At 38.3% G+C, this 144179-nt stretch overlaps 2 protein-coding genes across 5 annotated transcripts; one reads left to right on the forward strand and one right to left on the reverse strand.

Annotated features, from left to right (window-relative positions):
• The first annotated feature begins 17465 nt into the window (after nucleotides 1–17465).
• NSG1 (neuronal vesicle trafficking associated 1) lies at nucleotides 17466–40545 on the forward strand. 3 transcript variants are annotated; one of them, XM_053940266.1, is made up of 5 exons: nucleotides 17466–17686; nucleotides 18093–18247; nucleotides 21924–22040; nucleotides 32558–32668; nucleotides 37866–40545. In XM_053940266.1, exons 2-5 carry the CDS (start codon nucleotides 18119–18121, stop codon nucleotides 38064–38066), a joined length of 558 nt encoding a protein of 185 aa, XP_053796241.1. In that variant the 5' UTR covers nucleotides 17466–17686; nucleotides 18093–18118; the 3' UTR covers nucleotides 38067–40545. The 3 variants fall into 3 exon arrangements, with proteins under 3 accessions (XP_053796241.1, XP_053796240.1, XP_053796242.1); XM_053940265.1 differs by having other exon boundaries at nucleotides 18096–18247; XM_053940267.1 differs by lacking the exon at nucleotides 32558–32668 and having other exon boundaries at nucleotides 18096–18247.
• Nucleotides 40546–40771: 226 nt separating this feature from the next.
• STX18 (syntaxin 18) lies at nucleotides 40772–99509 on the reverse strand. 2 transcript variants are annotated; one of them, XM_053940263.1, is made up of 11 exons: nucleotides 99257–99509; nucleotides 65724–65791; nucleotides 56192–56307; nucleotides 55012–55089; nucleotides 54842–54908; nucleotides 51452–51567; nucleotides 46915–47003; nucleotides 43760–43818; nucleotides 42928–42997; nucleotides 42273–42353; nucleotides 40772–40999 (listed from the first exon to the last, which is right to left on the reverse strand). In XM_053940263.1, the coding sequence occupies exons 1-11, from the start codon at nucleotides 99419–99421 to the stop codon at nucleotides 40904–40906; spliced, it is 1005 nt and encodes a 334-aa protein (XP_053796238.1). In that variant the 5' UTR covers nucleotides 99422–99509; the 3' UTR covers nucleotides 40772–40903. The 2 variants fall into 2 exon arrangements, with proteins under 2 accessions (XP_053796238.1, XP_053796239.1); XM_053940264.1 differs by lacking the exon at nucleotides 99257–99509 and adding an exon at nucleotides 59816–59958.
• Nucleotides 99510–144179: the final 44670 nt, after the last annotated feature.

Genomic DNA, 144179 nt, shown 5'->3' on the forward strand with positions numbered 1-144179 from the left:
CAATTTAAACCTCCTAACTTTTCAGTTGTCTCTGATTCCACAGTGATTTTGCTCTCTGTTATATTTTTGAGGAGTCACTATAGGATAAGTTTAAATCAAACCATGTTGCAGTCTTTGTGTTCATTAAACAGTGTGTTGGAGGTCTGGAGGAATGTGTAAGACTGTCATAAAGGGAAAGTGGCAACTTGAGGTATTTTTAAACACATAGATAGGTCAAATCATGGATTAGTATCAGGTGCTTTGTGCCAAGAGGACAGCTCTGTTGCATTAAGGATTATTCCCCTTGCTTGGCAGTATTTCTGTGAGAGTTGTTTCACACCAGAAACATGGCAGTTCTCAAAACTGTGACCAGGCTGTGAATGCTGTTTGCAGTTTTCAGGGTTTGTTAAAACACCACGTTGCAATGTGGCATCTTTGAGAAGGAAGTAGAGCAAACAGTGGTAGGAGGAAACTGTTCCATCTGAGTTTGTGCAGCTGGAACCAGAAAAAAAGGAGGAGTTACAGCACTGGGAAGGAGCACTAAGAACTGTTGTATCTAGCTGGCTTGAAGGAAAAGCTGAGCAAGAGAGAAAATTCAAAATATTAGTAGGCGGATGGAGTCAGATGGAAGAGAATTAATTTTTATGTATGGAGTAAAAAGTTTTGGATTAAGAAGCCCCATCCCTGCAGCCACTCTGCAGTGAGAATATCACTCCATGACTGCAAGAAACTGGATTTTGCTATTGTGTTTCCAAAATCAAATACGAGTCTGTCATGCCAATTTAGTATTGCCTGAGCTTTTGTCAGGGAGACATCAGCAGAAAATGACCTGGAAAGAGGATCTTTCCTGTACCATAGTTACCTATTAATGTTACATACATTACCTATGCCAACCTGTAGGTCTCTAATGAAGAGGATGTTTGAGTGGGAATAGGAAATACAGTTTGATAGTCCTAATGCTGCATAAATAGTCCATAATATATCCAAATAGATAGTCCATAATTCTGCTGGCACAGCTGGAGTGGAGCAGCGGCCCCTGTGGCTTTGAAGAACAGGTGGAAACGGTGACACCAGTGTTGAGCCAGTGGTATTCTACAAGCAGCAGACACCCACCCATGGCTATTGCTCACAAATACCCACAGCCAGGGTACTGTGGCCAGTACCACACAGTGCAGTAGTGCCATGATAGTTGATGTAAATGACATGCTATTAAAAGAAAACAATTTTGGGAAGAGAATGTTAACCAAGCTGGCCTAGTAAAATTGGAAGACTGCTAGTCGTTATTTCTTGCAATAATTATCCTGCAGCTCAGAGCTGCTCTTCATCTGGCAAACCTGAATAACTTTTTTTTACAGAAGGTGCAGGTGACCTTCTCAGGGCTTCATTTGGGTTTGTTCAGGGCAGACATATTTGTCATTTCACTCCTGAACAATATTTTAAAAAAACAATGTTTTGACTTTGGAAGGCATTACTGTGGTTATTTTGATTTATTTTATTGATTTATTTTGATTGGCATTTTTATTTATATTGATTAAAGAGCATTAAATCTGTACAAAACATAACCTGCCATTTTTATTGAGGGTATTTACTATGTGTACATAAGAAAAGGATGTCATATAATGACATTGAAGTTCAAATAACGCCCCTTCAAAAAAAAAAAAAATCCTCTGCTTGAGACTTATTTTCTAGTCTAATTAAAACTGAAAAAGTTGTGTAAGGAAAAAAGAACTTTACTAGGCAGGACTTATTGCTTGTTTATTACCTGTTACCATTGAGCACAGAGTGTTTTTGTGGTCTAACACTTCATCTGCATCCTCTCACACTCTTTTCAAACCTGGCCTGCTAGATGTTTCTTGAATTCAGAGGTCGGGCTTTAGAACAGAGCACTTGTGCTTTGTTTCCATGGCTTCTTCAGCAAATTCTAATACACTTAAACTCCTGTTGATAATTTTACAGGGAAGTAATTGCTACACATGAAGTATTCCCAAAACATCTAAGTGGCATATACAAGAGCAAGCCAAATTTAAAACAAAATCAGTGTGAAGCAAGTGGAACTGGCCCCATAGGCCATTTGCTTCTGGAATCCACTTTTTTCTTTCCTTGCATTGTCTTCCCCACTGTGGGTAGCTCCTTTCATACATGGACAGCTGCATTCAATTCTTGCTGCTCACTTCATGCCACTTACCCACCCCTCATAATCCAGACCAGAGGTTAACGTATTCAAGCTCAGTAAGGAAAAGTGTTGAGGCATATAGGTGAACAGAGCTGTAAAACTTTATAAATTCTCCAGGCTCCATGTTTTGGAGTGTGTGCTGGGATTTTGGATATTTAGCTTTCTTTAGCTAAAGAACTTATTTGAGAAGCAGTGTCTTAGATAAACATGGCAAGACGTGTAGATGGTCCTGCTTGAGAAGAAGACTTAGTAGAAAGCAAATAAACATGAGCTTTATAGACAGATTCAAAGGGAAAAATGTGATAGCTTGGGAAATGTGTTCTAAGGACAACTGAAGTGCCTCAGATGCAGCTATTTGGTAATTCAGTATGCTAATGACTTCAAAGTGACCTGTGCTCCACTGTGCTGCAAATAGATTTCTTTGTATCGGTACACACAGGGTTGTGCTTTCTGGTCCATAGCCTTATTCATTAATCCTTACTGACATCTATTATTGAATTTGCCTTCTCTAAATAGTTGGTTTCCACCTCTGCTATTAAATCTCCATCCTAGAAAATAGATAGAAACTACCTTTAAAACACAGCCTAGTGAAGACAGAAGCTAGTGACTCAGACATCCTTTTTTTCTGAAGACAGTACCCCTACTGTTTAATATAATTTTTTTTCTTTTTTGTAGTTGATATTCACATGTGTGTTCAGATCTGACAAGAGTTTTGTTCACTTGGTGAGGGAATTTTTCCTGGAAGGTTACAAAAGCCCATTAATAGAAGCACACAATGCAGTGCTGAGGAGCGTGCATGCATGAACTACAAGTCTGCCAGCTTTTTGTGAAGCTCTGCATGGGGCAGTATACTGAAATAAAGCCTTTCAGACCCTTTTAATGTAGTTCTGACCTTCCACTCTATATTAAACAGATGACTGGAACCAGAAAGATAGGTCATTGTGATTGCAGTTAATATTTGTAAGGACCAAAGCAGCTCTCAGCCTTTGAGGTAGAAGGGAATCATCTTAAGTGTGAAAATGTATCATCACAAGAATGGAGAGGATCAAAGGAAGGCCAGCTGGTGCTCGGACATCTTTTCATAACCTTTATTACAATGCTAGAATACACTAACCTCAATGGGAAGTCCATTCAGTTCATGTATTTCAAATAGATAATCTGTATTCTGGTGAAACAAAGAACGTGAAAAAAGCCCTTTCTAAAAAGGAGGTGGTCAGCACAAATTGCCTATGATTTAATCATTTTGGTTTTCTAAAATCAGCTTAGCTTTTTCAATGCAAATATATGAATGTTTAACATGCTTATTTTAGAAGTGATTGAAAATTTGTAAAATTTAGGTGCAGAGAGTTCTAGCTGATTTTACTGTGGTTTACTTCCACTTCAGAATAAATGCCCTCCACATACTCACTTGCCATGTATAAAAAGTAAGACACAATATTTCATGAAAAAAAAAAAGCCAACAGAACAATCATAAACATTAAATCATCCAGAAGGCATGCATATGTGGAAAGGCCAAGATTAAGGCTGACTAGTTTTGACAAATAGCCAAAATTTAAGTTTGGGCCTTCAGGGAACATCATATCACTGTGAACATATATGAAATTAGCAATATCAAAGCAGAAAATCAATGAAGATTGCTCTTTGTTGGTCGGCTGCTACAGTAAAGTCCTGTGCCCACGGGCTGAGGGCTGTGCTACCAGATCTGTGTTAAATGGATAGGGAAAAGCAGTGGCACTGCAGGTACAACCCAGAGGTGGGAACTTCTGCCATGATATTTTTTAGATGGGGAATGCTGTATATCACTAGAATATCAAAGTTCAAACTCAATTGTTACATTATTTAGTCATTGATTTTGGATTTGGATTTCAATTAATCACTTTCTGGATTTGTTCTGTGGATGCAGATAGTGGAAAGTATCCCTTCTACTTGTTGAGCAGGGACTTGCTTCCAGCCAATTCTATTTAATTTTTTGACTAAAGATTGACACCACTGTCCAAACTGCATTATTTATGAAGTTAGGACTTGCCAGGAAATGCAGCAGTCAGTCTCTTAATATTGCAAAATGCCAAATGGACAAAAGGATATTACCCTTTCCTACCCAGAAAGTGATGGCAGACAGTCATAGCATCAGCTGGATAACAACTGTAGCCTGTGGAGCAGATCTGAGGAGCACTGAAATTCTGACAGCTCCAGGAAATGCAACTTCATTTCAATTCAAAAGTCATTAAAATAATTTCTAATTTCTAAAGCTCAGAAGAAATGGTATTTAATTTCTTTTTCTCTGAGTAATTTGCATGTCAAATCTCTCTCCCTCTCTCTCACACATGCTCTCCCCCTCTCTCTCCTGTCAGTGATGTCTCTCTCAGCAGCTGTCTAGTCTTGAATCACTCCCATCATCTGAAGCATATTTTTAACACTTCTGGACGTGCTCTAAAAGCAAATGCTTTAAGCAAACAATTTGCACTGTTTTTCCATACACTTCCTTCACTTGTCCAAACATTTCATAATCATGACTTTAAAAGCTGGGTCACAGGGGAATCAGGTACTGGAAAATACAACCTTTTGTCCTTTTGTACTTGAGAGAGTATCATAATGTTACATCAAGTTCTCATGTAATGCAGATATTGTCTGACTTGCAGAAGACTTGAAGTCGTCTGAAGCTTGAGAATTCAACTTCATTAAGATTCATATAAATGTTGCCTTTGGTTTCACCCATTGTATTCTGCACCCTCTCAAACTCAAACTTCATTCTGAGTTTAGGAATTGAGCAGACAAAAAGAAAATCACTGTCAAAGCTTAGTTCAGCTGCTGTTTCAGTAAAGTAATTAGATTATGCCATGTTTGCTTCAGAGCAGCTACTTTACAGCCTGAAATGGAGAACATAATCATGGAGCTGATAAATTATTTTCCTTGCAATCATGAGTTTCAGAGCTCCCAGAAAAATGACATTGACCAAAAAAGGTTTTGATCTTAAAAGCTTCTCTGTTTTTCTCATCTATTCTCTGTCAAAAGGATGCCTACTGGGACCTTAGGGCACCAAGGATATTTGCTAAGTGCCTGAAAGGCCTTTGGAACCATCTAGTAATAAGTCAAAGAGGAAGAAAATCTTGTTACTCTGCCACTGGCTAGTAAGTGACTCTTCTGGTAACTTTAATATTTGTCAGGAATACAAGTTTTTGAGCTCCAGTTCCAAATTATTACATTGGCACATGGGCAAAACAGGAATCCTGATTGTGCCCAGCTGGAAAGAACTTTCTTTTTCCAAATAAAATGTGGCTTTTAAACACCCAGGACCAAGTTATGATTTGCATTTACTTTTGCAAAGACTAGAAGCAATAACCCTAAAGGATGCTGTTCTCTGAAGTCCTAATGAAAGTGTTATACAAACTATGAGCCACATACTTCCACTTCATGTTTGCATCTGGAGCTTTTCTTTCTTGCTGCTTTGATGTCACATCCCTTTGTATTTTTAAGTGCTTAGAAGAACCCTTCTGTGACAAAACTCTAAATAATACCCCAAGTCTTGAAACTATCTAATGTACTTCTGATAAGGAGTGCTGTCATATGTGGACTGTGATATGGATGAGTACTGAGCACTCTGACTGTCCTGGGAATATCATTTCATCTTTCTGACAAGCCTGGCTGTAGTGGAATCATCAAAGCTTTATCACGTTGGAAAGCTTTGTTTTAAACAAGCAAGCTTTGTCAGCCACCTTTGTCAGCCATCATATCACCCCTATTCAGAAGCTCAATTATATGATTTGTGCTACTTGCTGTTCACAAAAACCCTTCCCTTTGAAAAGAGGATTAAATAAAACCTACCTTTGAAAGGGGGTAGCCCTTGTCATTGCAACAAAAGCCTAACACACTTTAAGTGCCTAGAAATCAGAAGACAAAAAGCATTTCAAAATATCTCCATGAGCGTAAGCCCGCGATTTTATCCCGCGAATGCCCAGAGCCAGCGCACCTGATGCACCGCTCCCGGGCAGCGGCTCAACAGCCCGTTTGCCCGCCGGGTGGCAGTGAAAGCCCGAGCTACAAAGGGGCTGGGCTGAGCTGAGCTGGGCTGGGCTGGGCTGGGCTGGGCTGGGCTGGGCTGAGCTGAGCTGGGCTGGTCTAGAGCTGGGCTGGGCTGTGCTGTGCTGGGCTGAGCTGAGCTGGGCTGGGCTGGGCTGAGCTGAGCTGAGCTGAGCTGAGCTGGGCTGGGCTGGGCTGGGCTGGGCTGAGCTGAGCTGAGCTGAGCTGAGCTGAGCTGAGCTGAGCTGAGCTGGGCTGGGCTGGGCTGGGCTGGGCTGGTCTGAGCTGGGCTGGGCTGAGCTGAGCTGGTCTGGGCTCTGCTCCTCTGCGGCCCCGACCCCGCACCTCCGCGGCAATCGGGCTGCGGCGTTATCAGCAGTGATAAACCTCCTTCCGTTTTGTTAGGAAGCCATAATGTGTTAACTGCTTTGTTATCCGCATCTTTAATAAACTGCAAGGACATCATTTCTTGCCCTTGGGCGTTCCTGCCGAGCAGAGCTGGAGATTGCAGGGCCGGTGACGGGCAGAGCGCGGCTGTGCCTCAGTCTCGTGGATATTGAGATGTGTGACATAAACACCGTCAGTTCTGCGATGGGTTTATCTAAACACCGTCAGTTCTGTGATGGGTTTATCTCTGTGCTTTGTGACCGTGTGCTCCTGCCTGAGCCCTTCCCAGCTGTTTCTCTTGAGGCAGGTTGCCACACAAGGTAAGCCAGTTCCCTGGCACTCCTGCAGAGGTCCCTTGGGAAACACACTGTCCCTCTGGCAGAGCTCTGTGGGCTCTCGGGATCTCTTATATTTCCCGATATTATGTTTTACACAAACCCTTAACTATTTCTTTCACATGAAGTGAAAGTGCTCAGCACAACAACACTGCTCTATTTTGATCTGACTGGTAGCCACCTTCTGCCATTCTTCCACTTGCCAACTTAGGAAGTCACTCCCCACTAAATCCCCCTATAGAAAAGTGTTTTAGCTTCTACTTCTGGCAAGGATATAAAAATATTGCACAGCTGCATGTGCTCAGGCTGAAAGGGCAGGGATCACAGAAGCCAGACAAAGCATAAACAGTGAGAAGTCTGTGTTCAGAGTAATTAGAGTATGAGTGGGAAATGCAAAACTGAAATTGTTCAGCAATGTCTTCTCCAAAACAAGAGGAGAATAGGATAATAATAATAATAATAATAATAATAATAAAAATTATTTCCTGTAAGAGTAAGCAGAAATTCTCTTTAAAAATTTACAAAAACTCTAATAGTAAAGTGAAAAGTATGGATTTTGTTCCCTACATGTAATTTCCAAGGATGTCCTGATACGGAGTTTCAATATTTGGCTTTGTGATTTTGGCTGTGACTTTGGCTTTGTGATTTTTGCTTGGTAATAGATACAGATCAAACACTATCATTAGTTTTAAATCTACTTACACATCTGGAAGAAAAAAGGTACCTGGAAGGTGTTGTGAGTCAAACAGAATGACTTTGTCAATGCCATAGCTTTGCAGCCCAGCTATATTTCATTGCTGCAGCACTTGTGGTGAGTGCTGGCTGTAACTGGAATTGCCCTGTTGTCAGTACCTGTGCCATGGCAGAACAGCAGACTGCCAAAAGTGATACAGGATGTGCCCCTGCCTCTTGCTCCAACAGGGATTTGACTGCTGTAACATTTTCAGCTCTGTTCAGCTGTATTTTTCCAAACGAATCTTGAGTAAATGTCACTGTGTTTGTTTGCACTTTATTACTCTTTGAAAGCACTGTGCTTTCAGAGTAACAACTTTCAAAAGTTTTCAGAGTGCACAGCAGCTGATAACCACACCTACTACACTTTTTTATCATACTGTAAGTATTCAGCTCTACCAGAACTGTCAATTGCTCTGTTAGTTGGCAGTTTTGTAATATAGATCTGTTCAAATACTGTTCCCTAAAACCGTTCTAAAACAACTCAAACCAATTATTTTCAAGAAAATAATTACTTTCCAAATATTTTAAATATTTTGGTAAGAGTATTTTCTCGTTAACTGTGTTTCCTTTAAATAATCTGAATGAGTTATGTACATTGGATGTAAAGGATATTCAGGCTCTTTGTTAGACTTGTGAAGGCACTGAGGTCTCTCAAAAATACACCCTCCTGACCTACCTATAACCATGAAAATATGTAAAAATGTCTCTAAAAGCTGGCTTTGAATTTCCAGCAGAGCTGGTCACTGGTTTTCTTTAGAGTTTGTGTATACAATGCATGTTGGGTTAGTTACACTACTGAATGAATGTAGGGTCCATGTTTGCTGTCTATTTGCAGTCACTGTTATTTGGAGTAATTATTTATGCTTGACATATATAAATGTAATTTTTCCCAAAAGAGGAAGAATGAGCTTGATGAGGATGAAATGCCTCTACAGAAATGGAACTGCCATTGTGTGTTTTGTTCTGTATGACACTCTCTGGGTTTTTTTGGTTTTTTTTTTAACTAAAAAACTTTTTTAAAACGAAACCATGTCCCAAACTCATATAGCTATAGCCTTTTCAAAAATCATATTTTGAACAGGCTTAAATTTCACTGAAATTCCATGAGTTAATATGCTGATCCTACAGAAAAATGTCTCAAGAAAGTAATTAAAAGCCAATAGTGGAGACTTAGACTTACTGAAGCTCAATGTGATCTAGTTTAAGAAAAAAATGTCTATATGGATTAAAAGCTCTTCCCTTACAGTGGGAAGAAGGCAACCAGTCCTTGCTGCTGCTCCTTCTAGAACGTTGTCTAATATCCCAAGCTGCCCAGTAGGACCAGAACAGACAGGATAGCTCTTGAATGGCTGATGTCCTCCTTTAGGAGAAGTGATAGATTCTTCCTTGTCACTGCCAAACATTTCCTTACACTCCTTTCTGATTTTCTAGGAGTCAGCATTTACATGTGATAATTGAAGACACAGGAAAACAAGAACAGACTCCTGGGAAACAACAAAAATATCCACCTGCTCCTCTCTATGTCCATGAGCTGTTGCTTTATGATCCTTTGACTATCTGCAAATTCTTTTGCTGGTATGAGCCAGTTGGATTGAGGTCAGCCAAGCAAAATGCAGTTAGGCAAGCTGGGAGTGTATGAAAATATACCACTCTGTGTCGTGGTCGGGTTGGCAAGACCCCAGCAGTGTGAAAGTCCTTTTTCCTTAGCCCAGCAGCCAAAGAAAAGGTCTGTAAGGTGTGAAGCTGAGTTTTCAAGGCTGTTTATTTCTTCTTATCTAAAATATTTTCTCTCTGACCTGCCAAGGTCCACCTAGTACAGAAGCCATGGCAGTCTACTCCAAGTCCCAGATGTCTCCCACATTATATATTCAAAATTATGTGTACCATGTTTACAGTTCCTGTACCAATACCTAAAATCTATGTTGGACAGTGTGTCCCTATCCTAGACAAATAGAAAAGTGTCACTATCACACCGAGACATGGAGGACAAGAAGAAGGAAGAAAAGGCTAGGACACGCCCAGATTCCTCCATATTGTATTTCTGAATTACATTCTAAAAGACCCCAAAATTCTACTTTTCCACCCTGTGTCAATTCAGCTATTACACTACTTGAACACTTTTGGCTTGTAGTTCCTCATATAAGGTCGGCAGCCTCTCCCATGGGCTAAAATCAAAGCCACAGGTGTTTTCGACTTCTTGCCAGGGTACCTGAGCCCCTGCCAGGGTCTTGAGGCATCCAGAGCAGCCAGAGGGATGTTCTGGACTCCGACAACTTTGGACTTTTCTATAGGAATTATGACCTCGAGATTCTCACTGAACTACCACTATTAACTAGCTTGGCCATCTCAACACTCTTGAAGAATTGTCCTTTTCCATCTCTCAAGCCTGAGGCCTGATTTGCTTTTCTTTTGGAATTCATCTGTGTCTGTAATAGGAAATGGAACAGGGAATTGTTAATTCATCTTTGTCCAGTGCTTTGAAGATGTAAAATATTTTTGGAAGCTGCTTGGTACAATTGCCCATATTCTCCTCAGGGAAACTAATACAACATTTACTCTCCACAGCCCTTAGTGGAACATTCAAGATGATTTCTCTTCCCTTGTGTCCACAGAAGGCAATTGGATGCCTTTACTGCCAGGTGTAATTGAAGACGCTGATTCAAGAACCCAATTTATGGGGAGTATTGAATGTGTTTGGTAGATTTCTTCAGCTGATGTACTTTAACACTTAGTGGGAATCCCATCTTTCTAGAATTATTCCTCATTTGTCATTCTTATTTTCTATTTTTTACAGTGTTCTCATTTTGACTAGTTATTTTTCAAATATGCACCATGTTTAGAGATTTGATTCATTTAAAATTCCTAAGTACTGGATTTAGATTCCTTAGCATGTAGGGTGCTTAATGCCCTCAGCTGCAGTTTCTTAAAGTAACATAAGTAATTCAAAAACAGCAGTGACAATATTGTGCATTTTACAGAATACAAATTGGGGGGTTTAAGTTCTTAGATCTCTTGCTGTGAAGTACCAGTAATCCTGTGGTAGTCAATATCTGTGCTGTCCATATGTAGTGGTCTTGGGTTTAATTTTTTCAGCTAGCAGGGAAAGAATTATTCCTGTGGCAACCAGATCCTGCAGGGTTAATACTATTTCTTTGAAGTTACTACTGAAATTGCTTGCTACATCCTTTTGTTGTTGTTTTTTAAAGTAACTCCTGTTGCATGGATTGTCAGTTTAAAGGAATGCAAAATGGGTTACCAGGATAGGAAAAACTCTGCTGTTTTAAAGCTCTAATCTTACAGATGAGTGTGATATGCAGTGCAAATAAGCTGCACTGCACATCATAGCTTTTCGCTTTTACAGTTCTTCATAGCAGGCAAGTTATTGCCTATTGTTATTAAGTAAAACCTTTTCCATCCAGAATATAAAACTAATTATATGTAAATAGCAGTACATTTTTAATCCAAGAGCACCCTTCTGATATTAGTTAATTAGCTACACAGTTTAGTTAATTAGCTACACAGTTCTACTTCATTCACTGAGTTACTTTATTTTACATGGGAGTAGTTCAAAGGTGCACCAGGAGAGGTTCCAGCTGGACTTTAGGAGGCATTTCTCTGCCAAGACTGCGGTCAAACACCAGAAGAGGCTTCCCAGGGAGATGGTTGATGCCCCAAACCAGTCAGTGTTTAAGAGGCATTTGGACACTTCCCTTGATAACTTGCTTTAACTTTTGGTCAGCCCTGAATAGGTCAGTCAGTTAAATTAGAAGATCAATTTAGGTCCCTTCCAGCTGAAATACTCTATTCTATACTGTCCTCTTCCATTATTCCATTCCCATAATTATCTTGCTCCACCCACCCTGAAAAATATAAATATAATAGTAAGCACAGTACCTTGTTTTTTTTGTAACATCTCTGCAGTTTTGTTTTTTAATGTACCATATTGAAAGCTTTCTAAAAAAATATACTTCAGTGGACAGCTGCTGCATTCTAGGCACCTAATTCTAATAATTCATTACATTCTAAAAGGAGTAATTCATCCTTTCAGTAAAGGTGGCTGGCTCATTCATGAGTTGCTTTGCAGGCTCCTTCTTATTTTTCACTTGTTAGTCATCTGGACTGAGCAGATGCTTTGTACATCCCCCTCTTTTGTCTTTTGATATTTAGATATCTGTGTAGTATTTAGGAATCCCCAAAACCTGCCATAGTCAGTAACATAATTGCCTACAGATTTAGGCTCCTCTGTCATTTGACCGTTTTGAACAACTTTTCCCATAATGCTACACCTCTTTCTGTTCTTTTCAGCATTTCTTCTTATCATGTCTTTAAATATCAAACATCTTTTTAAAATGCTGAGCTTAATTATCAAAAGTGATCTTTAATTTCCTATGCCTCAGATTTTAAGTACCCAAATAAAGAGTGAATCTTGAGAAGCTGGCTTTTTTTCCCTTGAAGCCTTGGAGATTCCCTGCTAAAGACTGAGATACCACAAAATCCCTCGGTGCTTTGAGCAATTTCAGTCAGTGAACACTGAAGTGAAAGTGAGATACTAGAACTTCATCACAAGTATAAACTGAATGAAAGAGCACAGGCACAAAAGATACAGAGCTTTGAACTTACATGTACATTAGAAAATGCCTGATCTTCCCCCCCCCCCCCCCACCCCCCTCTGGCCAAGTTCTATTTGCAAGCTGAAATAAAGCAAGAACAGTGCCATGTGCAAAAACTTAAATGACAGCTTTTGAAAAATTGTCCCATTAACCTGATGAGTTTCTAATTACAGTAAGATATAAGAGCTTTTTTTCCTCATGCTATGTAGGATTTTGTCCTAACAGGTTTTATTTTAAAAGCTACCCTGCTGTTAAAATAATTTAACTGCAGTGTTTGAGTATAATTTGTCCTATATTTCTTTTGCTTTCTCTGAGGAGTTATATAACTTTTTCATTTCTAATGAGATTTCCTAAATATAAATTGTGATGTAATATTCTGCACCTCCTTTGGCTGCAAACCAATTAATTTGAAGTGGTTCAAGGCCAAAGAGAAGTTCAGGATCACATTGTAGCATTCCTGGTGAAAGGTTTGTTTATGCACTTTTTAAAAAAAATAAATGGTTTAGTGGTTAAGTCCAGCTTCTGTTGGAATTGATCTTATCCTTTAAATTCATATAATACTCTAAATTTATAGAGGATTGTTTTGGACTACGTGACCTTGTGTTACTTAGATGCTGTTTGAAATGCATTTGTATAACAGCCAAAACATTATTTTGCTTCTCTAAATCAGGTAACTTTAGCCATTTAAATGACTGTTTAAATCATAAGCAGGATTAACCTGAGAAGAGATCAGGAAAAGATCAACCTCACTTTACCCCTAAAGCTCTGCTTCCTTGTGTTTAAGTATATCCCATCACTGTTGTCTCCCCAGATCCCTCTGCCAGACAGAGCTTTGCCTCCTCATCACAGGACTGTCACTTCTCTGCCCCAGCTTAGCCAAGTGGTGGGTCTGATATTTGGGAGTAACAGGAAGCCTGGAGAACAATGCATCTGCCTGTACTGATTTCCCCCTCCCTTTCTCCCCAGACCCAGAGCTGTCATCTCCCTGCTGTATTTTGGCACCTTCTCCTCACCAAGAGATGAACCTGCAGGCCTACAGATGGTGTGAGGAGGCACAGGACATAATCTGCCTTGCAGCACAATTTATCCCTTCTGCTGCACCTGCAAGCTCAGAGCACTGATTCTCAGAGCAATCCTTCTGGCTTTTACTGCCCTGTATTTTATGTGGGTGTATCACTGATGGTTTTGTCACCATTTGAGAAATACTGCTCTTGAGAATCTGAGTGCTTAGAACTTGTTGTGTCTCAGCATTATTCCAATGTGCAGATTACCTTCTTTCTGAAAAATCTTATTTAGATAGCTGTGTATTAATTCGGTATGATTGACCTAAGGATGCCAGACTTGGAAAATTGTTTAATGTTTTAAAGAATTTCACAGCTTTCCAGTGAGCATTTCTCAATTTTCCCCAAAGAAGGATTCAAACTCATCCTTTTCAGTAATTTTGGAAATAACAGATGTGCATTCTTTAGTATCAATACTTTAATTTTCATTTGACAGTTCTACAAATCTGACAGTAAGTGAAAACCACTATTTTTCATATCACTATTTTCTGTCACAAAGGTATCACTTTTGTTCATGCACAGGTTCACTATTCATTTACCCATTACCCATTTCAGTATGAATGCCACAATTCTAGAGCAGTTCACACACAAGCCTCTCACATATAGAAATCCAAGCATAAAGTCCTGAAGAAAAAGTTAAGTTTTAGCTTCCCTGCTCTCCCAGTGTGGATTTGCTGGGCAGAGGGAGGGACCAAAGGGGCTGTATAAACTGAGCACTGCCTGCTGAGGTGAACTCCTGGTGAACTCCATGTGTTAGTAGCCATGCAGCTGGCTCTGCCTGGCTGGCTTCACCATGCACTTCCTGCACCTCCTTTGGTACATCACTTAATCCAGGTTTCCCTATTGCTGCCCAAGAGTTCAATATAATTTCTGAAGTTTCTTCAATATTTCTGAAGTTTATTGTCTTCCTAAAACAGATTGGTGAGAATATTCTTCTTCTTTGGTATTTGTAAGTAGCCTCAGATACCAAAGGGAATGGATGCTTTAGGGGAAAAAAACTGCTGGGACATCTGACAAACAGCAATAGGTAGTGCTGCTCTCCTTCAGCAGAGTTTTTTCCCTTTCATGAATGCTTATGTTGCACAAGCAATTGCAGCATTTCACTGCATCAGCACTGTTCCTAATCCTGATTTGGAAACATCAACTGTTAACTTGACAAAGCGTGACACATGGCACGTTGAAGTGTTTTCAGCTGCACTCACACAACAAATCGTAATCGCTCCAGAAGAGCCATTTCAATTGATTGTGTCAGTAAACTACAACCCACAAAGAAAAAGACACGTGGCCAACCTGAATAAAGCATCATCAAATCACAAATAATAGATTAACTGTCACAATTTCAGCCTCATTTTTGGAAAAACTACTCTGTAGGAAAAAATCCTGTAATTTCTAGATGTTTTGCCTATGATGAATCAGAAATCCAGCCCTATGGAACGTAGCAGTTTACAACATTTCCTTAATTTCCACATATATAGAGACTGTGTGACTTTATTCTTCATGTTTCTGCTTCAAAATGAGGGCTTGGCAAGTAGTGAACATGTAGGCTGTCCCATGCAATTGGTCTTTCTCCAGCTTTTGTGAGACATGGGTCTATTCTTATTTGTAAAAGACTTCTGTATCTTTTCCTAGACCAAGTGCCAGCAAACACAAGCTTCACATTACTTCCTTTTTTTTTTTTTTTTTTTTTTTTTTTTTTTTTCCTCCAGTAGTTACTTCATTGGGAAGTACTACACCTGCTTGCTGGTGAAGTGCAAATTTTGTGCTTTCATAGTCAGGCTGATGGTACGCATGGTGAATTCTAACCTCACTGAGACCATTAAGGTTTCAGAAATCAGGGTACAATCTGACCTAACGAGAGTAGCCACCAGGTGATCAATTCTGTGTGTCGGCTGCTTTTCCTGCTGCCCATATACCCATGAAGAGCTGCCATGTTTCCTCAGAGATAACTAACATGAGATAAAGATTGCTGGCCATGACACTTCAGTGGCTCAGCAAGGATGTGAGTTATTTGTTAAGCACCTGGAACCTGAGTTACTTTGTAGATGATAGAGGACAGTTTCTTCCCCAGATTTAAAACCCCCTGAATAACCATAGCAAAATGACCTACAGCAGGAGCCCTGGAGAAAAAAGATGTGCTGCTTTCGAAAAATGAATTTATTTTCAAAGAATGTCTACGCGAATATACACCTTTTTGCCTTGTTAAGGCAGCAACTTCTGACTAGGAAGCTTTTGTAACTAAGTTACTTCATTTTTTCTTCTAAAGCTATCAGTAGCAAGCTAGAGTTGGCTATTTGATATCAGAAATTAAAGCCTTTTCATGGCTCATTTTACATAGCTGGCAAATAAGGACAGTTATTAGTCACAGATATTTGTGTGTGCATGTACATACACACAAAAACACAGAGCTTTTTTTCTTTATGTCACAGTACAGGGGGTGACGTGCACTTAAAATGAAAATTATGTAAGCCACTGACTGTAAGTACTGAGTGACAACAAGTGTAGTGTCCAGCTGCTTAACAAAAATATTTTTTCTGAAAGACTAGAGAACCAGGTAACACTAGTTAGTGTAAGTTCCTAAAAAGCAGATACCATTAAAGAAAAGCATAGTGGCAAAGAGAATAACTCCCTCTGTAAAAAGGCTATCCAAATTTCTCCTTTTCTCTACAACAGACACTAAAACAGAGTAACCTGTGCACATGCTACATAACTAAAAAAATACCTCACCAGCCAGCTGGGGAACTTAAATCCATTCATCTTAATCCAATACTGACACTTCCTCAGGCACACACTTAATACACAATTGCCCTAAGCTTTTGACAATCTTCAGCCAATAGGGCTCAAATATAAATTCACAAAAGCTAGAGATGAAAGAATCTAGTCAGTCAATTTGTTAAACCATTTGCTGTGTTATTTGGGCTCCCTGTAGTATGCTGTCAAATACATTTCTGATCATCACTTGGACTTTTGATGTCATTTGGATTCTGAATGACTTTGGCTTCACATACAAATGAATGGATTACACTCATCCTTCTGTGGGTTATTAATCTGTTCTGTTCAAGAACACTTGTAAGATAAGGGCTTTGAAAAAATTAAATAATTCAAGTGTTTCTTGCTTTCTGAAAAAGTCCTTCATTTCCACTCACAGGTGCAATTTTCTATATAAAATGAAACCCTTTTCCTTCTACTTAACACACGCACGTATGATTTATGAAATGTTACTCAGGTAAGACAAGCTTATTTTACACTTTATTTACTCAGGACAGAACACTGATGGGAGAAATAAATGAGATAGACAGGATAATCCATAGCTGGAGACACGACTTGCTTTGTGCCACAGACAGAAAGGGCCTTTGGCATTACAGACCATTGATCTCAGGAAAACGGGATGCGTGTTGGATTGAGCAACTGGAACAAACCACACAAAGAGGCTGCTCATGCTGGCACCTGTGAGAAGAGGTTGGCTGGTTTTGAAGCATGAAACTGGCTCTAGGCTGAGCACCTGTCTGCCTCTGCTGTCTCAGAGCTGCCTACCATCCCAGGCACTTGTTGCATCGCCCACAGCGCTTTCCTCCACTGGCTGAGAAGCAATGCACCTGCAAGACTACAAGAGGAGCATGCTGGTTGCCTTGGGTTATAGGAGACAGCGCAGTGAATACGAATCACTCTGGGATTTTTCCGCCCGGAGCCAGCCGAGCTGTAAGATGTCCTCTCTCTGTCGGCTGCAGGCTCCGCAATACGCCTTTGCCCTGGAGTGACGCGGCTGCCGGCCCGAGTGCTCGCGTCCCCCGCGTTGCAGAGCGGGCGCGGGCCGGGCTCCCGCCGTGCTGACCGCACGCCCCTCCCTGCCCGCAGGAGCGAGCGGAGCGAGCGGAGCCGGCGGGGCAGAGCTCGCCCCGGCTCAGGCGGCCGCCGGCGGGGAACACGAGGCCGGGGCCCCTCGCCGCCGCCTCGCTCAGCGCAGCTTCCCCGCCCGAACCGCCGCCGCTGCCCTCGCCGGGGCCGCCGGGGCTCGCCGTGCCCGGCACGAGCAGCGCCGAGCCCGGCAGGGCGGCGGCTCCCGGCCCCGCTAGCGCAGGGCTCGGCGCGGCGCGGCCCCGCCTGCGGAGGGGCGCGGCGGGCGGCGGCCGGGCGGGACGCGCCGCCCCCTCCACCTGCTGCCGCTGCGCCATCGCCGGCTGGGGGGAGCCGCGCCCGCTCGTCCCCGCGGGGCCCCTTTGTGCTGCTGCTCCAGAGCTGCCTCAGCCAGGCGGCGGCTGCGTCACGGCCCCGGCGCTGCGGCCGCCCCGAGCCACCCGCGGAGGGAGAGCCGCCGCCTCGCCCCCCGCTCCGCCATCGCTGCGCGGCCGCGGCGGAACGACGCGCCCCGAGCCAGGGCCGGCAGCCGCGGCGGTGAGTGGCGAGCGCGGCCCCTGCCCTGCGAGGGGAGCCCGGGGCGGGGAGGGGGCGAGGGCAGCGGCGGCGCCGGGGATGGGGCTCCCGAGCCCTCCGCATCCCCGGGCTGCGGGCGATGCCGCACCGGGCTGCGCCGGCGGGCATCGCTCGCACCAGGCTGACGTGTCGGGGATTTGGGGTGCTGCTTTGTGTGGGTTAGGGTTTTGTGAATTTTGATAGTAGAAGCTCTGGTCGTCGTTCGTACTTCCCAGAACGCCAGTAGCTAACCGAGTCATAGCGACCACCACGGTTGTTTTTTTTTTTGTTTTTTTTTCCAGAAGGTATTTCGGGTACCCCGAGGGCTGGGAAAAGGTCTGGTTTCTGATATTTTGCATTTCTTTGCGTGTGTCCCTGTGTGTGCCAGCAGAAAAATCCCTCTACCCTGGAAGAATGGTGAAACTGGGGAATAATTTCAGCGAGAAGAGCACAAAGCAGCCCCTTTTGGAGGATGGATTTGACACCATCCCCCTGATCACACCCCTGGATGTCAATCAGCTCCAGTTCCCACCTCCTGATAAGGTACAGTAGGCTTCAGTTTCCACCCTGGAGAATCACACCCAAATCTCTGGCAAACAACAAAAGAATAGGTTATGGGTGGAGAGCAGCTTAGGAACAACAAGAAATATGGGGTATTTCAAGGCATGCTAGTTCCCTCTAAGGAAAAATCCAAACAGCTAAGCTCATGAAAATCCATTAAGGGCGATTTGCATTAAAAATCAGTGTGAAATGTTAGCAATGAGCATGTAGAGATTTCAGTGCTGCTATAGGAAACATATACGATACAAATGCAAGCTTCTCTGTGCTGTATTGTCATAACCCTTCCTATTCTGTATCTTTCTTTCTTCCACCTAGAAGGTCCTGTGTATTGTGTGTGAATAATACGAATTTTCTCTGTCCAGAAAATGCCCCCCTGATGGGGGAATAGAGCCCTGCCTTATTTCTCTGTAAGGTGGGCATGGGCATACTAGCAACAGAGAAGCACTTCCATTTTCCTTTTGTGCTTCAGTCAGAAACTAATGCTAACCCCAGACAAGCTGAAATAATGGGATGAGAACAGGTCATTGAGTTTTCTCCTTGGCAATTTTTTTTGTTCAAAACCCTCCGAATAGGTGATTCAGATATCCTCTGTAGCTAAAAGGGGGCAGTCCAGTGAGCTGCTTACAGGTTGGAAGGGAAACATGCTTCCTGCATTCCTCATTAAATGCCTTGATTATTAGGGAATTAATCTTAAAGATTTAGAAAGGTGATATGACAGCCTGTAAATATGTTTATTGTCCTCAAAATAAAGATTTCAGCAAGTGCTACTACATGTGAGGCACACAGGAGTAGGATTTTTTCAGGGTTTTAAGTATCCTGTTTTAATAGGATTCCTACTTGTAATTTCCCACATGCATCGGCTAATAAAAAGCTTTGTGGTCTTCCTACAGTTTTTATTTTTGGCCTTGTGTCTTCCACAAGCTGAATTCTACTTCTAGTTAAACTGATAGCTACACATTCCTCAAACCTCAAAAAAATTTACATCTTTACTTAGGGTAAAGAGTTTTAGCTTGTAAAATTTTCCTCGGTAGAGTGTTGCTTGTAGGCAATACAAATAAATGTGTGACCTCCATTTTAATTGCTATCAACACCATTCTGTGTTTGTGGTGACCAGTTGGCAGGCATAAATACAATAAGCCATAACAGCTGTTCAGGAGCCTGAGGGTCCATTTTATGCCCTCAGTTACATGGGTGTAAATCTTGTAACTGAGGACAAAATCACACCCTAAGGCTTCAGAACAAGCTAAGTCTTACAGTGTCTGATACATCTTCCAACTGGTGACTGGATAGAACCGATTACCAAGGACCAATGACCAAAGGAATTTGTTCTGTTCCTGCACTGCTAAGCAGAAGTCTGAATGAGGGATCTGCATGGTAATAGCTTTAACCTGAGCAGAGCCTCTGTGGTGAACCCAGGGGGTTCTGTGCCAGCCCGTTCGCTCCTACTAGAATGGGGCAGAACTCCTCCCACCTGGATGGCATTTGCCTTGAATGAAAGCAAATGTCCAGCTGAGCTAGAAACTTAAATAAAAATTTGATTGATTCTTCTTCTTTCCACTGTCCAATTGTATATTAGCTTTCTTCTCCTTTTGCAGACATAGAGGGGGAAAATTAAATTTATTGGTCCTGCTGGTGTTCTTCTGTAACTGGTTAGTCATGTCAGTGTCTCTTTACTGGTTGTTAGAGACTCAAAGGCAGGAGCAGAGCAACTGATATGAAAAAAAGAAACAGTATTAAGAAAAGATTGACACAGATCAAATTCTGAAGTATGCAGACACTCATGTATAATGAATAGGAATACATACTTCATGTATCTATGCTTATTATCCACTTGCAAGGCTCCAGCATGGCAGCGAAGCATAACTTCTTTAACAGTAGTGACTACAGTGCTAAGGATTTGATGATTTTGACAGTTTCTAAATTAAAGGGATGAAGTGATTTAAATTCATATTTAGATATGTTAAACAAAAGAAGACATTACATAACCAAGCAGTTAGAACTGTACATTCAGTGTCAGCTGAATGTGATTTGAGTTGCCTGAGATTATGTAACATAAAGGGGGGAGGAAGGGAACTAAGATGTTAAAAAGCATTCCAGAAATCATCAGGTGGTTAACTTCCATGATGCTGTTGGGCAGCTATAAAGTTAAATAGTATATTACTATCTTACTAATTGTAGCTGAAAATAGGCAAGTAGGTTTTAAACCTATGTCCTGAACAAGTATGTGTAATACTGTGGAAGTGTCTAGTAAACTTCATGGTACCGAATCTAGGTACAGTTACACATTCTGGGTACCACTCAGGGAAGTGAGAATAAGGGAACCCAAAGCTTGTAATTTCAGTGTCTGGCTACCTGAAGTGGCACCATCTTAATTTCAGAAAGATGGAGAGAGACTGCTTACAAGGGGATGTAGTAACAGGACAAGGGGGAATGGCTTTAAATGGAGAGTAGGTTTAGTGTGAGGGTGCTGAGGCCCTGGCACAGGGCCCAGAGAAGCTGAGGATGCCCCATCCCCGGAGGTGTTCAAGGCCAGGTTGGATGGAGCTCTGAGCAGCCTGGTCTAGTGGAAGGGGTCCCTACCTTGGGGCATGGGGTAGGAACAAGATAATCTTCAAGGTCCCTTCCAACCCAGGCCTTTCTGTGATTAATGTATTTGCTATTAATACCGTGGGCTGTGCTAAAGACAGAATTTGATTTTCAGAAATCTAAAAGAGTAGATATTTATTCCTTGGAAAACAGAGGAAATTGAGCAAATTGTAATAGCACCATCACTACAATAAACTGTACCCTAGCTAGAGAATAATACTTGGAAAAAGTTCCTGAAAAATGCAGAAGGCAAAAATGAGGCAAATAGGTTAGGTATGTGAAAATTTTGTATGATTAGAATGCCTAGGAGAACACTAGAGATACGACTGACATAATGAGTATTTTGGGAATATGGGTAAGGTGCTAAATTGTGTAGCTTGGGGCAGTAGTTCATAGCAAGGAATAAACTGAAGAGCCTTGGGTGTTTGAAGAAATCTCATTAACACAAGGGTTTGTGTGCATCTTGCTGCTTGCAGCTGATAATTCAGAAATTAGATGTTAAAAATAAGAGTGCCAAAGGCCATAGTCTATCACATGGTGAATAGCAACCAGACTACATGGGTTATTTCACTTTTTTTTTTTTTTAACTCAAAATCCTGCCATCAAAGAACATGGTATCATCATCTGCAAGATTTTTATGGGTACTCTTCAATAATCTTCTGCTGGTGTCCAGTTTGAAATCCCATTAATGGAATTTCCTGAAGCAAATGGAGGTGGCTATTTTCAAACTATACAAAGTAGGAAGGTCCATGATTTGCATTTGACCTATCCTTGCCTAGTATAAGAGCACAGTATCACTACAGATGAAAAAATGGAACCTTTATGAAACTGTTGCATAACAAGTCTTGCTGTAGGTCCATCAACACCACTTTAAGAGGTAAGTTAGTTGATGATTCATATACTGGAAAAAATAATAATTTAGCACCTTCAACCAAGAATTACACAAAGTGGGGAGGGGAAAGATATGGTGCTAGATGTGCTTGTAAGCAGGTAAAAGAAGAGTTAAAGAATAATTAAGGTTTTTGTGGCCAGCTTTAGTTGACAGTTTTGTGATTCATTCTTTTTCTTAAAGGTTGTGGTCAAAACAAAAACAGAATATGAACCTGATCGCAAGAAGGGAAAGTTCCGTACTCCTAAAATAGCTGAATTCACAATCAGCATCACTGAAGGGGTTTCAGAAAGATTTAAGGTAAGCAGTGCTATGTGAAGATGTTAATGTCAGCTGTGTTAGCAGAAGTGCTTAAAATCAATTGCTGATTGTAGTCAGAACTGGCTATAACAGAGTGCCTGTTTTGGATCTAGCTGGACATGAGAAAAATTAATTCAATGTTACAATAGTTCAATATTTAACAATTAGAAACAAAATCAAATCTTGCAGCCTTATTGGTTGTAATCCCTCACTGGCAGATGAATTCCAAAGGTGTTTCTGTCAGTGTGTGGGCTCCAGAATGTGGCTTGCCAGGGTGTGTGTGGGCTGCACACGGGGAGTGCTCATGGCATGGATAAAGATCCTGTTTGTGTTGAAGGACAAGAACCACCAGAACATTTATTTTCTTTTTGGCTTCTTATTTATCACTGTGGCCAAACCATTCTCTTGAAAGCACTGTCATAGTCCATTATGTATTTTTTATAGTTATATATATGACTTGGCAACCCAGGGATATATACCAGAGCACCTTCCTATCAGTTTTCCTGGTCCATATAATCTTACAGTGTGGTGATGCCTATTACTGTCACATGACAGTTCAGAAAGAATCTGACTCAGATTGTGTCCACACCCTTACTACTCCCTTCAGCAGTCCCATAGGAAACCTGAGGGCTTAACTGATGCAAGGCTTGAATATCCTTTCTCCCTTCCCCCTAGAGGAAAGTTTTTCTTGCTCTGTGTAATTAAAGCAAAGCAGGAAAGTTGGCACTTCAGCTCATGCTCCCCTATCCTTCTAACAGTAAGACTGCAGGTTTTCAGTGCTTCTAATTTGGCATCTTACCCAAGGATACCAAAGCATTTTTAAGCAGTAGGCATCCACACTCTGCAGTGCACAAGTACAAATACCTTTGGAAAGCCTAACATTCAGTATGAGGGGAAAATACAGAGTTTCAGTAAAGGTGTGGATTCTCTTTCTACTGCACAGTTCTAAACTCTGTCTGCATGATAGGAGTTTTAGGGCACACGCAGAGATTTTGGTACTGTTCTGCCTGAGCAGTGCTCTAAAAGCTGCCCAGGCCCAAGCTGACTTTCAGAAGTGTATATGCAGCTCTCAGTGGAATCAGAGCATGCTAAACAAACAAAGTGAAGGCTCAAGGAGGGATTAGACTGTATTTGGAAAGGAACTTTGCAGAGTGTTGCTGCGACAAATGTTTTAAGTGTCATTCACCTGGTCTTCAGCCATACAGTGAAGCATGTAGGTTCCAGTCAGCTGAGTTGGGAACCGCCCCAGACAGCCAAGAAGAGATGTTATGGGGTGTGGTAGGGTTTTACTAAGGAGGTAAGAAACCTAGTTCCAGCTTTTCCTGTTCCTTGGTTTGGGACAAGGACATCCCATTCCTCAGGGAAAATGCTACATCCTGACTCACAATCTCTCTTTATCCTCCTGGCACCATGGTACCAGTCCTTGAGAGTAATCCCCTTCCTCTCAGGTGAGGGTAGGGTAAATACAAATGGACAGCTCAGAACAAGGAGAGCTTATGTCTGACTGTCTCTGTGCGTGTCCTGGTCACACTAAGGTGATTGGAAAATGCTTACTGTGTTGTAGAGGAGAAAGGAGAGGCAATTTTTAGTTTGAATGCCGTGACAGAACTTTGGTTCCAAGCAGTTGAGCAGAGCCTATACCTGAAGAACTTTGAACTTATGGTTTAGCAGTAGGGCCTAAGGGATTTATTTGTTGGAACATTAAATTGTAGCTAAGGAAAGGTTTTGAATATCTTAGTCACGTTTAAAAGGCTTGTGCATCCTTTTGTAAACCTGGGGGGGTTTGTCTGTCTTTGTTGGGAGAGCTGAGCAAATGAGACCTTGCTGAAAACAAATAGCTTGTTGTGCTGTTAGGTAGTCTTTTCTAATTTGTGTAGCTGAACAGCTAAAAGCCTGAAGATTTTTGCATTGCATTTTTATATACTTTTGGATGGCATACTTAAATAAAACATCCTTTGATATTACTTTATGATGATCGCTCTGGGATTAATCTCATACTACAGGGTTGCTAGGTTTTGCTGCTAGGTAACTACTGCATCACAGAGAGGTTTCTGTAGGATTTGCTATCTCTTGAGAATTGCAGGGTGATTCACATTGTGACTGTAAGTCTAGATTTCCAAAGAAGAGTATGGGGATTGATCAGTTAGGAAAATTTTGGTTCAGTTAATTGAAAACAATGTTCATGCAGAACATTAAGGTCCTAAAAATGTCCCTTAATCTCTTTATAACAATTCTAGTATTGAATTATGCTGCTTGCAACGTTTTAAAGAAAACTGACTAGCTCTCCAGTGGGATGACTATTGTATTCACCACTCCCAGTAGTAAATATTACATGAATAGTTGAAAACAATTCATAAATATGTAGATGAAAAGTACTGATTGTGTGAGGTTTTCTCCTGGGTCCTTATTAATTGTGAACCATCACGTTAACTTCTGCTGTTGATTCTGAGAGAGCAAAAAGATATTTGTTTGAAAATTAAATATTTGTTGTAATTATGAAATGCATTATTTAACTGGTGAGATATTGACTTTGGCTTGTGTTCATGAAAAAACTTTCAGATGCCATTTTAATGACTTCAGTATGGTACATCACCAATGCACAAGCTTGCCACAAGACACAGCCCAAGTGTTGTGCTAAAAATAAAGTCAGTCAGTCATATTTACAAATAATTCACATGTCTATTCTAGGATGTACTTCTTAAATAATGACAAAGCAGATTGCATTTTTGGGATTCAGCAGTGCAGACCATCTAAAGTTGTTCTTGAGAAGTTACACATTATAACAAATTACACATTATAACAAATGAAGTCATTCCACCATGTGCGTATGTCATGTAGATAATTTGATGTTTTAGCACCTGGTAAATAATCTATTATAAAATGTATTTTTCTGCATTCAATTCACATTACCAGAGTTATTATAACAGAGCTGAGAATGTTTTCAAAGAAAACTGCAAGTATAATTTTCCTCTATGAAGCCACAGTCTGAATTCAAATCAGAATCTCTCAAAAGAATGCGAAGATTTCCTGATTCTGAGAACCCTGTTGTCTTAATTTATTTTTATGGCACTAGCCACACCAAGGAAGATGTGATTTTTTTCACTTAAGATCATTTCCCATTGAGAAACAGAAGTCTTGCTTTTGTTATTTGAACAGTGTAGGCTGATGTGGGGAGTTGGTTCTTCACATCTGGAAAGCAACTTTGAACAAGGCAGATTTTTTTTCTCTTGTAAATTGTCCATTCTACAGAGAACAAAGGATTCTTATGAACCAGGACATAGGAGAAAGTTAGGGCAGAAGAAAATTGATGGTGTGAGTTACCCAAGGCCAAACCTTTGCCTCCCCCAATGACAGAGCAGTGTTTTTACAACCTCCAGTTGGATTTTGTGGTGGGATGTCTACTCTGGCTCCCACTCATTGGGCTACAGCTGGCAGTTGTGTACAAACACAACAATTAAAAAAATCTGTTGTAGCAAAGCATGCCTTTTTTTTTTTTTCTGTCTTTGAGTAAACCTCAATAAAGAACATTTAGAGGTACTTTAAAAGCAATCACTGATTTTTCATAATAAATTTCAAGCCCTTAAATGAACCCAAGCTGTGATATGCCTTCAGCCTTTGGTGTCTGTTCAAAGGCAGTTCAGTTCTTCTGACTTTATCCTTGACATTTCTGCATACATCTAACTGCAGAGCCAAAGCCTCAAGCTTATCTCTGTGCTAAGACCATGCAAACTGTGTCCTATCAAGTAGCAAGCAGCTGATGCAATGTCTGCATGAAGTTATGGAAGAGGAATTGAAACTTCAAGATCAGTTCTCGCAGTTTTACCTGGTCACTTCCAAGACTGCCAAAATATATGCACCATAACTGTTCAGGGCGTTTTTCTATCTTAAAAGGGGCATCCTTCAAACATGTTTCTGCCTCAGCAATTTTGTACCTCTTCTTAGTAATGCCAGTGATTATTATTGCTGCAAAAATAATCAGAAGCAAGGAAAACAGTTCTCTCTTTGCTGCTGTGTGATTACTTTGTGTGTTGAGTAGCTCTTTGCTCCCACTTTAAAAGTCTTTTAAGAGCAGTTCTCAACTGATTCCTGTACAGGTATCACTTCCTTAAGTAGATTCTGTGTCTGTCACTTAGTGCTGGAAGAGTGACAGGTACTTACTGTCATTAGTAGTTCTGTTTCTCCAGTGGAACTACTCACAGGATTGAAGTTTCTCACAAGTATAAGTGTTTGGCAGGCTTTACATTTTTTCATTACTACTTCAAATAAGAAAAATAAAGGAGGTGGTTCTTTCAATGTAACAATTATTTTAAAATAATTGATGCAAGTAATGGCATTGCATGGCAACTGTCACTTTTCCTTTTTTTAATGTTTGATATTCTCTGATATGACATTGACAATCCTCCTGCTAAATTTTTGGTTGAAAGGATTTGTATAGTCAGAGCTGGAAGATTTAAGTAGAGTGGATGATTAACACAGCTCCCCTGCTATAAGTCAGGTGTCCTCTGCCACTGTCTCCATTAGAAATCCATTTACTGGAACAGAACCAGTCACACAGGTGACACAGATGATGTTTTGGATCTCTCCAGATGCATCACTTAAATAACCTTTCCTCTTCTGTAATAACATTATGCAGCCTTTTTCCTGGCCTCAGTAGTATCTTCTGGGTTTGTATGAGAAGGTAGTAAGGTTCTTATCTTGGTGCCACAGGGTTTCTTGAACTGCTTCCTCAGATCCCTGTTGTTAAGAAATACAATATATGGTGCTGTGTGATAGAAGATGACAGGAACATTGCTGTGAACAGCTGAGTTAAGCTGAGTTCTAGGATCTCAAGGCCAGTGCCTTGTTAACCTGTTTTTGTGTAGCAGTGTGTCCCTCAGGTTTCATTAATCAATTCCCTTGCAGAGTGGTCCTGTTGTCTTGCACTGTTGCTGTTAATAAGCTCTGGTTCTGTAGCTTCTTTTCTCTTACTGTCCTCATGAATCTGCCTGCTTTTTTTACATTTTTTGCTGCTACTCCCAGTCATCTCCAGATAAGCATCCAAGACAGTTCTCTCCTCTTTGTCATTTCTATTTGAGAGGGACAGTGTTTTGATTTCTACCGCTTTTTCTGTACAATCTGCCCCCAAACTATCATCCTCTTAGAGCACAGAGTTGTGATGGGAATGTTGTGGTGAAGAAGTTGAGTTCAGTAGATGGATACCACTCATACAGCTAAACATGACATGTAATGTTAGAAATACTCTTCTGAAACAAGGCACCTGGTTGTCTTTTGGAGTCGTAGGTCATCCTGTATATTCCCACAGCAAGTACAGGGCACAGCACCAGGGTCTTCTGTGTAATCTGCATTGCTGTGTAAATGAATACGAATCAAATGTTCCTTTTTTCTTTCACATTGCCATTTCCCATTTCTTAACATTTCTTAATCTTTGAGTGTATTGTTTCAGACATGTTTTTCATTTAAATATCCACAGACAAGGTGAGGTAATAGCAAACAAGGACATCATTTTGCAGAAGCAGTGATAAGTGGAAAGCTGATTTTTGTGCTCTCTAACGTGCTGGTAGAGGGCATTGTGTAGCTGGAGATGCAGGATTTTAGTGGAGAGAGGTGAAATGGAGGTCATGGCCATTAGCAAGAAAGTCAATGCAATGTTTTATGAAATTTTGTCTGTGGGATGTAGCCAGACACAATCTGTTATAATTACAGGCCATCTGCCTAAAATTCTCTTGTAGTTTAAATTGGATAGCAATAATCTTAATTTCCTGTCCTGAGTAGTTGTACAGAGTTGCTGTATTTTACCCCAAAGGTCTCTGCATTTTACTGGTGAGCAAAACATTAATTGGCTCTAAATAATTTCCTATGAAAGGTGCCCTGTAAGTGTATGTTTTCACTCTTCTTGTTCAGTGCTGGCAACAAGTCTGTGCCTTGCACTTCACAAACCTATCAGAAATGAAAGTTGTGTTCCCAAGAGGCTGCAGTTGAAATAGGTAATGCATAGATGTGGAGCAGAGAGGAGATGTGACCAAGAGCCAGTGACTGAGCAGTGAAAATCATTGCATATGTTGTTAGTTTTTCTAATAAAAGGAATGCTTCTACATGGGTTTGTGTGCTGACAGAAGAAAAAGCATGAAGGAAGGTGTGGTGCAGAACAGCACAATATGAGTGGCTTAATGAAAGAATCTCAGGCAAGAGAAAGGATTAGACAAGTAGAAGTGAAGGCAGAGGAGAAATGACTCATACCCAGGCTTTAGTGGGACAGTGGAATAAAATAAACAGCACAATGGATGGAGCTGAGAGGAGCAAAATGGGTAGACTTGTGCATGCCTTGAAATATAACCAGGAAAGGGTGTGAAGAGAAGCAGACATTGTTAGTACAGTTGATGAATTTTGCTGTAGTATTCCAGCTTGATTAAAAAGGGAGTCTAAATAAACATTAGTGGAGTGAGGAAAGAGGAGACTGCAGTAGCCAGGCAAAGAAAATATGGCTTGCAGTCTTTCACAGTTGAGGCAAAGTAGCATGGACTGATGGGGAAGATCTACTAGATCTTATCGTAAAGACCTTATCACAAGCTGTTTACATGATAGTGTAGTTGTCAGATAAGGTGAGTTTCATTTGTTCAGCTAACTGCTTACAGAGTCTGAAGACAGGTTTTTTGCTCTGGGTATGCTTAGTTCATTCATTAGTCATCTCTCATTTCGATTACTCTAATGGCTTCTGGCTAGACGTTGTCCTTCTTCTGCTTGTCACTTACAATCTATTAAAAAATCTGCCACATACATAATATCTTGTCATCTTCTCTGTTTGCTTCATTTTGCTGCCAAATCCCCTTAAAACTAACTTTAAATGTCACACTCAAGATGAAAGCAAAATCACACTTTGAATTCCTAGTTAAAAGAAATGGTTGTTTGTCCTATCTTTTAGTTACTTCAAGAAAAGTATTTTAAAAGCCCATCACTCTTGAGGTGTGACAGTCACCTTGGAGTTCTGCAGGATGTACATGGCAGTGAATGATCACAAGAGTTCTGCTTGTGAAGGTACTGTGTGGGGTCCTGCATTGCCAGCTGGCTACCACAAAAAAGGAGATTCAAGATTTCCTTCCAGAAGAAGGGAAATAGTTGTCCGTGCATGGCAGCTGCTCCTGCCTGAGGAAAAGGGCAAGTTGTGAGTAGTATGTTGGTAAGAAGAAGAAAATAACTTTTAGTTTATAGCGAGTGTGCAAAGTTGCTGTGGAAGAAAGCAATACAATGACAGCTTTGGGGTTGCTTATGGTCTGAAGAGCTGCTTGATGCCTTCTCTTTTTTCATGCTTCTATTTCTGAAAAGCATCTGGGAAGAGAAGGCACAGAGGTAGGGTTGCGCTGTGTTAGTGCAGGGAGAGAAGCTGACTGCCTCAGGTTCAGAAGTGGTCCATGTGGGCCATCAGTGGTGGGTTATTTATGAGAATGAATAAAAATGGCTATTAGAAGAAAGAAAAGGGTTTTCAGTTTAAAAGGGAGAAGTGGATTGGATTAACAGGTGATGGCAATCACCTTGGAAAGAACTCCATTGCTAGATTCTGTCTGTGCTGTTTTCATCTGCAGCTGTCTTTAAATAGAAGTTACTTTATCCTGAAGGGTGGTAAGAGAAGGGAGCTTCTCTCCTAACAGGAAGGAGACAAGAGCTTACTTGATTAGGGATTTGCAAATGGAGTGTGATTGCAAATCACTGGAGATAATGAGAGTAAAAATTTACATGTTAATACCAAAATTAGTAACATTAGGAAATACAGTAAGTGAGAGAGAAAAATTCTGTGATATTTTTGAAGCAGGACCCCTGAGGACTCTTCTCGTGGCTTACTGTGTGGCAATGGAAGAACTTGTACAAGCAGTGAGAACTCCCAGCTCCACACTGCCACTGAAAACAGTGGCATCACCCGAGGCCATGGCTCTGCAACTTGCCAGGCTCCAGCAATCAACACAACACTGGCCTTTTACATTCTTTTAGAATAGTGACTTCTCAGAGCAGTTTTGAAGATTTGTAGAGTGATCCTGCAGTGATTGTGGAAATACAGTTTTTTCTTGCTGTCTTAACATTTAGTCTCAATTATAAAACAGCTTGTTAGTGTGTTCCTGAGACCTCATCTATAGGTCAGAATGGTTACAGCTGGGAAATAACATTACAATTCTACTACTGGCTTCTACTAGAAGGGCCAGGAAACATGGTTAAAATACTTTTATAGAATATTTTTCAAATATATTTTTCAAAACATTTTAAACTCTTAGCTCCTATCTGTGGTGGAGACAAATATGAGCTGAGTTGATGTGTGCCACAGCAGTTCTGCCTGATGCCCATGTCCCATGTCCCAGGCCAGTGTTCCTAAAGGGAGCAGCTTTTGCTGAAGGCTGTGTGGAATCAGAAGCCTGATAAAAAAACAATTGGAAGGGCTGAGCTAGGGCACAGCTGGGCCAGGAATGGGAACCTGTGTGTGTTACATTGGTTGTTACTAAACTGGGCCACAGAGAGTGACCAGAAAGGAAGGTGAAAATGTACTTTGTCTCTTGGATTCATGCAGGACATACTGAGGCATGGGAGATGTAAGAATGTTGTTGACAAGACACAGTGAGCTATCCATGTTAATTTTTGTGTGTGCAAACAAGTAATAAACTTGGAGAAAGGCTAATTAGATATGGAAATTGTTGTCAGTGTGATGTTTTCAGAGGTTAATTAAGAATACTGCTTTTTTCTTTTTGTACTCCAGTGACTGTTGACAAGCTGGACATGTTGATCCATGTCTCATTTCAGCTGTTATTGTTACATTAATATCTATATTTCTGCTGCTAAATTACTTTTCGATCTGCAGTTCTCCTTGCCTCTACTTCAGCCTTCCCTTTTTTTGCTTATTTTCTTTCTATCAAAAATCCTTTTTAAATCCTTGGCTTCAGCAACACACAGCACCCAGCCTTGTTTCAGCCAGGAAATACAGCACTTGCTGTTGTCTGCCTATGATGAGATTTGCTTTCACAGGATGAGAAGTCCCTTAAGTTTATTGTTGTCCTGAAATGTCCTAACACCAATGCCACACACAGCTTGCACTGTTGCAAACTCTCTTAGTTCAGAGGTTTATCAAAAGGGGAGTGTATGGTGGTTGTTTTTACCAAGAGGCTAAGCTACAATTTTTTGTTGTTTTGGCTTTTTCAAATACCAGATTATTCTTGTTTCAATTAATTGACCTTGATATGCCTAAATTCATTTTTCAGGAGGTGTATATAGCTGGTTTACTCATCTCACTTTAAATTTAGATCATATTATGCTTTGTTTTAAAAAATTAATCATATAATCATGTTTGTTTCTCTTTATTACTGTTTCTCATACTGTAGCACATGCCTGCTTCTTTCTAACTTGCCAAAAGAAAATTCATCTCAATCACTTACCATGTAGTCTCTATGACCTACTAATTTGTCTATCAGTAGAAGTTTTAGAATAATAAAAACACATATCTGGGATACTTTCCCAGGTAATGAAAGCTATTTGCTCAGCTCACAACTTCCACAAAAATGTGTCTGAATTAAGAGAGCTTTGTACTGTAACTGCTGGACAAAATTTTGTGCTTTCTCTTGTCAACGGGTGATGTAATTCTGTCTTGTGATACACCAGAAGGCTGCTGCTCTCCAGCTGCTCAGAGTTTTTACCTGGGAAACGTTAGCTTGGTCCTGACACTGATTTCAGGTTTGTCTTAAGGTGTGTCTTGGACTTCTCTGCAGCCCAAGCTCAGGGGCAGAGAGGTACTGAAGGACATGGTGAAAAGCCATGTAAGGCTGCGTGTAATGGCTTCTCTGTGAGCACTGTGGAAAGAGGTGCCACACAACTCCTGGAGGCCAGCCCAGTGCTGAACATGGGGTATTTCCTTATGGATCTGGCAGTCAACTACTCCTGTACAGACTCTGTGTGATGAAGTAGTACTGTTTCAACCTATAAAGTAAGGAGTATTGAACAACCAAGAATGCAGACTACTGGTGTAACTATCCCTAAGTTCAGAGCAGGTGCAATGACCTCTAATCCTAACAAGAGAGGGTAGACATTACTTTGTCCATGCCATGCAAGTCACCTCTGGATGACACCTGTGCTAACTTATCACCTGACTCTATTCTTGGACAGGCATAGGGAAAACAAACATGCTTAGGAGCTGACATAAACTAGACTTGGACTTACATCATCCACATACTGAAAAAACAGCAGACACAGGCTACCTTGGTGTGTCCTGGCCTCACGTGCCTTGAACAGAAATGCTACAAAAAAAAGCCTTGCAGTACACAGGCAACAGGCCACTGCCCAGGTGATCCTCTTTCTTCTGGAAGGGCAGGGTAGGAGCACTTACGTGCTGCTTCTCTGTTCTCCCTCAATAATTAAGCAGCTGATTTTATCCTTTTCTTGATTTTACTGTAAAGTGCATTCACAGCTGAATTCTGCTGCCTGCAGTAACAAGCAGCAATAGAATAAGCAGTGCATTACTAACCATAAGCATGTTTTATTTTTCTTTACAGGTAACTGTGCTGGTCCTTTTTGCCCTTGCATTCTTAACGTGTGTTGTATTTCTGGTAGTCTACAAGGTTTACAAGTATGATCATACCTGTCCAGAAGGATTTGTTTTCAAGGTAAACTGTATACCCATTCTAGAAAAACAGTAGAGTATGTAATATTCTGTGTTGTTTTAGGCATAACCTTGATTAAGGCATGCTGTATTGCATAGATTTGATGTTTCTTTACATAGGTTAGTGTGCTTCCTGCTATGCTTTTGCTTTGTGATTTATAATGTAAGTTATACTATTCTACAATATTAATAGTGCTATTTTGCTAATGCTTTAAACATTGAAAATATAGCAAAAGTCTAAACACTGGTGTCTCTCTAACTTCACCTGCTGTTGTCTGGACAAAGCCCTCATTTATGGGTCATATGGTTTAATGTTGCATGTTCCTCCAAATTACTGTGTCTTAGGAAATGAGAAAATGATAAAAAGTGGAGAAAAAAAAATCTGGAATATGCGTCAAAGAAAAAGTAGAGTGATGTTCTCATTAAGAGTAGTAGAGTTACTTCACGGTTATTTTTGTACTAAGAACTTCTTGTTCTAGAACAGTGACCTCCGAGCCCTACTGCCAAAAGTGATGCCAAAAAAAGAGAAAACACATTTATTGTAAAAAATACTGGTTCTAACCAAAAGGAGGCTGGGCTCACTTTATTTGTGTGAGATGGTGGTGCTGGCTCCTTCGCTATGACCTGGGCTGAAAGTCAGGAAAGTAACATTGACTTCCCAGTTGTAAATTTAGCAGTTGAACTTGGCTGTAATAAGGTAAGAAAAGTAGCAGTGATAATGGCATTCTTCCCTTTAATTTTTTAAATAATATTTAGTCATGTAATAAATCAAATGGGTACCCAGTGCAAACTTCAAAAGGATTCAAGATGGGATGGCTGCCTCAGCACTCCTCAACAATCCTGTTCAGGATTTTATCTGTCACTTCAAGCACATAAATATCTTACAAGAATCTAGTTCAAAATTATAATCAGTGATGCCCTTTTGGATTAATTTAGGTTCAGGCGTTCAGTTGGTTACTGCTTCCCCTTTGTTCAAGGGCAAAAGATACTGTGGTTAGAATACTTGGCTGTAACTCAGGAGATCGAGCTTTTGGTTCTGCTGTTGGCTTTTTGTGTTGCCTCAGGCACTGAAACCCCTGTGTTTGTGTCTCAGGGGACACTAGGCCTTTTTTCCCCCTAAGCTTTCTCTTGGCATTGAGCAGTTTGGAATATGGACTGTTAAGTTCCTTTCAAGCTGTCTTGATGTGATCCTGACTTGACAGGAACAGCCAGTGACATGTACCTGTGTGAGTCTAGCAACAGCCTCCTGCTTCTGCCTCCTCTCACACCAAGTTGTTCTCTCCTTTGAGCTGAGCTTTCTGGCTTCTTGTGGCTTTTCTTACCAGTATCACAAATATTTAAGGAAAGAACATTTTCTGAGCTATATTTCAGTTGCCCTGGGAGCAGAGTCTGGTTGTGTTTCTCTTTTCAGGTCCTGTGTTTGGAACAGAAGTTAGGCACAATGTCCCATAGCTCATGTTCTGTTCATAAAGTGCAACACATGCACAGGGCTACATAATGGTTACTTTCCTGGTGGTTTCCTTGGAGCTGGTTTTTTGTTTCCAGCTGCTTGATGGCATAATGCCAGGAGACAGAGCATCTTTGGTAATGTACCTCTTTTAAGGAAGAGTTCTCCAGGATAAGGATGTTGGCAAATGACACTGTTAAAATTACTTTTTTTTGGGAGAGTCCATGATATGTGATGGCATAGCTTGACACAGATATCTTAGGACACATGAAGGCTGTCACCTTGTGACCAGTGTCTCTGAGGACTGGCTTCATGTTTCAGGTGGACTCAACAACATTATCTGGCCTGGATGTTCCCAGGCTTTAGATGCTGATGTGATTTCCTGGTTAAGGGCAAAGGTGTGCCTGCCTCAGGAAGCCTGGTGCTGCAGGAATCTCTACATAAAGGCTCAGCTAACTACAGCTCTGAGTCAGACTCACTCTTCTCTGCTTTGATGCTCTCATACATGGAGCAGTTCCAAAGGTTTCTGCTGTACTACGCCTCCAGGGCATGAAGGTGTGCTTAAAAAGGTGCTCATTTTCCTTTGTACAGCAGTCTTATTTCTGTGCTTGCTTAAGCTGAGACAGCCTTAGTACTGCTGCTGTGCAGATTGCTTCTTTGGAGCACTCATCAGAACCTACTGGTGAGACTCACCACAAAAACCTGAGTGCACTTGCATCCTGAAGAATTTCCCCAGGGTTTCAGTATGTGCTGTACCATATCTGTTACCCCTTGCCTTTTGTTGCCAAAGCACCTGCATTCTGACAGACTTGTGGACAGTACAACAAAGTCATTTCAGTGCATTGAAGACCACACCATCATCTGTTAAATTTGGAATTACTGACCCAGCAAAGTTAATGTGGCAGAAGATCTTATTTATAAGTGAATTCCACCAGGGTCTTCATGTCAAAGGAACAAAAGGAACCATCTTAACTCAACCAGATACAGACTGGCAACCAGGGTTTTCTCTGCCATCAAAGGCCATAACCTGTAATTAATTTCCAAAATAGAAGAGTTGTGGGAAAAAAAAGACTGGCAAGTCACGGTGGAGCATCCCAGTTTCTCCTCATGGCCTTCTTTCTTCTCTCACCTGGGAACCACAGAAACAAATAAAAAGGATGGAAATAAATGTTCTACATAGCTGAAAGTGGCAGGGTAAGAATCAGCAGCAGCTCCCATCACTCAGTCACTGAGAGCTGCATGGCTTGCTTGACTGGGAACTAATCCAAGGGGCTCTCCTTAGGCAGTACACAAGGGGCAATGAGTAAAAAGGGAGGTTGTTTTCCCATTTCTTCTAGAAGCATGAAATCCCAGGAGCAAAAATGCAGTCAAGAGGGAAACTGATGTCTGTTTCTTTAGGCTCTTCCGGTCAGATGTCTTGCATGTTTGTGACTACAAGCCCCCCCCAAAAAAAAAGAAACCAAAAAACATTACTGAGTCATTTTTGCCTGCTACAAAGCAAATTGCTTCTGAAGGCAACATAGGATTCTGCAGCTTTTTTTTCAGACTGTCAGTAATCTTGGCTTGCCTTCAGCTCTAATAATTATATTTGCTTGAATTTCCTTGGCAGATTTCATTAATTCAATGGATTGTGTTCCCTTCCCCACTTTAAATATTTAGAATTGTGATTACATCCCATGACTGAGTGAAATAATCACTACACATATGTCTGTGTCTATGTGCTTCTTAGTCATTTTATCACATCAGTAGTGTCAGTTATCCCAGATAAAACATGGATAATACTTCCAGAAGATGACATGGTTTATGTATATGAATATGCATATCAAATAGCTCTGTTCCATATTCCTGGATTATGTTTTTACAAATCTAGGTCCCAGTCTTGCAGGTGGCAAACACATTGACTATGAGCATGGGAAAGTCTCTGTTGACTTACAGTGCTGAACTGACACGGGTGCTGTTTAGCCAGGGTTAACTCCCATCTGCTTTGTGGTGCTACTTCAACAAAACTGGGAGGGAGAATTGCCCCAGCTGCTGCCTTGACAGAAGATTACAGAAAAGGGAACCAGGGTGGCCATGGAAACTCTGGGCACTCCTGTGAGTCTGACATGCTTTGAGGCTTCTGCCACACACGTGGGTCTGAGCCAGTGAGGTGCTGACTGTGGGGGGACTGTCAGTCTTGTGACAGCGAGGCATCTTTGAGCCATCACATGTGCCAGTGATTGAATTGTCAGGGGCAGACAGGTTCTAAGGCTATCTGTGGGCCTCTTGTTTAGGCAAGTATTCCTTTCTTCTTTCATAGCTTTTGATGATTTTTTTCCTTTTTAGGAGGCAAATTTTGTAATAAGCCGAGACTGCTGGATCTTCACCCATCTTTTGCTTTACAATTTGAAACAGTTGTTACTCGTGGTTATTTATGCCTTTTTTTTTTTTTTTTTTTTGACATGGACAAAAGTCAACTCAGAAGTAAATGTGGACACTTTGAAGGTAGAATCTGGTCCTAAAACCCATGGAATTTTTGCATGTGTTTTTCTGCTTAGAAATTCCCAATATAAAATTTTGTTTGCTGAGTAGAACAGTAGCAGTTCAAAGCTGCTGTGCTGTAGCATTATAAATTTTAGTCCTCTGGTGCTGGAAGCAAGAAGTCTGAATACCCTATTTCTTTTCAAAACAGCCAGAGTAGAAATGACTAAATGAATTTTTCCACAAGCTGCAGCTACATCCAGCTTAAAAGAGTCAATTCAGTTGCTCAGGTGACTGCCCTAACATGTTCAAGTATCAGGCAAGACTGCCTGGACTAGCCAGTGTGGCAAGAGGACCTGCAGAGAGACCCCAAGACCTTCTGGGGCAAAGCCTGGAGGTCACAGTATATGCCTAAATAACTTCTTTATTTGGTGCGACGAGCTGCTCTGTAGGCTCTTCCTGCACTGTGACTGGAAGAGTTCCTGGATGATACCTGCGAAAAACACACTGCACAGGCACATTCACTTTGGCTTTTAAGATGACAGCAAAATGGATTTGACTTATTTTACTCTCTAAATTATCTATTTCACTTTCCAAAGCTCTGAGCATCTAGCAGGTTGTATTTACTTCTCCTACAGTCTTGGGAAATGAAATAATGTAGTCTCACAGCTCCAGAGAGCTTTTTAAAAGCCTCCTGTTGGCTATGTCTTTCTGACAATGAGTGAAGTATTTTGTATGTGTGTAAACACTTGCACATATGCTTGGCCACCCACAGAGTTTTCCCTATAATGTGTGAGCTACTGGGCTGTAAAACTGTTCGTACATTGGCACCAATATATCTATATTAATTTCTGTCCCTCAGACTGCAAACACCAGGGCAAATTGCCTGAAGTTAATCTAAGAGTATGATACAGACAGCTGTAATTGTAAATCAAACATTTGGAATTTGGTGGGCAGGAATAAACAGCAAAATGTGGCTGGAACTGGAGACTAAATACTTTTTCAAAATAATTCTAGGCAAGCACATTTCTTGTATGTTAATTATTCTGGCATATAAACCCAGATTGGTCTTCCTGGCAAATGCATGAGTAGTTTAAGGATTGCAGGGAAGAACCTTTTGAACACAGTAGGACTATACTGTAGTTAATTGATGTATGTTGCATCTTGACTTACTGAGAGTGACTCTTGGCTTAGACTAAAAGGAAAAGGAGAAAAGAAAAAACCCTAATCTACTTCATGTGTATGTATTGGGGGGGGCTGTATCTGAAATCTAAGCAATGGATTTTCTTTTCAGAATAATCAATGCATTCCAGCTGGGTTGGAAAACTACTACTCTGAACAAGACTCCAGCGCTCGAGGGAAATTTTACACAGTCATAAACCACTACAACCTGGCCAAACAAACCATCACGCGCTCCGTGTCCCCGTGGATGACAGTACTGTCAGAAGAGAAACTGTCTGAACAGGAGACTGAAGCTGCTGAGAAATCAGCTTAGGATGATAAGCTAATTATTAAAACTATGTCATTTGAAGGTAACTAAGGGACTTCAAGGAACTTTTCATTAAATATAATTATGGATAATTTAGAGGTTACTCATGTTTATGGTATAACTGCTTCTGTTTGCTGATACTGCTTTGCAAAAAGAAAAAAAAAAAAGAAAAAAACTGAAAACAAAAATTTGCTGCAGAACATTCATGGGCATAACCCCAGGTGCATATCAGCATTGCTGTAGAGCTTTGACACCATTTTCAATGTTAAAAAAAAAATTCCAATGTTAGATATGTTCTTGCAGTTTATTGGATACTGATAGATTTGTCACTGGATTTTCAGGGCTTGGATTATAGATAAATCATGCATTCTGTTATCTGAACAGATACTTAATTAATTAAGTTTTTGAATTCTTTGTCATTTTGCAAACTGAAACACCCCAGCCATAACTAGAGTGATCTCTTGTTTAGCTGAAAGCTGTAAGTAATGTTTAGTTTGGGCTCAAGCAAGAATGATAGCACTGACACCGGGGCATAATGTAATGACTTGTATGGAGAAAGAAACTGTCAGGTCGCATTTTTCCTTACGTTTCCTTTACTGTTTTTGTAAGTGATAATGAAGTTCTCTGCAACAAGGCATGCTCAATGTTTTCTTATTGCTGTCAGCAGGATTTAACTGCATTTCCACTGTGGCTTTAGCATCTTGGTAAGGATGTGCACTGAAACACGAACTAGATAGACTTATGGAAAAACACAGGCAGTTTTAGTGGTGGGTGTTGAGGATAGTGTAAAAAATATACAGTTCAGAATGTTCTAATGAAAAATGACATCTTTTGATCATACTAAGGAGGCAGAAAGCCTATTCACAGTACATGTAGTCCACTATGTCATTTGTTGGATACAGCTGAAAGAGTAATATGTCTAAATTTTCTCCTGTATTACATTCACATTTTCCCTTTCTATTAGTTAGAAAGAGCTTTCTGTTTATGTATGGTTTGCAGTTTGATACTTTTTAAAACATGGAGCATCACAACTGAAACAGTAGCTTGTTAGATACCACAACTGGCTGTTAAAGCTCCATGTGAAACAGAGTGAAGAGTAGAACTGTTTGTGTATGGCTTGGGAGGGGAAAAGACGTAGAAGAACATAGTATTGTGGATGCACGTTAAAGTTCCATTGCAATTACAAACTTACCTATTCTTTGTGTGAAACCATGTTTTCATTTTTATTATAAATCTTAAATATACATTATAAAAAGACATCTTATTAATTTAACATACAAAAGTGTGTGAAGCATCTGGGCCAGCAAGTTGCCTTTTTATTCATGTAACTTGAATGGGACAAGGTAGAGTGGACATGTCAAAAGTTCCTTTTTTTGTTAGAGTCTGTACAAAAATTAAGGGAAAACATCAGTATAGGCTGTTTCTCAACATCTGTAGTAGAACAAATGTGGTCAGCTCTACTTCTGTTTTTCTCCAGCAGAAGCCTGTCATCCCAATACAGTAAAAATAACCATTATGACTCAGTGCTCTAAATTTGATAGGAAATGTGCATTACAGAGTGCAGCTGTAAAAGGCTTTTTATTAAGTCATTATGGCATGTGGAATGCCTAAGAAGCAATAAACTATGTGCCAAATTTTTCATTGCAATTAAAAATACCAAGCTTATGTTAAGATCTTTAAAACATACCATGTTTGCATTTTCTAACAGGCATCTGCTTTATTGAATGTAATTGATCCACATGTAACTTTTGACATTTTCACTCTGTGCATAGTAAAGAATAAGAATGATGCTACCTGTTGCATAAAATGTATAGAAATATACATTTCAGAAGAGAGATAGGAAAACACACACATTTCATATCAACATACTTATAGAGGACATTCAGATTTTACAGGATGGAAAGGTCTGTTTCCCAAGACTGTTCTAAATAGAAATGATTCATGATACATCTCCTCCTCTTAAATTTAGGACAATAAAAACTTTAATGCAAAAGTAAACACTGATGAGAAACAACTTCTTTTTCTCCTCGTAACAATAAACAATAAAAATTAAAAAATAAAAAAAGCCTTATGATTTTGGAGAAACAGACTGTTTATGCTTCTTGAAGTCAAAACCATTTTCTGTCTGATTTATCAGGAGGGAGTTTATTGAGTCTTATCTACACTTGGTTTTGAGACTTTTTTTAGTTAACAAATTGCTCCCAGGCTTAGTACTTTGAGGAGTTTGACTTTAATTGTCTATCCTTTGGCTTTATTTCAGCATCCCAGAACATCTGTTTCATTGCACAACCTGTTTGTGTTGTATTCTCTCTTTTCACTTACAAGTAAAAGCTCTTTTGTTGACTCCTTATCATTATTAGTACCATTAGATCAAGCTGATTTCTGAGACAATAGTTTCAAAGGATTACAAGTAAAGGTCATTTATGTGCAAAGTGATCACTGTGTACTGAAGTGGTGTGATGAAATAAACGCCTGAGACAGCGTAGATGCTTTTGCACAGTAACAGATTTCTCTTGCTCTGGGATGGGAGCTGGACTTTGCACAGCACAGGTGGGTGGCTGTGACAAAACCAGTACTGTTGCTTTTTCTTCTGTAAGGTCTGCTCCAGCTTGTAGCTTTCTTCACAGCTCTTTCAATGACTTTTATGTTCTCCAGAGGATAAGCGTGGTTTTATGTTTGATAGAGGGATTTAAAATGAATGTACTAATGGATATGTGCACAACTTATTTATTGGAAAATATTTCCATCATAGAGGTATGAGAAAATGCATAAAATACATAGGTATGCTGTTATACCCCACTCCTTTAAAAAAATGTCAGAGCATGGTGCCAATATATGTTTAATTAATTATCATACCAGTCCAGGAAAAGCAAGGAGAATGAACACATCACAAGGAAGAAGAGGATCCATACTCTAAATCCAGCATTGTTTTTGATGGCCTGTGAGGGAAAGGTTATCCCTGTTACCATTACCAGTAAATACAATTTCAACAGTGGCAACTCGGAATGCCTGTTTGTGGCATCACCCTTCCCTCCCACAAGAGAAACAACAAAATTTGACCTTAATCTCAGGTGAATGAATACAAGTCAGGTTGGCTGGTACCTCTTTTGATTTGTCACACTCAAAATCTTAAAATTGCACAAATCAAACAGCAGGAACTATATCACAAAGTACATGCTTCAAAGTTAGTTTTAAGTTTCAAAAGTGAAATTCCTTGATTAAAAGTAATCAGGCCTTCATCTTTCTAACAAAGATCTGACTTGAATCAAATGAAAAAACAACAAAACCAAACAACAAACAAACAAGAACAAAATCCTGACACCTCTGGAGATACCTCAGTCACTTATTTCAGTCTCAGAGCCAGTATTTTTCTTGGCTACTCCTTTCCAAAACTGAGACCAGCAGGGGACTTGGTTTTTGCTCTCATTTTTTAGATTTACATAAGGATTTTTTTTTTATATGATACAAACACTAGTGTGAGTAAAAAGTTTTTTTTTATTTTACCACCTTTCACTACTGTTTCTCAGGATGGTTTACGAAACTTAGTTCTACCTAAAAATGTGAAAAGTGAAGTAAAATACAGCATCAGTTCTTGCCATGTTTGGTGCACTTTTCAGAAGAGCAGAGCAGTAGATAACTCACCCTTGAGATACCTTTTCTGTGTGCTCTCAGGAAGGAGAAAGTGAGCCATTTACTCAGTAGCCTAATTTAGGAATTCCTTTTTTTATTGAAATCTCAGTTTCCAAAATAAAATATCCTTTCCTTCTACTTAGTAAAAGAGTGGAAGAGGGTTGTTTACTAGGAGCATGCAAGAGGTGTTCAGAGTCTCTTCTGCTAACACTCAGCATTCTGTTTCAACCATTACAGCATTGTCTTATAGTGGTAGTCTGCAATTTCTGCCCCCCTCCCCTTCTTTTTTTTAAAAAAAAACTTCACAGGTGCTTAAATACAAGCCAGGTGACCTTCATGTTTAAGAAACTGCTGAGGTGAGGCCAAGTAGGTTTCTGCAGTCCTGTGTAGCTATTCAGATCATGCTTAGCAAGCGTGAACTATTGAGAAGCTCAGCTACATTTCCCAAACCACTGCCCTGACACCCAGCACCCGCTGCACCAGTCCCATGGGCAAGCTTGCACATGCTGTTTTAAAGCAACATCTGGAAAAAAATGAAAGTTAATTGAGAAATGAGTCTAAAACACAGCTTCAAGATATTACCTCTCTTATGTCTTCATTGCCTTCTTTTATATTCTCTGTTGCACCCACAACTAATTGATGGATATTGTCAATATCAGTTTCCTGTTTAAAAAGAAATAAAATTGAGAAATAGTAATGAATGTTACAAAAAAAACCCCAAAAACACTTCCAAGGACTTGGGGAACAAGCAGAACTCAAAAGTAAAATAAAATCTGGTATTACTAACATCTTTGTTTCATTGATGCAAAGGCAGATAGTAATACATTAAAGTTGTAATTTCTTTACTGGTGATTTTACAAACCTGAATGGAAACCACCAAGACCAGTAGGAAGTCTCCCATTTATCTAGAGTCAAATCTAACCTGTCTGATTTTTCCCAGCTCTTTTGCAAGAGGTGCCAACATTTCCAGAAAGGATGCTGTTACATAACATGCTTAACAGGACACCAGTTCTGAGGCAGAGGGATCATTCTAACACATCTCTCTCATTTTCCTTTCCTGGTACATACTAGTGAGTAACAACAGTAAATATCTTGGATTTTGAATTTGAAAAACAAAAGTATTTTCCTTCATATTTGTATTGAAGATTCATTAATTTTATGTTCACAAATTGGCCATCAGGACCAAAATGCCCCCAAGAAAATCTTCAAGTTGTATTTGCTGCTGTAGTATACTAACCTGTTGCAAGACCTTCTCAGTGAATATCTCTTGTAATCTGGAGATTTCCACCACTTTTCCTTCAATTTGTCTTGGCAAAGAACAGAAATACTCTGTTAGAAACTAGTGCAAACATGTCTTGCTGCTGCAGATTCAGACTCTCCAGTAAGTGGCTGCTCAGGAGGCCACTGTTTTGTCAGTTGTCTGTGAGGCAGCAGTAGCCTGGGACTAGGGTTTGGACAGTGCCTGGCTGGAAGACAGCCAGCCCACAGTGTAACCCTGGGAAAGCCACCCCGGAAATGCTCAGTAAGCAGCTGTCACTGCCACGGTTTTTCACTTGTCTCCCTTCTTTCATTTCATATAATAACATCCATGCTGGGCTTTAAGCAGTTGATTTTGACACACACTTTTCATATGCTACTCTGGTGTGTGCAGTTCACCTTGCCTAGGACTGATACCCAGAAGTCAATTTCTAGCTCAAGTAGCCCTTTGGGTGTTCTGCACAGCTGGGGAGAGTGAATGGCACCAGTGCCTGTCTCTGCATGGGGTCAGCAGTGGCACCTCCTCTACTGCCATCTGGATATCCAACAGACAACAGGAAATGGAAAATCTAGTACTTCAAAATGTGGATAAGGGAGAATGTGAGCCTTCCAAGTGTAACCAGTGCTACATTCTTTACACTGTGGGACAGCACATGGTTCCTTTCCTGGGCACTGGTGATTTGTCCCAGCTCCTCCCACACCACTGGAGCATTAGCAGGCAGGTGTCCTGCAGCCAGTGCCCTGCACATGGGGGCTGACTGGGGCACGGGACCAGCACAGGCCACTGTCTGTTAAGTGACAGAAAACTGTACCTGACTTCATCGAAGAGATTGTTCATTTCACCAACAAGTCTCTGGTTCTCCTGTTCAAACTGGAAAAAGGGGAGAAGGAAATGACACACAAAATGTATAGGTTTAATTTCCCAGAAGTGAGTCTGAAATGACAGGTATGTGTTTGAAAAAGGGGAACAGTATATCTCACAGAGAAAGGTCAGTCTTTTGACATGGACAATTTCTATCATAAAGAATGAAGAAAAAAATTTTATTTCTTTTAACATCCTGATTTCTTTTTGTATTAAGAGGCTCACTGCCTACCTCATTGGTAAGAACAGCCTTCTCTCCTGGGTTAAAGGATTCCACAGTCTAAGAGGAAGGTTACTGGGCACTGTTGCCTTCACTGTGGGGTAGAGGTCTCAGGGAAGGTGCACAGCTCCATGAATTGAAGGGGAACAGAGAGCAACATACTGCACAGTTCCATTGATTTCCACTCTAAAGATCCAATAGTTTTGTCAAATAAAATAATACCAGTGTTGCAATACATTCAAGTGTCACTGTCACTGACACCACCTACAGAACAGAGCATTTTTGAAAATATAATTGCCTAAAATATATTTATTTCCTATTACTTCACAGCAGCAGATGGCTAAAGGTGCTTCATCACTGCACTGCTTTACATCCATGACTGTTGTATGTCTGGTTCTGGTGGAGTCACCTCACAACAAAGCCAAGGCACAGAGCAATGAAATAGAGCCACAAGATTTAACGCTGTGATTGCCAGTTGGTCCTTGTGTGACTAAGTGGGGCACCATGCTGCAGTTGTATTTTCTGACTTCTGTAAGGACATCTGAACAAATATTCAACATTAGAAATCCCGTTTTACTGACTTAAAAAAACAGGTGGTAGCTAATTGAGAAGACAAATTTTCAGTTAAGAAACAGTGAATGACTTTAATCCTTTACAAATAGCACAAATCCACTTGAGAAAGTATTCTTTCAAAACTCCCTTTGATATTTAAAACCTTCCACTGGCACAGATTGCCTTTTAAACTGCTAAATGATCTTTGCAACTTGAAATCATGGCTGATGGAGTGCTTGCATAGACAGCAGTTAAGATATGCTAGAACAGGCAATTGAACAAAGGGTTTGAGCACTGAACACATCCTATACCAGCATGTCACAAAGGGATTTACACGATGGGAACATAAACCAAGCTCCAGCAATCAGCATAGCTCAGTGATTTATGGCTTATTGAAGTAGCCTCTTTTATGACAGTGAAATAGTCTGTTACCAAAGTATGGCATAAAGTAACAAATTGCTTAATATATGGCTAAAAATCCAAGGCATAAAAGAAATAATCACCACTCCTTTTAGTTATTCCATGAGACAAGTCATTAGATGTGCTGTCCCTGAATTTAAGACAAAACCAACCAACCAGAAAAAAGCTGAAGTCAAAGAAAAGTAGATATTTTCACAACTCCAAACAGGAGAGAGATTTTTCCCACCCAATGCAATCACAAGACATCTGCTCTCAATAACTGTAAAAAACGTTAATATACCTGTATTGAGAGTTATAAACTAAAATCTATTGTGTAAATCATGCAGTAGGCCTACAAACATTTTGAATAATGTGAAGCTCTCTCCTGAGGGTAAAATGCTGATAGGAACTGCTGCTTTAGCAATGACAGAGCTTTAATTCATTATTTTATCTATCTTTACATGAAGGATCATGAAACCATGACTGAGGATTTGCTAAGTATGATATGACACAAACCATCCCAATTTAAAGTTTACCGATTGCAAGCTACCCTCTTCATAGAATTGTTTAGGATAGAAAAGATCTTACAGATCAAGATAACAACGCACAGCCACCCCTAAACCATGTCCCTAAGTGCCATGTCTACGTGTCTTTTAAACACTGCCAGGGATGGTGGTGACTCCACCACTTCCCTGGGCAGTCTATTCCAAAGCTTGAAAACCCTTTCAGAGAGGAGACTTTTCGTATGATCACAGGCCTACAAAACACAACCTGCATTTAGTTTTCAGTCAGAAGGCCCTGTCAGAGCCATCATCCCCAACTCTTATTTCCCCTGTTTCACTGGAAGCTGACAGAAAGGGGCCTAACAGTATTGTGCCTAAAGAAAGGGGAATGAAAATATGTAAAGAATTATCTTTTAAAAGAAAACAGAAAACAGGAGTAAGCCTCTAGATTTTAGAGTGGCACTTAAGAACAGTATGAGAGCATACAGAGCAGCCTCTGAAGAACATTTTCTCTTTAACAAGCCATACCATAATTATGTGCAACTTACTCATCTCTGACTGGAAGAATGATGTGCGCTGTGTCTGGGAACACCTCGAATCACTGCCAAAGAAGCTTCACAAAGTCATACTGCTGCAGCCCTCTGCCCTATAAAGCTCACTGCTCTGATATCTGCACAGCTACTGATTGAAATCAGTTTTTCTTTATATAAACCCAAGGCAGTGTGTGCTAATGTAGAGAGGTTTTCTAAGAATTTTGAGCTATGTTCAAAATGATAAATTTTAGGAATATCAAAAAATCTGACAGGCTGTCAGCAATCATGCCTATATCAGAAATTGCCTATTCAAATGTAAGCTGAATTGGATCAATCTAGAAACATGCTGATAGCAGAGAAATGCAAAAATGTTAAAATTAATGAAATTCTTTTGTGACAGACATCTTGTAGCTATTCCTTCTAGGAAACCAATCTGATTTGAGAATAAAAAAATAAAAAGAAATAAAATGAAATATACCTTCACAGTAATAGTTAAACAGTACAACTATTTGTATTCTAGAAACTATTCAAGAAAAAAGAGCAAACCATTTATTCTTTCAGAAGTTTCATAATGATTCTTCTGATCTTGCCTTCTATTGTTTACTGACTAAACAAAGCAATTAGTAATTGTAATGGTAGAAAACTATTTTAATTTCAATTGTTGAAAGATGTTTTTTATTAATTTCATGTCTCCATGTAAATATTTTGTAGCATTTTAAAATATTAGCTGCTACCAGAAGAACCAGGAAGTCACAAGCAAAAGGTGTATCTTTTTACAGCATTATTCAGCATAAAATGTTAGAAGTTAATTTAGGTCAATCTGTACTTCTTTTTTTATCACACGTAAATACAACAGAAAATACAATAAAATGGACAATTAGACACAGGATAAACATACCATTTGTATTTCTTCAGGTGACAGCTCATCTTCACCTCTGCTGTCCCCCCATAATCCAAAGTTACTTTGGGCGTCGGGCAGATTCCTGTCTGTAAAAGAACCACCAAACACTTGAGACACTGAATAATACAGGGCACTGAATAGAAAGTCAAAATAATTTTTCATCCATGTTAAACTGATCATGAAATTGCTGTATCTCCTTTGTCAGTTACTGAGATTCAGCCTGTATTTACAGCACAAAATTACATCAATGACCTTTAATTTCTGAACAGGGCCAAAAGTCTTCATGTAGGCTTAATTTTGGGAACTAAAGGGATCTGCATTAACACACTGACTGAGAAGGATGTAAAACAACTCATAATGCACTAAGATTTTTTAGGGCACAAAATACTGTAGCAGTTGTTTTGTAACAGATAAAACCACACAATTTTCAAAATGACAGCCTATATGCAAAGTACTATCTTCCAGTAAGACTTGACAGAACCACCAGCTCCTCTTTCAGAAATTTAAGACAGAATCTCAAAGATGTTTTGAGCAAATCTCACAAATGAACTTGATTTTGTCATGCTGCTTAAACTTCCTACTACAGTGCAAATCCTACACCACACTCTGCAAGGGGTCTTCCAGCATATAACAGGAATCAGCTCCAACCCCACAAATTAACCATAACACATCAAAGCAGCTTCATTCATTTCAGAAGTATTTTCCCTTTGATTAAAGCTATTCATCTGCATAAATCTTTGTATGAGTTGGGCATAAAAGATCTTGAAGGGCTATTTCTGGAATATTCCCTTCTGGAAGATTTAATTTTAGGCTTAATTATATACTTGTGGTTATAAAGGAAGAAGTTAGAAGAAAGAAAAGAAACTGTGCTGCAGGAATCTACTGTTTCTGAAGCTGTTCTAGCACCAGTGTTTAAAAACTTGGTAAGACTGCAGCCTTGAGAGGGCCTCTCTTCTCCCCGCTGGCTGTAACAATCTTAAAAAACCCAGGAGAGATCTGTACCACCCCACAACGGATCAACCCTCAACCTGCTTTGAGGCATCAGATGCAGGCTGCAAATTAAAACACAGAAAGATTTAGTTTCTTGGTTTTCATACATTTCAGACTTCCTATTTATTCCAGTCAATCATTTAAGCATTTTATGTGTATTTTAATTTTTTTTTACTTCCTAGACATAATTTTTTTCAATTTGTTAAGCAGCACTAATGCATCATCTTTCAGAGACTGACTTGTCTTGGGAAGCCTCTGAAAGGAGCAGTCTTATTTATAAACACATATATGAAAAGAGATACAAAGAGAAATTTTCCCTTTTCTCCATGATAGTATTTGTACAAATTCTTGAAAACATCAATATTGTAAAAGAGTATCGTGTACAACTCCTTTATAAACTTCTTTTTTGGCCTCCCAACAACCTAACCAGGATGCATAAACAATGACAATGTTACAAATGGGGGATGCATATAAAGAATATAATAAATTTATTAAAAAAACAACCCCAAACCAAAAAATAGATCAGTTCTTTCTTATAGTAGTAACATATAAATCCAAGAATCTCTTTAAAGGTTGTTTAGAAAGCATCCAGCTATTTTTTTCCATGGAGTATTATCAATATTTCAAATCTATTTCACAGAATCACAAAACTTACTTGTTTAGGTAATCAATGTATTTACATTTTATCAAATTTACAATAATTTGATTTTATTTCAAACAAAATAAGATAATTAGTTTATGAAGAAAAAAAAAAAAAAGATAAAACCCAGAGGAACCAATTAGTTTCAGGCCCTGCCAGCACTGTTAAAAAACAGCACCTGTATCTCCAATGTGATGGCTAATAAGCAAATATATTTATGGTAAGAGGTAAGCAAGAAACATGTATCTCCCCAGGGTCCTTCTGTCACTGTGGTATGTTTTGGGTTTTCTGCAGTTTTCATGGAGCTGACATTAATGCTTTCCTGCAATTCAGCCAGCAAAAGCCAAACTACATTTTTATTTCAGAAAGAGAAGTAGTTAACTCATGACAGATATAAAATAATGATCAAATCCTCTGAACCTTTTTCCATGCTGAAAGGAGACAGCTGCTAAGCTTGTGGACCAGTTCAAAAGCTACTCATTATTTACATTTATTTCCATAAACTAAATGTCAAATGTGTAATATGCAAATAAATACAGCCAGTATATAAAAGCACTCTCCAGAGAGACTATTTTGCAACCATGAGGCATGTCCACTATAATTCTAATGTAAACAGGTGCTTTGCTTCAAAACAAAGGTAATCATATTTTGCTTTGGTTTGTGCCAAAAAAACAGACAAAACCCAAGTTGTGCTTCAGCACATTAAATAGCACATTCATCTGTCCATCATAGTGTTCAAATTACGGTCAGAATCACAAGCTGCTCTCAAAAGTATCTTTACAGATGAGATTTAACCCAAGGGACCCAGGCATGCTGCTGATGGCTAATTCATAAAAACAAATTATCACCATTCTCTAAATCACCAATATCCTGAAGATGAAAGAACTGATTTCAAAATGCAAGCATTTCTCTGACTTCCTAAAAATTTGAAAAGTTACTTGAAAAAAAAAGAAGTATAAATCAAAGGCAGTAAGATTTAAACTGAGCTTCTTGTTTCCTAGTCATCTTGTTCATGTTATTTTCACAATTAGACTACCACCTACCAGCAAAGTCACAAGGCTGATTCCTATAAGCAGCAGCAACCAGCACTTACCCTTATGTGAGGAATCACAGGCTGTGTGCATTTGCATACTGTTCCAGACAGATTTATTTTGATATACAAGTTCCATAGTTTTCTCAAAGTCTGGTCAGCAACCCCTTGTAAGTACTGCAGCAGTACCGCTTTTGTGGCAGGACCCCTACTTTCTCATAAAAATTAAAGCAAAAACTAATGAAAGTGAGAACTGGAGTAATCAAAATTATTGCATAATAAAATAGCTGCATTTCTATTTACTGCAGTGGTTTGCTGTGTCCAAGGCAACCAAGGAGCAGTATTTTCCATGGTGTAGCACAGATTTTTGGAGCTAAAAATTTTGGTAACACAATGTAGTGGGAGTGCACACTTCCAGAAATTGCAGGGGCATTTGGTAACAAGGAAAGAGCACAAGGCAATGAAGATGCTACTATGCTGCTGCTTCTCCAGTGGCACCAGCTCACAGCTGCAAAACACTGATAACAGGTTAAGGTGAAACTCATCTGTGTGCCTGTGTACTGCATCACTTATGACACACTATAAAAAGGTAAGCACTAGAAATGGCACATAATCAAAACCTGTACTTCTTACAATAAATTCAGTGTTAGGGGGGGGAAAGGGCACACTGATAGGGCTGCAGAAGTACAAACTGGTTAGGAAGATAAGCAAAGCCATTATCAGAAAATGAAGTTGTTCACACATTGTGAGGTAATTCAGTGTTAGAGACTTCATCCAAAAGTGGAGCACCCACTTAACATGAATCCACCCTCTGTATGGCTCTGGAGTCACCTAACAGAGGAACTTCACTCTTTTAATAAAAATCACTAAAGAAACAACAACTGTTTATCAGAATAATATGGCCAACCATTGCATTTGTTCTATCCTGATGAAGTATTATCACAATGTAATGTAATTAGAAGGAAAAAAAATTCCTGCTGAAAATCACAAGGTACCTTGGTTTTCTTTAGACAACACAAGTGGGAGACCTCAAGCCAGGCAAAGCAATTTCAGAATCACAGAAACAGTATTTCTCTTTAGGCATGAAACCTGAAATTATCTGCATAGTGGTAGTATTCCAAAAGGCACTTAGCTCCAAAGCTCTGCCAGCATCCACATCCCAGGACAGGCAGAAATGGCTAAGAGAATTGAAATGGCTTCTATCCCTCTGCCTGAGAAGCAGGCAACCAGGAATGAGAACCAATACTCACAAACCCCATCAAGATCTGTACCATCTGAAATGACCCCAAGGTCAGAGATAGCCAGAAGTCCAAAGCAGTATCTCTGCCCCATGAAAGATGAGACTAAATTCTCCCAGCAGGGCAACTCAATGCTGTCAAGAAGAAAGCCCCAAAACTACTGGATCTGACCAGCCAATAACCTCCTCTGTGTGAGCATGTTCCACCTTTGAATTCCTACTGTAGGAGTGTCCAACTCAAGGTCTCTGTGCTTAAAAACTACACCATGTTCCAAGAAAGTCATTGACCTACTTTCTGATTCCTTGCATTCAGTGAAAGGAATATGGAAAAATCAGTCAAATTTCAGAAGATATGATATTGATAAAAATTAATGAAAAAGAAAGCATTCACGAAGAGGTTATTAAGAGGATGAAGAATTCAGCAAAGCATGTGACTTGTTTATCTGGCAAGTCAAAAAGTTTAAGATTTTGCTTCCTCAGTCTCACAGTATGCTTCACAGAAGCCTGATCAGCTCAAGCAAGATGAAAATGGAAAACATGCCAGTCATAGCAATTGGCCCTTCTAGAGTGAAGGAAGTACTACCAACCAGACAGGTCTTGCTACAAAAAGTAGAATGTAACTGCATTTTATTCCTACCTTTGCTTTCTTCAGCAGAAAGTTTTTCTTCAGAATCCTCTAAAGGACTCTGTGAAGATTTTTCAGCGGAAAGAGGTGATTTGGACACATTGCTCTGCTCAGGTTCAAGTTTGGACCTAGAAGTACAAAAGCCTATGATTTAACTGATACCAACAGTTAAAGATACTGCTGATACTACTGATTTAACACAGATGTATTTCTCTAAAATGAGAAAAAACACAGATTACTAAATTCAATACTTTAAGTCTTGTGAACTTCACATTTAAGATTTTCCAGCTGAGATACAAAATGTACTTAGCAACTTGTCACTGAAATAGTGCTACAAAGGCAAAGATAGCATGAATAGTATTCCTGGACAAAATGCACCACATGCTCAGAGTTGAGAATATTGAAGCTACAGCATAAAAATAATGACACTTTATTAAACTACTTTTCAAAAACACAGTGAATTAATTTTTTTTTAAAAGCCAACATTTAGGTCATGTGAAAAATTTTTAGTAGCAATAGCCAAATACTACTTCTTTATTTTTTTCAAATAATAATGATAATTTTACTTTATATTTTCAATTATCATAAAGGCTATACAATAGAATTAGCTTTCTTATACTACTTCTAAGTCCCTATTAGGTAATTTTAATACAAAGGTAATGCAAGACATGAGAAGCTTATTCAATGATTATATATTAAGTACTTGTCAAGTATGTTGCAGTGTGGCATCAAAAAACATTGAAAATTAGTGGTAAAGTATTTTTTCCAGTAAATTTCCATGGTTTATTGTTGTCTACAATGAATTCTGTAACTGCTACATAGCAAGCACTTAAATGTTTAGTAACGCTGTTGGAGAAGGTAAAGAATGAAAAACCAATGGGTGCTGCTGTGCCAGGTGATTCCACCCTACCCTTTGTCACTTCCTACCCTCTCAAATATAATCAACAGTTAATCTCATTATGATTTGCAATTCTCCCCTGTGCCTAACAGAAGGTGTTACTTTTTGTGTTCCTTTGGATTGTGTCTAAATTCTAACTCATAATTAGAAATTTCTGTGAAAACCAGAATATAATGTAATTGTCATCACCAAATTATTTCTATTTAACAGTAGCAGGGAACATTTTCTAGTGATAAAACCTCTGCAGGTACTGGGCTTTTGGTAATTTTACAGAGAAGAATCCTTCTCTCATCTCCTCCCTCTCAAATTTCCCTAATAATAAGAAAAAAAAAAACTTATCTACATATCTGTGCAGTTCAAGCAATAGTTTTAATACTAATAAAACACCAATTCCCTAGGTAACAAAAATATCAGCTTGATTTGAATAACTGCATACATAAAATCTTCTAATGGAAAAAGAAGTTTAAAATTGAAATTAAATATAATCTTGAATACCAATAAACTTTAAAATTGAAAATCATAACCAAGTACCGTTACAGAAAGAAATGCTTGTGTTTCTATTTCTCATCTTTTCTTTCTGCAAAACTAGTCCCAGCCAGCAGAACTTTTAAATCAAAAAATGTGAATGAATACATAAAGGCAACCTCTGTAAGAAAATGATAACACTCAGGCAATTTGTTGAAGTGCTTAGGATAGTTATCAATATAGAAGGAAACATGATGAAATGTATTTCTATGACAAACTTTTCAGTGTTGTCTGATATGCACATATTTTAAATTAACTAAACTGCAGGAAAGAAGAGCTGCACTAGGATTAATTTATTTGTAAAGAAACACATTCCTTATTGTTTGTTGTTCTTATTGTGCACAGTATAGGAATACAGGAAACTTCCAATTTAAAATGAACGAAGTGTCTGGGATGCACTCTTTAAAGGATGCCTAGTTCTTTTAAGAGAGGATACACGTTCTTATCACATAAAGCTCCTGCTGAAATCCTCAGGGAAGTTACAAATCAATGACACTATTTTTCTTTAAGTCATAATAAAGATTGGGTTATGCCCTGTGATTTACTTGAATTGAATTTTAATTTAAATGACAATTTAGCCATTATACCACATCTGCAGTGCATACAGACTCCACCTGGTCAACATCTGTTTTCTAGTTCTTGCATCCATAAAGAGAGGCACAGAGGGACCCTCCAATAAAAAGAATGTATCTTTTGGGTTGATTCTTAATGCCTTATTGCTCTTTAGTTAAGTGGTACTCTAACTTCTGAAATAATGCATCAAATTGAGGTTTTTTCTCTGTTTATTCATCTGAGAAATCCTGAACCTGAGATTACACATGGAAAGAGTAATGTAAGAGTACTAACTAACATAAGAGCTGGTATTCATGAGCTACTGCTTCAACTGCAGGAACAATTCTCTCTTTCTTAGAAGCTCTTTCACATGAAGAATACTGATAAGATTCTGTATTTTTACACATTAAAAATATCACATGGTTTGTTTCTGTATGTTTTTTTCTGAAAATGTATGGGAGCTACAAAACCACCAATGCTTTACTTCTTACCAAATTTCAAAAGTGGTTTGGGGTATTTTGTTTTCTTGGTTTTGGTCTGATCCTCCACATGTACTACCATTTATGTCTCATGAGAATATATGTGAGTGAATCTAATTGTGCTTTATCAGGCTGAATAATTCTTAATAAAATACACTTAGGAACTTTTGAAAACATCTCTCTGGGTTCAATGTAACTGTAGCTAATCAACCCAAACACCAAACTGATAAACCAGCATCAAGTCTTGGGAAAACGCTCAAGAATTTATTTATTTATGTGCACATTCTAAGGTATTAAATAAATTGCAAACCTGCTCCCTTTCCCCATCATTCTCACAACTGGGAGTATGCAGAAAAAGAAAGTGAAGAAGTATGGGGTTTGAAACTTGACTGAAAAAAAAATCCCACCAGACCAAAAAGGCAGCAAGCAATCAATCACCTTTAATGTCTCCAGACATTTTCAGCTCTACACTAGGAGCCTTAACAAGTGCCACTATAGAAAGTGGAAGCTCTTTTTTCAGTTCAAAAGTTACATTCTAGCATTTTATTTTCATCATGTTTCTGCTTGCCATGAACACCTGCCATCTCAAGTAGTATTTATTAACAACACAGTCATTTGTTTAGCAGAAAGATAGGACCTTTGAAAAAAAGCAAAAAAAAAAATTGGTGAATTTGTTGAAGTCAAATAGGTTTATTAATCCACATTTTACTGATTTGGCGCCTTTATCCTTTACCTAAATGAGAACTACAACACTGTAATGGCACTCTGCCACTTTACTTCACGTGCCTGAAGTGTAAAGAGCCCTGGAATGCACCTGTTGCAGAAGTTGTTCATCCAACCACAAACTTACATTTAAACAATCTCCTTAGAATCTAAACATGAACAATGGTTTTGTTGAATGTCCTACAAGTAAAAGGCACAGTTAAACTCTTTTTTGACACTACTCACAGTCTCTTCTTATCTATCACTCGCTTAACTCGGATGGCTCTTTGTTCAGAATACAGCTTGCACACCCCTGTTCAAGACAGCAGTAAACAAAATTTCAGGTTAAAAGAGCAAGATTCCTTTCTTGGAAAATGCAATCATCCATTTGTAACTATTCAGTAAATACTAAGTACTTTTTAAGTAATCTTCAATGAAGTCCAAGACAGCTGTTCTGTGCTCCTTCACCTGAGCAGACTGGACACCCTTGTGTGCTGAAATACAAAAGAAAAATATAAACCAATCTTTTAACTTTTTACTGAATTCCACAACAGTTTGTACTTTCAGTTGATATGCAAGTTATATAAAAGCCTAGTCACATTTTATATGTGTTATATATTAGTATTTCTTTTAAACACAGCTATATTTAAATATAGATTCTCTAAAACAGCAAGTCATTACAACAAATCAAGAACTGAAAATAACTAGTGTCCTATAGTATTTTTATATATGCCACAGAGTTTTATTATGTGAAATAAATTCTAAACAGGAATAGGTGGCATCTAGATAAAAACAGCAAAATAGATCTAGAGGTTTAACTTGCTTAAATTATTCAACTTGTTCAAATTTTCTGGTGTACAGACTATGTGGAGATTTTGGGGATTTATTGTGTCAAACATCCTTTTAATTCACATATATAGATATTTTTCATCTTTATACTATGAGTTCTCATGCATGACTGACATTCAATAATTCTGAATAATAATACAACTATGTTTAGATGGCATTTTAAAGCTGATGAAAATCTTTTGTGTATCAATAAAATACAGAGATGCAGCAAGTCAGCTTGAAAATGGTAACACAGAAACCGTCTCTCTACGACTTTCACAAGATAGTGTAATAAAGGTATGACCCCATATTCAAGTTGTCAAAAACACTTTTAATCTACCAGGACTCTGTTAAAGTTATTTGATTATCTCTAACTTGGAAGTATTATACATATAATACCTTACAGGTAGACAAGCTAGTAAAAGACAAACATCCAATCTAGAGAGCTTTGCTTTAGGCCTCTATGCCACAGTGCTGAATTACTACTCAAGTACCAAATATTTAAGACTCTTTTTTACACTTGTTAACTGGTGTATTTGAACACATAAACAAAATTCTATGCTTCTCTTTCCACTATCATTAAAGAAAATGGAATTACAGTACTAATCAGCCAATGGGATTACACCAATGCAAACAAAAAGGCAACCAGACTTCCTCCATCTTTTTCCTAAAGCAGTTAAGATTCACCAATATTCACCAACATTCAGCATTACTTTAGCCTTCATCAAGAGCTAGAAAAAAACATGTTTAAGAGCTGCTTTAGTTTACCTTCTGTTCTGAGCTGATGAATGGCATCAGCACACGTTCTCATGAACACCTGGGCATCTTGATCTATCTGGTCACGCTCTGTATCCGTCATACTCACATACTCAGACATAATATGGCTGAGAAACAAGACAAACTTGTCACTTAAAAAATCCAAAACATAAAATCCACAAGCGCACACCTTAGACCTTCTTGCAACTCACCATCTGTGTGAGAACTTTTCTGCAACAATGATTTTCACAGAAAAAGTAATAAAAAGTACAGTAACTACCACTGATAAAAACACCACTCCTATAAAGTTGGGAGGCTTTTTTTTAGAACACTTTTACTAGGAAAGTACATAGAAAAAGCAGTATCTCCTATCATCTTGTAAATAACCAAACACAGCAGATAAGAAGAAAATACAGCTAGAAAATATATCATTGTCCTTGGTATTTATTCCAGTGAAGTGTCCTAAAAACACAAAACCAATTAAGATAAATGAATAGCTCAAATACTGAAATAAGTACAAAATAAAGGCATTTTCATTATCCTAAATACAGCGCTTCATTTTTAAAGTAGCTGTACTATGAAACTGTAAATTCAAACTAGAGGAAGAATACTGGAAAATAATGCACAATTATAATATCAAATTGACTGCAGTATTTATTAAAACCTGTTCCAATTGTTTATTTCCATTTTAGATTATATATTATGCATTTAGTATTTTCTAATGCTACTAATATATCTTTTTGTTGCTAAATTAATAAAAATGGAGGCCTATCCTTAAAATATTAACTCACTGTAGGTAACCAGCAGAAAAGCATACTGTATAAAGGTATTTAACAGTGTTTCCACAGCCATAGGTGATAGGTTAAAAATCTGCTGCAACAAAAAAAATTCATCTTGGGTTTCCTGGTGATGTAGTGATCACAGCCTATTATATCTGCTCTTTAAAAAAGTAAAGAAAATCTTAACTTATACCTGCATGTGAAAATTTCCTCATGTGTAATGCAAGTACATTATTGCAGTAATTCAAGTAAAAAGAGAAGATCTTCAATATTTAGCCGATATCCTTAGAGATCTCTTACACACTTCAATGCAATAATGGCAAAGCTCCCCTGTGTCTGCTGCAATCCTGGCCACAGGAAAGCCCACAACCAGTTCACACAACCCTGTCTCATCAGCTCATCCCACACAAACCCAGCAGCTCCCTCCTGCATCATCAATGTACTGCAAGCACAGGCCCAGATCTCCTCCACAAAGCTTTAAGTATATTCTGCAATCTTGGAGTATTATACCAAAATCTCCTCATACCCATCCCACATTTTACATAAAAAACCAGCATATTGTTCATCTGACTTGAAAATTAGTTTCTGCTTATTGGGCAGCTAGTACACAAGCACAGATCAGCAAGCAAATAGTAAGACAAACTAATTAGAAGTAATATTCTATATTTTACATGTTTGTTTCTAAAACTGCCATGTATTTGACATCTAAATATCAGGGCTTTTTCCCCCCTCTGTTTAAAACTACTCTAAATGTCATAAAATTATTCTTTATTCCTTAGTAGTGTTTCCATTTATAATTCTAAGCATGTGCAAAGCCAGGAAATCCATTCCTACGTCCATCTCCATACAGGCCAAGACAGAAGGGGACCATTAAGACCATCTGGTATGGCATAATTCATAATATCATTCAGTGAGCTCAGTCTAGAGAGTTACTTGAGCATTTTAGGGCACACAGATTTAGGTGGGAAATAAGGATGGAGTAACAGCTGTATGACAGCTCCTTGACGAAAAAACCCCACTATTCTATTTCAGATTACAATAAAAAATTCTGGCTGGTCTGCTATTGAACAGGATATAAGATTCCTGTGTTTATATGTCCAGCTTCTTGTACCCCTCCAAGCTTTGTAGTATTTGCAGAGCTCTACGCTTTCCATGCACTTTTTAACATAAGAGGGTAAAATAAAGATTACAAAACGCAAACCAGAATTTTCTTTTAAATCAGACTTAGAAGTAAATATGAAAAAACTTGCCTCAAGCACACTTCATTTTTTACTTACAGTTTAACTAGTGGTAGTGTAGTGATACACTGAGGATAATTGCAACAGCTTTTTAACTTTGGGAAGTTGTTAAGTTACTTTTCCTAGTTGCTGATAGAAAAACAGGGTAGATTAAATTCTTAAATAGTAGTTTCACAGCTTCAAAGCTAATAAAATGCAGCTTAATCCAGTAAACAAGAAACAGAATACTTTTCCTTTTGTAACTGCTTACAGCTTACATAGCGTCTGGTACCAGTGCTTTTGAACATGAGCTGGTCAAGCCACTCAGAGAGAAGGATACCTGAAACACAACCTCCTTGGGAAGGCAAGAATGGAGTCATACAATCACATCCCATTATGTCAGAACACATATGGCATCCACTAGTACTAACAGGGTACTGAAGTCCCCACCGCACTCCCCAGTAAATCTGCACACGGAGATTATACTGAAAATCTATTTAATCACCATCCTCTACCGGAAGAGGAACTATTCATTAAAATAAAATAGGCCAAAGAAAACCAAAACCACATAAAAACATCAAACAAAAAACAACAGAACAGAAAAAAATCCAGCTGTGTCTTGTAGGTCAGAGACACAAATGCATGCTCAGAAGTGCACTGGCAGTATCACAGCAGTAGACTGTTCCATCACTAAATCAAGAAGGGCCAAGCGAATCAGGTTTTTTAGAAGCAATCAGAATAATTAGCAAGATATGCACAGAAAATGAATGGAGAAAGGAGGAAAAGAAGTTCCTCTGGATTTTCTTCCTTGCCAATACGAGAAAACTTCATAAGAAACTTAGGCTAGAAGGCAACTCGGTTTATTTGTGATTTTTAACAGTGGGTGAAGAGTACAATGAACACAGTGACCATCAAGTAGGCAGATTTCATCAGTGTAGAAAAATGAGTAGGTCAAATTGCAGAGAAAATGCAAACTTAAAAAGGAAAAGAAAATAATTCAGATGAACTAGTAGTTTTCATACAGAAATTACATTATAATTTGCAATTCTGTCCTTGATGAAAAGGAAGAGTAGGCAATACAGTGAGAGATCAACTGAGCTTTGTTGAGCTCAAACAGAAAGATCAGAATACAAAGTGCAAATTAGTTCTGATTTCTGGTGACAAGTCTAAGGGAACACAGAATGCAGTGACACACTCAGAAAAGGATCAAGTGTAGGATGAGGCACAATTGGGAAGGGATGCTAGTCATAACATGAGATTGCTCTGCAAACATTACTGTAAGAAACACTTAAGAATGTGGCCTTGACTTGTTACTCAACAGAGAAATAAAATTATATGCAGGGTATGAATTAATTCTAGATGTTTCTTGCTTTGTCTTGGTTTTTTTTTTTTTTTTTTTTTTTTGCACTAACTTTCATCATGAATGTCACTTGAATGCTGCAGTTACTATTCCTTTTAGCTTACTGCTTCTAAATAATCTGGGCCAAATTTAATACCTCTGTCATTTTAGAAAGATCATAATTCTTTGCTGATATTATCATTAGCAATTGCAAGTGTCAGATAATGTATTAGTGAACAGGCTGCTGAGTGAACTGTATGAGAGAGAGAGCTACACGAACCAGGTCATAGCACAAGTGTACCTGAAGGTGCAGTGGCTCCTGGTGAAGTGCATATCCATCCTATCTGTGTGACAAAGCTGTGCTCTTGAACGGAACTAACCAACTTCCAAAAAGCCCAGGGCGTATGCACATTCATATAGTGTGCAGAGACAGGAGACCCAGCCCTGGAATAAAATGGGAAATACATCAAAAGACAAGATGTATCCTCACTAGGATAAAATAAGCAAATGACAGATTGACGAAGACAAAGGTCAGCAACTATCTTTGAAAAAAGGGTTAAAGGGACAAAAAAAGCGCAAAAGACTTTTAGACCTCTCAGTCTAGAAAAGTACAGGAATAAATAAGTAATATTTAAGCACTTAGGAAAGAACAAAAAGATTACCAGTACCCAGGATGTATCAATAGTACATCATAAGCAGTGTAATTTACTGCTGGGATGCAATAACAGGTCCTATGGATGGATGAAAAGCAGTCACTGCTATATTTTTGTGTGGCTCTTGTTATCATCTCACGTAACATTCTCACCAGTGAATAAATGAATTAGAAGAATAGATGACTTAGAAGAAATAAGCACCACATGAATGTGAAACTGCAAAGTTGAACTTGGGGGTAGTTATACACCAAAACGGAAAGAAACACTGAGTTGTGTTTCACAGGACTTTGTCCTAAATCTGATGCTATTTAATACTTTCATTAATAACCCAGCAGAATGGAATATATACTTACTAAACTTTCATAGTCATAAAGTTAAGCAAATTAAAACTGTATCAAGAGAACAAGACTTCAATTCCAAACAATACTGCCTGGAGAAATGACACGAAAAATTTGAATAAGGAATAGTCAGAATCTGAACCCACAGAGAATGGGGAACAACTGATTAGGGAACAGTTCCTCAGAAAGTCATCTGGGATCATATTGGATCATAAACCAAACACAACAACAACATACTGTTGCATAAAAAGTCATCATTACAATGGGACACATTATTCTAGTAACATGGATATGGAAACAAGAAAAAGCAGAATAAGAATACGAAATCTTCACTAAAATAAATATTTAAAAGCAAGCAAAACACTAGTCATTCACTTTTTGGATGTTTCAGCCATGGTCCTTTCAGCCTAACATTTCTGTGGTTCTATTTTTCTGGCAAAGCGCAAGGAAGCAAAGCCGATGTTAGGTTAGCTTCTGGAATTAGTAATTCTGCTGGTACATAAAATCTTCTGCTTACTAATCCAATAAAGGTAACAAATCAAGAAGAAAAATTTGATTTTCCTCCAACAGTGTATTACAAAAGAGAAAGAAGCAATAAGCAGAAACAAATCAGTTGTAAAACAGTAGAGATATGCCCAACTTACCACCTGCAGATATTGTCTAGCAAATCCATACAGAAATGCTAGCCATGTGTTAAGCGCCCATATGAGTCTTAACTGCAAATACAGCAGTCATATTCTTCCCTTTGCGCATCTAGTATATTTTAAATTGTTTGATTTCTTACTCAACTAAGTTTTATGCATTTTCATTTACTGCCTTTTTCTATCCAAATGCTGTCTGACATAAATCCAAGCTAAAAGGTCCTCGATTCAAATGACAAAACATTCCACATTTTTTACATAGGTCTTTTAATTCTGTGTGGAAGCCTCAGCTACTAGAATAGGCAATACAGGCATACCTGAATTAGCATTTTCTGTTTTGTAAAATATTGCTGGGATATTCCAGAATGCTACTACGAAAAATTACTATTTCTGAAATGTGATATATGAATTTAGTGTAACTAAAAAAAGAAAAAAAGAAGATAAATAATTTGAAAATAAATCCCTGGAGAACAGAAAAATATACTCCTCCAGGAAGAAAATCTTTACAGATCATCTACATGTTTTACTACCTCAATACAACAGAGCAAGCCTTACTTCTTGTAAAAATGTGACTAAGTGAAGAAGAAAATGCAGCCTGGCATTGTACAGGAGTCAGTAAAACACTATTTTTAGAGTCCTTTAATGACTACTTCTTTTATTGTTAAATACAAGGAAATGCTCTCCACACAACGCTGTGTAAACATTCAATAATTTTCTATTAAGCAGCAAATGATGTAACTGATTTATTGCCTTGAAACAGAGAAATGCTTAAGACAGATAAATGCTAGGGCAGGAGGCATAATTACTGGGCACTAACATTATTTTTAAAACAGAAAGATAATTTGTTAATAATTTTTCCAGGCATATTATTTGCAATTAACAACAAATGCTCAAACACTTAACTGCACAGAAGGACTACAGAAGCATGTAATGAAGATACATCAAAAGCCACCCATGCAGCCTTTCTGGTGGAAAAAGTGACATTTCTATTCAGAAGTCATCTACACTACACTGATCAACTACGTAAGTATCTCTGCAGTTGCAAAACACAATTAATTAGATGTCCAATAATCCCAGATGGAAAGCTCTTCTCTCAATTATTTTTCTTTTAAGTATGAGGTAGGTGTTCTGTGAAAAAAATCTAGAATTCTCTCAATTCCTTTCCAGTGTCTCATTAAAACAGTAGGAATAATGACTGGTCTTTAAGCTGCCCAAACCTTGAAAGATCCTTCAGAGAAACTGAAGGCTGTGAAGGAATCCAAGAGGATTATTTCAAATTTCCAGGTGTTAGGGTACTACAGCTGGTTTCTTGAAGTATATCTAACACAAACATAGGAATTGTCTTGGTGGTTCAGTGATCAAAAACATGAAGGAGCTCGTGATGAAAAGCAAAGGCACAAGTTGTCACAGATGAGACATCAGACAAGTTACCAAAGACTGAAGATGAGATCTCTCCTAGCACAGTGTAAAAAGCACTGTAGGAAAGCATTATAGCAAAGGGACTGAGAGGAACAATACAGAATGTATAGCAGTCAATATACTAAAAATGGGACCTCATCTGAAAGCCTCATCTGAAAGGACTTATTGCTCAATAAGAAAAAATGGAAAAGTGCCCACATCTTGTTAACAACTTCAGGACTCAAGAGTCCCTTCTTCTCCTTTCCAGAAAGAGTGATCAACTTGTGTGCACTAGTTTTGCTCACAACAGAATGAATTTTCTTCCCAGCAGCAAGTACAGGGTTTGCTTTTTGGATTTGTGATGGAAATAGTGCTGATAACTCTGGGATGTTTTTGTTATTGCTGGGCAGTGCTTACACAGAGCCAAGGTCTTTCCTGCTCTGCATCCCACTCCACCAGTGAGGAGGCTGTGGGTGCACAAGGAACTGGGAGGGGACACATCCAGGACAGCTGACCCCAACTGACCACAGGGATGTTCCAGATCATATGGCTTCATGCTCTGCTGAAGCTGGGGAAAGAAAAGAGGGAGGGAGAGGACATTTGGAGTGATGGCATTTGTCTTCCCAAGTCACTGTTACATGTGATGGAGCCCTGCTTTCCTGGGGATGGCTGAACACCTGCCTGCCCATGGTAAACAAATTCCTTGCTTTGCTTGGGTATGTGGCTTTTTCTTTCACTATTAAACTCACTTTATCTCAACCCATAAGTTTTCTCACTTTTACTCATCTGATTCTCTCCCCATCCCATTAAGGGGGCAGAGAGTGAGTGGCTCTGTAGGGCCGAGCTGCCAGCTGGGGTTAAAACAATGACAAAAAAGTCCTTATCACAGAAGGCAAAAACCCTATATGTAAGAGAAAAGAAATAAATCCTAATAAACAGGAGAGGATAAAGGTGCAGTGGCCTGTAAACCAGCAAACTTAGATCACTACATCAAGAATTTAATGTGTTTTGCCACTTAGATATTTTGTAGGTAATGGCCAAATCAAGAAGAAAGTAAATGAATAAGCAATTACTAAGTCATTTTAGGTATTTCAGTTAAGTAATTAAAGTTTGATAAAATAGGTCAGGGCCTTGGTTTCAAATAACCACTCTTCCAACTGACTTTCTCATTGCTAAAAATTTTCCTCTAAAAATGAATTAAAGACATACCCTCTGTAGCAGGATATTTCACGTATGCAAAAAATAAAGACTCCATTATTAAAGAATTCATAGCCTTCAAAGGTAAGGTCAAAGAAGCAATCAAGAACCTGGTTGTAACACATAATAAAGTTTTAAAAGGCACACAATAATACAACTTGGTAACTCAAAAGCTCAATTTCACCAACATATTGTGCTATAGTTGGGAAAACAAACAGCAGGACTGACAAAATACAGAGTAATAATTTTCTTAATGAAATTTGACATCTCCTACATAAATTTCAGCACAGCCTTTCAGTATTAAATTTTTCAAAAATTGTCCCCATTACTTAAGTATTGAAGAGTTGTTAACTGCTGCCTTGAGTGAGTGAGGCATTTGCTAAGATTGCAAGACTGACAGCATGGATGCTGTGATGCTCTTTGCATCCATGAAGTAGAACAGCACAAGTAATCTAATATGGAATTTGTCAAATTAAACATAAGCAATTTAAGTTTGACCATTAAGAACAAAATCAACTGCAATCATAGATGAGATCTGCAGGATTATTTCAAGGTTTAATAAAGCAAATGACACTTCTTTCCTCTCCTTAATAAACACTTGGGTGGGGGGAAAGGAAGGTGAAAAGCACTGAGAAATACCATGATAACTTGTTGCAACTTGTTTACAAAAAGAACATTAAAGACTTCTGGCAAACAAAATAACCTGGGCACATCTTTACTCAAACCACTTCCATTTTATGCACACTACTGTTAATAAAATACAAATACTACCCAAAATTTAACTGCTACTGACTGCTCTTACTGGTATTATTTGTAGTTTCTCAACCTCTGCCTCTGCATGTACATAAAGTTTTCACACAGTACATGTAGTTTTGTCAGCATTAAATTGCTGGCTCCACCTAGCGTTGTTCATGCCCTATTTCTACAGGCATTGAAAAGCAGAGAGCCAGTCATAACACGGAGCTGAGCACTACTTCTGCTTGCTCCTTGGAAACAGCATCCCGGATCCACCTCACACACAGAACTGTGTACACCTCGAGCAGCATTTTCACCAGCACGGACTGAACAGCTCCCACGGCCTCTCACTTATAAAAGAAGCCATCTTCATTTTTTGTTTTGTTTTCAAAGTAACAAAATACAGCTTTTAAACTCTTGTGGAGACAAAAAAGGGTGCCAGAAGTCTCCTGATAACTTACTCAGAACACACTTTGATTCCACTGATGAGGTAGTATTGCTGTTACTGTGACAGACCCTTTCAGGATTAGAGTTGTTTCTCAGAAAAACTGCTCCTCCAACATGGACTGAGCCTAAGGAATAGCAGCTGGCTCATCTATTTTTATTGTCTTTCCCTGGGGAAAGGGTATCTGTCTGGATAGCTCTTCTATTTGGTACCTAGGAAGCTTTTAACCCAAAATGATTTTAGGCAGCATTTTATCTACCTTGACTGAAGAAACAGCTCAGCTTTAGTCAGGGCTGTGTCAGAACTGGACCGCAGACAAGGCTGATTCACCCAGTTTTCATGTAACAAAGTTTCACTACAAAGCAAATTTTACATTCCTCAAATGCTACAAGGATTTGTACTCAGTTACCTAAAACACAGGCTTCACTACCATTTAAATCTTTTGATAACTTGACTTAGTATCTGCAGACCAGAAGATACTATGTTTTTCTTACAAACACCAACTTGTAAATTTGTATTTTAATCTTCTAAAAATTCTACTACTAAAGTTACCAACAAGTAAACAGATACAGCAGTTTTGAATCATCTTCATATTCTGATCCTCATTTTATTCACGTGCCTTGTTTTCTTGTGACAGCACTATTCCTCCATCTTATTCCTCCATCTGGTTCACAGTAAGCCAATTAATAACAATCTCTGTTTTAGTTTTAGTCTATAGGTTTTAAAGGTCTTCACTTTATAAGCATTAAAATAAAAAATAAGAGATAATAGATAAACACATTTAAACACAGTGCACACTTACCTGTAAGCATTAATGTAATCCTTTCTGTGTTGCAGAAGAAAATCTTTCAGCTTTCCAATATGAGAAATCTAAATGAATAGAAATCATAATTAAATTTCAGATTATTTTATATTTGAAGTTCAGTATTCCACACTTCAAACATTAATTCATAACTTTCTTATTCTATAACTAAACAGAATAATAAAATTTACTCTTTTCTACTAAAATTTTCACATTTTCCAAGCAGTCAATACATAAAAATAATCTAAAACAGATCTGTTGTATGAAGGTCCAGCTTGGAGAAGAGTAGTAAAAATTCATGTCTTCTTCCCAAAAAACATAAACTAAACAGTAAATATAACTATAAAGTTAAACATTAAAAATATTAAACATGGTAACATAAAACATTATCTAAACTGTCAATCAGAATTTAATGACTCCAGAATTTAATATACACTCTGGAAATGAATTAATTTTGGAAGACCACATAAGAAATTTTTTAACTCTTTACTGATCAGATATACATATTCAAGTCCAGCTATCAAAACTTGTATGGCAAGGAACTGACTCTCCCCTTCTACTTTTGCCCTAATACAGTGACCAGTTTGTGCCCAAACTAACGTTATATCTCTACTATCTGATAATCATGAGCAAGCTTTACCAGATCATACATCCCAATCTAATTTCCATTTCTGAATTTCCACCTCACTCTGGATAACTTTTACTATAAATCACTTTATTTTCTTTTTTTTAAGAAATCTTTACAATGATCTTTTGGAAAGCCAAAAAAAAAATCGGAAACAACTTTTTAAAACTTCAGTCTAATTTAAAAGATTTGGTATAGCAGAAGATGCTGCTTATTTTAGAGAATGGAGGAACTACAGAAGCGTAGTTCACCAGAGAAATGAGAAGACATGATGGGGAGGGGGAAAAGGGATGAGAATTCTATACATTAGCAGTATATATTTTCCAAGGCAACTTTTAAAACAATATTCTCAAATATTGATTAATAATTCAGTGTAAACAAAGCATGCAAGGCATTTTACAAAACAGAAGTTGTTTTCATTTACAATAAATACAGTTTACTCCATGTATCTGGGAAAAAGTATCAGAAACTGTTCTAGTGTTAAAATCCCATTTTCATGCAAATGATCTTTGCAATTAAACAAACAAAAAACCCACAGAGAAAGAACACAGAATAGTTTGGATAAATAGAAGATTAATTCCCACAATTTTTTTTTTTCAAAAGTAGTGCTTTGAAAAAAAGTGCAAGGAAAAAATGCACTTAGTAAGACCACAGTAATTTGTACAACTCAGGAAAAGTGTTTCCTTATGCAAATAAGTAAGTCTCCATTTCCATATTATTATTATTTGCTCTGTTTCAGTTTTACTATAATGCATCATATTGGATAAGGATTTTCCCAGTTTTCATGTCTCAAGTTTTTTGCGTGATTATCACAAGAAATTTCATCCCATTCATAGCAAAATGAATGTACCAGGAGTACCTTCAGGAGTTTCCCAAAGTGTGTTAGCACCATTATACACAGCAAGAAGGGAAATACTAAAATTTCTACAAGACCCATGAGGCACAAAGAGTAAGCAAAACCATTCTACAGATGTTTCTTCTCATCACCACTTGAACTTATTATTTGTACAGTAATCTCTTTCTCAGCTCAGACTTGGTATGTCATCAAATTTGCTGAATAGATAAATCAAGCTTGACTATGAAAGCAAAACATCTAAAACAGTTATACAGTGTTCCAGTGGAACAATAATTCTTAATAGGCAGAAAGAAAGTACTACAGAGGACGAAACAAATGTAAAATAAGAAACATTCCAAAACATTTACATTAATGCACGAGAAAATACTAAACTAGAATATAGGTAAGCAAAATTTTGTAAGCAATAAATCTTAATATTACTGCAATAGTTACAATTTAGGAGTGATTAACAAGCAGAAAGAATCAGAATGACAAGCAAGAGCACTGTCTTACAGTAATTAATTCATCTAGTCACAAAGAGCATTCTATTTAGGCTAAAATTGTCATCATGTGTTTGAATTGCACTGACCCCACTTTGCCTCTCCTTCATTTGTAAAGCTATTTTCATGAATTTAGAATGACACCATTATGCCCATACTCACATCGAGCTCTTAGTTCCCAAGATTTGCATCAGAAGTGAGACTTCTTGTTTTAGTTTCTCTTGAATTCTAACAGCATCTTCTGCAATCCTGCACTGCAGATATTTCTTTCACCTTTTGTTACCATGTACTACTGGCATCGCTTTGAATTCAATTTGTCATAACCATATGAAAAAATAAACTTTTTTAATTAAAAAGAAGATCTCACTAGTATTAAAGGGAGGGAATGCTAATTTTATTTTACGAAATTGATTGATGCTTGAACTTTTGTAGACACAAAATAACCCTCATTATACAAACACAAATCTTGAAGATATCTCCAGGTTCATCAACTTGCAATTATTTTGGTGCTATCAGAGGCCCACCATATACTCTTCACAAAGTTATCAAGCTTCAGCCTAAAGGGAATAAAGCTTCTCCCTATTACAACTGAGTGGCTTTATTAGAATCCTATTGCTCTTATTACTGTCAAATTATTGCCTAATTTCCAGGTTTACTCATTACCAACTTCTATACATCTCTTCTTGCTTCAGGATGGTCATTTCCCTTAAAAGTTCTATTTCCCTGCATGTGTGTTTGACTTTACTGTCAGTAATTCATTCCTTCTATCTATCTATCTATCTATCTATCTATCTATCTATCTATCTATCTATCGTTTGTAGCCCAGACAAATAATCCCAAGCTTTTATTTCCATCTCATTAAACAGTTCTGAAGTTGCAGAACCCACAGCTTTCCTCTGCATTTGTTCCAGTTTGTATCCATCCATTTCCAATGCAAAGTACTAGAAAGCCATTCCGTGGTGTTGGTTACTTTGTAACTATTTCTGCTGGAAACACCTGGTTTTTTTCTACTATTTTTTCTATATCCCAGTGTGTATCTTGCTTTTACCCCACTGGTCTATAGCTTTTTCCTTATTAATTTAGTCTAGAGTCCATGACTAAACCATTCCTCATTTATATTCCAAATGCATGACAAATCCACATTTTTGCTAATTTTATTTTTATTAAAACAGCTGAAAAATATTTTAACTTTAGGAGGGTATTAATACCATTAGCAACCCACTGTGAACTTGGCCAAACCTAACTTTATCTCTGTAAAAAAAGTCTTCCCTTCTTGCAACGGTTTTCTTGGCTAGTCTGTCTTTCTTACTCTGTTTTTCACTGCCTCTGGGATAAATTTTTGTATCTTCTCTTAATTAATCTTTCAAGTACTAGAATTCTTTTAAATTCTAGTAGAATTTTAAATCCCACTTGCATTTCAGCACACCCATTTTTCCACTCCATTTATCCATCCATCATAACTGCAACTTCCAATTTGCTCTACATGCCTGTTTTCAAAACATTTTTACCACCAGTTGACACAGGCGTCAAAAGGATAGATGAGAGCAATTTGAAGAAGAACAAACACATCTGAGTATGGGCCCCTCATCATAGTTCTCATTCTTTGCATCTGGAAATTTACTTCCTTCTTCTCCCAAAGTCTGCAGCAGAGAAATAAGCCTTTCCTTCAACCCTGAAATAAAGAAATTATTTCCTTCCTTCTCCCCCAGCCCCATAGAGATAGGAGGGCTTAAAGAAAAGCCCTTCATAGTTGCAGCACTTTTGCACTACATAACAACTAAACTTAAAGGGAAGAACACTGCTGAATTTCCCGATAACTGACATTTCTAAGGGAATCAGGGAATAAAATACCTTTCCTCACAATACTGTGAGCACCAGTTACATCATTACAGCAAAACCATCTTCTTGAGCTTCTGTGCACTTCCAGAATACGGAGGGTTATGTTCCTTCTAACAATGAAGAGTACTTGGGAAACTCCAGGCTCTCCCTCTTCTCTTCCCATTCCCACTCATACTCCCTTGAGGGTCAATATCACACACCAAAACACTGAAATGACTTTTTTTTCAAAATTAATCTTCTGGAAAGAATTAGCTTCTTTCATTTCAGCTCCCCAAATACCTGTATCAGCACAAGGCAGGACAGGAGCTGAATAGCACCAATAGGGAACTTCCTACAAGATGCATCTGCTATGACTGGATAAAGTATATTTAATTAAACCTAAAAAATTCAACATGATAACCTCTTACATTCAGGTACTGAATCTGGAAACTCCAGGTGTTATTTAAAAACTCAAGGCTGTACTTCTAATAATGAAAACTCAATTGATTCTCAACAGTGAAGCAGCAGCAGTTTGCCACTATGTGGCAAACAAAAGCATCAACATCATGCAAGTGAAAAACGCTAAAAATTCACATTAAAGCCTGTAACAGGACTTTTAAAAAGTTACTTTAAGTTCCAGTTTGAGCCTCACTGTAAACTGTCTCTTTAACACATATATCTGTGTTTTGTTGCCAATACAGATTTTTTTAAACAACTCTTATTAAAACATAAAAGCAATTATTGCATCTAATGCAGGTCCGACACAAAAGGAAGCTGTGAATGGCTGCCATCTGCTACCACAGGTGGCATGCATAGCTCTATTTATACTTGGGGCCTGCACTAGAAATGGTAGATGTTCCTCTGTTCAGAGATTTTTCTAATGATTTCAGAGCAGGCTAAGTTATTTAAAAAGATAAGAAACAGGAAAGCATTGCCTCCAAAGCAGCATCCTGATGAGACGCAGAGGCTTTAGAACCAAGACGCTGATTAGGCTTCCTTCAGTCTCTTAGCAATACATACAGCATTTCTTTCCACTCCCAACAAAGAATTGATCACTCATGAAACAGTAGGGTTTAATTTGCATGCGTTTAACCCACTGCAAGAAGCAGCAGCATTGTTTACGATTAAAATGATTGGAGTAGGTTCCCGTGACATATTGTACAGAGAATTCAACCATGCTGAATAGTCATTTTCATTGAACAAATATAGCGTTTTATCAAATTTACTCTTCCATCACAACAATACACAACTATTTCCTACCATATAAAACTGTTACACTTCGCGCTGTATTGCCACTCTGAATTTTTTAAAAAGTGTACTTTGTTACAGAAACTTTAAAAATTACTTTAAACCAAAACATAATAGAAAGGCTTTTATAGAAGTTGTGAGAGACATGGTATTTACTGTTGATTCAGCAGCACTAACAAGCACTGCTGACTATAGTGCCACACTATCCCTAAAAACTGGGGAAAAATACCCAAAAGAAAATTTTACATTTAATTTTCCAGTATGTTTGCAAAATATTATCTCCAATATCTCACCTAAATAGATTTCATCTATAGATTCATTAAAAGATGACTATATTCTACAAGCCCCTTGGTGAGAAGTGTAAAATTTAAGATTGTTATAATATTAATATACAAACACCTATCATGTTTTCAATTCCAAACATATAGTCAAGCTGAACAAACCCATTGCCTATTTCAAGAGAAATTCTGAATTTCAGTAAGACATCAGCTTATGAACAGGAACCGCATGTTTCTGACCAAAAAAGTACAGTCTCAGTACTAGGAGGAGATACAGTAATTAGTGTAAGAACATAAACTTGTTTTTCCAATGTCTAAGCATATTAAAAAAATATTACAAAAAAAAAAAAAAAAAAAAAAAAAAAGAAAATTTTCCATGGTTAGTGCATGTAATGAAAGTAAGTGTTTTCAGAAGTCTGGAGTAAAACCCTAAACAGAACAGATACTATAAATGGAAGCAAAATTTATATTAAATACATTTTAAAATAAGAACTTCAGTTCTTACCTAAACTATTACAGTTGAAAACTAGTCAGAAATGTTTTGATGCAGAAATTACTCCTACAAAGAACCTTTTCAGTACAAACTACCTTTGGCTTAGATGAACTTTTTAAAAATACAACACAGGACAGGCCAGGTTCCACACTGGTTATATTTTATCTAGGTTATATTTTAAGCACTGTCAGCCCCTTGAATCAACACAGGCTCTTGCTGGATGTTGCTAAGAACTGACAAGATTTTTGTTTTTAAAGTACTGTTACTTGGATTCTACATTTCAGAACTGGAACCTTCAAAAGAGGAAATTATACAATTCGCTGGTACAGTGAAATGTGACAGAGATAAAACTAATTAAATGAAACCAAAGTTTGGATCAGGAGCCGGAACTCTGAATTGAATGGTGTGAAGATTGTTCTTTTAAGGATCTGGTGGCGAGTTCCCGGCACGCCGTGAGGTGGAGCTGTGCCCCCAGGATTGAGGCAGGAACGCGCTGGCTGCCTCCTCGCGTCGGCCGAGCCGGTTTGCAGCTGATTTGTCTCTTGAGGGGATACATTTGGTTTAGGTTTCCCCAGCAAATGTGAAAGTTTCTAAAATAGGTCACGCAGATCAATTGCTCTCGTAATCTGAGACCCAAAAGAGCAAATAATATCTAAACTGTGGCGTGGGGGTGGCCCGGAGCTGGAAGTGGGGAGACAGCCAGCCTGGCTACCTCTAATCTCAGGAAAATTGTGACTTTGTTGAGTTTCTGCTTTACATCAGCATGTATGTTACAGCAACAGCAACGGGCAGAGGAACATTTTTTATTGCGTTTTATTAGTAGTCTTGCATCTGAAGCAAAGGAATTAACCAAGAATGGGGGGTCATGTTAACAAAATGTGTAGTATATGGGAAAATAATATTCAAAACTGAATTAACTGAATTAAAAGCCATGAAAAGGAGGAGTGAAGCTACTTGAAACTTCAAGGTAAAGATGTTACAATTTTTTAAAAATATTTTTACAAAATTTTTAATATTATTAGTATTTTTCTAATTTAAAACAACACTTTTTTATATAAAAAGAAAGCAAAATTTTAAGGAATCATTGCAGAAGATTTCATTAGTCATTATGGAATATTGGAAGTTAAAGCCTGTCTGCAGAATACCATAGGCAGTAGTTGGTGCACATTAACAAAGTGATTAAGAAACCTTTAAACTGCAGTAAGAAGCAAAGCCAATTTCCTGACACCTGGTCTGGTGTAGAAAACACTTCATTTTGCTTAATATCAAACTGTCAAAAAGGAAAAAGTAAAAAAGCACTATCTTGTACATTAAAACAAACAAAAAACCCCAGTTGGCTCTAAACCATTTTTCAAATTTTGGTTTTTTTTATTTCTTGTCTTACTTAACATATTTTTATATATACTGTCTGTGGTTCAAAAATTGTCTCATTGATTTATGCTACTGTCAGTTTACATTTAAATACTTTGCCTCTAAAGCACACTTTCGATCTGCATTTTGTTATTTTTATTTTTTATTAATTGTTAATTACCCACAATGGAAGATTTGGTAGTCAATAACTGACAATCAGCCTGAAAGTCTCACATTTCATCTCACTACGCTTTCCATAAAAATAATCCAGAGTTAGTATAAGATTTAGTCAAATATATCTAGAAAAAATTATTCTTGCAATTTTGTGACACAACTGCTAACATCTGTCATTCAAGACTCTTCTAATTAGAGTCAAACAAAATTAAGATCCAAGAGCTCAGAAACTCCAGTTCCCCACTGACCACAATAAAGACTAAAAGTACCCAGTATTGTCACTGCATGAAGGTTTCACTGTAGTGTTATTTGTTGATAAGGCTGATAAATGTTTTAAAAATGTGTACACTATTGACAGCAAACTCCACCTATATAGAAAAATTACTTTTCTTTTTTTTAGGAAAATTATCCTCAAATATATTGTATACCCTTAAAACTGTTTTTAATGTTTTGTACTTCAGAAGGGAGTATGCATTTGTAAACAGAAGGGAAAAAAAAGTCTTATTTTTTATGGTAATTACTTACAAAGACTGAATTTCAACTCTGAACCAGAAAAATGCAACACACATAGACTTTTAAGATAGAGGTCTGCACTAGTTTTGTCACTGTTTCCTTAGCTCTTGTGGGAACACGTTGGTTTGACAGCATCATATATAGAAGCACATCTAGATATTCTGAAAATGGTGTGTAGACAGTCAATAAGAACATGAGATGACCTGAAAAAATTAACAGTAGGCTTCCTACAATGTAGCATCATGCTAAATGGTTTTAGTAACTAGTTTTCATTTATTGTCAGCAGCAACAAATACTTTCAATTTAAAAAAAGGAAGAGCACAACATCTGATTTTAATAAAACTATTTCCCTTCTTCTAGTTTATTGTCAAACTCTAATCTTAATTTTCTTTAACATTTGTATTTTTACACAATCATCCAAAACCTCACTGACTAAAACACATACCCCACAACAATTGTGGGGAATGTTTTGGTTGAGAGATACAAGGAAACTGGTCAAAATATGTATTTGCAATAATTGGCCTTTACCACTACTGCTGAAAATGTTCCATTTACAATCTTTCAGTAACTGCATTCAATGTTGCTTGAGTCTTTCTGTAAGAGATATTTTCCTTGTCCCTTGTTCTCACAGTCTGAGCTCATTTTAGTACTACATTTTCTTGAAAGATGTTCTACGATATAAAGAATTGTCCTGTCTCATAGTCAGTAATAAATGGTTACTCTTTCTGACCATTATTACGAAATCTTTTGATTTTCTGAAAGGTTTTTGCAGTGCAATTCAGAGAGTTCCATGTGCATATGATTCACTTTGGGACCAAGCTGAATCTGCTTCACCGTAAGCCACTGCAGAGCATCGCAGGAGCTGAACCCAGGGCAGAGGATGAGCCCGTGGTAGGGGCCGGGACAAGGGCCGGGGCTGAGCCCGGGACAGGGGCCGGGACAAGGGCCGGGGCTGAGCCCGGGACAGGGGCCGGGACAAGGGCCGGGGCTGAGCCCGGGACAAGGGCCGGGGCTGAGCCCGGGACAGGGGCCGGGGCTGAGTCCGGGACAAGGGCCGGGGTTGAGCCCGGGACAGGGGCCGGGGCCGAGCCGCCGCGGCGGCTGCGCTCCCTGAAGCCGCGGCCAGAGCTGAGCCTCGCTCAGGCTCCGCAGCCCCTCTGCCAGGCCCTTCCCACTCCGAGCTCTGCATTTTCGGTGTACTTACATTCATACACTCATTGATACAGAGCACGAACTGACACAACACCTATTCTGTCTCAGAATCGTACAACTCTTGTCAAATACTGTTCAGAGGGGCAAGTATTTTCCTGGATTTTCATCATTTGTACAATAATGTTCTTATTGCAAAAATACTTCTATTTTGTTTCAACATCTTAATTTGTATTATACAGACTGAACATTACTTCTGTGGTTGCTCTAGCATTTATACCAAGTAAGTTTCTCCCCCACTAAAACACCAAGAAAAACATCCAGTCAGAAATGAGATGATTATGAATCCTTATGTAAAGACCATATATAGATCAGGCACAAAAGCAATAAATAAATATACTGGAAATAAGCCAATTCTGTACACATTAAGATTTTAATCCAAGTGCATTATGGTATCAGCATAAAAAATAAGACAAAGGGCTCTTTCTGCCCCATTTCTCGTGTAACAGGAAACCCCAAGAGCTGGATCCTCTGCCCTAAATGGCAGGAACTTCCTGGGCCCTGGTAGCCGTAAGTCCTTCCATGGTTGATACAGAGTGAGTGACACAGTGAGAGAGGCATTCACATCCTCAGGAAACCCAGACAGAGCTTCTCCATCAGGCACACACATCTCCTCCTCTGCCCCACTTCAAATGCTCTGCTTCACTGCCTTTTCTGAGCAAGCCACTACTCCTTGTTAGAGCACCTAGGAAATAGAACCATACAAAAAAACACATCCTCCATCCCTGGGGAAAATAACTCTTCTCCACTAGTCCTTATAACAGCAAACTGAGGTGAGGAAAAATACAGCCTTAAATTAAATAAAATAAAATAATATAAAATTAAAAAAAAAAAAAAAGGATAATCCTTTTAATAATTATTGGACCAGACAGGAACACTAACAGTCAATCTGAACTCCAAGTATTATCAAATTCACTTCATCCTGTCCCTTTCTGAGTGTCTTATAAATTGTTATCAAGGCAAACCATGACAGGTTCTCAACTCTACAGCAAGGGCTCTAAGTTTATCAGAGCTCAAGCAGGACTGCAGGACTAAAAGCATCACAGAACAAAGACACCTTATCTTGCTCCCACTCAAGAATCTTCTGACATGACCAAAGTCCAAGAGAAGAACCTCTTAGTTTAGAGCACATTGCCCTTCCATATTTCCATTAACTACCAAATAACCATTACACTTCCAACACGTGAAGCGTCCAAAAAAAGTACCTCTGAGCTCCAGGATTTGCTCATCACAAAATGCTTTTCATGCTGGTTTTCATCTGCCTAGAGGTATTTGCCAGCTATTTTGCTTATGAAAAAGATGCCCCCACCATGGGCAGAATAATTTCTACCTGAAAAAAATAGTCACATAAAAATTTCTCTATAAAAAGCGCTTGCAGAGTTTGTGAGGAGAAAGTTTTAGCTGTAATTAAAAGGGAAATCAATGCTATTCTCTCACATCTGAGTAATACTGACAATTCAAACATGTATTTTCAATCACTGAAAGCAGAAATCCCTGACAACATTTCAAGTTGTGAAGTAAGGCACTTTTCCTGCCTCACTTTTTCTCAGCCATGAATCTCAGTAAGATTTCTTAAATGTTCACTTCCTGTAATTTTGGTAATTGTAGAGTATAATTATTTTTACATTTTTATGATGCCTTTGGGGTATCATTACAAATATTTTTAAGCATTTAAACTTAGAAAAATAAAATTAAGTAATAGCTTCTCTTGAGGAGAGACTGTCAGTCCTGTTTTGAATAAACAATCCCTTTTAAAGGCAATCTAGAGATTTATATCCGCTGTAACCATAGAAATTAATCTAGAGTTTAAACAAAATAGAGTAAAACATAAGTTATTTAATGAAAATCAGAATGGTGCTGTTGCAAATGAAAGTTGGGTTTCTGTTTTTTTAATTCAACAGACAGCTTTGTATGTAATTGTAAGATTTTAGTTGATGGGCTGCTTCTTACAACTTAATCATACTCATTTAAGCCATTTGAACACAACATTCAGATATCTGAGTTTTAATTTTACTTGATATAAATGCCAATCACTAAAAAAAAAAGAAGCTAAGGATTTTCAGATTTAAAAAGCTAAAATAAATATGTGAAACATCTTTAATGCTGAGAGCAATCATGAGAAACTGCTTTGACATTGCAAGGCCAACAGGAACACAGTACAAAAATTTTTATGAGTTTCTTATATAAAAAGTTTGGGAATAGCAGAGAAGAATAAAAATGCACAAACTGAAAAGCATTTCATGTAACAGCATAGCTAAAAAAATGTTCAGAAATAATGGTTCCTATAGACTGAGTATTTACAAGTTTGCCTGAAATATTCCAGCATGCTGACCCTCAACAACAATTGTGCCACATAAAGAAATTCAAGGCTAAACTAATTCAGAATTTATAGGTCAGTTAAGTAAGAGTTAAAAGAGCAACATCATTTTTTTGTATTTTCAAAAGCAAGGAAAAGAACTTGAAGTTCACATGAGGAAACACTGATGTACTTTACAATGTAAAAAACAAACAAACAAACAAAACAAAAAACAAACAAACAAAAAGAAAAACCAAAAAAAAACCACCCCACAAACACCATAGCCCAAAATTTCATATCACAATAGACTGAAATAGTTTCCTGTGGGAACATCTGTCATAGCCATGTAAAGTGGTGAAAATACTGAAGTAACAGTAGACGGAAACTTTATCAAAAAAATACAGTTTAACAGATAATTTTTCTAATTCCTCTATGTTTTACAGTATACTATTCTCTGGTACTTGTGATGGTTATATAACCTGTATGTAAGTCACCATGTAAGCCTTCCTTGACTCTATCAATAGGAAATAATCAAAGCATATAAGGAAAGTAATGAAAAAACTAATAAAGTTCAACCTTATTTACAACTAAACTGTGAACCCAATTATTCTATTATACAATGACAAACACTTTACCAAACAAGTGAAAGAAAAAAAAATTAAGCTGCTTAAAAGCTGAAAGTTTCTAGTAACTGTTCATAAGCCAGAGTACAAACTCTGAAAACCTCAAGAGGTATGAGCTTCTGGTCTCCTTAACTCAGTCTGTAGGAGAGAATGATCTAGGAGACTCAGCCAAACCAAGCCTCACATGGGCATAACAAAGCTTGACTTGTAATACAAATGCCAAAAGAGACTCATTGAAGAGAACTTTGCAAGACCATGCAAGACACCTCAAAATACAACAGTCTGTTCCTGTCTCTGAGTTAACTGACCTGTATCCTGTAATTTGCTACCATTCCCTGCAACATATTACTAATTTCTGAAAGTGTTTTATCTGTCTCTAGAAAGTCTCAAATTCATAGGAACCCACAACTTCACATAATAGGTGGCTTTTTGATGGTACACATCCACAGAAAAGAAAACACACAATGCACAAATTGGGAGAGGAACAGAAACAAACAAAAACTAAGACAAAACCAAGACACACAAGAAAAGGAAACAAAAGGGTTGGCTGAAATGAAATGGCATCTGTACTGAGACATACCACCACTGTATACTGCTGCATTAAGTCCGAGGTTCCAATCAGCAGTCAACTCCCAAGGGTCTCCAAGAAGAGAGGGCTGTAAACTACAGCATTATCCTCATGGCTGCTCAGGAAAGGAACAGTGTCTCCATTCTGAAATTACTAAGTGCCCATCCAGCTGTGAAACAATCTTAGGAAACAAGATTGTGGCAGAGACACTGACATGTATTTATTGACAGATTCCTGTTCACAAGGACTTTGCAGTGAGAGCTGCACTGGCTATCAAGCACCTAAGTACACATAAGATCACAGAAACCACCAGTGCAATGAAAAAGACTATGCTTACTCTGTAAACTCTGATGAATCAGAAGAGCTTCAGAAGATAAAAATCTATTAAAGTATTTACTCTGCAAAATGAATTTGAGTTCTTATTTTACTTGAAACACTAGGGAGAATAAAACAGGGACTACTTTCCTTTGTCTGACTTTTTATTTCATAGGCAACATCACGGTTTTTCAACAGTTTTGGGGCACACACATTTCAGAGATGCTACCAATTTCATAGAGACCTTCCTTTCACAACCTGCTGCTGATACACATAAGGCCATTGCTGTAGCATGTAGGGCAAGAAGGAACCATCAAGTAACTAAACCACCACCATGTCAAGAAATAAATACACACAAAGTGTCCATGAGTTTACAGACTAAGCCGTAAAACTTTCCAAGGTGCTTTGTGTTAATACACAATGTCTATGAAACAGTTTCACTGTATCTCACCAACCCATACACAGTGAAAAAAAATCAGTGTTACCTCTGTCTTTTACTATAATCAATAGATTGCCCAGGTTGGGTTGCAGTAGCTAAATGCTACTGCATTGTGTGGGCAAATAATAGAACAACTGGATGAAAAATACTTGAATTTCAGCAGACAAGCATATGAAGTGTCTCTTGTAAGATGGATACTGGTTTGTGTACAGTTTTCACTCAAGGTTAGGCTAAAATGCTCCTGCAATTTGCCACAACGTTTCACAGCTCTTACATGAATTAGTCTCTCATATCAAGGACAAAAGTCATACTACATTTTCCAGTTTCTGTTTGGGTTACAAACACCTGATTTAACAAATGTCATGCCACTGCTCCACAGCTCTGCTCTGCATTACACATGAGTCAGTATGACTGAACTACATTTCATCAGTATTTCAGTAGTCTGCTCATGCACTGGCATGAGCTTAGGAAGAAAGGTAAACATGAAGTACCTCCCTGCTGAGGAATTATCTCACTAGCAACTTTAAGATGAAAATGTTACGGCTATGAATCACAAGTAGAACACAAAAACTTAATACTAGCAAGAGAATTTCTCATACAGAGAGTGGTCAAGATTAAGTGGTAAATGTCAAGCAGATATTTGACTGTATGAATAAATGGAACAGGAGCTGGTAAAGCTCACTGTGGCACACGTGTGGAAAAATAAGAGAAAAACTGAGAAGTGAAGGAAGGGGGGAAGTGCAGATGGAAGGGGGAATAGAAACAGAAGCAGAAGGGTATGGTTTGAAGTAAAGAGTGAAAAAACATGAAAAGTAAGGTACACCCAAGCTAAAGCAGTAAATATAATTACAGCGCAAATGAGAGACAAATATCAGAGACACAAGAGCCTAGCATGTATTGGAAGAGCAGGACCCTTATTTAGGGTAATAAATCAAAACAAAAGCAAAAAAAAAACCCAAACTCCACACTTAAAGGGGAAAGAAACAAACTCCCAAACCAATTATTAAATCTCTTAGAATGTAAAATATTCTCCTTGAAAGCATTCAAAATAGCCTAAACAAAACACTTTATGCTATATATATGCTAGCAAGGAGAGGGTTAACCTAACCTCATATTTTAATAACATGTTCTACTCCTTGGCACATCAGCATTAGAACCAGAGCATTCCAAAACTACAATTTTCCCCACAGAAACACAAAATAATTTCAAATGCCTGTAGCTCTAATGTCATACCAATGGAAAAGCATATTATTGAACACAGTGTACAGCAGCAGTGTATCCTTAAAGTCAGGATATCTAAACTAGTTTGAAGATACTTAATCTTTTTTGTCCTGAATGTTCTTCAGTCCCTTACAGAGCAGTTCAAATGTGGTTCCTGCATAAGCAACTCAAATGTCTGTCTGACTACAGCATCAATAAGCATGGAAGAGACAAAACTGAGTAAGGATAGAAAAATAAAGAGAAGGAAAATAAACCCATGTCTAAGTAGACAGTTTTACTCATATAACTTTGTTTAGTTCTACCTCGTTGCACTGTATCAAATTAGCTGTACTGTGACTTCCTACATAGCTTAAGTAACACAACATAATTTTTCTTTTATTTAAAATGGTTTGAGGACTTTCCACTTTAGAAAGGCTTTTTAAAAGCATAACTTTAATGACTACAAGCATCTTTTTATTGCTTAATTAGTAGCCATTATTAATACTAATTAATGTCACAAATGGAGTCAAGAAAAGGAAAAAGTCCAAAAAGCAATTGCTGAACAAGACAGGGAAAAAAAGACAAAGAAAAAATTATTTTTAAAGATTAAGCTTCACATGGAAGGCACTTTGAATTCCTTTGTCTTATACAACAAATCAGACAGCAACAAGAGGAAAAAGCCTCCCTTCTACTGCAGAAAATAAAACAACTGACTAGGTGGGCAACTAAATTATCCTTCTTGTAGTTAACAGTTTCTTACCACTTAAATAAACAAGCATTTACTAATTCTGAAATGTATAGAAAATCAGCCAAAAAATCAGAAAATAAATATAGTAACAAAGGAATCAAATGGAGTGCAAATTAAGAATACCAACAGTAAGAAATCAATGACACTAAAATTGTGAGAGGTTTCAACAGAAACCTAATAAAATACAATACATAGAACCAGAAAGAAAAGCACACATCAAAAATGTAAGAGTTGGAAGGAACAAATGAAGGCAAAAGAACGTTATTTCTTTCAAATAAATGAAACAGGAGAAAATAGGGTGATTCCTGAAGAACCTCCATTTTTTTCTGAAGTTAATACCAGGGACTATAATGAAGTTAATATTCCCTTTAGATTTAAAAAAGATCTTACAGGGCGAATTAATTGCATTTCATTGAACAGAGGCAGCTAAGAGATGCGTGCTCTTCGCCGGGTTTGGAGCGCCTGCTCCGAGGCACGGGACACGAACAATTACAGGAGCTGACTCAAGTGATCTGGTTTGAAACCAGCCGACACACAAATATCCGCTGAGGACAAAGGACAAATGCTTTCACTTTTAAAACTTCTCTTCCCATTAAAGTAAAAACACAGTTGTTTTTTTAATACTGTTTATCTTGCACTACAAGTATAGTGTATGCAATGCACGCAGCAGAAAATCTATCACGCAGTCGTCAGAATGGAACTGAAAATCAACTGTAGTTTCTTGCAACAGTCACAAAACAAAGTCCTTTTTCTAATGAGCAAAGAGATGCAACTGAACCAACCAACCATCACTTGGGAAAAACACTTGATGTGGTCATGAAAAATCTTGAGACTACGAAATAGTCTTTTTTCCTGTAACACAAATTCTGTCTATTGCAGCCAGCATAATTCTTAAGTTACCTGTTAGTAGCCTTCGAATTTGGGGTCAGTAGTGCCACTACCCCTTAGAATTAAAATTATCCAGATCAGAATAAACACAGTGCTAAATCTAGACTTAATTTCAGGTAACCTTCAGGCCACAGGTCATAAGATCCTGGTCATAGCAGATTTTTCCTATGAAGCTGTAACATGGAATTATTAAAAATTCAGAAACTTACATCAACCATCCCTACTTTCCACTGCAGTCTGGTGGTACATTCTATGGCTGCATAAACTTAAATAGAATTTCTAGGTGAATTTTATTTCTTATGGTCATAACGGTAAGGAGGAAGAAAAGCGAGTGGTAGGAGACTTACTGGAAGCAGAGTATGGTTGTGTCTTCTATGATAAATCTACTAATATAAAATGTGATTGGGGAACAGAGGATGACATTTGCTATTAGCAACAGCTGAAACATCTTCTTCGCTCCTGATGTGGAGTTACAGCAGGGAGAAATAAAGAACTTCCCAATGCTTTTGTAAATAGGATTTTGATGAAGGACTGAAATTTTAAATTGGATTTCCTGACTTCTGAGTGCATGACAGTCCTTCCTTTAAAAGAGGGAAAAAAACCAAAACAACAAACCAGACTGATGTTATATACTACTACATTTCCTGATAATATACTATTACAAATTTTGCTTTAAGATTATGATTATAATTTTATACATTTCCATATTACCCCTTCAGAACAGTATAATTCATCCAGAAAACTACTATACACTAAAAAACCAAACCTACCAAACACCTCCCACCTAAAAAAACACGCCAAAACAGAAATATTAGAAAGCTTTTCCCATGCTTACAAAATATGGAGACAAAATACATTCCATGAAATCTCTTGGGCTTCAGCTTTATGGTCAACGCAACATTCATTAGATCATTTTTTTCCTCGAGTGTTACAAGGAAAGCCAATTAAACATCAAAAGACTCCAGCTTGTCATGTCAAATTTACTACTTACTGAAACAGTGTGCCTTATTCATCAAATACATGTTGACTTGGAAGTCACCATGAACCACATTCTTAACTAATTACAGCAACTGCCACAAATACTGATTATTATTAAGAATAAGTAAGTTAAACTAAATGCACTAATTATCATAGGCTTCACTTGCCAAGAAACGCCATTCTGTCAAAAGCACACTGCACAATTAAAAGTTAAAAATAAAGCATTTATTCTGTCCTTAATCATTGCTCCTCCACTGCTACCCAAGAGATAGGAAATGCTCTCCTGTAACAATCCCAGTCCTGTGCACCGCACTGGGCTCTGCAAACTACACAGCTTTTTTGTGAAGAGCGCCTGCCAAGAGAAGGTTGCTCAGAGCTGCCCTATAAGGAGTAACAACACCATGTTGGAAACATTATGTCAGACAGTGAACGCAGCACGAGATTCCTCTCATCAAGATGTATATTATATTATATATTATGTGATTTGTTCTGCTTGTGGGATAACATTAAAAGATGCCTGAGCTTCAACTTGGTGGTCAAAGTGATGACTTACCCTAACTGCTAAGACTTGTAGCTGTGTATGTATTATCTAACACTGACTGTGGCTGAACAGGTAGTTTACTTGCTTTAACTGAAATAAATGAAAAAAATAGTTGAAAATCTATTTTCAGCACAGCTCCTAATCCGTGTCAACTACTGGTAATATTGCAGTCAGATAGTCGGGGTCCATTTTTCTAAAAGAGCCAAAAACATCAAAGGCGGGTGCTTCAATCTTAATATTAAATATATGGATAAGAGTACGGACATTAAATTACATAATTCTGTTCTGATTCTTTCATAATTTGATTGTGGCAATATTAAAGACTCAAAAGAGCTGTATAATCCACTTTTTTAAAATTTAAAATTATTTATACAGTAAACTATTTGGACTTAGTGCCACTTCATTAACTTCACTGGAACAAAAAAATGTCGCCACGAACACTAAGTCAACAATAAAAACCTTCATGATCTAGCAACTAGGTAGCAAAATAAATCCTTTAAAAACTATCAAGCTACACTAAAAATAAAATTAGATAGAAATTCAAGTTTTAGACTGTGGTCAATTGAGGTCTAGACAAAACCCTATATTTGTTCACTGCCTAGTCTCCAGTCTGCTCCAAGTTTGAAAAGGTAATTGAACTCAGTCTATAATTACTGGATTAGATACAGATGGGCTCTGTACATTTCAGGGGAGGAAAGAACTGTTTTGATTCATTTTATGATTGCCTGTAAGGTCAGACTTTTCAAAATGTACTTTCATCTGTTAAATAGTTTCTCAAAGTCCCAGGGGGACATCTTCAATAACTGATGTTTTAAGCAATTTGAGTCTATCAGATCCATTCTTTGAATGTAATATGCTGTCCATTTTCTAGAATTATAAATGTGCATGTAGGTTAATTGTTACAACTCAGAGAGAATTTCAAAACTACATTTTTCCTAAAAATTGCTAGTTTTACCCAACAACTGTTATGCATAAATATTTTCAGAATTATTTTGATTTAGGGTACAGTATATCTTTGGAAATGCAAATAAGTGACACAAATTAGAAATGTCCTTACTTACAATGTCTTTCTATTTGGGGAATGCTCTCTTAGGACCCAAGTGAACAATATTTGAATAGTCTCAACTAAATCAGTTCATTTCTTGCAGAAAAAAAAGAAGAGAGAAATATATCTTAATAAAAAATCCTTAAGAACACTTGAGAAGACTTCTTTTTCCACAATCTCTTATTTAAGCCTTCATCCTCATTCTTAGTCAAGATAAAATGCGGAACAAATAACGAGCAAGCATTAAACTTTCACTCAGCTAAGAATTTTTTGCACAGTATTTTCTTCAATTAAATCAACCATAACTCTGCAGCCTGTTTCAGTACAACCAGGATTTCATCTTGCATCATTCAATGTCTTGCTTAGTTAACAGTTCAAATGCTCTGCAAAGGGAATCTAGCTCTGCTCTGAGTTAGGGACTCTTAGAGCTACTGTAATAGCAATTTAAAGCAGAAAACACACCATGCAATCAGAAGGCAATATAATAGTTCTGTTCACAGTCTTAAAAGAGGTAGGAAACTTAATTCCAAACAACATACTATTCAAGAGTTTCAGTTTCTTTGTATTACAACAATCTTCTTCCTTATAAAATTGCAATAAGAAAATATTTTTTTGTTAAAACATACATTTGTGTTTAAAAGAACAATATCTCACTGACAACAGTCTCAGTCAAACAAGTTATCTTTGTAGGATCTATATCTAGACATACATCTATAGAGCTGTTCTGCCAGAGTTAATATAATATCCTTTGTCTCCAAGTGGGCTAATGAAAAAGTATGTTATCTAATGCAATTTCCATGATTGATATTTTATTCATATTATTTCAAAGTTGTCCACAAGATGAACAAAACCTGAAGGCAGAACCAACCACCACAAAGCCCCAACAGAAAGATACATTCTAATAACCAAATTATATGTGTGCCTGCTCAGACAGAAGATCCTGTCCATCATCATCAGGCTGCACAGAATTCCCACCACAACTTGTAAGTCTCACTGAAAAAAAAAACTTGTTCTGCTGCATTTTAAGAACTGATTGATACAAATCAGTTTGTTCCAAACTCTTCAATCATAATTGCCTGCAAGCACACTATGGGTTTCTGCAATAATTGCTCTTTTTTAAAAGTAAGAGCATTAGTAGCAACCATGTATAAGCAAATAAAAGTGGTCTTTGAAACAAGCATGCAATTTTACTCAAAAGGTAAAATCCATTAATATTTGTATTATCTTCTTCCCCCACATCTCTAATAGATTCTTTTAAGGTGTTTCTTTAAAACTGAAATAATACTCATATACAGAATTTGCATAAGGTGCATAGTTCAGTTAAGTCTCAATCTTTATTTAAGAGCTATACAGAAAAGGCTTCTTCACCTTCCTTGTAAGCAACAAAAAGTGTCCTTCAAAAAATACACATGCCTTATTTCCCCTAAAAAATAAAACTGTATGTATTTCAAATGTATTGTGGAAATCCACATACTATTCCTGAAACTACAGTAATTTTTTAGACAATAAATTGTGAAGAAATGGTCAAGTAAGTGAAATAGCCAGGCCATAGCACCACACATTCTGCATGCTGTAACATGGCAGAAAATAAATAGAATATAAGAAGTTACACTAGGTCACATTTTAGACCAACTAACTAGCTCTTTGATAGTTTGTCCTTTTCCTTCTCCTTCACATTTTCACTATCTGTAGTAAGTATTTGCTGTACAGTCCTTTACATCATATTAAAACCCATAAGAAATGGTATCTGAGCTCTTGTAAGTATTTCCCATCTATACTTTAATGGATTCCACAATGAGCTAAAAATTTTGGGAAGTGAAAGCAACATCATCAAGAAAAATAAAGTGTATTCTTACAAGATAGTCTCACTCACATTATGTTGTATAATTGTGTCTTCATACAATTTTTTTTTTAAAAAGATATCCTATTCATGTATATTAAACAGTCAGTATGCAGACTACAGCAATGTGGCACTATTTAATCAACAATCACCTCATATTGATTCCTTCAGTCCTAAAAAAACTTAGTTAAATTTATATATATATATATATAAATTTAACTATCTTTGTACATCACTCATCCCCTGAAATCTGTGGAGAAGAAATTTGACAATAAAAAAAACCAAACATTAAAAAGTGGTTGTTTACTTCACAGCAACAAACTTCTGTGGTAGATGAAGCACCCTGTGCAGTAAAATACAGCTATTTTATTTTAGGAATACTTTAGCATGATTTGTTTCCTGTAAGTTCATTTATTATTAAAAATGAAGAGAGAACATTCATACATTTACACAGTCCAAGGTCAGACTGATCAGAGTCACAGGTTACTGGAGCAGTAGTCTGGGATCTGGAAAACCAGTATCCAATTCCTTGCTTTGGTATGAAGCAGTGTCCCATACGTAAACAGGAATTCCAGAGCCATCTCTGTGCATTAACTGCTGCATTACTTGTTGAGTACCATGTGTATTTTGAAATACATGCACTTGACTTAAGAGGTTTCAAGTGATGCAGAATTTACCAAATCAAGGATCAGCTGAATCACACCTCAAATAATGCATTCTACTTGCAGCACTGTATCTTATTTTGCTGTTCATAGGTCCATAAAAAAATCAGAGTTTTTAACTTGTTTCATATGTCATAACAAAATAAGGTTAAAGGATTTCTCACTACAAGGTAGATTTTTCAGACTTTAGATCATTGTTGTGGATCTTTCTGTTAAAAGAAAACCCCAAAACCCAACAAAGCAACATACCACCACTACCACGCTTCTGAAAAAGGTTGACATCAGAACTGGACACAACATTTTGTCATTTTAATAGTGCTATACACTTCCCTTCAAGTAATCATTCCCTCTATGTTTCAATAAACTTATATCTTTTAAAAATTTAGGTTCCATTATTTTGGTATTGGCTTCTATGTGCAATACTTACTAGGAGCCGAAAACGCCAAATTATGCCCTACCACAGCCACAACCAGAACCGATAAATGCCACCCTTATACATGCAACGGTAATATCATGCCCAAGAAATACCTACATGTATTTCATACATGTACACTTGCATATATGTAATAATTTTTCTATATCGTTGAATGAGGAATGCCTCAACTTAAGCTTACACAAAGAACACTTTCCCTCAAGTATCATGGCAGAAACTCCAGCTGGCATCACACTGTCCAGCTGAATAGACCCAAAGAAAATAACATATAACAAAGACAATTGAAGAAAGGAGAATTTTAAATTAATCAAAAATTTGTACCTGTCACTTGAAAACTAGTATGCAACAAGGTTCTGAAAGAAGAATATCCTAAGAACACACACATCTGTTTAATATTACAAGCCAACTGTCAACATCCTAAGTTAAGTTTTAATTTAATATTTTTTCTTTCTTGATGTTTTACCTTTAGTCAATGCCTTGTGAGAGTATCAGCTTTCTATAAGAAACTGTTAGATATAAAGAAATGTTATTGTAGCATGTTTATAAAATCATAGTTCGAGAACTTTTTATTTTTGTAAGGCCTGACCACAACTTAATTATCTGCAGGACATTCCAAGCTCACTATTGCAAGCTCCAGTTCCCAAGCAATTTCAAACAATATCTACTGTACAGGACATACAGCACTGCAAATCCCACAACATGGTAGTGTTTCAAGAAGCCACCATTAGAGCCTTTAGACATGGTTTTTATTTTCAATAAATATGTTTCTCTACTAATCATTAAACGGTTTTCATCACCACTACATGTTTGTCTTTCACGCCTGCTTGCTATCTGTGTTTATTTTAATATAAGTGAACAAGTAATAAAAAAGGCAGATACCATGTATAACATGCTGTATGTTACACACAAAGTGTCCTAAGGGCAGCATGTTCCTCTACAGCTCGCACAATGTTTTCCTTCTTTTCCAGGAAAGAACTAGAGCAAAAGCAGGAAACAAAACTTGTTAAAAATTGGAGACAGGGGAAAAGTGAGACCACTAGCTCAGCCAAAAACACTCAAAGGAAGGCTAGAAATTTTTAAGAGAGAGAAATCTCAGAAGTCCTGGTAATTCAAATTTGTTTTTCCAAACATCCAAATCATCTGAAAATAGTCAAGAAAAAAATTCCATCATGCAATTACGTCCAGATTTTACATGTCAGTTTGAAAACCAGCAGAAGACACAAGACTTTTGTAACTCAGAACGCCAAGAGTCTGAGAGTAACTCAGAACTCCAAGTTTTCCTCCCCAAAACAGCAAACACCTTTGTTTCAACCTACAACTAACAAACTCCTGTTTTCCTACCTTTTTAATCAACTCTCCCCTTTTCTGGAGGCTGATGACTCTGGCTACTCTGCACAGACAGGCACGCTGCTGCCAAAGAGGCAGTGAGGAGCGCCCAGCAATCATGTGGGGCTCCCTTCACACCTCCTCTTTTACCTGACACACCTCAGGTGTGTATTTTATTCCAGGAATCTCCACAAGTCCTGCAGCAAGATTATTTCTGATCTTCCAAATATAGTGAGATTTTACTTTCACCTTGGCAGAACACTGGAGGCCTTACGCTTTTTTACCATAAGAAAAATAAAACAATTTACGGAATGACCTTATTAAAATTATAGTTATTCTAGTTAGAATATTAGAATAACACTTTATATTAGAGGTTGAAAAAATTTAGGAGTAAAACTAAGACCCCTTCTCTTATTTTCCACCATTAACCAACATAACATTTGAGAGCTTATGGATAGCCTCACAGAACCTCCACAGACGTTCACTTGAAACCCACTTCACTCTTCCTGCACAGCTGAAAAATTACAGAGGTGGGAAACACCAGTCAGTTGCATCTACAGAAATTTCTATACAGAACTGAAATATTCAATTTAGAACTGTGAGATTACCTCCACATCCAAAACTGTTTAAAAGTCCACCAAAAAAAAAATCCAGTGTGAAATGACAAGCAATCCATTAATAGTGGAAAATCAAAGAGTGAAAGAAAGTTGGATTACATTTAATTGTATCTGGTTTTTGTTTTGTTTGCTTTTCAAATGCTGGAAAATACCTGAAGATATGGAATAGATGCAAATTTGAGTCAACGCAGCACATGTACTTTTCTACAGGTCTCACCAATCTCGATCAAAAGAGAAGGCAGAGTCAGAATGAAAGGGTAAAAAGGGACAACAAACACTTGATCACTATAAAATGTAATTTTTTGCCAGAAAGAAAGTTTTGACAAACCACCCTGGAGCCAGGAAACTTGCATTTTCAAAAAAGTATCCATCATTTAACATTCTATGCAATTATACCAGAGTGTAATATTTTTAACACTCTTGAACATTTTCCTCGAATTACTGGAAATTATTCATACCTCAAATTTTCACCCCTTAATTGCTCTCACTGCTGAAGCCATCAGGCCAAGTTTTCATATTTGCCAGTCTGAAAAATATTTTCAAGTATAGGGGACTGAAGTTTCAAAGACAGAGCATATAATTACATAATCTTTCACTGAAAAATTGTATCCTTTTATCTGTGGAGAAACACACAAAAATTTAATCGACTCATTACCAAAATATCACAAGCTCAGCATTACAGCAATAACTAGACCTGATGACCAAAATGAGCCTCAATTAGCAAAAACACAAGTGTGAGTACTACACATTGAAAGCAATGATATGTAACCAATTTTTGTGAAAAGTTAAACACCCTTATGTTTTGAAATAGCTCTTCTCTGAGATTAAACTTTTTTTTAAGTGTAATTTGCATCCTAAATAACAGTATCTCCCCATTTTATTAATACTTCAACACGCTTCAGGGTTTAAACCCATTAACATATGTGATGACTCAGAAATTGTTTGACAGTTGTCACAGAGGAGAAAACTCCTTAGCGCAGACTCGATTTAGCAGAAGATAACAAAAGAAGTTACTTTTCCAGTGTCCAAGAACATCTTCTCTACCTAACTGAAGAAGCAGGATGCACCATACACACAGAATGAACAGCAGGATACTGAGAAGAGTCACAGCTAAGACCTTCTCTGGGCTGCTATCCACCAAACTTGTTCTATTTTCAAAAAAGCAGAGGAGAATAATCAGACACCTTAAAGTTACCAAATTCCAGTGAAATTAGTTTTATTTTGGCCTCAGTATTAATAGCTGGAAAAATAAACCCCACAGTTGCATCGCTTAACAAATTACACTGATATTCTTTTGCATTTGCTTTTTTTTATGTTCATTTCTGTCCCAAACAAGAGATTATATTTCAAAATACATAAATGTAGAGCCCAAAGCTTGTTGCAATGGCAGTGCATCAAAGTACTTAAAATAATGAGCTGTTCTTGCTCCAAAATCTTTGATAAAGAACTCAGTGAAACAGCAAAAAGTATAAATGCATCAGTTAAATTCAGTAACCTGAAAATATAAAGTTCCAGCTTTTTTCTCCCTTTTTCCACATCCCTTCCTTTTTTCCCTATTTAGATGAACGATATCACAACCTCATATCATTTCCTGGTAGTCATTCTTTTTTTTTAACTCATATTTCTACCTCTAATATTAGACTGTATCTTTGACAACCTGGATCATTCCATTTTCTTCCAGCTATGCCTGCACACTTTCTGTTGTCTATCTTTTCCACTATATCTCTCCAGCTTTTCAGACATCTCAAGGCCCACCACCTTGTCCCTAGCCCATCTTTCTCCTTCAGAGGTTATGCTAATGTAAATTATGTTTAAAAAAAGAAGAAAGCTACCTATGATAAATCTCAGCTTTCTTCCACTTCCACGTGCTCTACAAACTTCCACAAATATTATCCTTATTTGTGGCAGGATAGAAAAGCAAGAACTTGCAAAAGGTGTAAGCTTAACTGAACACCACAGTCAGGAAAGAGTTCATAGTTACCAGCTGCAGGATACAACAATTCCTCCAACTCCAAGCCAGGAAAGAACCTCCCACAACCAGCCTGGAAGGAGGTGAGGTGAGGACGAAGACAACATCCTCAAAATGGGAACTGCAGTGTTAGATACTTTTGGACTCCTCAGCACCACATGAGGTCCAGTTAGTCAAAACAAAATTAACAGGCCACTAAGGAAAGTTGTCTCCCAAGCCAACTTTCAATCCAGCTGTTATGTTAAATTCAAAAAATAATTCCCATGGAGTTGAGAATGTACTTTAAAACAAACAAAGCAGGGGGAAACAATGACAGACATTTGCACTGACATTTCCCAAAATGTAGGAGTTCATAACTTTTCCCCAAGGCCTGCCAATACCCTCCTCACTGTTTTTGAAGTAACTTTTGCTAAAACCAGAAGCATCACATGGGGAACATTAGTGATTTGGCATTTAGTCCTAATGTACTGAACAAGGTCAGCATTTCATTCTTCTCCAAGTTTGTTTTTTTTTTCCCCAATCTTTATTTTGCTACTTCCTTAACCAGCTTTTTACATATATCTCATGTACTAATTAAAATTATTGTCTTTCCCTTCAGTCTCTCAGACTAAACTTCTCTAACAACGATGAAGGAAATGAGAAGTAAAACCAATAAATGCTCATATTAAAAAACTAACATTAACTGTAATTTGCACAGGGGAAGAGATAAATCTGAGCTATTAGGCAGTAGTACACTGCAACTCCCTATTTGAAAAAGTACAATTTAAAATTATATTTTCTGCCTACAACATGGAGGAGGGAAACGCACGTGCATGTAAATAAGTACAAAATGCAACATCATCGGTAAACTTTGGGGGAAAGAACAACTGTTCATTAACTGTTCATGAGAGAAGAAGGAATTAATTCTAATGACCTCAGCAATGAATCAAATTTAATAGAAATTAGCGCTCATTGAAAGTTAAGTGAACTGAAATATCACTCACTGTCCAAAATTTGGCACAGCCATTCATTTCTAATAAAGACTCTAATTGGGCTACACCACAAACAGTATATATTTCCCCTGCATTCAAATATTCTCTCATTGGAGTTATTCTTATGCAATCTGTAGAGTCAAAAAATCTTATTAAATGGCCTTATTAAATCAGGTTATAATTTTTTAGTTGGAGTATAAGCCCAAAATCATTAAAGCACACAACTTTAGCCATTTTTGGCCATTTTCCTCATAGCACTGGTAAGTATCAGCTATTCAATTACAACAGAAGGAGTTCACCAGATGACCATGCAGTCTTTGGTGCTCTGCTTGTGTTAGCCCACAGTGCTACCACTCTTGGATATGGAAGTTTTAAGGATTAAGTCCCTTTCAGTTCTGTTTTAGACCTGGAGAATACATGTCCCATCCCGTAAAAGTTAATACAGCAAACTGACTACTTCATTATTTTGGACATTTCCCAGTCTTTTGAAAAGCTCAAATATAACCTGACTCGTTCTGGAGTCACCAACCTGAACTTGACTCAGAACCAGTATCATAATAATTACAGTATATGCCAATAAAACATTTAATATTTGGCTCTTTTTTTTTTTTTATACCTTTCACTTTTAGAACAGGGATGGTGTTACTCCCAGCATCAGCACATTGGTACCTGACACTCACTGAAGTTATGATCTATTTGAAACCAATAGGCAGTAGAAAAGCCTGTGGACCTCCCAGTCTGAAAGTCAACTTTTTTCTTATCATATTAGAATTCTATTAAGAATGAAGAATTGTCTGAAATCTAGATTTCTAGATTTCATCTATTAATATTTTTCAAACTTTCTATTTGTAAACACCTAGAAATTTTCCAGTTAGGGTCTTGTCTTTCTCTACTAGCACTGTGTACATTACACTGTTTCAGTGGCTCAATTTTATTCTTGGTACCTCTCCAAACAATCCTGAACACTCTGAAAGGGATCAGAAAGTATATATGTTTAAAAACACTCCCTTTTAGTTGTCCTAGGTCAGCAATTACATCATGCTATTCAAGGTGGTCCTCTATAGTCAGTTTGGGGGACTAGCTCCTGGTTTGGGCATTCCCCATGCCTTTTTTAGGCTTTATTTAATGCAGTGACAGTGGCAATGAATAAACTGTAACTCCATGTACAAACACTCCTACCCTTTTCCGTCCTAGGGAATGCTCTAAATCCCAGTCTGTACAAAGATGTGCAGGAATATCTCAAATCTGGCACCAAGGACAAAAAACTAGCTCTCCATCTCCTCTAATAGTACTGCTATTTTAAATTATCCCATAGGTTGCCTTCCAAACAATGAAATAAGTTGGACTTTCACAGGTACATGTGAATAGCTGTTTCACATATAAAATTAAAAAATAAAATAAAATTATAAAGTCACTACTGCCCTATGTGTAGCCAAAGCAATGCACTACAGAAGTCACGTGGCCTTGTAATTAAAAGGTTTGCTTAAAATTTATATTCAATGTAATTTGTTCTTGCTTTCACAAGAACTAGTTTTGGAGACAAGTTTTATGTGGGGATTTTTCCTCCTCATTACACATTTGTACAGAGCAGCTGAACATAATTTTTGTGTGAGTATTGGCCTATTGTACCATTATTTTTTTTGAAGAATCAGTTAATCATCCTACAGAATCCATATGCAGAACTTATATGAATAACAGATGTTGAAGCCTCATGAATCTGGCATCCTTATGTGTTCAACGGCTTCAAACATGGACGTTTGATCATTCTGAAATTTTGCACTTAAAGATTAAGAAGCATTTAACCTTTCAAATTTTCCATTCTCAAGGATATTTCTTCAGATATGCCTGATATTGTTTTTGAATAATTTGTGTTCCAACTCTTCAGTTTTTAGCTTTTCACAAAAACTTAAAGAAGATAATTTCCCAAAGCAAAACAGATTTTATTCAAGACTGCAATTAAATCCACCATGAAATCCTGCTTGACCATTCATTTATATTTATTTCTGTTTATAGGCTGTATCAGCCTTGATTCCATTTCTCCAACACAAACTGAACAGTCAGCAATCATAAAAAGTTCTTGTTCCTTCTATATTTTCAAATATCTAAGCAGTATATTTGACAGATTCGCAATTGCTCATACTTGCCATAATAAAATAAAAGGGAAGGCCTTCAGGAGTCACATTTCCTGATACTGTCCCAAAATAGCAGCTCAAATGCCAAATACTTTGCAAAACTGACAATCTTTTAAAACATCCAAAACAACAGATTTAAGGCACTGTAAAGGTGTGAACCAGTGTGACATAAACTGGGGGTCTGAACTGCTTATGTTTGTCACTGAGCACTTACTGCAAGCCCATTTTTTAAACTTAAATACTTTTGCTCTAATCTTTAAAATTCTTCAATCATTTAGCTTAATCCCAAACCTGATACCATACCAAGGAACAAATGTATTGGAATTGTGTGGCAAGGTTTTGGTAGTGGGGGGCTACAGGGGTGGTTTCTGTGAGAAGCTGCCAGAACCTTCCCCCATGTCCAGTAAGGCAATGCCAGCTGGCTCCAGGACAGACATGCTAGTGGGCAAGGATGAGCCCAGCAGCAACAGTGGCTGTGCCTCTGGGATAAGCAAGTTAAGAAAGGGGTGAAAAAGTGTTACTGCACAGCAGTAACTGCAGCAGGAGAGAGGAATGAGAACATGTGAGAGGAACAGCCCTGCAGACACCAAGGTCAGTGCACAAGGAGGGGCAGGAGGTGTGTCAGGTACCAGAGCAGAGGTTCCCCTGCAGCCCCTGGTGCAAACCATACCAAGGCAGCAGTGCCCCTGCAGCCCATGGAGACTCCATGGTGGAGCAGGTGGATGCCCATATGACCCCATGGGAAGTTTGCACAGCCTCCTGGCAGAACCTGTGGAGAGAAAAGCCCACACTGGAGTACTTTTGCTGGCAGGACCCCACAAGGGATCCACACTGGAGCAGTTCACGGAGGAATGTCTCCTATGGAAGAGACCCTCCTCTGATCAGGGGAACAGTGTGAGCAGTCCTCCCTTGCAGAGGAAGGAGCAGCAGAGACAACGTGTGAGGAACTGACCTCAGCCTCCACTCCTTGTCCCCCTGCTCCACTGGTGGGAAGGAAGTAGAGAACTGGGAGTGAAGCTCAGCCTGGGAAGATGGGAGGAGTGGGGGAAAAATGTTTTTAATATTTTGGTTTAGTTCTCATTAATCTCCTCTGATTTGATTGGTAATATATTAAACTCATTTTCCCCAACTCAAGTTGGTCTTGCCCATGACCCAACTGCTGAAAGATCACTCCCTGTCCTTACCATGACCCATGACTCTTTCATTCTATTTCCTCTCTCCTGCCCAGATGAGGAGGGCAGTGATAGAGCAGCTTTGGTGGTACCTGGCATCCAGTCAGGATCAAACTGCTACAACTACATATGCCTGTATAAAAAAGTATGAAGAAATGCACATTTTAGTAACCCAGGATACTGCATTTAAACAGCCATGTCACTATAAAGTCTAAGAGAGAGAAGATGTTTTGTTTTCATTCACTAAAAAGCACTAACATACACATAACAAATTCTAAGTCTTTCATAAATTGCAAGTAATGGAAAGTCTGTCACTGTAACTGTAGCTTTCCTGTAGCTACAGGATCCTGTTGATCCTTAACAATAATTTCTTACCTGGTCCTAGTCAATATGCAGATGGTGAAGAGATTGAGAGGTGTTAAAAATATTCACCATAAAAAAGCATAAGTCACATTACATATCAGATAACCCAATGGTTGTACAATGGCACCTGAAAGACCAAGAAAACCCCAAACCAAATAAACAGTGATGGGTCAATGTCAGGGCAAAGAAAATCCTTTCAGCAGCTCGAAGCCATAACATTCATCTTTGATTTATATGAATGGAACAGTTTTATGAGAGTTTAATAACAATACCAACAACACCAGTCTCTGCAACTAATATTACCATGGTAATAGATGAGCTCCTTGTGTTAAGAACTTAGTCTCAAATACAAAAACCTCCATCAGCTCCTCAGGGACTTCAGCAACACAGTATATCTGAGCATAAAATAGCCAGCTTCAAAAAAATACAAATTAATACAGAATGCTGAAATATTTTCTTGTGATTAACACAAAACATCAAGACCACACATCTCTAAACCAGCTTCCCCACACAAGACCAATTAAAGTAAAAACTCTTATATTCTACATTCTCTGTGCCTCCCTCAATCCACCTAAAAAAATCATGTTAACTTTGAGAATGTAAAATGGGAATTTTTAACTTTATCTCCGAGTTGCAATGAACCTTTTTCATAGATGCAGAAGCTGTGTAGGGTTACTGGTTACAGTCTTGTCAGCTTCTTCTCCAAACACTAAGCACCTTCAATCTTCCCTCTTAAACATCACTTAGAGACTGTATACAAAGAAGTCAAAACTGAAAGAAGTTTCCACAGTCTTCAGATCCTACAGCAAAAGTCCTTCAGGGGCAGAAAGGAGAAAGAGAACACTCAATGTATGATCGTTATATCGCTAAACACAGTTCAGCAAAGTGCTCAAACACCTTAATTATGTGATACAAAAACCCCTGTGTGATGGGCTAGAGAGATCTCTGATCCTACAGCTGAGTGCCTGCCCAGTCCCCCACTCCAGCTGTGTTGCAGCTGTGAGCAACTGACTGCTACTCCTGAGCTTGGAGCAGGAGCAGCATCAGCACAGCTCTACCTGCAAGATGCTACACAAACCCACACAGAATATAATGTTGAAAGGAGTAGTTCTTTGTGTAGACGCTATTATTTCACTACTTCCATATTTGCAAGATGGAGAACTTGCACTAAGGACTTAGGGCTTCTCTAGTTTGGGGAAAAGGAGGCTGAAGGGCAACCTCATTGCTCTACATTTTCCTAAGGAGAGGACATGAAGAAAGAAGTGCCAATCTTTTCCCTCTGGTATCCAGGGAGAGGATGACTGGGAATGGTTCAAAGCTGTGCCAGGGGAGGCTTAGACTGGACATTAGGAAGCATTTTATAATGAGCAGGTGGTTAAACACCAGAAGAGGCTTCCCAGAGAGATGGCTGGCGTCCCAAGCCTGTCAGTGTTCAAGAGGCATTTGGACAATCCCCTTAATAACTTGCTTTACCCCTTGCCCTGAAGGGGTTGGGCAATTGGAGTAGATGATGGATGTAGGTCCTTTCAAATTGAAATATTCTATTCTGCAACCAAGTAAGGCATAAAGAAAGTGGTGGCTAAGTGTAGCTTACTCTGAGTCTTTACTATTAGACGGTTTGACACATAGATGATCAAACGGAACTGTATTTGGCTGAAACAAACAGGTAAAATCATCATTTATTGTACTATAAATCTTATTCTTCTAGCTGCAGCTTCAGTGTTTTATTCACACATCAAAATGATGTCTGTGGTCTGGTGGGCTGTTGGCTCACTGTCGCAAAGGTACAGGAGTTACAGAGCAAGGCCAGTCCACCTTGCTCCTTCTCACTGACCAGCTGTCAACAGGCACCACGTGTTCACACAGCAACACATTGCAGCTTTTGCTTCTTCTCCAAAGTCCTTCTTCATACAAGTACTGTTAATTAAAACCATTGTTCCCCTCAGATAGTTCAGCTCATCCCCCTTGGCTGTTTACTTCACCTGATGCTCTTACAAATTAAACAAGACATTTTTCTCCGCCTCAGTCCTTCTTTCTGTTGTTTGGACAGTGCACTAAGGAAACTCAGAAAGGGTGAGGAGCTCAGAGAAAATACTGGGATTATCAGGAAGCAGCAGCTTTGAACAGAGGTAAGCCAAAGAACCAGGGCAGAAAAAAAGGACATGGCTATAGCATGCTATCACTGCACAGGACCACAGCAGGGCAAGAAGATGGAGGTGAGGGTAGGCTTGAGTATGAACAGAACTTTAAAAAACAAAACCAAACTTGGGAATAGGCAAAATCAAAGAAGCCCTGGTAGCAGGAAGGCAAGGGGGAGCAAAGATTAGAAGGGAGGAAGAGGTTGGCATGAATCTAGTCTGAGACTGGAAATAACTTGAAATACAGACACAGAAACTGAGAAGGAGGAATCAAAATACAGAGATAATACTAGTGGCAATGGGGCAAAAGGCTTGTTCAGAGGGAACAAACAAATCTGTGGCTGTAAGAGTATCTAGAATGGAACCTAAAAAACCTCACATTTCCTGGTGCTTCCTCTACCTCTATAAACCACTTGTGCATTTCTCATTTAGTCCCAAACTTGCAAATCCATTCTGTAAGTCTGTCTCCTCAGAGCTCCTTAGTTTTTCAAAATACAGTCCAGTGTTTTATCAAAGACATGTTATTCAAACCCTGCCTTTGATTCAGTAAGGAGGAAAACAATATGCAACAAAATTGTTTTTACAGAACGACTATGGCCTGAGGACTGCTGTTAATGCCGATCAGCTTTCATCTCTGAAATTCCTTAACTTTTCAGTGCTTGTCTTTGCAAACCTTAAAACGTTCCGATGACCTTTGTACATGTAATCTGCCTAGGGCTGGCACTTAACTGCCACACGGTGTGACAGCGGAAGCAACCAAGCCAAAGGCAGCATGTAGGGAGCAGCAGTGCAAACGCAGACGAACGCATGTGCCATGGCAGCGTTCTGTTACGTGGCAGCCGGCAGCAGGAAACAGCCGCGCGCACGCAGGCACGGCCCGGAGGGGCGGCGGATCCGCACGGACACAAGCGCAGCGCCGGCAGGAGGGCCCGCAGCGCCCCCCGGGAGAAGCCGCGCCGCGGGGAACGCGGGCGACAGGCGGGCTCGGAGCCGGCCCGGCCGTCACGGCAGCGCCGGGCCCCGGCTCTCAGGCCGCGCTCCCAGCCCACAGCCGTGTGGGAAAGCGCTGCCCCGGGGCTCTTTGCGGGCGACTCCGGGGCCCGCCCGCTCTCCCCGGGGAGCGCTGGACGCTCCGAGGCGGCGGTGAGGGCCGGGCTGCCCGCCCGGGAGGAGCCGCTGCCGGCGGCCCCGGCTGCCCCTCGCCCTCCCCCCGGGGCCGCACTCACCACCTCCCGCGCCCTGCTGGTGAAGTCGCTTTTGGAGCGGGCGGTGCCCCGCCTGAGCAGCTCGTCCCTGGCGCTGTCCCCCGCCGCCGCCACCCCCAGCGCCTTGTTGCGGGTCTTCACGGTCTTCACGCTGGCCTTGAAGAGCAGGGTGATGTCCACCGCCATGGCGGCTGCCGGTGCCGCCGCACGCCCTTCCCCGCGCAACGCGGCCCCGCGCGGCGCGTTCCGGCTGCGGGGAGGGGCGGGGAGGCCGCGCCAGGCCGGGGCCGCCCGGGGAGCAGCGCCCTGCGAGGGACGGGACGGGACGGGAGCCGTGTCCGCACAGCCTGCACGTAAACGCTGTACGGAAAATAGAGCATGTTCCGTGTGACGGCCCCCTCTAGGGCGTCCTGCCAGGTGTGTAGCCAAGCAGCGCTGGTGCAAGGCAGGTTAATTAGAGTTGATTAATACATATTAACCAGATCTGCACTGCGATCTGGGGTAGGCGCTGGTGTGAGACTCCCTTAGGCAATGCCATCCCGTGAGATCAGGCACTGATCTCCGTGCTGACAGGGACAAGATCCGAGGCAACGGCCTGAAGTTGTGTCGGGGAGGTTTAGGTGGGATATTAGAAAATGTTCTTCTCCCAGAGATGGATACTGGCACAGGCTCCCCAGGGAAGCAGCCACAGCACGAAGCTTGACAGAGCTCAAGAAGAGTTTGGCCGCTGCTCTCAGGCACACGATGTGACTCTGGGGGGTGTCCTCTGTGGGACCAGGAGCTGGGCCTGGTGATCCTTGCGGGTCCCTTCCAGCACAGAATATTCTGTGATTCTGTGTATGTCCCATGACCACATTTCCCTGTGTAGGCAGAGCAACCTTATTACACCTGGAGTGTGCAGCCATGGTTTCCTCTCCAGAAGAGAAAGCTGACTGCCCAGGTCCCCCAGTCTGCTGCCATCCTGCGCTGGGACAGTGTCACATCAGAACCTGCAAGATGTATCACAATGTTTGTAATCTGATTCCAGAATCAACTTTGTGAAATAACCTTTGTTATCAAGGCTACTTTATTATCATGGTCTGTACAGTGGCCTAGCTACATGACACTGTGTGGCACAGAGGGGAAAGCTTTTGACCAAATAACTAATAGTGGTGTTTATATAAATGTGCTTAGGCATACATATGCACCACCCACTGCTCTGAGATCCAGCAGACACCATGTAGTTTTTAACTGTCCTTTCACTGACCAGAAGCACATTCATTCCCTGACTCAGCCTCCAAAGAACACAATTTCAAAATCCTGCCTCACCCCAGCAGAGTGAAACTCAATCAACCAGAACTATTTTTCCTATCTACTCCAGAGTATCAGGCTTTCTTCTCATGTTGATTACTATTCTGCTTTCAGTTCAGTTCCCATCAATTCAGCCTTAGCTGTATATTAGTGGTTTCCTCATAGTTATATTGCAATTAGCATTCATTCATACTTTGTTATTATTGTTCTATTTTAAATCCTGTTTTTATAGTGGTATGGATACATATTTCTAATTAAAGGAATAAACTGTTTTAAGTCTCTGTCCTCGGTGCTGGATTTACCACGAGAATATATTTAAGGCATTAAATAAGTGGACAATGAAGGGATTAAAGTTGTCATTCCAGGAATGCCAGCAGTACTTGATTGAACTCTGAGCCAAATGCTTCTCTTTCAAAATTAAGAAATTCAGTATAATGATACTTCAGCAAAGGACATGTTTAATAAAACTATATGAAACACACACATAGTAAATCAGAGCCTTTCAGGTATGTTTCCTAATATTGCTGGGTTTTCTTTTCCTTGTGTTACCAAAACCTGAGCAGTCACATTTAATAAACTTTCAGTAATGACTTGATCATGCTGACATCCTCAGTCTTAAACTCCTTGAAGACACTTCTGAGAGATGTTCATGAATGCTGCCTGTTAAAGTAATTTTCGTGTGCTGTGGTTCTGTCATCCTTATCATAATTAATAACTCATTCCACATACACATTCTTTCACAGGCACTTGCACAGGTTAGTTTTTGTCAGTAGAAATAAAAGGCCACATCTTGGCCCATGGTAGTATGCTCCTGAAAGAGCAGGTGATGGCATTAACCTGTGGTTTTTTGCACATTCAGCTATATGGTTTGTTCCAATATTTAATGCAGCAAAGATTTACACTCCATTAAAGTATTCTCATTTAAGTGGCCATTGGATAAGAATCAACAGAGTTTTTCCTATTAGAGTATTACTTTTTTTACATTGTACTGTAGAATATGAAAGCTATTTTGAAATTTTGAACTTCACCTTCCTTTCTTGCTTTTAGAAAAGAAAAAAAAAAAAAAAAAACAATGCATTGGTGCCTGTGTCAAGTAATAGTTTAATTATTTTCTAATGAGATTTAGATTCTTTAGAATAACTGGAATACTCTATACATATTTTGACCAATAAAAGGAATCTACAGTTCATTAAAGCAGAGTAAATTTTAACAGACACACTATATTTTACCTCCTAATTTTGCAAAGGTTTATACACATATTAAACTCCTTTGAATACTCCCACTGAGGTCAGTGGAACCTCACAAGGCACACACATAACTCTTTTACTAGATTGGGACCTTGGTTGGAAATTCTTTGGGAAAAAGATCATGTCTTTATTTCTACCTTTACATATTTATTTGTGCTTTATGCACGTGGCCAATAATTACTGAAAAACACCCCAAAACAGTAATAGTAATATTACACAACCAGTTTTGAACCTCAACAGTCTTAAAACTTCCATTCCAGCCCAAGGAAATAAACAGAGACACATTTTAGAAGAAATAGAGTATTAAAATTCCATATAGCTGATCTCATCTGTCAAAAATAGACTGAACAGTTAATCTGGCAAAAGAAAAAGTTAAAGTACCTTTTTAATGTGAAAGAAGGTTGCTCAAATGGTCTAACTCATTAGGTATATAATACCCAGGGCCTCTGCTGTAGAGATAGATAGCTTTGAAGATTACAACTGCTTTAAAATCAGTTGCTAAGAACTGGTGCCCAGAGCTTTCATTTGAACTTGATCCGAGCTTCCTGTATACAGTAACTGCATCTCCTCAGTAGTCATTTGCACTTCCACAGCCACCTTCTTTTAAAAGCTTAGAGCTTACTTTGGAGCAGATATGTTTCAATGGTACATGCTGGAGCTTCCTGTAATTGCTAAAAACACTCACCTTGAAATTTAAGATTTTAAGGTTGGAATAAAGTTCCATAAACACACACAAAGCACTACAGTCCCACCACGAGGAATGCAGGTAAATTGGTGAGACCACATGCACTGTGCACTCTGATGTACCCCACAGGAGCATGTCTGGAAGAGAAGAAATTAGGACATTGCAAACTACAACAGTTTTGTGTGCAGTGTGAGGACAGCAAACTGATCATCAGGTCTTGGTATACCTACCTGCTTAATAGGCAGTCCTAGGAAAATCTGCCAGTGGAAAGGAGTTTATGTTTCCCTGTGATTATCAATCAATGTGCCCGTTAAAGTGGGGCTGGTGGGATTGTCTCAGAGACAGGTAACTCCTCAAATTGTAATTTTGTTTGGTGTGAACGACAACCAAAAGGGCTCCTGAGCTTCCTCCCAATGTTACAAAGGTCCTAATTTGGCACAGGCAACAGAAAACTACATGTGGGCCATTTTCTACTTTTTTTTTCCTGGCATAAAACCAGTAACTTTCTTTATGTGATGGCAGTGTTGCAAACTGAAGAGAATATCAAGAGGAAGGCAATTTGCTCACAGTGCACATTTGTAACCAAGACAAATCAGAAAGGGAGAAACTCCATTTGATGACAGTTTGAACTTTTAAGCCAATAGTGTGCATACTTACTGGCTTACACTCAAAGTAAATACAACTTTGTGGATGTGCAGAGAAATCTTCTTCAGTGTTTAAAAGTGGGGCTGGAAGACAGTACAACCTGTACAAGGGAAGTATGGTCACTTCATTGAAACAAAGTTTTGTGGAAAGAATGGATATGAACTGCAACTTGTGTTATCTATGGCCACAAATATTGACTGCTAGAAACCAGTTAAATTGGCAGGAGAGTGATCTTCCATTGATTGCGTGTTAACAACATGCAAAAGTCATGGTAGGGTGGCCCTTACAAAAGGATGGGTAAAACAAAAATGAAAAAGGGTAGAAAAGTTAAAACGTAGAAAGAACCTATTTAAAGAATTCTTGTAAAGGAGACAAGGGGAGAAAATGGAAAGAGCTTCTCTGAAGTTATTTACAGACAATGATAGGAGAAAAGGAGTTATGAGATCTGGATAAATTTTTTTCAATTTTCTCGTAAGAAATACAAATCATGCTGTGTACATAACAAACCATCCGACATGATGGTTGGACAGACATTGAGTTGATGCTATTTTATGGGCTTTGAAAGAGGAAAAATCAAATTGGAATTTTAATTCTGTTTCAATTGATGTAAACAGCAGAGACCAACTGATATGACGGGGAAGCAATGTCTTTCTTAATGCCTGAATGCTTCCCACATTTACAGGGTCAGAAATAACAATAAGCCAAATCAAAGAAATTTCCATTGCTGGGATTTGAGTCAGGCCCAGCATATGTCACTAGAAATCCTACAAGGTCTTTGCCAAATCCACAAAGGACTGGAGTAATTCCATAGCTCCATTTGGACATTTCTGAGGTTAGGCAATGGCTCACTATCTGCTGGATATCATGCAGATTAGCAGGAGAGTGGCTTGTCACAGTTGCCTTTACAGTAACTAAAGCACCAGTAAGGACACCAAATTAATTGACATTACAGTACTCAAAATTAAGTTATCTTTAGTTCTATTACTTATGACTTTAAGCTTCTGTATGTTTTCCCAATATTTGCCTAGTTTTATTACAACTAAGCTCCCTGACCCTTTTCATGGCTCAGTTGCCCAAAGCACTACTGTGGGTACAAGGGAAGGGATGGGAACAAATAGCTTGTGGAAGAAAGTGTAGGAAGGCTCTGCAACAGCCCCAGCTCAGAGTGGTTTATTCTGTCAGTGAACAAACACTAAAACACAAACCAGCAGAAATAAACCAGGCAGAGTAGCCTTACAAAGAATAATTTTATTCTCGTTTGTTTAGTAACTCCACAAAGCCAGTGGAAGAGGCATAGAAAGAAAGTGTTTGACTCTATTTTTGTTTATCTTGGTAGAAGCAGGAGTTGAACTAGATGTAAATAGGTGTTAGAGCACTTTTGGCAGTTTTGTAGCCTGCATAACAGCTCTGTATAGAGATCCCTGAGCTGGCTCCAAGCAGACTGGCATGTCCACAGCATCCTGGATTCCATGCCCTGGTTGGTTTCTGCCAAAGTGTAATCATATCCCTCTTCAGCTTAGATTTATACAAAGGCATTATTATTGCAATATGGAATGTACCTTACCTGACAGGGTCTTTTCATGTTGTTGACTGAGTCGGTGACCTGGTTTTCCTGGTCATTTTGTCTTTTCCAACTGATGAACCTGCGGTTTAGAGGAGAAATCTTTCTTGTTAGTCCCTAGAGGAAAATAAGGAAATAACTTATATTATATTATATTATAATGTTAGAGTTGGTACACAGTCTCAGCTCGTTCTCTAGTCACCTCTACAGCCAGCAGCCCTTTTGGTACATGTGCCATTCATTCTAAGGGACATCTGTGGTGGGTGAGGGGCATCTTATTCTTCCAGTGCCTGTTTTCACAATCAGGTTTAGATCAGACCTTTAGCCCAGACTGGGCATCCTTGGAGATTAGATTAATATAATATTTCTTATCATGATGATTCCAGTGATAAAAATGTAATATAACAAAATTAAATGATTCAATACTTCCTTGAGAACACTGGAGGGAGCTCACAGAAAGAGACAGGAAAAAAAAAAGGTGGCAAGAAAAAGAAGTTGTTTCAGTTCTGTGAAAAGTTCAGTGAATATTTACACTTACAGATTGTGTTTCATTTCAATACATGTACAAATGTAGGAAAGAGGTATTTTTGCTTATATTAAATTCTGGTGATTTTTCTCTGTATTTGTATCCTGGCATCATTGTAACTTTCTATTTTGAACACATTTACTCAGAAAACATGCTTAAGAGGCCTTTTCTTTTTCATTTAAATTATGTTTACTTGAGTTCTCTTGTTTCTGTTCACTTGGCTTCATGCTTTGCAGTCTGATATTTAATCTAAAATGAGGGAGAGGGACTTTGGCAAACTGTAGTTATACATCCCCTAGGAAAATACCATCATTTTCAGTGAACACAATATAATGAGGAGGTGTCCTATTACATAATTGAGGAGGCATTGTCTTTTATATGCATTCTGGTTCATTTTTCACACTAAATTAATCTTAATAAACATCTGCTTTGAGTAAAGAGAGTTTTGTGATATTTCAACCATGACCTCTCTGGAAGTCCAAATTATTTTGCTTTATGTTTCAGACTGGGGTATTCTTTTGAAGCATTTCCCTTTACTATATGATAATCAGTGTGTTAACATGAGCTGATTAATCCCATCAGTCAACACTGATACCATGGCTCTTGTGCCCTTTCTCTAATAAACTCCTGGTTACAAAATCACTGGCTTCTTAAATGAATTCAGGGCAATCCTGCAGATTATGGAGGTCAAATTTGATGATCATAGTGGTCCACTCTGGCATATAATCTATGAATCTGTAACTCATACTGGAAGAACTACAAATAACTGTACAATAGCAGTAAATGAAGAAATAAAGCTAGCTGCTATTAAGAGAGATCTTGATATATTCATGAAAAAGGTTATATAAACTGGTTATCTGCAATAGCTGCAGCAAGGATTTGGTGGCTCTGCAGCACTTCCAGATCTATTTGACTGTGTTTCAATTGCTCATCAGCTTGCTCTCATTTTTAATATTTGTTTTATAACAGTTTTTGATACAGTTACTAGGATAACAAATTAAAGATGGATTTTAGCTTTTTAAAGAAAGGCTCTCTTTCATTTCAGATGACAGACTGAATTGAGGCCTATGAATAATGCTTGTGTTGACCTGCCAGAATATGTCTTCACAGCAATGAATTCTCAAATACCCAGGCTGAGCTTATTCATTTTGAAGTCAATGGGAGGGAAGGCAATACAGCCCAGTCCTGAATCAGGCTGCATTTTAGCATAACAGCGATCATATAGTGGGGTTTTTTAAAAAATAAGAAAATACTTTGCAAAAGGCACATTTGGTTTTCTGTGCGTGACTTTTGCTATAGAGTTTATCTGCTCAAAATCCTATTGCCATACAGCATGTGTTAAATAAAAATGTTCAAAATGTGTTGCAGAGTTCCAGAGTTACAGTTCTTTCCTGTCCTAGTAGTTTGTAAGATTGGACAGAGTTGCAGCTCTGGGAAGAGCTGAATTGAATGAATATGGGGTATGGACACATTTCCAAGAAAAGTAGGAAATGGTTTGGTAATTTATTCGGTAACACACTAAGAATCTGGTCCAATTAAAATAATGGGTAAAGTTTACACTGGCTCAGAGGGAATAAATACAAAACAAACCATTTTAAAAGCAAGCTTCTTACTCCACAGATACATCTCAGATGAGACAGAAGAAGTCTCCCATTCCTTTTCGTCATTACCAGTTTCATAGCTATTTTTAACAGGATTGAGACTGGGAAAAGGATTGTAACCATCATGTCTTGGCTAAATTTCATCTCCAGTAGCTGTTTAACTACCTTCATTTCTTCCTGTGGTTTCCATTATTTATAGTGGTGCTAGATTTTACTACCCCTGATGCATTTTCCTCAGAATGTACTTGCCTTCCACTAACAGGTGACTGGCTCCTGGTATGTTTTGCTGCCTCGTGGAAAGATTTATGGAATTTTATAGGTATCTGTGAAACACTTAAAGCTACTTGTTTGAAAAAGACCTTGGAGATGTAAGTTTAAATTCATAATCACTGGAAATCTCAATACGTAAATCAAAAGATTAAAGCAAGAACATAGTTTCTTTTTTCACTTTTCCCCTCACTCTAACAGGGAGCTGAAGTACCTATTTTATTAAAGGTCACTATTTATGGCGCTGCTCGTTTGGCTGCTCGTTGGCGCAGCACCAGCAGATAGCTTACAGGGCGGGCGGAGCAGAGGCGCCCAGCCGCGGGATGCATTACCTCGGCTCCGGGGCCGGTGCAGCCCCGGGCGGGCGCTGACAGAGCCGGCCCTGGCAGCCTGTGCCCCTGTGCTGTCATTGCCGCTTGTGTGGCTGCCCAGACAAGCGGATCGCCTTGCATTTTCTGTAGGCTTATGTTTCCCTCAGATTGGCTTGCTCACGAGTGCCAGCATATTTAATGCAGCGAGGGTGCATAACCAGAGGCGACCGGGAGGTTAGGACTCCCTTTTCCAGCAATGACCCCATGCAAGGGTGATGTGAACTGAGAAAGAAACCATACCTGTGGAATTTAAAATGACTACTGATTATGGTTGCTCTTGTTTATGGGTGTCTATTTTAAGATATTTTTAGAACATGTGAAGTTAAAAATCCTCTGATAATCCTTTATGAAACCTTTATGATTCTCAAATTTAGCTCACACACACACCAAAAAAAAAAAAAAAAAAAAAAAAAAAAAAAAAAAAAAAATTCTGAACATCCTGGCTACAATTCTTTTTCTTCGGGTTTTATCTCTAGGGAAATCTTTCAGACATGGATTATTTGGTTGTTACCTGCACGGAGCTGAGCATCAAAGCCCTCTTCTTTATGACTACGTGATGCTATAATACAAATATAACAAAATAACTCTAAATTCGTATTCTAAGGTTAGTATCAAATGAGTGGATTTCAAAAATAGATTAAAAGTTCCGTTTGTTCTGTTCTAAAAAAAAATAGAAACTTTTTAAAAGTTAGAAAAGTTTTAAAAGAAAAGTTAGAAAATAATATTTAGAAAGATATATATATACCTTGCAGTGTATCATGTCATGTGAATTTTAACATCTCTGCCTATAATCCAAACTTTGAATCGAGATTGAGTGGGTATCCACCATCATGCATCACCAAACCCATTTATTCAATTCATTGTCTCCTTTCCTTTCTAATTCATAATTGCTTGCAACATACATGCTTAAACTTGCAAGTGTAATTCATTTGTCAACACATTTCCATTAACTAATCACAAATTATCAGCTTCAGTTCTACAGGTCTGACTACAAGTAAGTTTTCCCTTAGTCCAACACACTTTAGAGCTCAAATGGAGATTTTGAATGTGATTACAAGTGATAAGAAATGTAATTATGGCAATATTTTGTGCTGGAAAGGGTATTTTTAGACTTCCATGCTTGTGAATGCATTTGTGTAGAACTAAATCACTATGAAACCATATACGGTGTACATATAGTCCAATGCATATGCCTATGGAATTATACAGTGATTTTAAAAAACATATTTAGCGACTTTATTGCTTAACAATTAACTTGAATCATATGAACTATAAATATGTAAGTTAAGAGCATTTTAAAGGAATATTTCTTGTAGCAGAAATATAACTGTGGATTAGAATTTTCCCTGGAGAAGGATATTACTTAAGTGTGGGCAGGGTGATCTTTCTCTCTGATTCACCAGGTAGAGAAGGAACGTGAGCTCAAAACACAGCTCAAAACCACTTCCCAAAAGTTCTGATGTAGCATTGTTAGAGAAGTCTGGTTCTCTGGGATGCTTTGTGAGCAGAGATGAAGGGCTGTAGGTCTACAGGGAAAAGCCCACAGCTTCTATGCATGGAAAACTCTTGTGTTATTCACAGCTGCCACAGAGGGAGCTGAGCAGAGCTGAGTTGGTTTGACTGCCACAGGAGTGAGAGCAGGGCGCTGGCAGACAGTCATGTGCGTTTCCAGCTTTGTGAATTCAGGAACCTTAGATAACCCGTGTGATCTTGGGCAACTTATGAGTGCTGATGGACACATGTCTCAAAGCCCATTTACTAATTCAGTGAAGTGTCTTCTTTCTCATACTCTATAGCAAAAGAAATTAACTTCTTCTGGTGCATTCAGTTTCAAGTAGTTTAGGTTGGGCTAATTACTGATATTAGTTATAGCTGAGAGCTTGAAGGCATAGGTTTTCATGTCAGCATGTAGCAAGTATCACCAGATATCACTTACTGGAGAATGCTGTCTCAAAACAAAACTTCAAATCAGAAAACTCTAACGCCTTTCCACAGGCACATGAAATATATTCACACACAAACTACACAAAATAAAAGGCTATTTTTTCTGTACTTTCAGATCCAAAAGATTGCACTTTTCTCACTGACTTGAAGAAAGGAAGCCAGGCAGATATAAAGCTAGAAAAAATATGAAAGTATGGTTGGTTTTAACTGAAAGATGCCTCATTCTGTAGTTTTTGAAACGGCAGCAATAATCTTGCTTTTAGTTTCAAAGGGTAAGTTTACTTCTATGAAAATTTCTGTTTCTCATTTGCTTTATTGCATTGCCTCCTTATTTGCATGACAGGTTTTACGAGTGAAATAGTTGATTACAAAGTATTAAAACTTGACAGCTTCTATTTACAACAGTGTAAATCCTGATCCCACTTGTTCAGCTTTTTCACCACCTTTCACCAAGTGACTACAGATTTGCCCCCCAAAGAATTTTAGATTTTTACATCCAAATTGTTAAGCATGCTAACCCATTCATACATATGTTTTCACATATCTTTCCTTTATACTTAGAAGTCAAATTGGTGTAATCCTGCAGATTCCCAGTCTTTGTGAGTTGATTTTGAAGCAATGTCATTGGTCAGCTCTTATCAAAATTTAGCTAAATTCCTAAAAGATTGTCAAATCAACACAACCCTTTTACATTGAGACAGTCATATTAGCACAAACGTGGTCATAGACTATTTGTTCACACTTGACTGAATTTATGACAGCTTAATTACTTTAAAAAGAAAATGTCTTTATGATAACATAACTGCATCCAGATTAAGGGATTATAGCAATTTAATTTGTCTTTTTGTTTGTTTACTTGTTTGCTGCTGGCTTTTTACAAATTATTGATTTTGTCAAATTGTTGGGTGCAAAAATGGAGTGTAGATCAGGCCTCAGATCATGCTCTTATTAGCAAACCAAACACTGGTTTTGTTTTTGTTGCTGACGTTGTTTGTTTTCATTGCTGTCTGAATGAGCCTTTTATGGTCTCTGGCTCTGCCTGGCTGACTGCACCCGATTGTATTTAATTACATTTACTCAGTAGTTTTAGGCCATTACCTATCAAGTCCAATCGCTATTATTTAAATCCAATGGCTCAGAATCAGAGAATTTATCTTTTACGCAGTTATTGCCTAAACATCCAGCATAAACATGCAGAGATCTGGAGGACTTGTTCTGACTGTGCTGATTAAAGGCAAAGAGCAAGATGGATGGAGTCAGTTGTGATCAGCAGGCTACAGCGTCCTGCTGTGCTCCAGTCTCTGCCATTGTGCGGGGCTCTGGGTACCAGACTCGCCATGGTCCTCTCAGGTCTAAAAGGAAAGCTGGCTTTGTTTGCCTGTAAGCATCTGCAAACTGTTCTGACACATGATCTACCCTCTCAGCAAGGCCACTCATTAGGCTGATTATCACTTCAAAGTTTGTATTATCATCCATCTCTAAAGGCAATTAGGAATGGGTGGCTTTGAGTATCAGACACTGGGTGACACTAAGTGACTCATCTTTATTGATTCTTTTGTGAGCAGAGACAGTGATTGAGATGATAGGATTGCAGCCTACCTGCCCCTTTGACTGGTAAATACTGAAGAAAAACGGTGTGTAATTAACTGACAGTTAATATAGGTTCTGTTTAGTGTTCAGAAAGCACAATAGTGGAAGCTGCCCAAAAGGAACAAAGTAATGAAACTCCTTTGACAAGTTAAACTCTAAAGCCAACTGTGTAATTATCTGACAGTTAAAGGGGGGGAGGGGAGGGCCGGGCTCAGTATTTATGAGACCAAAGGAATTCCTGCGCCTTAACAATGGGGACAGACACTGACAATAATCATAACAGCTACACAAAATATTTGTTTGTGCAAGCCTGCCTTTCAAGTGAATAATGATCGGTTTAGGGGTCAGAGGAAGCCTTGCCGTTTTGGATCTCCAGATTCCTGGGGCCACTGCGCGGGGCTGGGGCAGGAGGTGGAGCTGCGGCTGGGGCTGGAGCTGGGATGGAGCTGGAACTGGGGATGGAGCTGGAGCTGGAGATGGAGCTGGAGCTGGGGATGGAGCTGGGGCTCTGAGCTGGGCTCAGTGCTGCCAGAGCTGTGGGACATAAATCAGATTAACGAAACCACCGCGGGGAAAGTCAGACCGGCACGAAAGGGCCAGAGCCTGGGCTGCGTGAAGAATTGTATTGGCAAAGCTTGATTCACTCTGGCTGGCATTCATGTGTAATGTTGTCCCACTGACAAACTCTTCACTTTTCCAGCATAGTTATAAATATTCCTGTTTACACAGTGACACAAACCTGTCAGAACAAGCCTTCTGTCGATTACCACCGAGGCAATCTAGGGTCTCACTCTCTGGTCCTCTGCTGCAACATGATAAACTATTCTCCATGAATACACCCTCCCACAATGCAATGTTCTGGCATCATTTTGAAATCTTCTGCTCGAGGATCACAGTAAACAAGGGAGAAAATGTCCAATTTATGTTCAAGTTTGACCCATGTTATTTTGGAAAAGGATATACTCTGTCCTTTTCCTCCTAGAGGTGTTAAGGAGAGAGCCACTGACTCTTAAAGTTCTCAAAGAGGGAGCTCAGTTACTGAAACGAGCCCTGTGGTAGGTATTGAAGTCCTAAAGAGGTGATCAGGGTGTTGGAAATGTCAGAGTAGATCCTTTCAGAGTCTTTAGGATGACAATTTTTGGACTGAAGGCTATTTAATATTACTTGTGATTTCATCACCCTGCGAGTTATGGGGACTTCTGTTTTAATATTGTATAAATTATCAATGCATAAGTAATATTTCATGTTTTTTTGTCAACTGAGAACCACAAAGTACGTCAGACTAAATAAGCCTGAGAATGTCTCCACGAGATGGGCAAAAAAAGGAAACATGACAGTCCTCGAAATTTTAAAAGGTATATACATATACAGCAGATAAATGAAGATGAAGTAGCTTGTTGAAAGAACACTGCTACATATTTTTCTTTCCTCTTTTCTTCTGTTAACTTCCCATTGACCTTTTCCTTTCTACAGAGTAAGGCTTTGGGGACACATAACAATGATAGCTAGGGCTTCTCATTTGGACTGTCTATGATGTAAATGATTTCCCGACAGATAGCACTGATCACATCTTGTTGGACATGCTCACAGCAGAGAAGAAAAATTATCTGTGGAGTTTGTGGGGTTCAGTGAAGGCCCAGACAATGAAAGAATTAGGATGACATAGGGAGCTGTGAGGTTAGGCATGGGAGGGAAGGTAACTTGATGGAGGATTCAGCTAAATGGGGTGGTCAAATCTTCAAGCAGTATCAATAACTTTTGGCAGTGGGAGACAAGCAAATCTGTGTGGACAGAGGCATGTACAGGTTATCTACTTTTTGTCATCATGGTAAATAATGAGCTGAATATGGTATGGCTGGAAAATCTCTGAATGTGTCAGCAGAGGATTAGGCAAACACAAGCAAAATATTGCAACTGTACATGGTCTTTCTGAAACTGCTGCAGAAAGAGAATATTGTACTAAGTTTGGATACTCGTTTTTCCAAAGGAAAATACTGGCTAGGTAGAAGTACACAAAACAGCTATAAAGATGTGTGAATGACTAAAAATCCTAATTATTTATCTAAAGAAGCTTAAGAGCATTCAAAATCATCAATTTAGTTGAGATATTTTAATCTCTCAGACAAATACTGAACAAGAATCAACATCTGGAAACTGAAAGTGTCCAAATCCATTAAAAAAAAAATTAAAAAAAATATACCATTGAAAGATGTTACACAAGAGTGCAAGGTTACATAGGGGTGATGTGTCTTGTGTTTTGGTTTTAATTCAACAAGTCTGGCATAATTAAGAAATAGACCAGAGGGAATGGAAGAAGGGTGCCACTATAAAATTATCCAGCTTATAGGATGATGAAGAGGCATTGGCTAGATAACTGTGTTTTCCCCTCAGCATTTATTTTTTATGAGAGAGTGAAGTAAAGAGGAGCTGAGGAGAGAGTGAGAAGTGGAAAGATGCATATATAGCAGCTTGCAGATTCTGCTGAAGCACGACAGATCTCTGGAATTCTGGCCCTGACACTGTTGGCCTACTGTGCCTTTGGCAAGTCATGATGTCTTGCAAGGATTTTAATTCCCCAGGCATCCTGTGATTATCTTATCTTGAAATGAAGTCATAAGAGTGCTGCTTCTGAAAAAAACAGTTGAACTCTCACAACCAGGTTTTATTGCAATACAAAACGAGAACAAATCCAGAGAACTTTAACGTGGTTAGTGTCTCACTTCCAAATCACATCCCAGTCAAGTTTCTGAGTCTTCTTCCAAAAAATTTAGGATCAATTTGAAAGACTTGCACAGATACAGCAATTAAAATTAATCAGCTGAAAAATGCGGAGTATAGCAGGCACTGGAAAAAATGTTAGTAGGCAACAGTGTGACAAAGGAACTGACTATGTTAGCTTTAATTGTGCTAGATTATTTTATTCTTCACAAGGTATTTTCTGATTACAGTGCTGAGACGTTTCAAATTCACATGATCTAAAGAATTTCCTTTGGACATGCTGTTATAGCTACCCTTTTCCACAAAGTGCACAGGCAAGTCAGACAAGAGGAAGAGAAAACTTCAAGCTCGATGTTTGGTAATTAATTTTGACCTTCACTACTCATTTGTAAGTGTGTTCTACTTTCTCTCTCACTTTTACCTTCTTTCCAATTTAATCTGATCCAAACAAATTATACAAGAACAGTCATTTTCATTTGGGTCTTGTTCACTGAGATACTTAGCAAACAATCAACTGACGAACAAGATAAGGACAGAAAAAGAAAGCTAAGCTTTTGTTTAGATAGTGGGATCACAGATAAAGACCTAAGCTGTCCTGCATAAACTCAAGAAGCAGTGATATTATCTTTGAAGCTGTGCACTGTGCTTGCACTTACTTGCTATACCTGCTCATGGAGGCTAATTTAAAAATAATTGGAAATGTACACAGTCTAAACATGTTTTAATTTTTTTTAAATAAATAAATAAATAAATAAATAAATATATATATATATATATATATATATATATATTTACCTTTTGGTTGAGAGAAAAGTTTATTATTTGCTTTTGAGCCTTTGTGGCTTTAGTCTGGAAAAAGCAAAGTAAAAGAACCAACGCCCGCCCCCCTTGCCCCTTCAAAAAACCCCATAGAAATCATCATCTGAACTGACAGGCCAAGAGGAAACAGAAAAAAACCAAAAACCTTTTACATTATGGAAGCCACTCTTCTCATTAGGACTCAATTTTATTAGTAGTGTTGGAGAGCTGGTACCATGACTATAAATGTAGTAGCAATTCTGTGGAAAAAAACAACACCATAAGAGAAAAAGCTTTGATTTCGAGTCAAATATTTCAAAGCACTTAATGAACATTAGCAAAATAAGCTCCATAACTGCCCTGTGGAGTAGGTATAAAAGATTAAGCCCCCCTCACGGATGGGCAAACTGAGCTACAAAGAGCTCAGGTGAGTGGCCTGAGGTGAAGCAGCAGGTCCTGCAGGGTGGGGAATGGAACCCTGACCTCCTGACACAGCCTCTATTCCCTGACCACAGGACCTTCTGCAATTGTCAATGGCAAGTAATAGTCTCTAGTAATAGTCTCTAGATGAAACCCACAGGAAACTGCAGGCTCTAAAGACATTTGTTTGGCACTTTTCTCTAGCACTGCAGTCATGCAGTCTTATTTTGGGAAAGCATGGTCTCATTTAAAATATATTGAAAACGGTAACTATTAATTTATTCTGTGAGGCAATACATATATATAGTTTGAATACAACCAAATATTTAACTTGATGAAAGAAACAAATATTTTATTTGATGAATATGAGCTTCACTAGCAGGTTTTGCTAAGATGTATTTGAATGTTGTTCTAACATATATACAATATATAATTGCAAAAAATGTTGCTGGAATATATGTTTTGTTATAAACATGTCCCCAAATGATATTTAAATATGGATCTAAGGATTATTTTTTTTAAATATGAGCAACTTAAAATTTAAGCCTGCAGGTTCTCCATGTCAGAGAAATAGGCTTTTTGTTAAGTTTTATTGGGACAGCTTTTTGTATCTGAGGAATTGTTTCTTTCCTTTAGTTTGTGTCATACAGAAGCTTTAAACCACCAGTTCTGCAATTATCACTGTGCAACGAGAAAGCTAAATTTACCAACAGACAATCTAAAGAGTGGACATACATGCCTAGAACGATACTGATTGAAACCTTATGCTGACTGCAAATGAACAGCTCCAGCCAAGGCGCTGTCTGTGGACACAGGTGTTCACACGCTTTTTAAAGATCTATGAAAATTGGTGTTGTGCTTGTCTGCTCTTTTGCCTCCTCAGAAGATCAAAGCAGAAGCAAATGTAAAACTTTCCCAATGTTTTGTGCCACAAAAGTCAAGGATGGAAAGGTGAAATTTGGCTGCTGGGGAGCAGAAGGGTGTGATTGATCAATATGACACAAAAACAGAGAGGCAAGGGAAAGGAAAAGTTTAAGGTATTCTAAGGGGAATAAGGTGCAATGAATGTTGTGCAGTGGGATGAGAGAAATTAATAAATGCATTCCATGTCAGGTAAAGACTGTAACAGCCATGTTTTAAACAGACAGGTTTAGAAGATGGGGGTATGAAAGGAAGAGAAGGAGAATCAACTGAATGTAAGAAAAGTCAAACACCAAGGAGGAGGTCAAGGGAAATTTGAGCCATCAGAAAAAGTCACGCTGTGGAAATATTACAGGGAAAGCAGTAATATATTTTATCTGTAGTTTGGAAGTTTGCAACAAAGGACAGGGATGAGCTGAGGAAGAAATTAAATTTCAAAGGAAAGAAAAAATTCCAAAATCAGATCTAGATCTGGCTCCAGGTTTCACGCATCCTCTGGAGTTTTGCTGAGCTTACAAACGGAGGAGCCATTAAAGACTGGATTCAGATTCAGTCACACTAAAGATACAAAGTTATGGTTTGATACCATCTTAAACAAAAACCCCATGTAAAACAGCCAGGAGTTAGGTCTCTATAGAGGCTAAAATATAGAGTATTATGGTGATTGATATTTGTTTGGGAGTCAAATTTGTTCTGCATGAAAAAGCCAGGGAAAGGGTTCCTCTTCTCTGATTCACTGAACAGAAGGTAATTGAAAGATCTCTTTATGGCAGGATTTACAACCCCCAGCCTCAGTCGTTTTGAGCTAAATAATAATGCATTTGCATCGTAAGTGTATCTAATTTGAATCTCGCTTCCTGCCTAAACACTTTGAAAAGATGCATGCCTTGAGGTGTCTGCCTGAATAAAATTCCTGTGGAACTAAGGCTAACAAATAAAGTATGTCGTGGTGTGTTAGAATCTGCTCTGCCCTGGAGAATAGCTCCCCTGATAAACAGTCTGATTTATAATGACAACTGCTCCCAGTGTTGTATACAAGTATACCTTACAGTAATGGGGAATTAAAGAGGCTTTCATGTGAAGCAAATATTTAGCTTTGAAGTCAGTGGGAGCTGAGAGAGCCCAGCACCTCACAGGATTAGTCCCTTGGGAATTAACCTTTTCACCTTACTATAGAAGAAGGATGAAATTTTAAGACAGGATTTTAATGGTGTGAGCCTACAAAGTAATAGGAAGGATGAGAATTCATATCAGTGAATTACCTTCAACTGACACTGGGATAGCTCTATAAGACTACATGACTTTCTCAGCACCTTATCCCTGCTAAGACCTACACAGAATTAGTTTTCATGGAAAATGTAGCCTATGGTCCTTTGTCATAAGCTTGATCACATAATATATAGCTTCAGAAGGGGACTTTATGTTGTTTGAGTTGCTGTATTAACTAACTCATCAGCACCACATCAACTATGCAAAAGCAAGAGCAGTTTTTATGTTTTCCTGTGAGAAACTTTCCATCTGCCTTTTAGCTTCTGTTCAGTGTTTGAATTAGCAAAAGTGACCATGGAAATCCAACTCATTCTGCAGTTTCTCGGTCAAAAGTGAACCCATTTTTTTCCAGGTATTCTTTTGTTGATGATGATATTAAAAGTGACTTTTAGATTGGCTGTTGTGAAGCAAACAGAATCTGCCATTAAGGGAAAAGACAAACTGCATATAATTAGTTCTGGCAGCTGGAGGATGGCACTCCTGCTGTTTCTGCTGCTGGCACTGTCAAGTACATCATGTCACAATGCATGAATTATCTGAGGTCAGCTCTTCAACACACCCAAATTGCTACCAATTATTAATTAATTAGTATCATTATGGGACTGCCTTAAGGGCCTTATCAGTCCCCTTGAAACAAATAAAGTGACTAGGAAAGAAAAAGCAGTAGAAGTGATTAGTAGTGAGTAAAAAAGTAATTCTAAGGACAACATCACATGAGTCTAATCTTGCAAGATACTTACTGATCCCCACCTGATCTCCAATGCCCTCCTCATCATGTGCAAATGCATTTGAATTACATGGGAATATAAATCACCTGTTACATGTTAATACATTTTTCATTACTAAAATTTTGTGATTTAAACATTACTGTTCAACTGTGTTCTTTTGTCTTGCTTTACCTGCTCTTCCTCTGAAAGCTTCCTACCATACTTTAGGAGCTGTGTCTCATAAGATGTGTTATAATCTTGTATGTGTAATAATGAGTTATAATGCTAAATGGTGCTATAGATAACATTTTGTTATCTGTCTTCTGAAATAATCTGGAGAAGTTAATACTGTAAATCTTCCAGTGCAATGCAAAAGTTAAGTAATTTAGAATGGGGTTTAAAAGAAAAAAAAAATGCAATGAGAGGGGAAGAAAGATGCACTTTATTATCTGGTGATTACAGGTTAAGAATGGGTGAGACAGAACGTTGCTAATACTACCTGAGTGCCACTTATGGAGTAAAATTCCCTAGTTTTGGAAAAAACCTCACCATCAGCATATGCTGCAGTCATTGTAACTGTTCACAGATCAATACACAAATCAATACTTATCTAAAGCACATACCTTCTGCCATGACATCGGGTTGGGCAGAGTAAAGGATGTGCAAACTTTGTCAGATTGTGATAGCTTAGTATCATCCAAGTTTTCCAGAAGTCTCCAGACATTGTAAAGTTCTAATTATAAAATTTCTAAAAATATGATATGACGATCACTAAAAATATAGTGAGTCAGGCAATATGGGACCACAGAAGTGCAGAGACTGTGGCTATATGCTCCCTCTCTGCAGAAAAGTCTGTCTGATAAAATGTCCATCGATTGAAGTAGAAGGAAGATGAAAATATATTTGATTGATGGACATTAGCAAGGAGTCAGCAGATAGTTCTTTAGCTCAGGTAAGAGTTAAATGTGTTTTTAGGAGAGAAACACCAGCATTTTTTCCTGAAAGTATGCTGTAGTCTAAACCACAGGAAACAGATATTTTTAACTTTTTCATTTTCCTAGAGTTCATCACCAGATTATCAGTGAACCAGCATTTCAGATAAACTCAGCACCCACCTAGAAGGAATGTTTACTTACCAAGTAAGTGAGACTTACATTTCAAATGTTCTTGGCACACAGCAGATCCCAGAGTAAAGCCTATGGGGAGGGATTTTCTTCTGTCAAGTGGTGCTGAATTCTTGAAGATCAGGCACTTATTTTGGCACAGGAAGAGTTCATGTCTTCCTAAAACACCACCTAAGAGCCTCAATTCAGCATAAGGGAATAAGCTGTTAAGAAATTAGAGCAATGCAGTAGGTGACTGTCATCGCTGTTTTTAGGTATTCTTTTTGCATCTTTTGCCACAAAACTTTAATGACAACTCTGTGCTATTCTGTTTTAAATACTTTCCATAATGTTTCTAGGAAATAAGTAAAGCAAAAGAGCTAATCTCAGCCACAAGTGATTTAAACCATGGGTGTTCATTATTGTTTCAAAGCTGTCTCAGCAAGGCTTTTAAAAATATATTGCCACTATTATATGTAATTGCTGTAATTGTATTTTGGGTCTATAATGAATGAGGAGGCTTATCAGCACATACTCTTTCTTCAAATGCACCACAATCATGATGAATATAGTAATAAGCAAAGAATACCAAAGAAGAAAGGAGAAGAGAGTTCTGGAGACAATAAGAAAAAAATAAAGGAATTTTTCCAACTGAGAAAAGACTGCTTCCTGTGTGGATTTCCAGTTTTCAAAATTTGGTCTGCTTTGTCATGTCCTTAAAAATGTGGCAGTTCTAATTCACGCAATACTGAAAATATCGATCTTACTATTTATTCCCTCCATCCCCAAATCTACCTCCTTTAGGTTAATCATTTAATTATTAATTTTTAACTTGAATGATGTTTTTGCTTAGCTAGGATAGTAAGGATTGAGTCAGGACTTCAGCATATGGTCTGCTAAATACATTAAATAAAAGGGCCTAACACGTAATTTTGCTATTCTTCTATCCGGTTTTGCTTTTCCAGTTTTCAATTTAATTGCTATTCAGTCATGGTTGTGGCCTAGGATGCATTTCCAGGGAGCAGTTAGACTTACAAATGTGTGATTTGACCTGACTATTAGGAGTTATATCAGCTGAGACATTCAGGACAAAGAAATGTCCCAGTGGTTGTAGTTACTGTCTTATAAAACAATATCTTCTATAACTAATTAATTAATTACTCTAAAGAGCATAGAGTTTCTATGCTACATTTGAATTTCTTCTGAAATACTTGTGTGAGAAGCTCAGAAGGTATCCTCCATCAGCAAAATTGCACTGTCATTTGTTCATATACATGTCTTATACGAAAAAGAGTAGATGTTTCTGAGAAATGGTGACATCAAGTTTGAAACTACAGTGCCAACACAGTCTTCCCAAATAACCTGATCTCCAGTAGGATGATGTATATCTAAAGCTACTTTTTCCAATACTTTCAGTGAAAGAACACATTCTGTTGGGAGTTTACCCACAACACAAAAGGGTTTTCTACAAGCACCTGTTGCCCAAAACAGTCTTAAAGAGACTTTCATTATGTTGTGACAAACACCACAAGAGAATGGAGTATTTTTTTTGGTGATTTTTGTAGAATCTGGACATTCATAATAAACTGTTCTGAACAGACGATCATCTTTGTCTTATGTTGTTATGTTACTGAGAGTGCAAACAACTCTCTTAGTCTTTCCTGTGAATTAGGATTCCTTTTCCTCAGGTTCCCATTGTTTAGCTCTCTGAAGAAACTATTTAATCTCTGTGCCCACTTTTGGGAGATGTTTCTGGAACAGCCTTTGGACACCAGTGTGATACAGAATCTGCCAACCTGCACCTCACAGTGATTATGTTTAGATGAACACACTCAGGGCACTGGGATTCATGGGCAATTCCTTCAGACAAAGGTAGACTAAGGAAGAAGTTTTATGACATTCCTGTGGTTTTGATGTGACACATCAAGCATGCTTTGTCTTCTACAGCACTGTGTACATTGTGCCACAAGTAACAGATCCAGGCTTGAGGAGTAACTTGCTACTGGTAAGACCAATATTAATTTACTTTCAGGGAAGACAGATAAAGAGTCACAAGAAATGTACTTCAAGTCCTGATTTACTTTTTTTTCCTGCATCAGCTGCAGTGAAGCCAGCTTATCAAAACCAGTATAAGGTCTGCCTTTTTCCTCAAGGAAAGAGCTTTCACATTATCCACAACTGAATGGAAATTAAAAATATGGGATAACTTTCAGAAATAATAGCTAGTAGGCAAAACAGCATTTTTTTCAGATTATTTTTTACCACTATCAGGACTATGTCAAGCAGTTTGAGGCCTCAAATTACATTTCATGAAGCTGGTTTTTGAAAGACAGTAGGAATGGAAATATTGCCATGACCTCTGCTCATTATAAAGGGAAATGTTTTGTATTTGAACATTCTCTTTCAGTGCTGTGAGCCCGGCTAACCCTCTGTGAGTTCCTGAGAACCAGACTATGAACCAGCCAGAACACAGCTATAAGAAAAGTAACATGGATCTCTCTGTTTTCCATTTGTGGAAGGTAATAATAAGAAAACTGGATTAAAAACATTTTGGTCTCAGTTCTGGTATTTGGGCTCCTTGTACAGGCATACATTGTATGTTTGAATATTGAATATTGAGTATTGAATATTGAATATGTATATGTATGTTTGAATATTGAATATGTATATTGAATTGTAGCTTCTCCAAAATCTTCAGACCACAGTCACCCTACAGAAGCTCATGAAACAGTTCTCAGGCAGCAGGCTAGGGTGAGAAATATGTACTTGAGGTTGTGTATGGTCTTGTTTGTCTCAGCTCTATGTAGTCTTTTTATATTAGAGTCTTTTACACCAGAGTCTTTCCATATTAGTGTGCATGGCCCCTCTGGGTAGATGGTTGTCCCTACAGCTGCTCCTGTGAGCTGTGCCAAATGAGCTCAGTGTTCTCACAGAGGTGGCCTAAAATGGTACCACCACACTGACACCTGGAACTTTAATTCTTTGAGGCCTTTCAAACTCCTTTTTAGGTGTCTACAGACAAAGAGATTGATAAAAAGGATCTGCAACTGTGACCCAGCTGCTGCACAGAGACAAAACACATCTGTGTTCTCTTCTCCCCTTCAAATTAAGAAGGTTAATTTGGAAGGAAAACCATGGAGTCTAGAAATATGTGTCAAATAGTTATGAAGATACAAGGATTTATTAATAGAACTGGCTCATTTTCTTAGCACTAAGTTTCTTCTTATCAGAAAGTGACTTTTTTTTTTGACCAGTCTGGTATTTTTTAATGAGGAAATGGTTGATTTAAAGTTTTTAATATTTCAATTAGAAATGTTTTACATCTTCTTTAGGAAAAAAAATTAAATCCCAGTGTTATTTCCCGAATAAAAAAATCTGTTGCTGGTAGCTAGTAAAGTATAATTTTTTTTTTTCCCTTGTAAATACATGAATCCTATGTTGACAACCTCCCTATAAACATTTATCCTTTTCTTATTTACACTGTCCCACAAAAGTATTGGGACTGGCAGCTCTTGGAACTGACCTCTGAAAAGGGTTCAACAATGCAGGCTCAGACACATTTCTGAAATGCCAAGAAGACGAAATGCATCCACATCCTGTTGAGTATCTCTGGGTAGTAATGACACTGTGCAAAACTTTGAGACAATGTGTCCCAATTAGTTTACCTCTTTGGCCAGGTTCCCTTTGTTTGGTGCAAGGTGCCATATGGAACATCTAAACTCTTGCCTGACCATGAGTGGAGAATTTGCTAGATATGCTCCCATTATTTAATTCAAAGGTAATTCTGAATATTATTTGAAAAGGTTCTTTCAGGTCCTACTTATTACCAAAATGCATCTCTCAGTCATCAAGTTCCAAATAATTATCTATTGACAATAAAATGTAATGCATTTTATTGATGTGGGTGAACCAGAACAGTCCAAATAAGAATGCCTGGGTTTGGTTTTAGTTTTCTTTTTCCACAAAGCCAAACTGAATCAACTGTTTTCTAAAGAAAATAAATACATGATAATGGTTTGCCACCAGAGGTTTTCTTAGAGGATTTTTAAAGTCCTTTGAATTTTCACTTGTCCTGTTTCTCCCAGACTGGAGATTTGTCTTTTGACTAGTGTTCTGTCAACCTTGTTCCCATCTCAGCCACAATGCCAAACCATCTGTAAGTCACGCGAGAGCAAACCTGTTTGAGCCCTAGGGCCTGATGGCCTCCCAGCTGAAGTCATGAGAGTCTCTGTTAATTGATTTCAAAGGGAGCTGGATGAAATCCCAGTGTCAGATATAACTGTTTGGAGAATTTTGGGGGGATACAGTCTGGGTAAGCAGCTAAACATTTGATTCATTTTCTGAACCCAATTGAATTGCCAGTGCAGAAGGTTCATCCATCATTTCTTTCTGCTATCCAAGTTCAGAGCTCAGGGATTTATCTGCTCCTCTTTCATCAGTGAATCACATAACTAACATGATTATTTCAAACAATGCAGAAGCAGAACACTCCCCAGTGCTTCAGTGAAGTCACTTGGAATACAATGGATAGAGGATACTGTTAAAGGGGTTCTGATCACATCTGACATAAAAGGAGCCACTGGCTTTTCCTCTGGTGTAGCTGAACAGTCTGTGCTGTCTAATATCACCTCAGCAGTCTTGGCTGAGTATTTAGGCAAGGAGCTTCAGACAATCCCTAGCCTGAATCCCTTTGGAGTCTTGAAAAGTTCAGGCTAGTAAGTTTTTACTCCAGGTTTCAACATTTATACAGAAGAGTTTTTCTAGCAAATGAAATTCTGAATCCTATTGCCCCAGTTTTAGTAGCTGGATAGAGGAAGGACTATGTTTAAATTACACACGTGGTACTTTCTGATGAATTTTATGTGTTTGAAGCAGTGTAGGTCACCTTTAACCACAACTGTATAGTGCACAAGGATGCTGTTTCAACTTCAGAGCTCAGGAGTCTTTGGGGACTGGGGGGTCTGGAGTTTTTTGGGGTGGACAAACCAACAATCTAGTGAGGCCAGAGTCCTCCATCCCCTGCCTCCCTATCTTCAAAGCATCTGTGGTGCTCTCACACAGCAATTTCCTCCTCCATAATCTGATAATGACAGTGTAGCCATGGGACTTTTTCTTTCTTTTTTTTTCCCTGTTCTTGATGCTTCTTTCAGCTTTAAGGCTGCTACACCGTTGTTAGAAGTCTGGCTTCAGTGGTCTGAAGGGAGACAGAGACTGATAAATTTCCTTTTGATCTCTGCTCTGCAAAACCACTCAGTCAGGAAAAAATAGAAGGGTCTGTGTGCGTAGGGGTTGGAGGATGTGAAAGGCAAAAAGCACCCTCTCATGCCAGAGTGAGTATAACTCCCACTTCACATTGGATCTGAAAGATGGATATAAAGAGTTTTGTATACATTTTGCAAATCAGGACAATGCACTGTAAGAAAATGAAGCCAATGAGTAAAATGGGGATAATGATACTGATCTCCTTTCTAAAGTGCTCTGAGATCAGTTGATGAAAAGGACAGTACAAGAGCTAGGTATTATTATAGTTAGATCATTGCAATTGCTTTTCTCAAAACCCTTATCTTTTTGTTGCATATTCATCAAGATCAGTGTTGAAAGGTTACAGTTTATAACAACTACTTTATTATACTATAAATAAGGCTGAAAAAGAGCTTTTTTCATGGGGCTGCAGAAATTTACACATATCATTTGCGGATGCATATATAGAGCTGTAGCAGGTGTCACTCAACTTTCTGTATTTTCCCATGTAAGGCTGGATGAAGACAATGCCCAGTGATCTGAACACTGTCAGGTGAAGAACACAGTATATAAACCACAAAATATTAGCTGTGATTCTGCCTAGACAAGCTGTCATGAGCTTGGTGGGTGCAATCCAGGAGCCACACCATTGTATTAGGGAGCCCTGTTTTCAAAACTCTCTCAATCTCTCAGCAAACTCTCAGTGACTGCTGAGACACCACGTGGCGCTGATACAAACCAGCTCTCCAACTAGAGCAGACTTGGAGGAGCCCATCCCAGAAGCAGAGCAGGGCACACTCTTCTCTGTTGGGTCTGTGAAGGCATATTCATATGTTCCTGTACCTAGTGGAACTCAGCACTGGTAGAACTGACCCTTATTTGTCAGAACTTGCAAAGGTGTAAACTTATAGATGAATGAAAAAGCCAAAATTATGATGCTACAGTAGGATTACTAATGCAGTGAAGGGTGTCTCAACATGAACTAAGATCCAAGGAAATTACATGAAGTATTGATACAAATCCCAAATTAGCTTTTTTACCCCATAGCTACTGGGAGACAGTAATTGCATACAGGGTATGTACAGAAGATTATACAAACAAATTTAGAATTGAAAGTACAAAGGCAATTAAAAAGTCTTCCTGACAGAAATACATTGTGTGTTCTTTAACACATCACAATATATTAGACTTTACAAGATAGCTTTTAGTTAAAATGTGCTAATAAAAAAGTGACAGCAAAATACTAGTTATGGAATGTGTGAATGAAACTAACAGAGCTCTTACATATGGTTTGGCAAGGGTTGTACTGCAGTATTTACAGTTTACAATAAATTCTGTGATGTGCCTTTTATTCATGACACATGACACCACAAAATCACATGACATAAACATATAGCCACAGTGGGTCTTCCAAATGAACACAAACAGCAAAGCCTAAAGCTACATGCAAAGGTTCTGGCTGGGTTTCTGACAGGTTCTGAAATGGAGCTCAGTGAATATTAGTAAGACTTCTACTACTTTTGCTTCCCTTACTACATAAAAATATTTCTCTTACAGCTTTAAAATGAATATATCTCAATGTCTTAATGTAAATGTTGCATTTCCAGTCATCTGTGAAAAATATTGTATGTTTTTGAGTGAAATAGTTTTTCCAGATATTTACAAAGCCAAAATACAAACACAGTTTTATTATCTGTTGGGATTTTACAGACCATGAAGCAAAATCCATCGTAAAAGCATCTGCATATAATTATTGAAAGAAACCTCAGTTTAATTGATACATTATTTTCATAGAGATGAACTTGCTGCTTATTTATAATATTTGTAAGAGGTCATTCAAGCCCTCCATGTAGGCAAGCAGGAGTTTCCAGATTCAAAACAGAAATCCAAATAAAAAAAGTGAAGCAGTTTTGCTTAGCTTTGGAACATGCATGGAAATATGTGTATGAAAAAGAGACTTCAAATTAAGAAGTGGAGCAAAGCTCAATAATAACTGAAGACATAAAAAGAATTAATGCTCATGTATACCTTAGGAAAAGTCCACAGAGTGTATTATTGCTTGGGTACTGACTTGGAAATGCATTATTTCTGGCAGCTTAAATCCTGATGTTTTCAAGAAAAAAGTAATTTATTTCTTGGAAATAAACCTTTTCAGAAATACAGAAAAATAAACATCAAAGAATATTTACCACATCAATTTCTCCATCCCCTGAGAATAACCTATGAGATCTCAAAATATGGTTAGTTGCTCAGATCAAAAAGAGTAACCATATGTTCCTCACTACTGCTAATTACAAAGAAGACTAAATTACTGAAAAAGGCCTTAAATTTAAACAATTCCAATAAAAATAAGAGCCGGTTTATTGACAATTATGTGCTTTTCGGTACAGCTGAAATTCAGTTAAGCCTTTAAGGTACGGCTGTTACTAACAAAATCAAGTGGTGCCTTAGTCAGGGACTGAGACTCCACTGTGGGAAGAGTTCTGTGAAGTTTGGATAAATCCCACAGTTCTGCCTCAAAAATCATCTAAGGATAAGACAAAGGAACATATGCAGACAAATGAGTTCAGGGAAACTAGGCAATATCAAATTAATTTATCAAAAGTGGTGATAAAGGTCTCTGCAGGCCAATAATCTAGCATTTGCCTAATCATCCACAGAGACCAAGGAAGGAGGATTCTGACTGTAAAGAATCCTGTCAATGTTTGTCAATAGCTCCTCCCAAACATAAAGGACAAAGCTGGAAGAGGAGCACAGATCCTTGTTTCAGAATTAGTGATTATAAGCTGCTGAGAGCACCATTATGTTTCTGTTAATATCTGTGAGCCAATAATGGAAACTGAGGGAGAGATACTAAGCAGGATAAGGATATGTCATCTAAAAGTGTAAAAAGACTTGGCAATCAATGTTTTGGTAGAATTTGGCCTTGGATGGAACCAGAGGAGAGAAGCTCAGTTTTTCATTCAGTGATCCTGTAAAGCAGGAGGTAAATAGGCACTTGCTGGAGAGACAAGGGCAGGGAGGTGACTGTGGGATAAAGTGTAGTGGGATTGTACTGAAAGGGGAAAGTGCCAAAAGCCGTGAGAAGAGTAAAGGATAAAATGGAAGAGTGAAATGAAGGGATGGGACTGCTGAGGAAAGCAGAGATCTGAGAAGAGAAGCGCTACAGCATCTCTACCCCAATGGTAAAGGAAAGGTGTGGAGAAGAGAAAGCAAGACAAAGCAGAAGCCTTTGCTGATTGCCTCTCCAAAGCTTTTAATGAGATGCCATCTGAGTAGAGAGATAAGTGGACAGAGGAAGATGGGGAGCTTAAAGAGTAAGTCAGAGATGTGGAAAAAACTTGCTGTAACTAAGTAGATTGTTACGTAGGAAAATGGCAAAACTGGGAGAGAAAGCACATCCATGATACAGGAAGGCTTCCAAACCCCCAAGTCACACTGCACTGTGCAAGTTCAAGAAGACAGGAAAAGAGCAGTAGGAGTGAGTTAGAGTTCTGCTGTCAGGGAAGGGATAACAACAAAATGAGGAGTGGAATGCAGGGAATACCAGAGGCAGGAGTTGTCAGTTCAGAGAGAGAAGGGAACACACTGTGAGCAGGGAGTGGTGAGTTTGCTAGTCAGGTTTACAGATTGTTCTGGCCTCAGCTCAAGAAGTGGTTTATTTCTATGAAGCTAATGACAAAGTCCTATCACTGCAATCCATCAGACCTTTAATTATATTTCCCAGAGCACCAAGTCCCAGGCATGATTTCTGTGCCACCTTTAGGAGGTCAAAGTTAAAGAACAATAGTTTAGTAAACGGCCATTTGACGCTGTTTGCCTGGTCCAAAATTATATCAAGTAATACAGCTGAGCCTAAATTTGGAAGAAAAATTCTTTCTTACATCAAAACTTTATAGAAACACAGCAAAGAAAACATGCTTTATTAATAAACAGATAATTAAAACCACTTGAAACCCATGTATGTGTTTTATTAGTGACTAAAATCAATGGTATGTTGCAATTTTGTTATGCGGGCTAATTTAGTATCATGTTGTGTACCAGTTACATAGACATGTGCTATGGGCTTAGTCATAAAAGTGTGGAATGCACCACTAACAAATTCAATTTTTTGCCCTTAACTACTCACAAAACTCCACTTCTTCTAAAGGGAAACCACACAACATCTCTTATAAAGGGCTCAGTCAAAAGGAAAGCCAAAATAAAGACAGTCCTTAACGGCCCACTGGGCCCTCACTAAAACTATGTATTTTGGGGGAAAAAACAAAGAAAAGGAAAAGTAGTTACAAAACCCCCATCCTTACAAGAAACTGCTGTTCTTAACAAATATTGCAATGGGATATCCATGTCATTTGGAAAAGCTGAATGTGTGAGTGTCTAAGAAAATGCTGACAGTTACTTTTCCTGTCATTCTGGTTAAAGAAGCAAAGCACATGGCTGGCTCAACAGTACATTAAGGATTTGCTCTTTAGCTTTGTATTGGAAAATGTATTTTCAAGTAACTCATTTATTAGGGCAGACATCTGAAGAAATAGGTCTTCCTTTGGAATGCAATGTCACTAATGCCAAGAAAATTAACACTTAGGCATTTTTACAGATACAAGCCCAAATGCCCAGCCTTGGCATGCTGCCCTAGGAATCCTTCAGCTGCCACACTGCCTCATGGGAATTGTAGCTTCAGTGACTCAAGCCTGGTACTCCTTCACTGGTTGAACATCCATTATAAATGTCCTTGAATGCCCTGTGTCAGACAGTCCCTCTTGCACAGTGAGCCAGAAAGGAGATGTGACCTTGCTGCATCAGGGACTCGACTTCAGAGGAGAAAAAGGCCTCTGAATTTTAACTCTACTGAAGCATTATGGCAAATGTATGCTAACATCCAATTGATCCCAAAATAAAATATATGGCTAGAAGAGACCTTCTAGGTGTCTGTATATTGCTCCAACAGCATTTTATAGAAAAGCATTGAATGGCTTATTGTACTTCAGATATGATCAAATACTTAGATTAAACCAGATTTTTAATCCTACAATGATTGCACACTGGTCACAGGCCCTATCTCTGTAGACCACATTTCTCCGTGAGGGAGTGTGTGAAAGAATGAGCTATGTGTGAAAGAAGAATGATTTTTATTTTGCTTTAAAATGTATTTGTAAGTTAGAAACCCAATGGCTATGAGAAATAAATTGCAGAGAAAGAGAACACTATGGAATCTACTCATCCAACTGATGTTGGCTTTTGGTGGAAAGTAATCCAGTGCTACCCATGCATTTGAAGATCTGTGGTGTCATCAGTTATTGAAATTTGCTCTGAGACTGGCCTATATCATCTAATTCTGACCCTCACTGTGCAAAGGTCTGTATTGACCTGAGAAATATCAGACCTGCTCTCCTAAACTATTTATGAGAAATAAGCTTATTTTAGTAAAGGTTTGCACCAATGCAACTACATAAATGTTTAAATATTGTAATTAATTTAAATATGTTTAATTAATTTCTGATATAGGTAAGGCATTATCCTTACTCAAATCCACTTAAATTGCGATTTCCTCAGACACATACAGGTGGTATATCTGAAGAAGCTTATAAATCGTGCTTGCTCTGATGTGGATAACATGGACAGTTTTCCTGTAAGTATAACCTCTGTGGAAGCACAGCATATGAATTAGAGCATAAGGAGAGTCAAAACTTAGAATATTTTGATTTAATGTATATAAATGTATATTATTAGATGTGCTAACAAGGCAGTGTGTAAATAAACCATAGTTAGCATTTCCCTGTGCAAAATGCCTGAAGTTAATCTCACAGGAAGGTTGTGAGGAAGCTCAGGGCCTGTAGCATTCCTGGGGAAAAGGAATAACATGAGTTGTTAGAACTGAGTTATAAACATTGTATTGCTGGTTTATTGCTTGTTTAGGTGAAGGAAGGAGTGTCCCTAAGCACTAAAAAAATTTGGCGGTCCCCTGTGAAGAAGTTGGAGTGTAACCTGTGTAGTATTGGCTCCTTTCAAAACACAAGTATTATTGTTCTCTTTTTAAAAGGTAAGGCTTCATTTTGTCCTTGAAATGGTCGTGTTTCAGGGGATGCCAGCAGTAACATAACAACAGCAACCACGACAAATCCTGATCAGTCCTTTTTTAAAGGTGTAAGCAAATGTGTTACAGTGAAAGTTAGTTTAATGAGCTTCTGAAATTTATTGAGCTTAGAGGACTGGTCATGTTAGGCTTGTCATTTAGTTTGGTGTTTGGTGCCCAAATAATGGAATATGCTTAGAAGTTTTACTTAGGCAGATTTTAGTCAAATTTTAAGCATTTTGCAGTGCAGCAGCTATGGGAAGGATTGAATCCTAGAATATCTCACCTTTCTGCTCTTCAAGCCTTTCACTGTCAGTTTCTGGGACATAACGGTTCCCAGAAGAGCAATAAGGAACAACATTTCCTATCTCACAGCAGAAGAAAATGAGACAGCAAGTAGTTAGGATCTAAACCTGTGTTAGGAGAAACCTACATCATGCACTGTGTGAGAGGCAAAGGACTGGAATCTGAGGCAGGGGAGATGGTGTCCTCCAGCTCAAGCAACACCTACTGTGCATAATTTCATCTCTGTTTGCCAGCAGCAAGATGGAGGAAGAATAACAAAAGCACTCCTTAGTCCATATCAAACAATATCAAAACACCTACACTCACAGTTAAATTTAACTCAACTCTTTCTGAGGCACCAGGAACATGATTCTTTCCTCCAGCAGAGCTCTGGGGCCATAGTCTGCAGCCAAAAAGGAGCAGTAACAGTTTCAGCATGTCCTGCTGTAACTGTGCCTGCCTCAGGCTCCTGAATCCCTCATGAATGGCTTCTTTTGAGGTGCATCTTCTCAGTCTTTCTATAGGAGCTGCTTTAAAAAAATAAAGTTACTAGATATAAATCCTGAACTTTTTTCTCTCATATCCCTGATACTGACTAATCTAATGTGGGTTACTCTCCTCCTTATTGTGGACAAGAATCACACCTTCATGTGTGCAATTTATCTGGTGCAAATATCCCACTGAGAAGTTTTGATTTTGATTGACATTGATGAAACTGACATGACATCCCTGATGAGCTCTAGTTGTCACCTTTACTTCACAGGCACTGAGGATTCATAATGACTCAAAAGCAGACTAGCTCATAGGCTGCCTTCAGGATGTCGCCAGATGATAATTTCTTAAATTGCTTTTGTAACATAAAATGAGTTGGTCTTCACACTCATTCACAGTGTGCCTTCTACTAAATTAACCCAATGGTAAACAAGTTTCTATTAATTAATAAGATATAAAACTCCCAAGCGATCTCAAATGGTACACTATAGATCCTATAAATTTCATAGAATAATTGGGGCTTACTTTTGTATAAACAGCCTTATAAACCTAAGGTGATGAGCAACAATATGAACTAGGGTGTGAGTCTGGGAATCAGAGCACTGAAGATGGAACAGTTTTACACTGTGAGCAATGTGAGAGAACAATCAAGCACTGCAAAGCTTGGAGGGTTCACTTGTGTTGAAACTTGGATAGATTTAAAAAGGATTTTAAAATTATGGACTCTAGTAGTAGGTTTTGAAAAACCAATAATTCCCCAATACTTGTGGCATAGAAATGAAAATATAGAAAATCCTTAAATTGAAAAAATAATAGACAGTATCAAATTAAAATGAAATTTATTCTATGACTCATGATTGCTATTTTTCAAAAATGCTTTCAAAGATTCTACAAGTTAGGCTAACATCCACTGATATCTGAATCAAAGTACATTTTAGTAATAATGTACATGTGTATAACCATCATAGTAAAAGAAGTTTTTATTTGAAAGCACTGATTAACAGTTTGACATCTGAAGGGCCACAGTGGTTGATACAGTTTTGTTTATATTTCACGCCAAAGAAAATTTGTTAGACTAAGTTGCCATGTTTTTTGCATCTGGATTTTATGATGTTTGTCTTTTTAATGGCTGTATATAGAACTCATTCCAATACTTGAGATTCTGTCTAAATGTAATTAGCTTAAGTGCTTAGAAGATGAAAGTTTATTTGCTTTATACTGGATTAAAGTGTAAGTAGCAAAGGTAGCATGAACAGACTGTGTAAGTTACCTCCAGCTATTCAGGTTTCAGAGATCTACATACCAGCAAAGGACAGTGGTGGCCAGAAAGTCTAAGGATGTTTGAAATTATTAAATTTGCTCTAAGAAAACATCAAACATTTTCATGGACTAAAAAGGTTAAATGAAACCACAGCTTGTAAAATGATTTGTCTGATCATATTTCTTAGAAAAGTTATCACATATGCATATCATGCATTGGTAGTTCCAGTTTGAGCAGCATTATAGCTGCATAAACTTACTGCCAGATTTTTCTCACCTTCTGCAATGAAGAATTCAACATAATTCTCACCATCATAAGAGTTGAAGGGTAAGAAGAGGGAAATGCTCAGGCAATTACTGGTATTAAATTCCAGTGATTTATATGTATTATTAGAAAGCAGGAAAGCAGACAAGCAGACATAACAAAAACGATGGTTAAGACCCAGACACTGGTAACTTAATTTTGCTTTTTATGAATCATATGTTAAAGTGCTAAATGAAAATAAGATTAAAATGATCAAATGCCAAAGCAGTTCCACATGGCAAAGATCACTGTTGATCATTAGATATGGAAAATATACAATAAGATAAGCCCCAACCTTGCAGGCAGAGACTACTGGCACTTATCTTTTCAAAAGAGATAAACATGCATGCTTGGATGTTATTCTTTATTTAAAAAGCAAATTACATTAGTTTTAACATGCTGGAATTCATGTAAAACACACAGTGTCTGGTAACTGCTTTGATTTCTCTATAGTGCTATTAAATCTTGGCTAATTTCTAACTTTTGATTTGTTTTCTCCCCACGTTGGTATTGGAATAACCTGCAACTTTTACATCATACCAAATGACAAGTGATGTGACTACCAGAATCCTTTGCTTTATTCTCCTTCTGAACATCTACTTTTTTCCATTGAGGTAGGATGCTGCTAATGCTCAAGGGCAAGAATTAGCTGATCACAAACATTTTTAAACATACCACATTTCAATTTTTGATGACTGTGATGAACATTCTAGACAAGATTCTATTGATGATGCAAGTCAGAAGGTAATTTTTTTAGCTCGTAATATCCAGCATATATTTTTGTCAAAACCAATGATATTTTGATGAGATTTTAACAATGAAAATAATAGAAAATATAAACATGACATTAAGATACATTAAAGTGTGTTTTTGTATAACTTGATTTTTATGGACTTGTGTGTAATTGTAGCTGCCATGTGTAAGAATGTGGTAGTATCAGTCTTCTTGGTTTCTTTAGCTGCATCAGAAAATATAGTTCCTCTTCTTTGACAGACTTAGATTATATCTATAGAAATAAATTAAACAGGTCCCATGGTTAAGTGTTGTGACACAGCTCACATCTTCATGGTTGAATTCTCTTGGTATCAGGAAGCTAAATCCAGGCTCTGTGTTGATAATGTTCATTGCCCCAGATGCAGTTTGGGAGATTAGGTTTTTTTTTTTTTTGGCACAGACTGAAATTGTCCCAGGGATTGTGCTAAAAGTTTAACATCATGGCTGATCACATAGATCTGCAGCCTGGGCTTGTGTTTGGTTCATGAACACAGCTATAACTCTGTAGTTTTCATTGTAAAAAGAATGGATACTCAAATACTTGTCAAGCGTCTGTACTCTGAGGATTCAGCAGAGTCAATGCAGAATAGTAATTTAACTCTAAAAATTAAGAAATATAATAATTCTCTGGGTGTTACATTGCACTGCAGATGAAGAGATATGAATACCCAAGTTGCTCCTAATTTTTCTCCACTTCTCATATTTTAGAGCTATTTTAGGGTGTTTTCTCAGAAGCTGAAAGAGGCTGGGTAATATCTTGGATCTTTTCTGTGGTTACTAGGGACAGTCATCTTCTGTGCCTCTCTGTTAAATTAATGGCACCAGGGCAACATCATTAACCACTTTCAAGCTCCATGTTTTCCCAAGAACTATTTCACAATGAAAACCATGAAAGCTCATGAAGATGAAAGGCCCCACAACTTTATTGTTTCATATGTAAAAAATGGGAAGAAACTCAGCCACTTGGAGCTAAAAGTAGTTCATTTCATCAAGCACCTTTCCATGGCTTATGCAGTAGAGAATCTGCAGGTAAACTCCAAGTGTTGTATTTTACCCCTCTCTCCAGCTGCTGCAGAAAATAGAATAACTTGAGATCAAGCATTGTTTAGAACGTGACCACATCACTCACATGATGATGACCCCTGGCCTGGATTCTGCTGAAAGCTGTAAGAGTGAACGCTGCACATCCCCAGGTTGCTCTAAGACAGAAAAAAGAAAACCAGAGTTTACTGTCTCATGAGGAGAAGAAGGAGTAATAATAAGCATAATTAATACAAATTCTAGTGATAAAATCCTCACCTTGTAGGAATCAATGGGAAACACATGCTTTAAGAGTCAGGATTTCATCTTAGACTTTTTTTTCCACTAAGACATTTCTATATCTTATTTTCTCTTCACAACAGTTACTGATTTCCTACTCTATTTTCTGAACAATTATATAATGAAACAACTACTGTGCTTGTGATCTTCACCCTTGGAAAGCATTTTCATATTTTTAAAAAATGCAGGAGTTTTTTTCAGTACTGGCATATGCTTTTTTTTCACAAAAGTTTGTCACAGGAAGCAAAAGGAAAGAAATACTAAGAGAACTGTATGCAAAGATCCCCCTTTAAAATGCCAGATGACGATCATTCTATTTACTAGATGGTCCTAATTTTCAGGTTTTGGAAGGCAGGCATTTGGCTGAAAATTAGAGATCAGTTTAATCTGCAAGCAATAGCCAGAAGTGAAGAAGGTGCAGCAGAGTGGAAGGTAAAGTCTCCCTGTCCTCTGAAGAGGTGGAAGTTGCAAGATATGGCATAGATGACTTAGCAGGAAAGTCCTGAGAAGGTGCCAAATAAGAGAAACAAAACTTTTACACTAAGGGGCTCCCATACCTATGGCTCATGTTTAATAGAAAGAAGGAAGAAATACATGGTGTAAAATTCACTTATACAAAATAAACACAAAAATATATCATGGAGTTGTTGGCCTGTAATCCATATTTTGTGTACAGCTGAGTCCCTTGGGTATTTATGTTATACTGTGGATTTATGCACAGCAATTTTTTTAGCAGAGCAGAGTCTGTCTAGGCTGGTAAAAATGACATTTTTTATAACTAACACATATAATATTTCCTTTCAGAAGTTAATTAAAGACACATTTTATTTGAATCAACAGATCAAAACCAGAAATCATATTCAGAATGTTGTGTAATATTTATAGATATTCAGAATAATGACTATAGCAGTATAGAAAAGAAAGCGCTTGCTGAAAATGGTCTTAGAAAAACAGAATCCTAGAATCGTAAAATAGTTTGGGTTGGAAGAGGCTGCACGATCAAATAGTTCCAACCTTCTGCCATGGGCAGGGAGACTTCCCACTAGACCAGGTTGCTCAGAGCCCCATCCAACCTGGCCTTGGACATTGCCAGGGATGGGGCATCCACACCAGCTGTTGCAGAGAAGATGAATCTTAAAAGCATAAAATAGGCAACATGCACAAAAAGATGTAACAAAATTACAGCAGATAGTATTTCATATACAGATGGTATTTCATCCTTTGTATTTCAGATCTGTACCTGATATCCACTGTGGCCTGGGTGTAGTCTCACATCTCATGTTTGCTTTGAGATGATATAGGAATGAACTACTAAAGGGACTTTTTTCTGCTCATAACTTGACATTTCCTCCTGTGCCAGATCTAGCAATTAGATAACTACCAATGACTAGACCAGGGAACTCACATACCTGAATTTCAATTTACCTATAAGAATTCTTAAAAGTGAAGTTTTTTTTTTTTTTTTTTTTCAGTCCTGTGGTTGGATTTGCTGATGCTGCAAAGCCCTTTTGCTGTACAAGAGATGCCTGGCCCAGGTATACTTAAATGCAATGTCAGCACAGGGGATCATGTGAGAACATATTATCAGCATCACAGAGATTGCTATTGGGCTTTTTGGCAGCATCTCCTATCAGATTAAAGGAAAGCATTTTTATGACTGGGATCTGAGGTTTGTTGTACATCCTCTGGAATGACTGGTACATTCCCTTCCTGACCATTTGCTTTTTTTCGCTTCTTTGTGACAGCTCTAGCAGAGTACAAAATGGTCCAGTGAACTGACACAAGAGATTTTTTTTTCCTTTTGGTGGGTTACTTTTCCACTGGAACATCATTTTAACTAATACTCTACTAACTCACACATAGGTCATTTGGTTGTTAGGTCCAAGCAAGTGACACGGCAGGGAGCATATCAAAAAACCACTGCAAGATTAGAACAACCCCATTTGAGGGTTGCAAGTGCAATTTCATGACATTAGATGTAACTTCAAACTACACTAGAATAATCAACCTCTCTTTCAACTCTCAGTGAATAAGTACATGTCCTTTAATTTCAGCCTTATGTAGTTGCTTCCTGCCAATTTAGACACACATCTTACTTAAATTATTTCTTCTAGATAATGTTGAAATAGTAGAACACATTCAAATAAATCCCTGATGATTCTACCGCCCATCCTTAGGTTTATATTGCAGTAATTGCTCTTAAATATGAGAACTATTAACACTGAGAATTCCTGATTTCTTTTCTTTACAGCAGCAGCTGGAAACTCCAATCAAGGAAACAGGCTAGATGCTGCATGAGTATGCAGTTTATGGAGTTTACCGTGAAGATAAGATTGAGTAAAACAGCAGATTATATGGTCCCTTAAGACTGCAGTCTTTCAAGTCTTTTCTTCTTCTCAAAACATGTTTGCAAAAGCTGTGAATCTTCATTACAGAAGGTAGAGAGACTACAAAACCATTTACTGATCTACAAAGAACAGAAGATGAACATAGCATGCTTTGGAGAAAAAAAAAGTTTTCAGTGGAAAAATTCTTCTGCAGAAGATCTTCAGTCTACCAGGGATAATGTCTTTATAAAGAGAAAGGTTTTAACTAGTATTAAAAAATCAATTATATTCTGATCCCCAAACTGGATCATGCTAATCTGTCACATTGGTTTTCCCATTTAGTGTTCACCATGTAAGTCCTCATATACATATGTATTGGTTGCTCAGTCCTAGCTGAGAAGTGGTGATTCACTACTGAAAGCAGAAAGGAACATCTTCTTAAAGTACTTGCTTAACCTGATATTACTTCAAGTTCTAAAAGTAATTTAACCTGCCGAGTTTGACTTGGCTTTGAAAACACAATCTTTGTATGAAAAATGGTTTAAGAGATGCTGATTTTCAGATAGTAGCTGCTCAGCTGAGAAATTTAGCATGTTCTGTGGTGTCTACAAGGCTGTTTAAGACAAAATCAAATCAAGAGGCCAGTTGAAATCTCTGCTAAGGAGGAAGCTTTAAACTTACCTGTTTGTTATTTGAAATGGAATAAATTATCCATACAGTCATAGCTACAGTGGAGAGATGAAGTAGGAAACTTGTGTATGGCCTCTCAGCAGTTAGATCTTACACAAAATCTCAGCTCCCAAATGCCTGGGCCATGGCTCTGCTCCACTGCCATTAAGCTGCTACAGCCTCATGAGATCAGCATTCTGACTGCAGCCCGTCCTTGCTCCCCTCAGCAATTTGTCTGTGTCTCTAGCTTAATCATCTCCTAGCCTTTATCTGGTAGCAAAGAACATCAACAGGGTTTCTTTGAAGTCAGAACATTTGTGGAAAATAAAAGCTAGGCAAGAAAGGCCATGCAGAGCTAACCTCACAGACACAGCACTTCAGGAGTACCCTGGAGTGAAGTGTTCTGCAGGCTAAGAGAAGCTGGAAGAAACAGTACATACTCCACGGTGTTTTAGAAGAGCACAGCTATGGATTCATGGTGGTGTAGCTGGAACTGTAATAAAACACCCAAGGTAGATGGAATTTATTGCATAAAATGACTGTAGTTTTTCACTGGCCATGCAGGAAGTCTGGGTAATTGGTGCAGACTAGACTCCTCACCAGCTATATTTAGGTAAGATAAGTCCCATCTGCAGTTTCTCACTTCCTCCAGGGACCTGAGTGAGGTTGCTAAGCTGGGGGTAAACTCATAGCCCTTTTGAAGTGAGAAAAAAAGCTTCTGAGTACATGAGCTTCAACTAAATAAAACAAACACAATTATTCAATTGTGACTACTCCAGACTTTACTGTAGTAACTAAATGATAGTTACATGTGTAAAATAGCTAACTATATAGCTAGTAAGTAAAGCAAGCTCAGCCACCACTTCAGAAAAATTATTGTATTACTGTCTGCTTCTTAGCTTAGTTTTAATATTCATCTTCTTGCCTTCTAGGGATATATTTTAAGCTTTATTATCACCCTTCAAGCTTTCCCAGTGGCTAGAAATAATTGTGAGCTTCATGGAAAATATGTATTTATAAACAAAGTATTAATTTTAATACTCTTTTGTGAATGCCTGAATAATTATCCTGGATAGAATAGAAACTGCCAGAAGGCAGGGACAATCTTTGTCTCAGACAGGGCTTTGTTGCAGCATGGAGTATTGAATAGGCTCAGGTTTTGGGAATAATCACTTGTTCATCCATATTGTGTGCTTCTGTGGGCATTCAATAAAAACTATCCCAAAAACTGATGCCCAGTGTCCTGTCAGAGGAAGCAATAAACACATCATGGAAGACTCTTGCAGAATCTTTTAAGTGTAGGTCATATCCTAGCTTAGAGCACACCATGTTGTTTTACATAATCAGAAAAGAAAGGTTTCAAATATTTTTTAGTTGTCAAAAAGTGCTGAAGGGAAGAGAAAATGAACGCCATGAACAGAGCAAATTGTTACTCATATAGTCATTGCTCTTCATATTATGCAATTGCTTGTAAAATGCTTCTGCCAAAATTAGATATTTCCTATATAGTGCAGTGAACTGTGTTTCCTTATTTAGAGCTTGACTGATTTTTTCCATCCCCCCTATAATGCTGAGACACTGCTTGGCTTTCATTTTTGTTTAGTCCTCATTCAGCAAAGCATTAAAGCAGGCATCACAATCAACTTCATATCAGGATGTAGATGGTGCCATTTGTCTAAATTTCAGTGGATTGAGGTTGAATTTCCCCTTTCCAAGTAGCACAGAGAGTAAGGTGCCATTATCACTTGGTGGCACAGACTGAGCCATACTGCATTGCCAACTGCATTGAAAGAGATTATGACAAAAAGGAAATCTATACAAATGTTCTTGCTAATGGCTGTCATTGTCCACCCTCATTTTCTTCAAAGGGAGGCAGAGTTCTGTTGTATCAACTACTACCCCAGTTCACCTCGCAGGTCTGACTGCAGGACTGCAATCACTCCTCTTGGCTGCAGCATGACCTGGGAGCACTGGGTGAGTTAAACCTTACGCTTTCATGTTTTCCTGCAGTTGACTGTGACTCCGCAAATTCAGGTATTGCTACTGCAAAACATGTCTATATTGCCAGGTTTTGGTATAAAAAGAAAAGTTTATCTACGACAGTTTTATGCATAAATGATCTGTCCTGAAAGTTCCACCTTTAATTTCTGCCTTTTCAAAGTGTAGTGCTTGGTCATTAGTCATTCAACACCGATAACAAGCAAGGATAGCACTCATGATTATAACATGCAAAACACACACTCTTAGTGTTTCTTGTGGATGATCCCAGTCTTTAAAGAGCACCCCACTGATTTGTGGGTATCTTAGCTTTCAACTGTATTCCAAACCTCAGGCTGTTGGTAACCTTTTATCTCTGTTCTTATCAGCATTAACTACTGAGTGGCTTGAAGAAATAGATATCACAATCAAAGGGTGGTGCCTCTCCCTAGATATTGATCAAAGGCATTTATTGACAGACCAATTTGTAGTAACATATGGAAAACGAACCTATTTAGACCAGAGACAAAGTAATTCCAAGATAAAGACATACAAACTGCAACGTTGCCTGCTAGAATTCACTTTTTGTGTTCTGCTATAACACTTTTGTGTTCTGCTTTAAAAACTGAGCCTAGTGAAATATATCCTGTTATCAAATTCCAATAACATTGTAATACTAGGAAACGTACAAAAATTAAATAATGTGAAAAACTGTTGAGATTTTTATTTAAAAGCAAATATTCATATTATACATAAAGATATATCTACTGAGCTATAAAGTTCATAAGTTTCCTTGTATATCCTACTGCTGGTATATTAAAATCCAATTGAAGCAAAGTATTTTTTAACATGCTATATAAATCGCTTGAAAAATTAGTTTTTCCATTGAAGTAGGCTGATAGCTACTAATTTTAGAAATCAATTACTTGGCATGCCCTCATAAAAAACTAACTTAAGACAGCATTAGACCCAAGAAAACAATTAATTCAAGGAAAAGTATATTTCACATTTTTTTCAATTACATCAAATTCAAAGCTGGAAAACATGATTAAACTAAAAGATATACATTCATTAAGGTATTCAACAAAGATTAAGGCTATCACACTCTTTAACTCTGTGGTAATTATATGAATATAATTAAAGTGTTTTATATTTACCTTTAATTTTTAAAAGAAGATTAGTTTCTCCAATCCTATGTTTTCACTACTTGTGGTATCAGGGAAGGGCAGAGTTAAATTTGGGTGCCAGACTGCCCTAATCTTAATATGTTTGGATTACCATTATGTGTAACCAGACTCAAAGAAAACACTGACACTGAAACTAAATTTCTTGTAGGACTCCCCAGTTTTAAACAAATTATGTCTAAATTAAGAAAATGTATTCACCAGGAGACTTAAAAAGACTGACCCTGTGCTCCAAAATTGTTCTGTAAGTACAGGGCGGGTTTGCTGGATAATGCACTCTGCTTTGTGCTCACAGTAACCGAGCCTTTGGGACAGAGGGACAGGTGACTTCCCTGCAGTGGAAACAGCGTCAGCGTGCCCTGGCCTGGGTGAGTTACTGCACGTGGACACTCAGGGAATGCAGGGAGCTGAGGATCACCAAAATGTCTCTGCTTGATCACCAAAATGTCTCTGCTTGCTCCAGGGTCTCGAGGCTAGGCCTGTGAGCAGAGACACTCCTTTGTCCACAGGTCGTACATTCAACACAGAAGAGCTGAAAAATGCAGGATATAGGGATGATTCTTATCAACCCTTCATGCGGGGAAGCCTCCAGGATTCCTCTGCCACCAGTCCTTCCCTGTGTCCTCTGGCTTAAGGGCCCATATGAATTCAACATGGCTGTTGGTGTGAAGTGCAGTTTAGCAACATTAAACTAGGCCAAAATGGCACAGGAAACACCTTCTGCAAGGCAAAGCTCTCTGAGGGCAATCCTCTGGCTGCCTATGTAAAAAAAAAAAAAAAAAAAAGGCTGTGAGGTACCTACCCAGCAAATTGCAATATGAGGGCTTTGCAGGCATTCTAACACTTGCAAGAAAAGCAGCTTCTTAATACCAGTATTTATACATTATTTTAACTGAGTCTGTTGGCATTACTGCATGCATTATTGCATGCTGCTGTCTCTTTCCCAAATGTCAGGGACTGTTTGCTCCGTTGGCAAAATGTATAGCAGACAGAAAAACCTCCTTCCCAGTCAGCTTCCACAAAACCCTACTGAAGTGATGTCCAGCCTTCCTGTGCTCTCATTGCATTATACTATCTCATTTTGTTTCTTTCTGGCTTAATGTTTTTATTTTGCATTTTCAGTTAAAATGCAATGCACTTCCAAACAACATTTTCTTATAGCCTGACTAGTTTTAAAACTTGACAGAAGTTGTGATCGTACTGCATTCTGCCAAAAGACTAAAAGCAGTATGAGAATGAAATTAAAGCTATGGATAAAGAGGAAGCTTACAAGGCAATATAAAATGGAAAAAATATGGACAGATGAACACAAGATAAAATCTCTTTCTAACTCCTTACCAGTTGGCAGTTTTTACAGTAATTACAGTGTTATAGACATTCCTGATTTAAACTTTTCACCGAAGATTAAAACCCCAGTTTGCACTAACTTATGAAAATAATTTCAGTTGTTATTAGCAGACTTTAATTGTGCCAATATGCTTTCCACTGCTTAAAAAGGCCTTTGTTCTTTACAAATAGTGATACAAAGGTAACAGCAATACTTCAGGGCCTTTTATTGCTTGGATGCAAAATAGGAGTCCTTAAGCTTTAAAAATCTCTTCTCTCAGAGATACCATCTTTTGCCTGGAGGTAGAGGAATTAGGGGATATTTACATGATTTAAGGCTCATTTTATAGCATATTATGTTCCCTCTCTGTCATGGAATCAAATACTAGAGGATTTGATTTTTAAAAAATGTAAATATGGGTAAAATGTAATAAAACTATTGTTTGTATGGGAAACCTCCATGCTAATCTGCAATAAATATGCAATATTGGCATTGTGTAACTTGGTGGTCAGCAACAGGAAAAACAACAATAGCTGTGGGAAAATAAGTACACATGATAATGCACATGTAATTCATACTAGATACTTGGAACAAAGTCAGAAATTACATTTGAGCTTTGAAACTTTATTGTTTAGGTGACAGAGAAAAATAAAACAGTCATAAAAACATTAGGATAGTTATTAATGAGACATTAGTAAAACCTCATAAATATAACAGTTTAATCAAAACCACTGAACTCATAATTTCTAAACATAGTTACCAAATCAAGCATTTCACCTATGAGTTCCAAGAATACTCAGCAACATTTTGGTGATGAAAAATGTTCAGTCAGTACAGAGTTGAACAGTTGTTACTGTTCTCTGAAGATAATGTTTAGCTTGAGGCAATTGTGGAGAAAGACCAGGCTGCCAATGCATGGAACTGCCGGGAGATGTGGAGATGTGGACGTGGACGGGAAACGAGGCAATCTACTAAAAAAAGAAAAAAAAAGTCACAGATCTTTGAGAATAAAGCCCTGTGATAAATGTTTGGACCAGTTAGAGAGAGAGATGTGTTGAGAGAACTATTGTACAAGGAGCTGTGGGAGGTCTAAGAAGAGCCAAATGCAGTGAATGGAGTGAAATCCCAGTGACCTGAGTGGGCAGAGTATGTGGTTAGGATGATGGAAGACAGACCAGCGAGGCTTATTTTGGACAGCCATCATTAGGAGTTTCAATCCTCAGGCCAATGAAGAACGTGGAAAGATAATATTGAGTAAGACCTAATTGCTCGTAATATGAATCACCATCAAAGGGAGAAATATGCATTTGACTACACGAGGTAGAAGAAAATCCGCCAACGACATTCTTGGGTCTACAGAGCTGAGGGATAATAGCACACAGATTCTAGGATATTTCATGTGATTTCTCCCATCTTTAGCTTTGGAATGAATTCACAGAGAAATGATTGCCTTCACTCTTGCTGGAACTTCTCAAAGAACTTTCTTAAAGAAAGTTTTAAGGAAGACAGTAATAAAATGGCTAGTGGTTGTCCATTGAGGGCCATGAATTCTTCCATGAGTGCTTAGGAATGATGCAGGAAGGGGATTTCATGTAGAGACAGAGAGGGGTCATGTTGTGACAAACAAAATATGAAACATTCTACAACAGTATAAATAGCAAAAGGATGCTGGAGCTTTCAAATTTCATTGTAATTGTTATCAATATTCTGGGTAAGAAGAATCACATAAGCCATATATCTCAACAGGGAAAACTCAGGTCCGAGTCCTTCAAAACTCCACTATTAGTAGTAGGGTTTTCCCTTTTTTTTTTTTTTTTTTTTTTAAATACAGTGGGACAGACCACATTTTCAGAGGAATTCATATGAGTGAGGATTTCTAAGAACTAAGACTGGTCTGAGAATCTTGATAAAAGACAGAGAGATGTCTTATTTGTCCTTAGTTGAAATAGTCATTGAAATGAATGGATAATTAATAAAAAAACTGCCAAGGCCTGATGGAATTGTCTAAAACATGTCTGCCCTTGTATTCATTTTCGCAGAATTTCATC

Source organism: Vidua chalybeata, chromosome 4 (assembly GCF_026979565.1).
Source record: "Vidua chalybeata isolate OUT-0048 chromosome 4, bVidCha1 merged haplotype, whole genome shotgun sequence".
Classification (NCBI taxonomy): domain Eukaryota; kingdom Metazoa; phylum Chordata; class Aves; order Passeriformes; family Viduidae; genus Vidua; species Vidua chalybeata.

Excerpts from the sequence above, each read along its gene's own strand:
- STX18 (XM_053940263.1), bottom strand. The coding sequence starts at position 99,421 with ATGGCGGTGGACATCACCCTGCTCTTCAAGGCCAGCGTGAAGACCGTG. Across the intron at positions 65,792-99,256 it reads CCAGCAGGGCGCGGGAGGTG|ATTTCTCATATTGGAAAGCT; the intron begins GTGAGTGCGGCC and ends CTATTCATTTAG. Across the intron at positions 41,000-42,272 it reads GCAATGAAGACATAAGAGAG|GCCATCAAAAACAATGCTGG; the intron begins GTAATATCTTGA and ends TTTCCCTCACAG.
- NSG1 (XM_053940266.1), top strand. The coding sequence starts at position 18,119 with ATGGTGAAACTGGGGAATAATTTCAGCGAGAAGAGCACAAAGCAGCCC. Across the intron at positions 18,248-21,923 it reads AGTTCCCACCTCCTGATAAG|GTTGTGGTCAAAACAAAAAC; the intron begins GTACAGTAGGCT and ends TTTTTCTTAAAG. Across the intron at positions 22,041-32,557 it reads GGGTTTCAGAAAGATTTAAG|GTAACTGTGCTGGTCCTTTT; the intron begins GTAAGCAGTGCT and ends TTTTCTTTACAG.